The following is a 144,179-nucleotide window of genomic DNA, read 5'->3' on the forward strand; positions in this document are numbered from 1 at the left end:
CTACCTTGTGCTGACTGCAGTTATCATTGGCAGAAGGACTTCCTCCCTCTGTTTATTGGCAGGTATCATGCAGGAAGGCCTACAATGAGAAAGTGAACTCCTTTGAGAAGATCTATCATCATCTTGTTCAGCTATGATATGTATTCTCTGGTGAGGCATGTCCCCTGAGACTTCATCCCAGGATTGCTTCTTGCTACGGGGATGCTTTCTCATGATTATCATGTTCCTACTCCTTATAAATTTGGCTTGGTGTGAGTGAACACCAGGAAATCCTCATTGTCTATAGCCTGGTATGATTACTTTCTGGGTGATTGCTTGCCTACCCTATTGGTCTAATTTCCTGCAGATCAATATGAAGATGAACTTTCACAAATTAATGCTGTTTAGATGCATTAATGACTATATAGCATTCTTGATTTTACTAAAATAAATTTAGGAAGAAATCTTAAGGAGATAGATTTAATGATTTTGCCAGAAAGATATAATACAATTAGAATCAAGAATAAAATGTGGACCCTCTTCATAGAATAGTAAGTAAAGACTGCATAACATGGAATAAAATGAGCCCTTATAAATCATTTAACAAGACTTATATGTTTGGAACAGAATTGTGATCAAGGAAAAACATTCATTCTTGGTCTAGTCCAAGGTTGAAGCCCAAGGTATGCAATATGATAAAACAAGGCCATGTGAACCTGTTGCTTTGAACTTATAATGAGCTCATAGAAGGAAACAATGCTATAAGGAACTATCAGCATCCTACAGTAATTCTCCTTTAGTGTAACATTTTATTTATGAGGCTCTTTCTTTCTTTCTTTCTTTCTTTCTTTTTTCTTTTTTTTCTCTCTCTCTTTCTCTCTCTTTATTGAAAACTTGATTTGTTTGAATGCATTTATTCAAGAATATAGAAGACAAATAACATGAGCCTTTGTCTTCAAATAAACTTTGAGTGGCCACTAGATAGTCTGCCAGTATTGCATGTCTGTCTGTTTGTTTGTATATTAATTTATTTATATTCCAAATTATAGCACTCTCCTGGTTTGCCTTCCCCCCACTGAAATCTTCCCTCCTTCCTGCAAGGATAAGGCATATTCTCACTCACTAAAGCCAGACAAGGCAGCCCTATTGGGGAATGTATTCCATAATGTATTCCACAACTTTAGGGACAGACCTCTCTCCAGATGTCTCCAGATGACCCACATGAATATTAAGCAATATGTCTGTTACAATTGTGCTAAGGGCCTAGATCTAGCTTCTTAATGGAATTTGGCTGGTGGCTGTGATAGTTTGTACATGCTTTTTCCAGGAAGTGGCACTATTAGATGTTTTGGCCTTGCTTGAGGTAGTATGTCACTGTGGGGATGAACTTGGAGACCTTCCTCCTAGGTGCCTGAGCATGCCCAGTTTGTTCCTGACTTCCTTTGGATAAAGGTGTAGAACTCTCAGCTCCTCGTGCCTCATTCCTGCGTAGATGCTGCCATGCTATTGTCTTGATGGCAATAGCTGAACCTCTGAACCTGTAAGCCAGCCCCAATTAAATGTTTTCATTTATAAGACTTGCCTTTATCATGGTGTCTGTTCACAGCACTAAAACCCTGACTAATGTAGTGAATCAGTCTATGAGAGCTCCTAGAGGACCAGGTTAGTTGACTCTTTTGATCTTTCTTTGGAGTTCCTATCCCCTTCAATATTCTCAGTCCTTCTCCCTACTCTTCCCTAAGAGTCCCTGACCTCAATCCTATGTTTGGTTGTGGAAAGCTGCATCTATTTCAGTCAGTTGTTGGGTAGAGTCTCTCACAGGATGGTTATGTTAGGCTCCTGTTTGCAAGTATAGTAGAGTATCATTACTAGTATCGAGGACTGTTACTTCTCCATGGGATGGGTCTCAAGTTGGGTCAGTAATTGTTTGGCTGTTACCTCATTCTCTGCTCTATGTCCTGTTCCTGAATTTCTTTTATGCAAGACCAATTTTGAGATAAAATTTTATGGATGTTTTAGTGTCCTTATCCTTCTACTGGTGTCATTTCCTGAATGTGCTATTGCTTTAGATGCATACTGGCCCTTCTGTTGGATGTAAGATGAAATATCTGGGCTGTTTTGATTTGCATTTCCCTGGTAGTTAGGTTGTTGAACATCTTGTTAACTGGATATTTACCATTCAATATTCCTCTGTTGTGAATTCTCTGTTTAGCACTGTAAACCAATTTTGATTGGGTTATTTGGTTTGTTAGTACCTAACTCTTTGTTTTATTATTATGCTTTAATCTTTTAATAATATTGTTATTATCTTTAATCTTTTTTTTACAATCCAGTTATTATCTCTTTTCTAGTCCACCCTCTGAGAGTTCTTCATTCAAGTCCTACTCCACCTTCTCAAAGAGGATACTCCCACATTCCCACATACCCCACACCCCAGAGTTCTGAATTTCCTGGGGCCCCAAGTATCTCAAGGATTAGGTGTGTCTTCTCTCTTTAAGGCCAGACAAAGCATTACTCTTCTGTTTGTTGGGGTTGGGTGGGAGGAGGGTTAAAGAGCTAGAGTATACTGCCTGGTTGGTGACTCCGTGTCTGAGATCTTGGGGGTCCATGTTTTATTGAGAGTGCTGGTCTTGCTATAGGGTTGCCCTACTCCTCAACTTCTTCCTGCTTTTCACTAATTCAACTGTAGAGGCTCCTATATTTGTGCTTCTTTCCCAGTCATCTGCTTGTTGGGTCTCTCTGTGGGCAGCCAAGTTAAGCTCCTGTCTATAAGTGTATTATAGCATCAAAAACAGTGTCAGGCCTTGAGGCCTCCCCTTGAGTGGGGTTACATTTTGGGCCAGTCCCTTGACCTCCTTTCCCTCAGTCTCTCTTCTATTTTTGACTCTGCAGTTATTTTAGACAGGAACAATTCTGGGTCAGAGTTTTTGACTGTGAGATGTCAACTCCATTCCTGCAAGTGATGCCTTGTCTTTCTACTGGTGGTAGATTCTTGAAATTCCTCTCCCCACTGTTAGGCACATGCATACACACAAAAATCCCAAACAAACAAGAAAATGAAAGCAATTTTAACAATTGAATAACTTCTAAGGGAATCAGCATCCTGGACCTCAAGCTACAATACAAGTGTATCACCATTCCTGACTTCACACTATACTACAGAGCAATAGTGATGAAAAAAAAGGCATGCTATTGCAACAGAAAATGACAGGTAGATCAACAGAAGAAAATTGAAGACTCAGAAATAAAAGCACATACCTTGAGACACTTATCTTTGAAAAAGAGGCCAAACATATATAATCGAAAAAGAGGCATCTTCAATAAATGATGCTGGTCTAAATGGCAGTCAGAATGTAGAAAAATGAAAATATATCTATATCTGTCACCTTGCAGAAAGCTCGAGTCCAACTGGGTAAAGGACCTCAACATCAAACCAGATATAGTGAATGTAATAGAAGAGAAAATGTGAAAGAGCCTAGACCTCATTGGCATGAGGGCAAATTTTCTAAATAGAACTTCAATGGCTCAGGCTCTAAAATCAAGAATTGATAAATGGGACCTCATGAAACTGAAAAGCTTCTGTAATGCAAAGTACATAGTAAATAGAACAAAACAGCAACTTACAGATTTGGAAATAATATCCTGACTTCATATCTGATAGAGGGCTAATATCCAAAGTATATAAAGAACTCAAGAAGCTATTCTTCAAAAAGCCAAACAACCTATTCAAACAATGGTGTCTAACATATTGAGTTTGTTACATATTTTGGATATTAGTCTTCTGTAAGATGGAAGTTTAGTAAAGATCATTTTGTCAATTTGTAGGCTGCAGTTTTGTCCTATTGACAGTGTTCTTCAACTTATAGAATCTTTTCAATTCATGATGTCATATTTATCAATTTTTGATCTAACAACCTCAGTCATGGTGTTCTGTTCAGAAAATTTTCTTCTGTTCCAATGGGTTCAAGATTATTTTGCACTTTTGCTGCTATTTGATTTAGTGTATCAGGTTTTAAGTTGAGGTCTTTCATTGACTCGTACTTGATTTTTGTGGAGGCTGATAAATATGGTTCTACTTTTATCCTTTTACATGCAGACAAACATGCAAATAAACTAGTCCCATTTATTGAAGATGTTTTCTTTGTTCCATTTAATGGTTTCAGGTCTTTGTGAAAAATAAAGTGTCTGTAATAATTTCTGTTTATTTCTGTGTTTTTAATATGACTCCAATACCATGGAGTTTTTGTCACAATTTCTAAATAAATAAATAAATAAATAAATAAATAAATAAAACCAAAATATTAAGAACAGCTGCAGCAGTGATGGCTTATCCATCAAGGATTCTTGCTGCTCCTGTAGAGGACTCAGGTTTGGTTCCCACCACAAATATAGTACTTCACTAATACCTGAAATGTATGTTTCTATCATCTATAGGTACCAGTTATATATGCAGTTAATAATAGAAAGACATGCAGACAAAATGTCCATATATAGAAAATAAAAATCTTTAAAAATACTTGAATAAAACAGACATAGACTAGCAGACTGAATACATAAACAGAACCCTACATTTTGCTGCATACAGGAAATGCACCTCAGTGTTGAAGACAAACACTACCTTAGAGTAAAAGGCTGGAAGACAATTTTACAAGCAAATGGTCTCAGAAAACAAGCTGGAGTAGCCACTCTAATATCAGATAAAATTGACTTTCAACCTAAAGTCATCAAAAAAGACCAGGAAGGACATTTCTTGATGGTCAAATGAAAAATACACCAAGAAGAACTCTCAATCTAGAACATCTATGCTCCAAATGCAAGGGCACCCTCATTCATAAAAGAAACTTTACTAAAGCTCCAAGCACACATTTCACCTAACACAATAATTGTGGGTGACTTCAACACTCCACTCTCCTCAATGGACTGATCAGGAAAACAGAAACTAAACAGGGGCACAGTGAAACTAATTGAAGCTTTGGTCCAATTGGATTTAATGGATATATATAGAACATTTCATCCTAAAGCAAAAGGATATACCTTTTTCTCAGCACCTCATGGTACCTTCTGCAAAATCGATCATATAATTGGTCACAAAACAGACCTCAACAAATATAATAAGATTGAACTAATCCATGTCTCCTCTTAGATCACTATGTAGTAAAATTAGTCTTCAATATCAACAAAAACAACAGAGAGCCCACATATCCATGGAAACTGAACAATACTCTACTCAATGATACTTTGGACAAGGAAGAAATAAAGAAAGGAATCAAAGACTTTTTAGAATTTGATAAAAATGAAGACACAACATATGCAAATCTATGTGACACAATGAAAGCAATGCTAAGAGAAAAGCTGATAGCCCTGAGTGCCTCCAAAAGAAACTGGAGAGCATACACTAGCAGCTTAACAGCACACCTTAAAGCCCTGGAACAAAAAGAAGCCAATTCACCTGAGAAGAGTAGAAGACAGGAAATCAAACTCAGGGTTGAAATAAATCAAGTAGCAACAAAAAGAACTATACAAAGAATCAGCAAAACCAGGAGCTGGTTCTTTGAGAAAATCAACAAGACAGATAAACTCTTAGCCATACTAACCAAAGGGCACAGAGACAGTATCCAAATTAACAAAATTAGAAATGAGAAGGGAGATATAACAACAGAAACTCATGAAATTGAAAAAATCAACAGATCCTACTGCAAAAGCCTGTACTCAACTCAACTGGAGAATCTGGAGGAAATGGACAATTTCCTAGACAGATGATACCAAACACCAAAATTAAATCAGGATAATAGATCATCTAAAGAGTCCCATAACCCCTAAAGAAATAAAAGGGGTCATAGAAAGTCTCCCAACCAAAAAAAGCACGGGACCAGATGGTTTTAGTGCAAAATTCTATAAGACCTTTAAAGAAGACCTAACACCAATACTCCTCAAACTACTCTACAAAATATAAACAGAAGGAACACTACCCAACTCGTTCTCTGAAGCCACAATTATTCCTATACCAAAACCACATCAAGACCCAACAAAGAAAGAGAACTTCAGGTCAATTTCCCTTATGAATATTGATGCAAAAATACTAAATAAAATTCTTGCCAACGGAATCCAAGAACACATCAAGACAATCATCCAATGTGACCAAGTAGGCTTCATCCCAGGGATGCAGGGATGGTTCAATATATGGAAATCCATCAATGCCATCCACTACATAAACAAATTAAAAAAACACATGGTCATTTCATTAGATGCTGAAAAAGCATTTGTTAAAATTCAGCATCCTTTCATGCTAAAAGTCTTGGAAAGAACAGGAATTCAAGGCCCATACCTAAACATAGTTAAAGCAATATGCAGCAAGCCAGTAGCCAACATCAAATTAAATGGAGAGAAACTTGAAGCAATCCCACTAAAATCAGGGACTAGAAAAGGTACCCTCTCCCTCTCCATATCTTTGCAATATAGAACTTGAACTTCTAGCTGGAGCAATTAGACAACATAAGGAAGTCAAAAGGATACAAATTGGAAAGAAAGAAATCAAACTATTGCTATGTCCAGGTGATATGATAGTCTACTTAAGTGACTCAATAAACTCCACCAGAGAACTCCTACAGCTGATAAACAACTTCAGCAAAGTGGTTGGTTATAAAATCAACTCAAACATTTCAGTAGCCTTCCTAGACTCAAAAGATAAGCTGGCTGACAAAGAAATTAGGGAAATGACACCCTTCAAAATAGCCATAAACAATACAAAATATCTTGGCACGAGTCTAACCAAACAACTGATAGATCTGTATGACAAGAACTTCAGGACTCTGAAGAAGGAAATCGAAGAAGACTTCAGAATATGGAAAAATCTTCTATAATCCTGGATTGGCAGGATTGATATAGTTAAAATGGCTATCTTGCCAAAAGAAATCTACAAATTCAACACGATTCCCATCAAAATCCCAACTCAGTTCTTCACAGAGTTAGAAAGAGCAATTCTCAAATTCATCTGGAATAACAAAAAACCCAGGATAGCTAAAACCATTCTCAACAGTAAAAGATCTGCGGGAATCAGTATCCCAGACCTCAAGCAATACTACAGAGCAATAGTGTTAAAAACTGCATGGTGCTGGTATGGTGACAGGCAGGTAGATCAATGCAATAGGATTGAAGACCAAGAAATGAACCCACACACCTATGGCCACTTGATATTTGACAAAGGAGTGAAAACATCCAGTGGAAAAAAGATAGCCTTGTCAACAAATGGTGCTGGTTCAACTGGAGGTCAGCATGCAGAAGAATGCGAATTGATCCATTCTTATCTCCTTGTACTAAGCTCAACTCCATGTGCATCAGGGACCTTCACATAAAACAAGACACGCTTAAACTAATAGAAAGTAAACTGGGAAGACACTTGAGGACATGGGCACAGGGGAAATGTTCCTGAACAGAACACCAATAGTTTATTCTCTAAGATCAAGAATTGACAAATGGGACCCCATAAAATTGCAAAGTTTCTATAAGGCAATGGACACCAACAACAGGACAAAATGGCAACCTACAAATTGGGGAAAGTTCTATACCTAAACAAAGTAAAAGCAATAAACAGCAAACTATTAGCCAACACCACACTAAATGTGGAGAAACTTGAAGCAATCCTACTAAAATAAGGGAATGCGCAATGTTGAACTCTCTCTCCACATTTATTCAACATAGTACTTGAGGATCTAGCTAGAGCAATTAGTCAACAAAAGGATTTCAAAATGTTCGAAATTGGAAGGGAAGACTTCAAATAATCACTATTTACAGATGATATGATAGTATACTTAAGTGACCCAAAAAACTCCACCATACAATAACTTCAGCTAAATAACAACTTCAGCAAAGTGCCCAGATATAAAATTAATGTAAACAAATCCATAGCCTTCCTATACTTAAAGGATGAACAGGCTGAGAAATAATTTAGAGGAGTGACACCCTTCAAAATTGTCACAAAATGTATAAAGTATCTTTGTGTGACTCTAACCAAACTAGTGAAAAATCTGTATACCAAGAACTTCAAGCCTGATGCGAGGCGGCGGCGGCGGCGGCGGCGGCGGCAGCAGTGGCTGGTCCAGCTGAAGGGCCATCAGCGGTGGAACCAAGGCGACACAGGGTCCAGTTGGGCCCTGCGCCCACGACCACTGACCTTCGCTGACCAGCTGGGCGGCAAGCAGCTGCGGTTCTGCGGAGCCTTTCGCTGCACGGAAGCCACTTCAGAACTCGGCTTCCAGCCAGTCAGGAGAGGCTCACCTCCATCTTGATTTCGGACTCCTGAGATCGGACAGACTGAGGTACACAAACATAATCCAAGGCCCAACACCGCAGGGGTCTGAGCCCGACGGGCGTTGGCCTGCACCCAGGCCCTGGGCTGTTCGGGTGGCCATCGGGGTGCCAACCCAGCCAGGAGGTCTTTTTGCCCTGGCCGGCGCACGCGCCGCCATTTTGCCTACAGGACCCAGAGTGTTCGGGAGGGCAGAGATGGCTAACAAGCGTAGCCTGAGGCTAACAAAACGGGGGTCTAGGCCCCAAAAGGCACAGGACTGACCCCAAGAACTGGGCAGCTTGGTGGGCCATCTGTGTGTCAACCCGCCCAGGAGATTGTTAGCACAACAGACTCTCCCGGTGATTTAAATCAGGACCAACTAGACCATCTAAACAGTCCCATAATGCCTAAAGAAATAGAAGGAGTCATAGAAAGTCTTCCAACCAAAAAAAGCACAGGACCAGGTGGCTTCAGTGCAGAATTCTACCAGACCTTCAAAGAAGAGTTAACACCAATACTCTTCAAACTATTCCACAAAATAGAAACAGAAGGAACACTACCCAATTCCTTCTACGAAGCCACAATTACGCTGATACCAAAGCCACACAAAGATCCAACAAAGAAAGAGAACTTCAGACCAATTTCCCTTATGAATATCGATGCAAAAATACTCAATAAAATTCTTGCCAACCGAATCCAAGAACACATCAAAACCATCATCCACCATGATCAAGTAGGCTTTATCCCGGGAATGCAGGGTTTTTTCAATATACGGAAATCCATCAATACAATCCACTACATAAACAAACTCAAAGAACAACACCACATGGTCATTTCATTGGATGCTGAAAAAGCATTTGACAAAATTCAGCATCCCTTCATGCTTAAAGTCTTGGAGAGAACAGGAATTCAAGGCCCATACCTAAACATAGTAAAAGCAATATACAGCAAAACGGTAGCCAGCATCAAACTAAATGGAGAGAAACTTGAAGCAATCCCACTGAAATCAGGGACCAGACAAGGCTGCCCCCTTTCTCCTTATCTTTTCAATATTGTACTTGAGGTACTAGCTCGGGAAATTCGACAACATAAGGAGGTCAAAGGGATACAAATTGGAAAGGAAGAAGTCAAACTATCATTATTTGCAGACGACATGATCGTCTACCTAAGTGACCCAAAGAACTCCACTAGAGAGCTCCTACAGCTGATAAACAACTTCAGCAAAGTGGCAGGTTATAAAGTCAACTCAAGCAAATCAGTGGCCTTCCTATACTCAAAGGATAAGCAGGCTGAGAAAGAAATTAGGGAAATGACCCCCCTCACAATAGCCACAAACAGTATAAAGTATCTTGGGGTGACTCTTACCAAACATGTGAAAGATCTGTATGACAAGAACTTCAAGACTCTGAAGAAGGAAATGGAAGAAGACCTCAAAAAATGGGAAAACCTCCCATGCTCATGGATCGGCAGAATCAATATAGTTAAAATGGCCATTTTGCCTAAAGAACTATACAGATTCAATGCAATACCCATCAAAATCCCAACTCAATTCTTCACAGAGTTAGAAAGAGCAATTATCAAATTCATCTGGAACAACAAAAAACCCAGGATAGCTAAAACTATTCTCAGCAACAAAAGGAAATCTGGGGGAATCAGTATCCCTGACCTCAAGCAATACTAGAGAGCAATAGTGTTAAAAACTGCATGGTATTGGTACAGTGACAGGCAGGAGGATCAATGGAACAGGATTGAAGATCCAGAAATGAACCCACACACCCATGGCCACTTGATCCTCGACAAAGAGGCTGAAAACATCCAATGGAAAAAAGATAGCCTTTTCAACAAATGGTGCTGGTTCAACTGGAGGTCAGCATGCAGAAGAATGCGAATTGATCCATCCTTGTCTCCTGGTACTAAGCTCAAATCCAAATGGATCAAGGACCTCCACATAAAGCCAGACACTCAGAAGCTAATAGAAAAGAAACTGGGGAAGACCCTTGAGGACATCGGTACAGGGAGAAAGTTTCTGAACAGAACACCAATAGCGTATGCTCTAAGAGCAAGAATTGACAATTGGGACCTCATAAGGTTACAGAGTTTCTGTAAGGCAAAGGACACCATCAAGAGGACAGATCGGCAACCAACAAATTGGGAAAAGATCTTCACAAATCCTACATCAGATAGAGGGCTAATATCCAATATATATAAAGAACTCAAGAAGTTAGACTCCAGAAAACCGAACAACCCTATTAAAAAATGGGGTACAGAGTTAAACAAAGAATTCTCACCTGAAGAATTTCGGATGGCGGAGAAGCATCTTAAAAAATGCTCAACTTCATTAGTCATTAGGGAAATGCAAATCAAAACAACCTAAGATTTCATCTTACACCAGTCAGAATGGCTAAGATTAAAAATTCAGGAGACAGCAGGTGTTGGAGAGGGTGTGGAGAAAGTGGAACACTCCTCCACTGCTGGTGGGGTTGTAAATTGTTACAACCACTCTGGAAATCAGTCTGGCGGTTCCTCCGAAAACTGGGCACCTCACTTCCAGAAGATCCTGCTATACCACTCCTGGGCATATACCCAGAGGATTCCCCACCATGTAATAAGGATACATGCTCTACTATGTTCATAGCAGCCCTATTTATAATTGCCAGATGCTGGAAAGTACCCAGGTATCCCTCAACAGAAGAGTGGATGCAAAAAATGTGGTATATCTACACAATGGAGTACTATTCAGCCATTAGAAACAATGAATTCATGAAATTCTTAGGCAAATGGATGGAGCTAGAGAACATCATAGTAAGTGAGGTAACCCAGACTCAAAAGGTGAATCATGGTATGCACTCACTAATAAGTGGTTATTAACCTAGAAAACTGGAATACCCAAAACATAATCCACACATCAAATGAGATACAAGAAGAAAGGAGGAGTGGTCCCTGGTTCTGGAAAGACTCAGTGAAACAGTATTGGGCAAAACCAGAACGGGGAACTGGGAAGGGGTGGGAGGGAGGACAGGGGAAGAGAAGGGGGCTTACGGGACTTTCGGAGAGTGGGGGTTGGCTAGAAAAGGGGAAATCACTTGAAATGTAAATAAATTATATCGAATAAAAAAATTAAAAAAAAAAGAACCTTCAAGCCTCTGAAGAAAGGAATTGTGGAACTCCAAAGATGCAAAGATCTCCCATACTCATGGATTGACAGGATTACTATAGTAAAAATGGCCAACTTGCCAAACGCAATCTATAGAGTAAATGCAATCCCCATCAAAATTGCAACACAATTCTTCATAAATTAAAAAAAAATTCTCAAATTCATCTGGAATAAGAAAAAACCCAGGATAGCTAAAGCTATCCTCAACAGTAACTTCTGTTGGGAATCAGTATCACAGACCTCAAGCAGTACTACAGAGCAATAGTGTTAAAAACTGCATGGTATTGGTACAGTAACAGGCAGGTTGATCAGTGAAATAGAATTGAAGACCTAGAAGTGAACCCACAAACCTATGGCTATTTGATCTTTGATAAATGAGCTAATTTCATCTAGAGGATAAAAGGTAGCCTATTCAACAACTGGTGCTTTCTCATATACCCAAAAGATTCCCTATCATGCCACAGAAGCACATGTTCTACTACATACATATTGGCCTTAATTTTGATATCTAGAAGCTAGAAACAACCCAGATGTTCCACAATGAAAGAATGGATAGAGAAAATGTATTTCATTTACATGATGTAATACTAATCATCTATTAAGTAAGGAGACATCATGAGTTTTACAAATAAATGTATGAAACTGTAAAATGTCATGAAGAGTGAGGTAACTCAGACCCAAAAGAATGTGCATGGAATGTATTCACTAATAAATGGATATTAGCCAAAAACTCATGAAAACAAGAATAAAATCCAGAGAACTCAAGAATGTTAACAAACTGAATGGCCCAAGTGAGGATGCCTCAGTCTCCCTTGGAAGGGAGAAGAAAACATTCACAGAGGGCAGAAGGATAGAAGGACTTGGATGGAAAAGGTGACAGGGAAGTGAAAAGGGGAAGAAGATAAGGTATTTAGGGTGGGGAAAAAAGGAATGAAGCCCTGAGGACAAGCAGAAAGAATGGAAACAGACAACTTCAGGAGGCAGGTAGTGGGACGATCTAGAATGTACCAAAAACCTTGGAGGTGAGAGATGATCTGGACTCGAAGGGATGGACCTTAGATGAAATTCCCAACAGTGGGTAGAGGATACTTGTAAAGCCCACCTCCAATAGAAAAACAGGGCTTAAACTGCAGGGATGGAGTTCCCATCCCACCATCAAAAACTCTGAGCCAGAATAGTTACTTTCTAAAAGAACGTCAGGAACATAAGTGGAAAAGAGACCAAGGGAAAGGAGGCCTAAAATTTGGTCCAAATTGAGATCCATCTCAAGGGAAGGCTCCAAGTATGCTCAAGTAATAGTATCTCTTAGTGATACTATGGTGAACTTAGAGACAAGAGCCTAGGATGGCTGCCTCTGAGAGGTCCAACAAGCAGATGAATGACTCAGATGCAGATAATTCCACACAACCAATGGATAGAAACCCAGGATCCCTGTGTTTGAATTAAGGAAAAGCTTGAAGAAACTGAGGAGGCAGGTGAGCCTATAGGAAGAACAGCATTCTCAGTTAAAATGCCCTCCTGTTATCTCTTAGATACCAAGCCACGAATGAGAAAGCATATGCTAGTTGATATGAGGTCCCAACATATGTTCAGCAGAGGACTGCCTGGTCTGTTCTCAGTGAGAGAAGTAGCTCCTAACTCTTGAGATATTTGAGGTCCCAGGGAGTGCGAGATATGGTTGGGGGTGGGGAAGGGTGGGGACATCCTTTTGGAGATTGGGAAGAAGGAATGAGATGAAGAACAGTTGCAAGGTAGACAATGACAGGAAAAAAACTGGAGTGTAAAAAATGATTAAAGTAAAATAATTAAAAAATAATTTAAAATGAAATGGACAGAATCTCATGTAGCTTACACTAGCCTCAACGTCACTATGTAGTTGAGAATGAAATTGAACTCCTCATGCCCCTAACTGGGGATTCAATAATAAATATGAGCCATTATAACTGGATTTACTCTGCTTACTTTAATGTTTATTTTAGTATCTGTTTACCCAATCTCTATCATTAAACCCTTCATTTCTAGTTGCATGCTCTCAGTTGGCTAATCTAAGAGAATAATCTGTGGGCAATATAGTATACATACTATTAGTTTCATTTTAAAATAGTGACTGGGAACTGTGTATAATGGACCTTCATATATTTCTCACTCTAGAGAATGGAAACTTCCTTATGTGACATTCTGTCTTTGAAGAAGTCATGATATATGTACGATATATCTTTTATCTCCTTTATCTCCCTTGCATCTTGTGTAGAACCTGGCTAGTTGTAACTATTTATGCTTGGATTTTCATAATATTTTCACAGTTGGTCTTTTTTTGTTTTGTTTTGCTTTGCTTTTATCAGCCTTGCAATTTCTAATGCAACCTGACAGCATAGCAGATCTTTTAGTAGTGATACCTTTGTCCTGGCTGCTTTGTTTCTTTTTTAGTCTTTCACATAGTTCCAAATGTATATTAATAGCAAAAGTTCTTGATGCATTGGGAGGACTTAAACTATATCTTTTTCATGTGAACTGAAAAGTCAGTTGTTTTTCAAGTTACTTTACTCAATTATGCCTTTCTCTCAGCAGTGTGGTCTCCTCAGCCCCAAACACAGTCACAAACACCCATATTCTAATTCTCAGACCTTCATCTGTGCTCTTAGCTGAGCTTAGGTACACCAGGACCACCAATATCTTAGACGAGACTCTAGAATTTTTCTGCAGTGGATGCTGGAGTATATAAGAAATCTCCCTTAATAAAAGGATCAAAAGAACGATAAATTTTACAACTCCACTCTGCTCATATCTGACACAGCAGGATGTCCCACACATCTTTTTTCTCTTTTGAGATTTTGGCTCAGCAGAATACAGTATGATGGAAATGTACAGTTTCCTCATAAATAGTGGATACACTACTTGAACAATATTGTTGAATAATACTGTTACTTATACAATACTATTGAAGAACTACTATCCAAGCAATTAATACAAACATAAGAGTTTACATTCCTTACAATATGTAAATTTCTGGTTGGTGGTTATAACTGTGAACTATCTATAACTACATTATTATTCTTCAATTAGAGATAGTACTGTTTCCACATCTGTTACACAGCAGTGTTTCCAGAGGCTTATAGTAATGTCATAAATGCCTCTGTTTCTGTATCAAAAATGAACATTATAGAACTTTAAACAGTTGTATTTCAGATAGGATTTTATGAAACCCAGGCTGGCCTTAAGCACACTATGTAATTGTAGAAAAACTTCAAATACCTTCTCTTTTTTCTTTATATTAGTCTCATATAATGTATTTGAATAAAAAGCTCCCCTCCTCCCCTTATCCAAATGCCCCCAGATGTCCTTTACTGAAGATCCTCTGCTCCTTTGATTTCCTCTGGTAGAATAGCCCAGCCAAATATAACAAAAGAATACAGTACAGCATAATGCAATAAGTTCAGACATAGACCCTTTTATCAAGGCTGGACTAGGCAATCTAATAGGAAAAGTTTCACATGAGCAAGCAAACAAGTCAGAGAAATATCCATTCTCATTGTTTGGAATGCCACAATGTCCAAATCTAAATAAACACAGCATATTTGATGAGGGCCTAGCTGAAGCCCATGATGGAGCCATGATTACTGCTTCAGTGTCTGTGACCTTCTATAAGCCCCTTTTAGTTGATTACGTGAAACTTGACATCCTAGTATCCTTGACCCATTTAGGTTTGAAAATCATTTCTCCCCCTTCCCAAGCTCCAGCTGTTTTTTTGATATTATTCTTTGCATCTACTCTCATCACCTGATGGAGGAAGACTCTGATGCAGAATGAGCTAGGTCCTGATCTATAAATACAGCACTAGAAATCATTTCATTATTTTTTTCTTATTCCTGCTTGGTTCTATCTTGGGACTCTGAGTCATCTATCTTTAAGGTACTGCCCATGCATGTAATGTTACCCATGAGCTCCTTCTAGAGGTTTGGTCCTTCAGTAAAGCTAGTCATTGGTAGATCACACCCACAATCTCTGAAACAATAATGTCTCAGAACATCTTGCAGGCAGCAGAGTTTTTAGGGTTCAACCTTTTGTGGATTGGTTGGTGTCCTAGTCCTGTCAATTGGAGCCTGGCTTTGTTACAGAAGATAGTCAGTTTAGAGTCCATACCCTCCACTAAGCTAACCCTCATAGGTCCTAGGAAGTTTCCACTGCACCAGGTTTGCACATTACCTTCTAAATAGTAGGTCTTCCTGTGTTCTCACCCATACTCTCTTCCTCTGCCAGTACATCCCTAAAAAATATTTTTTGTTCTCATTGCTACTTTCCTCTGTGCACTGAACATTGTCTAATACTTTTGTCTTTTCTTTCCCAATGCATGAATTACACCTGTGTTCTTATTATATTGTGCTGGTGAATTGATCTAGTGTTTCATTTATACTAGGCAAGTACAGGTTATACTCAGAGACTATGATATTCTTATTTATTTATTTATTTATTTATTTATTTATTTATTTATTTTTATTTTCTATATTCTTTGTTTACATTCCAAATGCTTTCCCCTTTCCCTGTTCCCCCCTCCCAATATGTCCCATAAGCCCTCTTCTCTCTTCAGATTTCCCAATCACCCTGTCCCATTTCTCTGTCCCAGTACTCCCTTACAATGCTGGATCAAACCTTAGAGCCCTATCCTTCCTTCTTCATGGGAATCATCTCATATGCTAATTGTGTCTTGGATATTCAGAGCTTTTGGGCTAATTAATATCCACTTATCAGTGATTGCATTCCATATGTATTCTTTTGTGATTGGGTTACCTCACTTAGGAGATATTTTCCAGTTCCAACAATTTGCCTAAAAATTTCATGAATTCATTGTTTTTAATTGCTGAATAGTATTCCATTGTGTAAATATACCACATTTTCTGTATCCATTCCTCCATTGAGGGACATCTGGGTTCTTTCCAGCTTCTGGCTATTATAAACAAGACTACTATGTTGCTTCCTGTTATTTTTGTTATTAGAGGTGAAGTTATGTTTGTGTGGCTCTCTTCCTTTTGGATTGTTTAAAGAAGGGAAATCATTTGATTTTTCTAGTGTGTAGTTTCCCTCCATTTTTGTTGTTTTCCATGCATTATCCTTTTAAATGCTGGATTTATGGAAACATACTGTGTAAATTTGTTTATATCATGGAATTCCTTGGTTTCTCCATCTAAGGTAATTGAGATTTTTTGCTGGATATAGTAGCCTAGACTGGCATTTATGTTTCCTTATGGTCTGTAAGACATCTGTCTATGGTCTTGTGGCTTTCATAGTCTCTGGCGAGAACTCTGGTGTAATTCTTATAGGTCTTTCTTTATATGTTACTTGACATTTTTCCCTTACTGCTTTTAAAATTCTTTCTTTGTTTAGTGCATTTGGTGGATTAATTATTATATGACTTTTCTGGAGGAATTTCTATTTTGGTCCAAACTATTTGGAGTTCTGTAGGCTTCTTGTATGTTCATGGACATCACTTTCTTTAGGTTAAGGAAATTTTCGTCTATAATTTTGTTGAAGACATTTACTGGCCCTTTAAGTTGGAAATCTTCACTCTCTTCTATACCTATAATTCTTAGGTTTGGTCTTCTAATTTTGTCCTGGATTTCTTGAATGTTTTGGATTAGGAACTTTTTTACATTTTGGATTTACTTTGACTGTTGTTTCAATGCTCTCTATGGTATTTTCTGCATCTTAGATTCTTTCTTCTATCTCTTTTATTATGTTGTTGATGCTTGTCTCCATGATTCCTGACTTGTTTCCTAGGTTTTCTATGTCCAGAGTTGTTTCTCTTTGTGATTTCTTTATTGTGATAGGAATCTTCAGTTTTGGATCCTGGATGGTTTTGTTTCATTCTTTAACCTGTTTTGTTGTGCTTTCCTGTAGTTCTTCAGGGGCTTCTAACTTTTTACCTGTGTTCTCCTCTATTACTTTAATGGAGTCATTGATATCCTTCTTGAAGCCTTTTATCAGGATCATGAGCTATGATTTTAAATCCAAATCTTGCTTTTCTTGTGTGTTGGGGTATCCAGGACTTAGTGTAGTGGGAGAATTGGGTTTTGATGATGCCACGTTCCCTTGATTTCTGTTGGTAACCTTCCTACATTTGCCTTTTGCAATCTGGTTATCTCTAGTGTTACTTATTCCTGCTGTCTCTGGCTGGTGCTTATCCCTCCTCTGTGACTACATGCTTATGTCAGCATCCCTGGGTGACTGGTTCTTCCCTCACACAGATTGCTGTGGTGCTGCCCAGCTGTTGGTTGGAGTTGGGAGCTGAACAGTCCCTGGCCCAGTTCCTGTCCTGCTTCTGTGTTCCCTGCACTCCTGGCTGTACCTTCCCACTCAGTTGTTGGAGAAAATCCATACATATTCTCTAGTTGGCAGTTCAGGCTCTATGAGTCACACAGCCCCTGGTTAATTGATTATGAATATTTTTGTGTATCTCTGATTTATCCTATTCCTCAATTCTTCCTCTTTCCTTTCCATAGAATTTCTCAAGCTCCAGTCATTGTTCAGCTGCGGATCTCTGAAAGTTTCCAACAGTTGCATTTTGAAACTTCCTTTATAACTCCTATGTTATGCTCCTGTGTGCAAATATAGCAGAATATATTCCATAGTGTCATTAGTGGGATCCCTCTCATGGCGTTGTTCTCAAAGTATGACAGCCATTATTTGTTCATCCTCTCACTTTCTACTCCATCATTATGCCTGCACATCTTATAGACATGACAAATAATGGGTCAAGGTTTTCATGGCTGGCTTGTTCTCTCAATCCCTGCCGTCGAAGTCTTGCCTCGAAGTATGACTTATTTCTTCTTCCATATTCATGTTCCCATTACTACAAGTATTAACCAGGGTTGCCCTCATAAATTACTAGAAGTCACCTACAGAATGTAGAAAAAAATCTATCAACTCTGTACCAAATAGAGGATTTACATTAAAAATATAGGATGAACTCAAGAAAAACAACAAAACAAGATACTACCAATTAAAAAATCAGTTAACAAACCGGTTGAAAAATTGGATACAGATCTAAACAAAAATTCTTGACAGGAATATCTAATGGCTAAGAAGCTCATACCAAACTGTTCACCATATTTAGTCATCAGTGAAATGCAGTCTGAATATCTAAGATCAAAACTCAAGTGGTCACTCATGGTGAGAAGAATGTGACACAAGGGAAAATTCCTCTAATACTGATTAGAGTGAAAACATGTCCAATTATTTTCCAAGTTAATTTGTCACTTCTCAGTAAATTGGGGATAGTCTTACCTCAAGATCTCACTGTTCCATTCCTGGGTAAAAGCTTGACCATATGACAAGGACACTTGATCAACTATGTTCACAGCTGCTTCATTCATAATAGTCAGAAACTGAAGTAAAGTAGATGTCTCTCAACTGAAAAATGGATAAGGAAAATTTAGTAAGTTTTCACAATATTATATTCCTCAGGTACTCAAAAGAAACACATCAACTTTTCAGATCACAGATTACTGAACATGGTGAGAGCATTGCCTTTCAGTCATCAAAAAAGGAAATTTTCAGGAGCTCTTCTCCACTAAGACATTGCTTTGCCCAGGTCTTAATAGCAACATTCACATTTTATTTTGGCCTGGATTCCTGGATGCAGATCTGCCAATAATCAGTTCTTCTTATTGAATATAAAGTTGTCATGTGTGTTTTCTCTGTTGTGGGTTTGTGTCTGTATTCTCATCATTTCTATATATCCTGCAAAGATGGAAAACAAATGCCACAGCAATGATCTCTTGAAAACCCAGCACTTTTGGGAAATATGGTCCCAGAATAATGGTGTGCAGCCAACCTCAGGGAGGTCCTTCAGCAGGCAGCAGGTGATTCAGTCCTCAGGAGAAGTAATTCCAACAAGAATTTTAAAAGATCTGTGCAATCCATTAGGGGCTGAGTATTCCACTCTGAAATTTGATGTTGAATATAATACTAACACAGTGGTGACAGTAATATGTAAATGCATTGCAATGTCTCAGCATTACAGATTATTTGTTATCATTTCCCAAGCTGCAATTACCTGCTAAGGTACAATTTGTAATCTTCAAAACAAAAGGAAAAGTTACCCGACTATGAAAATGAACTGAAAAGTCAAGGCAGTCAGTTCCTATAAACGCTTGCAGACCTTACCAGGACTAAATTTCCCTCTCTTTTACTAGTTTACTACCTCCTTCCCTCTCTCCTTTCCTCCTTTTCTCCCTCCATTCATCCTTCCTTATTTCCCTTCCTCCCTCCCCACTTTACTCTCTCCCTCACTAATTCACTCCCTGCCTAAATCTCTTCCTAATTCCTTCACTCAATCACTCACTCTCCCCTTCCATCCCTTCCTTTCTCAATTCTTCCCTTTGTACCTTTAAGTAGGAAAAGAAGATCATTTCCAAACAGAATAATTCTCAAAAATGAATGGCTCTCACTGCACAATTCTGTGACTCTGATAAAAATCATGCTAAATATGTCCCAATTTTTTCTTTAGTTTACTTTACATTTTGGTATTTGCTGGAATAATTTCTTTTCACTATGAAGATTTATAGTTTTCACTGGTCTTATGCATCTACATCTTTCATTATATTTTTAGTTCCACATCATACACAACAGACAACATCCTGTATCTCAACTGTCTTTAAGCTAAATGCTTTCAAAATTCAAATGATATGAAACACAGCATGATGAAAAGATGAAATGATTTTAACAATGTAATTGTATTAGTGTCTAATTAGATTTATTCCTTTAATATTAATATAAGGTAATTTTCATAAAGTGTTCATGAAGACTTTTATAATTTTGCTTTAGCTTTTCATATTTCTCCAAATTTGAAGAAAATGATTTATGTTTTATCAGAAACCGATAATTTCTGTATATTATTTACACAACTATGTAAGGGTTAGGGTTACAGTTAGGGTTGAGGATATTGTTAGTGTTAGGTTTAGAATTAGTATTACATGAGGTAAAGGCCAAACTATAGTGAATCACCAATCTCAGATAAATAATATTGTTTTTCACCAGTGCACGTGTAGGTGACTTTTAAAGAAGGAACACATGAAATTAAAATAGCATTCTCAGCTGGGTGGAGAGTATGGAAATGAAGGAGGAAAGGGGGACAGATCCGATCAAACTTCATTATATAAATGTATGGATATCTTGAACTGTAAAAATAAACATTCCATAAAAAACAATTGCATTAAATATTATAAAAATAAAGCAAGAGAACTTGTTTAGGATGTATAGAACTTTAAATTTATACCTGCACTTTCTTCATCTCCAATTTCCTCCCTAATATCTGAGCTTGTCAATTCTTCCATAATTTAATTGCTGTTTCCTTTGAGATCAGAGGTGATATTTTTCTTTCATGAAACATTACACTCTTCACTCATTGTTGACATTAAAGGAAGTCAGGAAATGGGTCTGAATAGAATGACATTTAGCAGAACCTACTACTTTGTTAGAGGATGTCAATGTCAAGATTGACTGAGCTGCTCGAGTTCTCTTTCCAGGACCACACAGTGTGGGACATTCAGCCTGCTAATTTCTAATGTTGTTTCTTTCTACCTTTCCCAATGAAGCTTTCCTAAGCCAGCTAATGAAGACCACTCAGGTTATTCTCTCTGTTAATTTAGTATCTGGAGAAACCTTATGGTTTCCTTGTATTCAATAGCAGGAACTGCCAGAAATAAGCACCTTCTCTATCTTCCTTAGAGACCTTAAGTGTAGAGAGAACTATGAAGTCATAAGTGGAGTAGAGTTGGTGATTGCTAGCACCTTCCCTTAAGAATACACACTCATTTTCACATGGGAAAAATATAAGAATTTAGAATGTAGACAGAGATTATACAGATTTAGGAGAGTGTGAGTAATTGGTTTTCTATACGGATACCATTGACTGCTTTTCTTTTTCTATTTTTTTTTTAATTGTCCAAGTTTATTGATTCAATACTAACAGAATTGAAACCATAAAATTTTGAAGGTAGACTAAAAGTACTAGAAAATATACATGTAAATGAAAGTAATTGTCTTCATTAACAAACTTCTCAAAAACTTTGGGATGCCGTGGGAGGTAGTTTTCATCCTGGACAATTTCAGGATGTATCCAGCTTTACCCTAACAGACCATATTTTCAATGTATGGAGTGCCATTTATAACAGGGTCTTATATTGAAGGTCTAAAGTGTAAGCAGGAATAACAACAATAGCTGATAAATTTTGTGTGTTTCTTGATCCAACAATACTAAGGAAAGTTTATTATGCATTGTTTTGTGTTTTTTGTTTGTTAGTTTATACTGCTTGTAGGGAGCATTGTCATCCAAGAAGTGAAAAGAAGTGAAAATAATTAAAAGTATATCTGTAATCATATATATATATATATATATATATATATATATATATATCCTTCTTTCAGTCCTCTTTTTCCATATGGCCATCTTTAGCAGGTAATTTTTCTCATTTTTTTTCATATTTTCTCATAGCATCTTAATTATATCATTGCCTTCTCTAGATCTTCTTTTCCTCCATGCCATGGTTTATCCATTTAATTTCCATGTCTACTCTATTTTATGTATTCAAATCTAAAGATTCTCAGGTATGCTCATAGGCAAAAGTCACCATGAAGAATTTGCTTTTCTGTTTCTCATACCTTCTTGATCCATTTATTTCTCTAGTAAATCTTTGAGAATGGATCAATGTGTTTTTTTGTTTTTTTTTTCTTTTTTTTATTCGAAATATTTTATATTTACATTTCAAATGATTTCCCCTTTTCTAACCAAACACTCCCTTCCAACAAAAATTGTGCAGGGCCAGATGGTTTGAGTCCAGAATTCCACCAGACTTTCAAAAAAGAGCTAATACTAACATTCCTCAAACTATTCCATGAAATGTAAACAGAAGAATCACCACCTAATTCATTCTATAAAGCCACAGTTACTCTGATACTGAAACCATACCAGTAACCAACGAAAAAGAGAACATCAGACCAATTATTCTTGTGAATATTGCAAGGCAAAAACACTCAATAAAATTCTCAAAAAAAAAAAATGAATCCAAGAACACATCAAAACCATCATTCACCGAGAATGAGTAGGCTTCATACTAGGGATGTAAATTAGTTCAATATACAGAAATGCATCAACATAATCTATGATATAAAAAACTCAAAGAAAAAAATTACACAAATATCTATTAGATGCGGAAGAAGCCTTGGACAAAATATGCTTCATATTAAAATTATTGGAGATATTAGGAATTGAAGGTCCATAAAGAAACATAATAACAGCAATATACAGCAAACCTACAGCCAGTATCAACTATCTTGAAGGAGTCCCACTCAAATAAGTGACAAGGATGCCAACTCTCCCTGTATCTATTCAACACAGTAATCAAAGTTTTAGCTAGAGCAATAAGACAACAAATGCTGATCAACAAGATACAAACTGGCAAAGAGGAAGTCAAGGTATCACTCTTTGCAGATGATATGATAGTATACACAAATAACCCCAAAGATTTTACCAGAAAACTTCTACGTTCCATAAACAACTTCATCAAAATGTCTGTATATAAAATTAATTCAAATATATCAGTAGTTTTTCTTTTAAAAACTAATAAACAGGCTGAGAAAGAAATTAGGGAAACAACACCCTTCATACTTGTCACGAATAATCTAAATATCTCGTGCTAACTCTAACCAAATAAGTGAATTTGTATGACAAGAACTTCAAGTCTCCCAAGAAAGAATTTGAACAATACCTCAGAAAATGGACAGATTTACCATGCTCATGGGTTGACAAAAGTAGCATAGTAAAAATGGCCATCCTACCAAAAGCAATGTAGAGATTCAACCCATTCCCTGTCAAAATTCCAACACAGATGAATAAATAGCAATTCCCATTTCTTTGATTTAAAAATCAAAATCTCAGTATATCCAAAATATTTCTTAACAACAAAAGAACTTCTGGGGGACCCCTTACCTCAAGCTATACTACATAGTAATAATGATAAAAAGTGCAAGGTATTGGTATGGAGTCAGAGGTAAAGAGTTAGAAACCTTTACCTCAAGCTATACTACACAGTAATAATGATAAAAAGTGCATGGTATTGGTATGGAGACAGAGGTAAGAAGTAAGAACCCTTTACCTCAAGCTATACTACACAGTAATAATGATAAAAAGTGCATGGTATTGGTACAGAGACAGACAAATTCATCAACTGAATAGAATTGAAGACCCAGAAATAAAACCGTACATGTATTGGACACATGATCTTGGATTAAGAACCTATAAATATAGAAATATAAGCACAGAAAAAAGAAAGTATCTTCAACAAATAATGCTATTCGAACTGTCAGTTGATATAGAGAAAAGTGAAAATAAAACCATATTTGTTAGTGTGCATAAAGCTCAAGTCCAAGTTGTTGAAGGACTTCAACATAAAACTCTTGGGAAAGAGTCTAGAATTCATTAGTACAAGGAAAATTTTCTATAACATAACTTTAGTGGCACAGGTTCTAAGATCAAAAATTGATAAATGGGATCCCAAGAATCTGAGAAGCTTATGTAAGGCAAAATACATAGTTTATTAGACAAACCAGCAGCCAACAGACTGGAATAAAGTCTCCACTAATCCCACATCTGAGACAGGGCTAATATCCAAAATCCAAAAAAAAAAAAAAAAAAAAAAAAAAGAATTCAAGAAGCCAAACTTCGAAAAACCTAACAGCCTAATCTGACAATGAAAAACTCTGACTTATAATTTTCCCTGTCTAAAAAAATTGCAGGAACAAAAAATGAAGAAGATAATGAGGGAAAGAAAGCTCAGTGACTGGTCCAAATGGCAGTCCATCTCAACGGGAGAGTTCTTATAATATTATTGATGCTACGGTGTGCTTATAGAAAAGGAAACTATGATGGCGGCCTTCTTAGAAGCCGAACAAGCATCTGATTGAGTCAGATGGAGATATTAACAACCTACCAATGTATTGAAGAACAGGATCATTTTGATTGAATTAGGGAAATGCTGGAAGTAGTTGAGGAGGAGGGTGACCCTATAGAAATATCAGCAGTCTTAACTAAATTGCTCCCCAATTATTTCTCAGACACTAAGACACCAACTAGACAGCATATGTTAGCTCATATGAAGCACCAACACATATACAGTAGGGGTGGAGACAGCCTTTTGGAGACTGGGGGAGGAGAATGGAATGAAGAACAGTTGGGGGCAGACCATGACAGGGATAACTACTAGGGTATAAAAATAGATTAAAGTGTAATAATTTAAAAAAATAAAAAAGAAAGGAACAAAGTCTCATGTAGCTTACACTACCCTCAATATCATTGGATAGTTGAGAATGAAGTTGAAATCCTGGTCCTCCTAGCTGGGGATTGAAAAATAGACAAGAACCATTATACCTGGTTTTACTCTGCATATTTCAATGTATATTTTAATATCTGTTTACCCAATTTCTGTAATCAAATAGTTTTTTCTAATTACATGCTCTCAGGAGGTGATTCTAAGAGTATAATCTTTGGGTAATATTATATATACTATTAATTTAATCTTAAAATATAAATATGGGGGCTGCATATAAATGGACCCTGACACATACCTCCCTCTAAAGAAAGGAACATTGCTTGTGTAACATCCTGTCTTTGAAGATGGTATTTTTTTTTTATCCCCTTTATGTCCCTTTCATCTTATGTAGAACCTGGCTACTTGTAACTACTTGTGCTTTGATTGTCAAGATATTTTCACAGTTGGATTTCTTTTATCAGCCTTGTCATTTCCAATGCAACCTGACAGCATAGTAGATCTCTTTAGTCAAGTAAATACCTTGACTGTGGCTGCTTTGTTTTTTTCTTGTCTTTTACATATTTCCAAATGCATATTAATAGCAGGAACTCTTGATTCATTGGGAGGACTTAATTAAGCTTATCATTTTCCTACGATCTCAAAAGCCAGTTCTTTTAAAAAAGTTACTTCATTCCATTCTTCCTTTCTCTTAGCAGTGTGGTCCAAATTCTCATACCTTCATCTGTGCTTTTTAGCTGAACTTAGGTACAGCAGAGCCATTAGTATATTAGAGGAGACTCTAGAGATTCTCTGCAGTGGATGCTGGAAGGTATAAGTAATCACCCTTAATAAAAGGACCAAAAGAATGATTTTTTTTTGCCATGCTACTGTACTCATATCTGACACAGCAGGATGTCCTACACATCTTGTTTCTCTTTTAGATTTTTGGCTTGTTACTCTTTTATATAGGCAGAATAGAGGTGTAAATGTACAATGTTCTCATATGTATTGGATACAGTACTTCAATAATATTGTGGAATAATGCTATTACTTGAAAAATATTATTGAATAATTACTATACAAATAATTAACACAAATATAAGAATTTAAATTCCACTCAATATGTAAATTGCTGTTTGGTGTTTATAACTATGAATTATCTGTAACAGAATTGTGATCCTTTTATTGGAGTTAAAACTGTGTTCACATTTGCAACACAACAGTGATTCCAGAGGCTTATAGTGATGTAGAAAATGCCTCTGTTTCTGTATAGAAAAAAAATGAATATGGTAAAAAATTCCATAGCTATAGCTCTTTAGTCATCAGCAATGATGTACACATCATTTCATATATGATATAATCTAATTTTCTTTTATTAAAATCAGTTGGCACCTTGTTATTCATAGAACTCTTCATTACTCTGTCTTCATTTGCAATTAATTCAATTATACAACAAACCTGAACACCTGTCCTGTATTGTTTTCTACAGTTTATTCTCTTCTGATGTCCTCTGTGGTATAGGTTGACATTTGTTATTGTTGTTGTTGCTGTTTGATGATAAGACTTTAATTAGTTGTGTTTTAGGTAGGATTTTATGGAGCCCAGTCTAGCCATAAGCATAATATGTAATGGTAGAATAACTTCAACTACTTTCTATTTTTTCATTATATTTGTCTTATATAATACATTTAAATAATAGACTCCCCTCCTTCCCTTATCCAAATGCCCCAGCTTTCCTTTACTGAAGATCCTCTGTTCCTTGTTTTACTCTAGTAAAGTGTAGGTCAGGCAGGGATAACAAAAGAACACAGCACAACATAATGTAGAATGTCTAGGCACTGATTCTTCCATCAAGTCTAGAATAGGCAATCTAATAAGAGGAAAAGGATCAAAGGAGCAAGCAAGTGTGTTAGAGAAACATCAATCCTCACTATTAGGCATCCAACAAAATCAAATTCGAAATGAACACAGCGTATTTGCAGAGGGCCTAGCTAATACCCATGATGGATCCTTGAGTCCTATTTCAGTGTCTGTGACCTTCTATAAAACTCATTTAGTTGATTCTCTTGACCTTGTCATCCTGGTGTCCTTGTCTGCTTTAGGTCCTAAAATCCTTCCTCCGCATTTTCTGAGGGTTTTCCAAGCTTCTGCTAAATTTTTGAAATTGGTCTTTGCATCTACTCTCATCACCTGGTGGAGGAAGACTCTGATGAAGATTGAGCTAGGCCCTGATATGTAAATATAGCACTAGAAATCATTTTGTTGACCCATTTTTCATTCCTCTTTGGTTCTATCTTGGAACTATGAGCCATACATCTTTTGTGTCCTGACCATACAGGTAACATTTACCCATGAGCTCCTTCTAGAGGTTTGGTTCTTCAGTAAAGCTAGTCATTGATTGGCCACACCCACAAATTGTGAACCGAAATTACCCCCAGAGCATGTTGCTGGCATGAGAGTTTTTATGGTTCAAGGTGTAGTGTCATGGTTGGTGTCCTAGTCCTGTCATTGCAAGCCTAGCCTTGTTACCAAAGATGGTCAATTTAGAGTCCATACTGTCGATTACATGGAGAAGTCACAAGAGCAACCCTTATTGGTCCCAGGAAGTTGCCTCTGTACCAAGTTTGCAAATTTCCATCCAAATATCAGGTGTTCCTGTGGTCTGCCCCATTCTTTCTCCCTTTGCCCCTCCAACCCTAAAGAAATGCCCTCTGTTCTCATCCCTCTTTCACCTGTTGCATTGAACATTTTCAAACTCTTTTGTCTTTACTTCTCTAGTGCTGGAATAACACCAGTTTTCTTATTATATTGTGCTGGAGAATTGATCTAGTGCTTCAAGTATACTAGGCAAGCATAGGGCTACATTCAGAGACATAAAAACATAAGATGTTTTTCTTAGTAATGGGCTGTTTCTCTTACATGTGTCAATGTCTGAGATAAAATATCACTGGGAAACATGAGAACACTTTCGTCCAATGATGGTCAGGGGAAAAAACATAACAACAACCTCTAGAGCTCTTCTTCTCTAAGAAATTGCTGCACAGGGTGCCTGATAGCAACAGCCACATTTTACTCAGTTCTTGATCCTTCAATACAATTCAACCCAAAATTGGGGTATTCCAAGGTGAATATGTTTATTTCAGATGTCATTTATTTTTAGGGGTCATTGTCTATGTGTTTTATTTGTTCTGGCATTTTCAAATGAATTGAAAACATAAGACACATGGAATGATTTCACTTCTTGAAAAGGCAGTACTTATAGGGATTGAGGCCCCATCACAACTGTATATAACCAGGAGAGGGCAGGCCTTCAGTAGATAACTAGTAAATTAAGCCCTCTTTAGAAGTACTTTGAATAGAAATTTCCAAGGGCCTGTGCAATTATTTAAGCTTGATAATTTCACATAAAAATTTGAATATGAAATGAATATCCACAGTTGAGGCAGTGCTAATGCAATACATTGCAATATCACAGCATTAGGAATCACTTGACATATTTTCCAAGCTTCAGTATCCTGTGATAATAGAACATAACATTTTCAGAACAAAGGAACACTTCCCCCCAACTACACAAATGAACAGGAAGACCAAGACAAGCAGTTTCTCTAATCACTTCCACACATTATCAGGACTCATGTGTCCCTTTCTCCACTTTGTTTTGTTTTGTTTGGAGTCAGGGTCTCACTACTTATCTGTGGTCGACCTGTCATATCCCGTATGTAGATCAAGCATATACCACTATGCTTGGAATGTTCTTCCTCCTTTTCATTATCCCTCCCGCCCTTCAAACCCTTCCCTTCGAATCACTCTTTCCCTCTCCTAACCTTCTTCTCTCTTACTTTGTCTTACCCAAGAGAACAATTCATAGAACTGAATGATGAACCACAAATCAGTGACACTGTTGTAAAATATATCAAGATTGTTTTTTCAGTTTCTTATTTTGTCAACTTCACACTTTGTTGTTTATTGGCATTATTTCTTTTCCTTATGAAGATTTAGATTTTCATATGGTGTCAATCATCTTTCATTTTCACTATTATTTCTGATTATATGTCACACTGGGTGTTACCCTGTATTTATGCCTTCTTTAAACTTGTGTTTAAATGATAAGAAATACATGCTTATGAAGACAAGATCAAATAGCCTTAGAATTTCTTTTTTTTACAATTAAATACTTGCTTTTTATTATTTTTTTGGTTATTTAAATTATTTATATTTCAAATGTTATCCTCCTTCCATTTTTCCATGACACAAGCCCGCTATCCCCTACTGACTCCCCCTGCCTTCATGAGGGTACACTCTTACAATCTTGTCCACTCCTGCCTCAGCCGAGTTCCCCTATTCTGGGTCACCAAGACACCACAGGACCAAGAGACTCCCTTTCCAGTGATGCCAGATAAAGCAATCCTCTACTACACATTCAGCTGGAGCCATGGATAGCTGCTGTGTACTCTTTGGATGGTAGTATATTCTGTGGGAGCTTTGAAGTTTCTTTTTTTATTGATATATTTTTTTATTTACATTTCAAATGATTTCCCCTTTTCTGGGTCCCCACTCCCCGCAAGTCCCATAAGCCCTCTTCCATCCCCCTGTTCTTCCACCCACCCCTTCACACTTCCCGGTTCTGGAATTTCCCTATACTCTTGCACTCAGTCTTTCCAGAACCAGGGGCCACTCCTCCATTCTTTTTGGACCTCATTTAATTTGTGGTTTATGTCCTGGGTATTCAAAGTTTCTAGGCTAATATCCACTTATCAGTGAGTGCATACCATGATTGATCTTTTGAGACTGGGTTACCTCATTTAGTATGATGTTCTCCAGCTCCATCCATTTGCCTAAGAATTTCATGAATTCATTGTTTCTAATGGCTGAATAGTACTCCATTGTGTAGATATACCACATTTTTTGCATTCACTCTTCTGTTGAGGGATTCCTGGGTTCTTTCCAGCATCTGTCAATTATGAATAGGGCTGCTATGAACATAGTAAAGCATGTATCCTTATTACATGGTGGGGAATCCTCTGGGTATATGCCCAGGAGTTGTATAGCAGGATCTTCTGGAAGTGAGGTGCCCAGTTTTCAGAGGAAGCGCCAAACTGATTTCCAGAGTGGTTGGACCAATTTGCAACCCCACCAGCAGTGGAGGAGTGTTCCTCTTTCTCCACACCCTCTCCAACACCTGCTGTCTCCTGAATTTTTAATCTTAGCCATTCTGACTGGTGTAAGGTGAAATCTCAGGGTTGTTTTGATTTGCATTTCCCTAATGACTAATGAAGTTGAGCATTTTTTAAGATGCTTCTCCGCCATCCGAAGTTCTTCAGATGAGAATTCTTTGTTTAACTGTGCACCCCATTTTTTAATAGGGTTGTTTGGTTTTCTGGAGTCTAACTTCTTGAGTTCTTTATATATATTGGATATTAGCCCTCTATCTGATGTAGGGTTGGTGAAGATCTTTTCCCAATTTGTTGGTTGCCGATTTGTCCTCTTGATGGTGACCTTTGCCTTACAGAAACTTTGTAATTTTATGATATCCCATTTGTCAATTCTTGATCTTAGAGCATACACTATTGGTGTTCTGTTCAGAAACTTTCTCCCTGTACTGATGTCCTCAAGGGTCTTCCCCAGTTTCTTTTCTATTAGCTTCAGAGTGTCTGGCTTTATGTGGAGGTCCTTGATCCATTTGGATTTGAGCTTAGTACAAGGAGACAAGGATGGATCAATTCGCATTCTTCTGCAGGCTGACCTCCAGTTGAACCAGCACCATTTGTTGAAAAGGCTATCTTTTTTCCATTGGATGTTTTCCGCCTCTTTGTCGAGGATCAAGTGGCCATAGGTGTGTGGGTTCATTTCTGGATCTTCAATCCTGTTCCATTGATCCGCCTGCCTGTCACTGTACCAATACCATGCAGTTTTTTTTAACATTATTGCTATGTAGTATTGCTTGAGGTCAGGGATACTGATTCCCCCAGACTTTCTTTTGTTGCTGAGAATAGTTTTAGCTATCCTGGGTTTTTTGTTTTTCCCGATGAATTTGATAATTGCTCTTTCTTACTCTGTGAAGAATTGAGTTGGGATTTTGATGGGTATTGCATTGAATCTGTATATTGCTTTTGGCAAAATGGCCATTTTAACTATATTGATTCTACCGATCCATAAGCATGGGAGGTTTTCCGATTTTTTGAGGTCTTCTTCCATTTCCTTCTTCAGAGTCTTGAAGTTCTTGTCATACAGATCTTTCACATGTTTGGTAAGAGTTACCCCAAGATACTTTATACTGTTTGTGGCTATTGTGAAGGGGGTCATTTCCCTAATTTCTTTCTCAGCCTGCTTATCCTTTGAGTATAGGAAGGCCACTGATTTGCTTGAGTTGATTTTATAACCTGCCACTTTGCTGAAGTTGTTTATCAGCTGTAGGATTTTTCTAGTGGAGTTTTTTGGATCACTTAGGTAGCCTATCATGTCATCTGCAAATAATGATAGTTTGACGTCTTCCTGTCCAATTTGTATCCCTTTGGCCTCCTTATGTTGTCGAATTGCCCGAGCTAGTACCTCAAGTACAATATTGAAAAGATAAGGAGAGAGGAGGCAGCCCTGTCTAGTCCCTGATTTTAGTGGGATTGCTTCAAGTTTCTCTCCATTTAGTTTGATGCTGGGTACCGGTTTGCTGTATATTGCTTTTACTATGTTTAGGTATGGGCATTGAATTCCTGTTATTTCCAAGACTTTAAGCATGAAAGGATGCTGAATTTTGTCAAATACCTTTTTCAGCATCCAATGAAATGACCATGTGGTTTTTTTCTTTGAGTTTGTTTATGTAGTGGATTGCATTGATGGATTTCCGTATATTGAACCAACCCTGCATTCCCGGGATAAAGCCTACTTGATCATGGTGGATAATCATTTTGATGTGTTCTTGGATTCGGTTGGCAAGAATTTTTTTTATTTATTTTTATTTACATTGCAAATGATTTCCCCTTTTCTGGGTCCCCACTTCCCTCAAGTCCCTTAAGCCCTCTTCCGTCCCCCTATTCTTCCATCTTTCCCTTTCCACTTCCCTGTTCTGGAATTCCCCTATACTCTTGCACTGAGTCTTTCCAGAACCAGGGCCCACTCCTCCATTCTTTTTGGACATCATTTAAGTCCTGGGTATTCAAAGTTTCTAGGCTAATATCCTAGAGTGAGTGCATACCATGATTGATCTTTTGAGACTGGGTTACCTCACTTAGTATGATGTTCTCCAGCTCCATCCATTTGTCTAAGAATTTCTTGAATCCATTGTTTCTAATGGCTGAATAGTACTCCATTGTATAAATATACCACATTTTTTGTATCCATTCCTCCGTTGAAGGACATCTAAGTTCTTTCCAGCTTCTGGCTACTACAAATAGGGCTGCTATGAGCATAATGGAGCATGTGTTCTTATTGCATGTTGAAGAGTCTTCTGGATATATGCCCAGTAGTGGTATAACAGGGTCCTCAGGAAGTGACATGCCCAGTTTTCTGAGGAACCGCCAGACTGATTTCCAAAGTGGTTGCACCATCTTGCAATCCCACCAGCAGTGGAGGAGTGTTCCTCTTTCTCCACATCCTCGCCAACACCTGCTGTCTCCTGAATTTTTGACCTTAGCCATTCTGACTGGTGTGAGGTGAAATCTCAGGGTTGTTTTGATTTGCATTTCCCTAATGATTAATGATGTTGAACATTTCTTAAGGTGTTTCTCAGCTCTCCGAAGTTCTTCATGTCAAAATTCTTTGTTTAGCTCCGTACCCCACTTTTTAATGGGGTTATTTGGATCTCTGGGTTCTACTTTCTTGAGTTCTTTGTATATATTAGATATTAGCCCTCTGTCGGATTTAGGGTTGGTGAAGATTCTTTCCCACTCTGTTGGTTGACGTTTTGTCCTTTTGACGGTGTCCTTTGCCTTACAGAAACTTTGTAGTTTTATGAGGTCCCATTTGTCAATTCTTGATCTTAGAGCATAAGCTATTGGTGTTCTATTCAGGAACTTTTCCCCTGTGCCCATGTCCTCCAGGGTCTTCCCCAGTTTTTTTTTTTTTCAATTAGTTTCAGTGTGTCAGGTTTTATGTGGAGGTCCTTGATCCATTTGGAGTTGAGCTTGGTACAAGGAGATAAGAATGGATCGATGCACATTCTTCTGCATGCTGAATTCCAATTGAACCAGCACCATTTGTTGAAAAGACTATCTTTTTTCCACTGGATGCTTTCAGCCCCTTTGTCGAAGTCCAAGTGACCATAGGTGTGTTGGTTCATTTCTGGGTCTTCAATCCTATTCCATTGATCTGCTTGCCTGATATTGTACCAATACCATACAGTTTTTATCACTATTGCTCTGTAGTAGAGTTTAAAGTCTGGGATATTGAATCCCCCTGAAGTTCTTTTACTGTTGAGAATAGTTTTAGCTATCCTGGGCTTTTTGTTATTCCAGATGAATTTGAGAATTGCTCTTTCTAGCTCTATGAAGAACTGGGTTGGGATTTTTATGGGAATAGCATTGAATCTGTAGATTGCCTTTGGCAAGATGGCCATTTTAACTATATTAATCCTGCCAATCCACGAGCATGGAAGGTTTTTCTATTTTCTGAGATCTTCCTCGATTTCCTTCTTCAGAGATCTGAAGTTCTTGTCATATAGGTCTTTCACTTGTTTGGTTAGAGTCACCCCAAGATACTTTATGTTGTTTGTAGCTATTGTGAAGGGGGTCATTTCCCTAATTTCTTTCTCAGTCTGCTTATCTTTTGAATATATAAAGGCTACTGATTTGCTTGCGTTGATTTTGTAGCCAGCCACTTTGCTGAAGTTGTTTATCACCTGTAGGAGTTCTCTAGTAGAGTTTTATGGTCACTTAAGTATACAATCATATCATCTACAAATAGTGATAATTTGACTTCTTCCTTTCCAATTTGAATCCCTTTGACTTCCTTCTGTTGTCTAATTGCTCTAGCTAGGACTTCAAGAACTATATTGAAAAGATATGGAGAGAGGGGGCAGCCTTGTCTAGTCCCTGATTTTAGTGGGATTGCTTCATGTTCTCTCCATTTAGTTTGATGTTGGCTACCGGTTTGCTGTATATTGCTTTTACTATGTTTAGATATGGGCCTTGAATTCCTGTCCTTTCCAAGACTTTTAGCATGAAAGGATGCTGAATTTTTTCAAATGCTTTTTTTTAACATCTAATGAAATGATCATGTGGTTTTTTTTTATTTGAGTTGTTTTATGTAGTGGATAGCATTTATGGATTTCTGTATATTGAACCATCCCTGCATCCCTGGGATGAAGCCAACTTGATCATGGTGGATGATCATTTTGATGTGTTCTTGGATTCGGTGGGCAAGAATTTTATTTAGTATTTTTGCATCGATATTCATAGGGGAAATTGGCCGGAAATTCTCTTTCTTAGTTGGGTCTTTGTGTGGTTTTGGTATCAGCGTAATAGTGGCTTCGAAGAAGGAGTTGGGTAGTGTTCCTTCTGTTTCTATTTGGTGGAAGAGTTTGAAGAGTATTGGTGTTAAGTCTTCTTTGAAGGTCTGATAGAATTCTGCCCCAGTACAATGAGGGAAACTATACCCTGGCAAGAGTAAGATATTAAACTTCTTTCATCAAACCCAAAGAGGATAACCACACACATATAAAATTAAAATAAAAAATGTTAGGAAGCAATAACCACTACTCATTGATATCTCTTATCATCAATGGACTCAATTCCCCAATAAAAAGACATAGACTAACAGACTGGTTACGTAAACAGGACCCTACATTTTGCTGCTTACAGGAAACACACCTCAATGTCAAAGACAAAAACTACCTTAGAGTAAATGGCTGGAAGACAATTCTACAAGCAAATGGTCCCAGGAAACAAGCCGGAGTTGCCATTCTAATTTCAGATAAAACTGACTTTCAACCTAAAGTCATCAAAAGAGTCATGGAAGGTCACTACTTGCTGGTCAAAGGAAAAATCAAACAAGAAGAACTCTCTATCCTGAACATCTATGTCCCAAATACAAGGGCGCCCTCATTCATAAAAGAAACTTTACTAAAGCTCAAAGTTCACATTGCACCTAACACAATAATTGTGGGTGACTTCAACACTCCACTTTCACCAATGGACCGATCAGGAAAACAGAAATTAAACAGGGAGACAATGAAACTAATTGAAGCTTTGAACCAATTGGAATTAACAGATATATAAAGAACTTTTTATCCCAAAGCAAAAGAATATACCTTTTTCTCAGCACCTCATGGTACCTTCTCCAAAATAGATCATATAGTTGGTCACAAGACAGATCTCAACAAATATAAGAAGATTGAAATAATCCCATGCCTCCTATCAGATCACTATGGAGTAAAAGTGGTCTTTAGTAACAGTAAAAACAACAGAAAGCCCACATACACATGGAAGCTGAATAATAGTCTACTCAATGATACCTTGGTCAAGGAAGAAATAAAGAAATAAATCAAAGATTTCTTAGAATTTAATGAAAATGAAGGCACAACATACACAAATCTATGGGACACATTGAAAGCAGTGCTAAGAGGAAAACTCATAGCTTTGAGTGCCTTCAAAAAATAATTCGAGAGAGCTTACACTAGAAGATTAACGGAACAACTGAAAACCCTGGAACAAGAAGAAGCTAATTCACCCAGGAGTAGGAGAAGACAGGAAATCATCAAACTCAGTGCTGAAATCAATCAAGTAGAAACCAAGAGAACCATACAAAGAAGCAACAAGACCAAAAGCTGGTTCTTTGAAAAAATCAACAAGATAGATAAACCCTTAGCCAGACTAACCAAAGGGCACAGAGAAAGTATCCAAGTTAACAAAATTAGGAATGAAAATGGAGATATCACAACAGAAACCGAGGAAATTCAAAAAATCATCATATCCTACTACCAAAACCTGTACTCAACACAACTGGAGAATCTGGAGGAAATGGACATTTTCTTAGACAGATACCAATTACCAAAATTAAACCACGATCAAATAAACCATCTAAACAGACCCATAACCCCTAAAGAAATAGAAGGGGTCATAGATAGGCTTCCAACCAAAAAAAAGCACAGGTTGGCAAGATTTTTATTGAGTATTTTTGCATCTATGTTCATAAGGGAAATTGGTCTGAAGTTCTCTTTCTTTGTTGGATCTTTGTGTGGTTTTGGTATCAGCGTAATTGTGGTTTCATAGAAGGAATTGGGTAGGGTTCCTTCTGTTTCTATTTTGTGGAATAGTTTGAAGAGTATTGGTGTTAACTCTTTTTTGAAGGTCTGATAGAATTCTGCACTGAAACCATCTGGTCCTGTGCTTTTTTTGGTTGGAAGACTTTCTATGACTCCTTCTATTTCTTTACGCATTATGGGACTGTTTAGATGATCTATTTGGTCCTGATTTAATTTTGGTATTTGGTATCTGTCAAGGAAATTGTCCATATCCTCCAGATTCTCCAGTTGTGTTGAGTACAGGCTCTTGTAGTAGAATCTGATGATTTTTTGGATATCCTCAGTTTCTGTTGTTATATCTCCCTTTTCATTTCTAAGTTTGTTAATTTGGATACTTTCTCTGTGCCCTTTGGTCAGTCTGGCTAAGGGTTTATTTATCTTGTTGATTTTCTCAAAGAACCAGCTCCTGGTTTTGTTGATTCTTTGTATGGTTCTCTTTGTTTCTACTTGATTGATTTCGGCCCTGAGTTTGATGATTTCCTGTCTTCTACTCCTCCTGGGTGAAATAGCTTCTTTTTGTTCCAGGGCTTTCAGGTGTGTCATTAAGCTGGTAATGTATGCTCTCTTCATTTTCCTTTTGGAGGCACTCAGGGCTATGAGTTTTCCTCTTAGCACTGCTTTCATTGTGTCCCATAGATTTGGGTATGTTGTGTCTTCATTTTCTTTGTGTTCTAAACAGTCTTTAATTTCGTTCTTTATTTCTTCCTTGACCAAGGTATCATTGAGTAGAATATTGTTCAGTTTCCAAGTGTATGTGGGTTTTCTGTTGTTTTTGTTGCTATTGAAGAACACTTTTACTCCATAGTGATCTGATAGGAGGCATGAGATTAGTTCGATCTTCTTATATTTGTTGAGGTCTGTCTTGTGACCAATTATATGGTCGATTTTGGAGAAGGTACCATGAGATGCTGTAAAAAAGGTATATTTTTTTGCTTTAGGATGAAATGTTCTATATATATCTGTTAAATCTCATTGGTCCAAAGCTTCAATTAGTTTCATTGTGTCTCTGTTTAGTTTCTGTTTTCCTGATAGGTCCATTGAGGAAAGTGCAGTGTTGAAGTCACCCACAATTATTGTGTTAGGTGCAATGTGTGCTTTGAGCTTTAATAAAGTTTCTTTTACAAAAGAGGGTGCCCTTGCATTTGGAGCATAGATGTTCAGGATTGAGAGTTCTTCTTGTTGTATTTTTCCTTTGATCAGCAAGAAGTGTCCCTCAGAGTCTCTTTTGATGACGTTGGGTTGAAAGTCAATTTTATCTGATATTAAAATGGCTACTCCAGCTTGTTTCCTGAGACCATTTGCTTGTAAAATTGTCTTGCAGCCTTTTACTCTAAGGTAGTGTTTGTCTTTGACCCTGAGGTGTGTTTCTTGTAAGCAGCAAAATGTAGGGTCCTGTTTATGTATCCAGTCAGTTAGTCTATGTCTTTTTATTGGGGCATTGAGTCCATTGATGTTAGGAGATATTAAGGAATAGTGATTGTTACTTCCTGCCATTTTTGACGTTATTTTTAAAATTTGATTGCTTAATTTCTTTTGGGTTTGATGAAAGGTTACTATCTTGCTTTTTCCAGGGTGAAGTTTCCCTCCTTGTATTGGTGTTTTCCTCCTATTATCCTTTGTAGGGCTGGGTTTGTAGATAGATATTGGGTAAACTTGGTTTTGTCATGGAATATCTTAGTTTCTCCATCCAGAGTGATTGAGAGTTTTGCTGGATATAGTAGTTTTGGCTGGCATTTGTGTTCTCTTAGAGTCTGCATGAGATCTGCCCAGGATCTTCTAGCCTTCATAGTCTCAGGTGAAAAGTCTGCTGTGATTCTGATAGGTCTTCCTTTATATGTTACTTGGCCTTTTTCTCTTACTGCCTTTAATATTCTTTCTTTGTTTAGTACATTTGTTGTTTTGATTATTATGTGACGGGAAGTATTTCTGTTCTGGTCCAGTCTCTTTGGAGTTCTGTAGGCTTCTTGTATATGCATGGGCATCTCTCTCTTTAGATTAGGGAAGTTTTCTTCCATAATTTTATGAAGATATTTGCTGGCCCTTTAAGTTGTAAATCTTCACTCTCATCTATGCCTATAATCCTTAGGTTTTGTCTTTTCATTGTGTCCTGTATTTCCTGGATATTTTGGGTTACAAGCTTTTTGCATTTTGCATTTTCTCTAACTATTGAGTCCATGGTTTCTATGGTATCTTCAGCATCTGAGATTCTTTCTTCTATCTCTTGTATTCTGTTGTTGATATTTGCATCTATGTCCCCTGATTTCTTCCCAAGGCTTTCTATCTCCAAGTTGTCTCCCATTGAGTTTTCTTAGTTGTTTCTACTTCTGATTTTAGGTACTGGATGGTTTTATTTAGCTCCTTCACTAGATTATTTGTGCTTTCCTGTAATTCTTTAAGAGATTTTTGTGTTTCCTCTTTCATAACTTCAGCCTGTTTACCAAAGTTCTCCTGTATTTCTTTAAGTGTTTTTTGCATTTTCTCATTGTTGGCTTTTGTATTCTCCTGGATTTCTTTCATTGATTTTTGTGTTTCCCTTGCAAGGGCTTCTAACTTTTGATCCATTTTCTCCTGAATTTCTTTAAGTATGTCCTTCATGTGTTCCTGTACCAGCATCATGACCTGTGATTTTAAATCCAAATCTTGTTTTACTGGTGTGATGGGGTATCCAGGACATGCTGGTAAAGGAGAATTGGGTTCAGATGTTGCCGTATTGCCTTGATTTCTGTTAGTGACGTTCCTGCGTTTGCCTTTTGCCATCTAGTTCTCACTGGTGTTAGTTGGTCTTGTCAATGCTGGACTCACCAGTGCAAGCTGCCCCTTCCCAGGTGACCTCTGGTGCACAGCTTACCTCCTGCACTACCTGTAGACAGGGTGCTGTTGCCCATCTGTTCAGATCCTGAAGCAGACACTTGAAGGCTCCCACTGGAGCCTGCTGGATTCACCGGAGCAGACCGACTTCTCCCCGCTGGCCGCCCGGAAGCCCCTCTTGCCTCTTGCATGACCTGGAGATGTGGTGTTGCCACCCAGGCTGATCGGAGCACACCGACTTCTCTCTGCTGGCCGCCAGGAAGCCCCTCTTGCCTCTTGCAGGACCTGGAGATGAGGTGTTGCCGCCCAGGCTGATCTGGATCCCAGGATCAATGTTTTAATCAAAGTGGCAGAAAAAAAGATCAACGTAGGAAAAAAAAATACCTGTAACTTATACTAAGTCTAAATATACTGAAAAGGCAACACTTTCCAATAAATGAAAATACTGATAGTCCCAATAACATCAAAGTCTACTTATAATGTAACCTAAACAAAAATGTGAATAATATCTACACTGAAAATATCAAATCTCTGAAGAAAATAGATTTCAGAAGCCACCAGAGAATGAAAGATCTTCCATGATTATGGTTTGTTATCATTACCATTGAAAATATGTGTACCCTAAGAATATTTGGAATTTCAACATAATCCCAACCAAAATAGCCATGAGATTCTTCACAGAAATTGTCTGAAATAATTCTGAAAAAGTTCTAATATGGGCACAAAAAACTTTGGATCACCAAAGCTATTCTAAGAAAAATTTGTTCTGGGGGAATTATAATATCAGATTCCAATCCTTGTTACAGTTTTATAATACTAAAAACTTTGGTATTAGCAAAACCTGATGTTTGGGGTTGAAATCCAAAATATACAAAGAACTTAAGAAGATAGACTCCAGTGAACCAAATAATCCTCTTAAAAGTGGAGTACAAAGATAAACAGACTCTCAACTGAGGAATCTTGAATGATTGAGAAGCATTTAAAAGAACAATAAATATCCTTAGTCATCAGGAAACTGCAAATCAAAACAACCTTGGGATTCTACCTTACACCAATCAAAATGACTAAGTTAAAAAACACAGGCAATTGCAGATACTGCCACGGAGGAACATTCCCCCATTGCTCATGGGAGTTCAAGGTGGTAAAACTACTCTGGATATCAATCCGGCAGTTCCTCGTAATGTTGGAAATAGTTGTACCTGCAGACCCAGGTTTACAACTACTGAGTATATACCCAAAAGATGCTCCAACATATACAAAAACAAAAATAGCACTATATTCATAGAAGCCTTATTTACAATAGCCAGAAGCTGGGAACAACCTAGATGTCACTCAACAGAAGAATGGATATAGAAAATGTGGTGCATTTACACAATGTAGTATTGCTTAGCCATTGAAAATAATGACATCATGAAAATCACAGGCATATCGATGGAACTAGAAAATATCATCCTTTTCTACATCACCCAGACACAATAGAAAATACATGTTCTGTACTCAGAATAACCATAATATAAGCCATGGATCACATGGAGCTAAAAAAATGGAAGATCAAAGTAGGGATGTTTCAAGTCTTCATAGAAGAACAGATAGAGGAATGGAGAAATACTAGAGGGAGAGAGGAGGAAGAGAGAGAAAAAAAAGGGTCCTGGATCAGGTATTGGAAGGAATATGAGACAAGTACAGAGGGTCAGGAAATTTAATAGAAATATTTAGAATTTTGCGATGGGGACCTAGGTATATCCACTAGATACCCAGATGCCAGGGAAGCAAGAGTCTCCCAGGATGTAACAGGTATGACTCTAGCCAAAATAACTGATAGAGGGGAGGTTGAAACTGTAGAGACCACATCCACTAGATAGGCATGCTCCCAAATTGAGGGGTGGGGCCTCCCACCCATTTCAAAAAATTAACCCAGAATTGTTCCTGTCCAAAGAAAAGAGAGGGATAAAAATGGAAAAGAGACTAAAGGAAAGGGCACCCAGAGACCTTCCTACCAATCTCCTTTGCAGACACCATACCTCAACACTATGTCTGATGATAAGAAGAGTACTGGCAGGATCCTGGTAAGGTTGTTCTCTGAGAGTCTCTACCACCACCTGCCTAATACAAACCAATATATTCACAGATAATCATAGGACTGATCCTGGGCACCCCAATGGAATAATTAAGGGAAGGATTGGAGGAGCTCAATGGGATTGCAACCCTATAGGAAAAGCAATATCAACTTGCAATATCGACCAGGCAGAGCTCCCAGGGACTAAATCACCCTCCAAAGAGTATACATGGAGGAATCTGTGGCTCTAGATATATATTCAGAGGTGGATGGCCTTGTCTAACATTAATGGCAGGGGATGTCCTTGATATTGTAGAGGTTCGATGTCCCAGCGTAGTGTTATGCTAGTTCAGTGAGGCGGGAGTGAGTGTGTGGGTGAAGGAGTACCATCATAGAGGCAACACAGAGGGGGAAGAGGAGTTTGGTTTGGGGGCATTTTTGAGGGGAAATAGGGAAGAGGGATATCATTTGAAATATAATCAAATAAAATTACTAACTAAAGAAATGAAAAGTAGCAGGAAATCCACACATAAGTATGTATAGTTAGAGTCATATGACATGTGATAAAGATGCTAAAAATTTACAACGTAGGCAAGATAGCATTTTCAACAAATGATCATGGGAGAACTGAATGTCCACATTCAGGAAAATGATATTCATAATTATCCCTCTACACACACACACACACACACACACACACACACACACACACACAAATATATATACACACACACATTAAAATAAAATAAAAACGAATAGAAATGGGTTAAAGATTTTAATGTGCACCTTAAACTTCCAAACTACTAGAAAAAAAACAGGCAGGACTGAATAAGCTTAAAGTGTAGGAAAGGGCTTTCTGAATAAGACTTCATTCAGACAGGATCTAAGGTTAATAATTGACAACCAGGATCACATAAAACTAAAAATCTGTACTGCAAGTGAAGTCAACTGATCAAGTAAGGGTACAGCCCAAATAGTTGGAGAGAATCCTTGCCAGCTATAATTCTGATAAGGGATTGATATCCACCAAACACAAGGAAGCCAAAACAAAGAAATAACCCAGAACATTAATGGCTCAAATGAAAGCAGGAAAAAGATCAGTAGAGAGCATTCAAATAGAAGAAATAAAAATGCCTAACAAGCATTCAAGATTGTTTTTAAAATTCTTAGAAGTTTGAAAATTTCAAATTAATGGTTCTCTGAGATTTGATGGTATACTAGTAGGAATGGTGAAGATCAAGAAAGAACTGACAATGCAGACAATATTGGAAGTGTGAAAGCCCATTCATTTGTTGGGAGAAGAAACTATGGCAAGCAGTATTGAAAGAGGGGTGGGAAATTCTAATTACTTAAAAATAAATTTAAGAGGTTACCGAGATTCAACACTCTTTAGCATATGCCAAAAATTCAACCTCATACTCTTCAGAAACTTACTCATGTTCACTGTTACTCCAGTCACCATATCTAGAAAAAAGCAACAAAATAAATGCCTGACATCTATTGAGTGGATTGAGAACATGTTACATAGAAATTGTTGGATAATATGTAGTTGCAAAATTTGTATTTGTCCTTTAAAAATATTTCCTTTTTAGATGCTCTTCATATAGTTATGGCTAACTGACAATCCACCCAGCTGGGCTACAGTCCCAATGAGAAATAATTGAGCAAGGTCACTCAACTGATGTTCAAAGAAACCATTGTTTGTGTTCCCTTTATAAAGAATATGACCTTGCATGTCACAGTACACAATTGGAAGAAAAACTAGAGCCTCTTTCAATATGCTTGTCGTCCTACTCACAGCAGCCTTTCTGTTCCTGAGCTCAGCTCAGCAAACAGATGAAGGTACCAAGGAGAACAGAGTGGGATCAGGAGAGACTCAAGGAAATCAGTGAAGAAAAGAAGGGAGAAATGACAGATAATGTGTTAGAAGGAAGACAGGTCCACAGTATTTCTGTGATAAAGGCTAGAATTGTTATATCCTCATAAGACAACATTGGTCATCTTGTTCCTCTGCAAGTATTTTGTGACTTTTACAATGAATACTAATTAGACTATGTTATATTCTTTACTGATTTCCTTGAATAGAAATGCAGAATGTATTTAATGCTCTGGACACTGACATAAAATTTTCATAGCCAAGTCTACGTATTTTACTCATAGTTTCATCCAGAATGTGAAGCAGAATATGTAACATAATCATAAGTGTTTTCTCAAATTTGCATCCTAAGTATACTATAGATTATGGAAGAATCAGATGAGTGGAGCATATTCTCAAACAACAATATGCATTATAATTTTGAAATATGCAGAATAATTTACAAATTATTTTATCTTACAAAATAGAATGGACTGCGAGTAGTAATTCCAAGAGAATGAAAATGATTTTTACAGCTTGTGCTGAAGGAGAACATGGAGAAATCGTACATGCTTTTGCACCCTAGTACTTTTCCAGAAACATCTCAGACACTAACTGTTGTGGTTTTTGTGATTTTGACTCTGAATTGTTTTGTAAGACCTTTGTAAGCTCCATAGAATTATGGTCTGAAGTTTCTCTTTATCCTTTTGTTTACTTCTAGATGGCAACCATGCTGACCCCACAGATCTTCAACCAGGTAAAGCCCAATCCATAATTCTTGCATGCTGTTTAACTGTCTGTTCAGTGCATTTTCTCATCATATATTTGTTTTAAAGAAGCGTAACTATTACTTTCATTATACATATTAATAAATATTCTCCAACATGATAATGCAGATAGGTTTGAATTCAGTCAACTGAATGAAGAAGAATTAAAGCTTCCATAACTGCAGAAGAAATTTGTCTACTTCCTATCACAAATCACCATGATGAGATGAGACAGAAAGCAAAAGTGCCTTAATACTGAATCATTTATTTATGAGACTGTCATAATCTCATTGTTCCTTATACCTTCATGAATAAAATTTAGAAATATGTGGATTTCCCTATTTTGTATCACCTGTCACTAGGTATTTATTTATGATTAAGATAAAATATAGACATGTTGTCCCCAGAAACATAGTGAATTTGTTGGAGACCATAATCATTAGTTTCTTTCTGGCTTGTAGTGTATATGTACTGAACAGTTAACTTATATTTCATTCTAGAGATGGCAAGCTCTGACTAAAACAGTGTACAAGAAAAGAGTTTATAATCATGACCTGAAGTATAATTTGCAACCTTCCTGATGCTAATTTTGTTTTCTTTCCATTAATACTCTTTTGAGTTTGGAAATACCTAAAGTGATAAATGAGGGGAAAAAACCCTTCTTGTTTGCTAGATGTAAGGTCACATACTTGTACACAGAGGTTTACAAGTACACCGTCATCTGTATTTTTGAATTGTGGAATTAGAAATGCAAGAGGAAGATGCCTGGGAGGTTAAGTTAACATTTGGCAGAAAGGTTCTGAGAAAAAGGAATTTGTGACCAGGTCAGGTAAAGAAAACAAGAGAAAAGTCTTTTATCAATGTCCCCGTACTTTGTGACCATTTCTATGCAGGTATTTTGCAACAAACAAAGAACTCAAGTTCAGAACCCCCTTCTGCTAATGCAAATGCAAAGAATGTTCAACAAGAGGAATCAGCACCAGGAAAGAATCAAGAGCCTTCTGCCAAATATGAGAAAGAATGGAAAAGTCAACAGGGGGAACAAAACTCAAAAGCAGCTCAAAAACACCTTTCGTCCTTTCATCAGAAATCACCAGGATCATACCAACATGAACAAGCTGCACCCTCAACTCCTGTCAAAGGACTTGTGTAAGAAATACCTTTCTGCCCTTTTAACGTGGAATAATGAAATAGACTGTATTCCTAGACATTTAAGTGATAGAAAGAAATGGAATATATATATATATATATATATATATATATATATATATATATATATATATATATGTATATATAATGAGTCAAAATAAATATAAAGATCTTCCTTCTCTACATGTCAAATCATAATGTGAAAATTAGTTAACTGGCAATATATGGACATGACATTAGCCTCAGTCCTATTTCAAATCTTGTCAGTCTGATATTAAATGTGACATACCTTTGATGGTATAAGAAGAATTTTCCCAATCTCTCAAATATAATAGTGCCTTTAAGGAACCACTGCTACTTTAAGCTATGTGCCTCCTTTATTTTTATTTATTTTATCAATTTATTTTTATCCATATTTACCTTTTCAGTTGACTTGGTTTATAGAAATACAGAAGCAATCACCTTTTGGTCCTAAGTTCTTTGAACTAACCCTCACTGACCTTTCATCTTAACTGTATAAATTATGCCCCATTCACACAGGGATGTTTAGAGCAAAAGTCTTAAAGTGATACATTAGAGATACTTCTAACCTTGCTCAGACTTTTAATATGTTTGTCTAAATTTGTATATGCCCCAGTTCTTCAGAATTTATCTTCCTAGGAGCACACATGGTTTCATATTATCATTTTATATTATCCTAAGTTCTCATTTTTTCTTGAATGCTGTTACTGTTAATATTTTGGCATCTGCTTAGAAATATTAGTATGTACATGCTGGTTTATGTAATATAAAATTGAGCATTAAATGAATAATATTCTATGGGGACATATTAGTGATTCATTTTAAAAGCCACAGTTCTTAGAAAATTCCATTGCTTTATAAATGTGTGGATATTCCACAGCATGCTTTGGTTTTATTTTGCTGGTTTTATACTCAGGATTCCTTTTCATATACGACTAAAGTACATAATATGTCATTATGAGTTAATGGCTTAAAGTGTTCATAAATATTTAAGTTAGTTTCAGTTGTTCAACTAGCTGGGGCTCACAGTTCTGAAACGTTTTAAAAATAAATCTGTTAATCTTTTAAATCAGAACCAAGAGATGAGCAGTTTAAGAACACTCATTCACATACACCTTATCTGTCTTAAATTACTTCCATTGTCTTCTCTGTGCCCAAGAAGAGTAAACCTGATAAAATGGGGAAGGAATAAAGCATAGGAGATGGAGGAAAAAGAGAGACTGTGCTCCCACCCACCATACTTTAGTTGTAAAACCAGTAGAAGTTGAAGAACCTCCAGCAAGTTCAAAATTTTCAATAATGTGTTTCCTCTCTTTTTCTGTTTCAGGGATTTCTTGAAATGGTTATTAAAGTTATAAATTTCAGTGAATTGGTGTTGATTGTCTACACTATTCCAATAAAATATTCAGCATGCAATTTCTGAGTGATTTCTGTCATTCTTAGTAAGAGAGGAGACAGAATTTGAGAGCTTTGGCTACAATAAATAGCACCTAGAAAACATTCCATGAGCATTCACAAATATTTTTTCACATCACCAATAATAAGTGAAAATGGTTAATTAACCTTTGACTCTGCATTACAAATTCATGTTGTAATATAATAATTCTGAGGTCTTTTTCTGAGATTCTTTGCAGTTTAAAAAGAAAATGGGGAGATGTATTGTGTGTCAGTTTGAAAAGCTGAGCATTTGTAACATAGCACAGTTCATCTGCCTGGTTTGTATAGTGAATTTTCTATTATGCTTTTTTGGATCTAAAATATGCATTGCCACTTTTTTTTTAATGTTGATTAAAGCTTTATTTGTGATAGCCAGAACCTGGAAACAACCCAGATATCCCTCAAACAAAGAAGATAAATAATGTGATACATTGATACAACAGAGAACCATTCAGGTGTTAAAAAACAATTCAATCATAAAAATTTCAGGTAAATAAATGGAAATAGAAAAGACTATTCTGAATGAAGTAATACAGACTCCAAAAAAACAGTATGCAATCACTTATAAGTGCATGTCACCCCTAAAGTAAAGGAAACGATACTATAATCCACAAACCTAAAGAAGCTAAATAAGGAGCACTAGCGGGATGATACAGGAATCTCCCTGGGAAGGGAAAATAGAAGAGATATAGCAGGTAGATGGCAAGAATCTTCTGAATGAAAAGTAGGGTTGAAAACAGCAGACATAAGGAATGGGGAGAGGATGGAAGTAGAGAGTATTGAAAGAAATATCTGGAATCAAGAGGGAGGCATCTCTAGGGTGAGCTAAAAACCTAGGTCAATGGAAACTCTCAGGAAGCTACAAGGGTGTGCCTAAAACTCCTAACAATGGGTGATATGGAGCTGGCTATCTCCTGTAATCATGCACAAATTCCAGGGGAAGAATTCTTTTATTTGATATATTTTTATTTACATTTCAAATGATTTCCCCTTTCCTGGCCCCCCACTCCCCAGAAGTCCCATAAGCCCTTTTCCCTCCCCCTGTTCTCCAATCCACTCCTTCTCACTTCCCTGTTCTGGTTTTGCCCTATACTGCTTCACTGAGTCTTTCCAGGATGGGATCATTCCTCCATTCTTCTTGTACTTCATTTGATGTGTGGAGTATGTTTTGGGTATTCTAGTATTCTAGGATAATATCCACTTATCGGTGAGTGCATACCATGATTAATCTTTTGAGACTGGGTTACCTCACTTAGTATGATGTTCTCCAGCTCCAACTATTTGTCTAAGAATTTCATGAATTCATTGTTTCTAATGGCTGAATAGTACTCCATTATGTATATATACCACATTTTTTGTATCCATTCTTCAGTTGAGGGATACCTGGATTCTTTCCAGGTTCTGGCTATTAAAATAGGGTTGCTATGATCGTAGTGAGGCATGTATCCTTATTACCTGCTGGGGAATCCTCTGGGTATATGCCCAGGAGTGCTATAGCAGGATCCTCTGGAAGTGACATGCCCAGTTTCCTGAGGAACCACAGGACTGATTTCCAGAGTAGTTGTACAAATTTGCAACCCCACCAGCAGTGAAGGAGTGTTCCTCTTTCGCCACATCCTCGCCAACACCTGCTGTCTCTTGAATGTTTAACCTTAGCCATTCTGATTGGTGTAAGGTGAAATCTCAGGGTTGTTTTGATTTGCATTTCCCTAATGACTAATGAAGTTGAACATTTTTTAAGATGCTTCTCAGCCATCCAAAGTTCTTCGGGTGAAAATTATTTGTTTATCTCTGTACCCCATTTGTCATAGGGTTATTTGGCTTTCTGGGGTCTAACTTCTTGAGTTCTTTGTATATATTGGATATTAGCCCTCTCTCTGATATAGGGCTAGTGAAGATCTTTTCCTGATTCGTTGGTTGCCAATTTATCCATCTGATGGTGTCCTTTGCCTTACAGAAACTTTGTAATTTTATGAGGTCCCATTTGTCTATTCTTGATCTTAACACATACACTATTGGTGTTCTGTTAAGGAACTTTCCCCCTGTACCAATGTCCTCAAGGATCTTCCCCAGTTTCTTTTCTATTAGCTTCAGAGTGTCTGGCATTATGTGAAGGTCCTTGATCCATTTGGAGTTGAGCATAGTACAAGGGGATAAGGATGGATCAATTCACATTCTTCTGCATTCTGACCTCCATTATTTGTTGAAAAGGCTAGTATTTTTCCACTGGATGTTTTCAGATCCTTTGTCGAGGATTAAGTGGCCATAGGTGTGTGGATTCATTTCTGCATCTTCAATTCTATTTCATTGGTCCACTTGCCTGTCCCTGTACCAATACCATGCAGTTTTTAACACAATTGCTCTGTAGTATTGCTTGAGGTCAGGGATACTGATTCCCCCACAAATTCCTTTGTTGTTGAGAATAGTTTTAGCTATCTTGGGTTTTTTGTTATTCCAGATGAATTTGAGAATTGCTCTTTCTAACTCTATGAAGAACTGAGTAGGGATTTTGATGGGTATTGCGTTGAATCTGTATATTGCTTTTGGCAAAATAGTCATTTTAACTATATTAATCCTGCTAATCCATGAGGATGGGAGATTTTTCTGATTTCTGAGGTCTTCTTCCATTTCCTTCTCAGAGACTTGAAGTTCTTGTCATATAGATCTTTCACTTGTTTGGTCAGAGTCACACCAAGGTAGTTTATGCAGTTTGTGGCTATTGTGAAGGGTGTCATTTCCTTAATTTCTTTCTCAGCCTGTTATCCTTTGAGTATAGGAAGGCTACTGATTGCTTGAGTTGCTTTTATAACCTGCCACTTTGCTGAAGTTGTTTATCAGCTGTAGGAGTTCTCTAGTAGAGTTTTTTGGGTCACTCAGGTAGACTATCATATCATCTGCAAATAGTGATAGTTTGACTTCTTCCTTTCCAATTTATATCCTTTTGACTGCCTTATGTTGTCTAATTGCCCGAGCTAGTACCTCAAGTACAATATTGAAAAGATAATAAGAGAGGGGGCAGCCTTGTCTAGTCCCTGATTTTAGTGGGATTGCTTCAAGTTTCTCTCCATTTAGTTTGATGTTGGCTACCGGTTTGCTCTATGTTGCTTTTACTATGTTTAGGTATGGGCCTTGAATTCCTGTTCTTTCCAAGACTTTAAGCATGAAAGGATGTTGAATTTTATCAAATGCTTTTTCAGCATCCAATGAAATGACCAAGTGGTTTTTTTCTTTGAGTTTGTTTATGTAGTGGATTACATTGATGGATTTCCGTATCTTGAACTAACCCTGCATCCCTGGAATAAAGCCTACTTGATCATGGTGGATGATCGTTTATGTGTTCTTGGATTTGGTTGGCAAGAATTTTATTGAGCATTTTTGCATCGATGTTCATAAGGAAAATTGGTCTGAAGTTCTCTTTCTTTGTTGGATCTTTGTGTGGTTTTTGTATCAGCATAATTGTGGCATTGCAAAAGGAATTGGGTAGTGTTCCATCTGTTTCTATTTTGTGGAATAGTTTAAAGAGGATTGGTGTTAGGTCTTCTTTGAAAGTCTGATAGAATTCTGCACTGAAGCCATCTGGTCCTGTGCTTTTTTTGGTTGGAAGGCTTTCTATGACCCCTTCAATTTCTTTAGGGGTTATGGGACTGTTTAGATGATCTATTTGGTCCTGAATTAATTTTGGTATTTGGTATCTGTCTAAGAAATCATCCATTTCCTTCAGATTCTCCAGTTGTGTTGAGTATAGGCTTTTGTAGTAAGATCTGATGATTTTTTGAATTTCCTCAGTTTCTGTTGTTATATCCCCCTTTTCATTTCTAATTTTGTTAATTTGGATACTTTCTCTGTGGCCTTTGGTGAGTCTGGCTAAGGGATTATCTTGCTGATTTTCTCAAAGAATCAGCTCTCGGATTAGTTGATTCTTTGTATAGTTCTCTTTGTTTCAACTTGTTTGATTTCAGTCCTGAGTTTTACGATTTTCTGTCTTCTACTCCTCCTGAGTGAATTAGCTTCTTTTTGTTCCATAGATTTCACATGTACCATTAAGCTGCTAGTGTATGCTGTCTCCTGTTTCTTTTTGGAATCACTCAGGGCTATGAGTTTTCCTCTTAGCACTGCTTTCATTGTGTCCTAAAGATTTGGGTATGTTTTGCCTTCATTTTCATTAAAGTCTAAAAAAGTCTCTGATTTCTTTCTTTATTTCTTCTTTGGACAAGGTGTCATTGAGTAGAGTATTGTTCAGCCTCCATGTGTATTTGGGCTTTCTGTTGTTTTTGTTGCTCTTAAAGACTACTCTTACTCCATAGTGATTTGACAGGAGTCATGGGATTAGTTCGATCTTCTTATATTTGTTGAGGTCTGTCTTGTGACCAATTATATGGTTGATTTTGGAGAAGGTACCATGAGGTGCTGAGAAAAAGGTATATTCTTTTGTTTTAGGGTGAAATGTTCTATAAATATCAGTCAAGTCCAATTGGTCCAAAGCTTCAATTAGTTTTATTGTGTCCCTGTTTAGTTTCTGTTTTCCTGATCAGTCCATTGAGGATAGTGGAGTGTTGAAGTCAGCCACAATTTTTGTGTTAGGTGAAATGTGTGCTTTGAACTTTAGTAAAGTATCTTTTACGAATGAGGGTGCCCTTGAATTTGGCGCATAGATGTTCAGAACTGACAGTTCTTCTTGGTGGATTTTTCCTTTGACCAGCAAGAAGTGTCCTTCTGTGTCTCTTTTGATGACATTAGGTTGAAAATCAGTTTTATCTGATATTAGAATGGCTACTCCAGCTCATTTCCTGAGACCATTGGCTTGTAAAATTGTCTTTCAACTTTTTACTCTAAGGTAATTTTTGTCTTTGACAATGAAGTGTGTTTCCTGTATGCAGCAAAATATAGGGTCCTGTTTCCTTTTCCAGTCTGTTAGTCTATGTCCTTTTATTGGGGGAATTGAGTCCATTGATGTTAAGAGATATTAAGGAATAGTGATTATTACTTTCTGTCAATTTTGATGTTATTTTTATATTTGAGTGGTTATCTTCTTTTGGGTTTGATGAAAGAAGGTTACTATCTTGCTTTTTCCAGGGTGCAGTTTCCCTCCTTGTATTGGAGTTTTCCTCCTATTATTCTTTGTAGGGCTGGGTTTGTGGAAAGATATTGTGTAAATTTGGTTTTGTCATGGAATATATTGGTTTCTCCATTTGTGGTGATTGAGAATTTTGCTGGGTATAATAATCTTGGGTGACATTTGTGTTCCCTTAGAGTCTGCATGAGATCCATCCACGATCTTCTAGCTTTCATGGTCTCTGGTGAGAAGTCTGGTGTGATTCTGATAGGTCTTCCTATATATGTTACTTGCCCTTTTTCTCTTACTGCCTTTAATATTCTTTCTTTGTTTAGTAAATTTGGGGTTTTGATTATTAAGTGATAGGAAGTATTTCTGCTCAGGTCCAGTCTGTTTGGAGTTCTGTAGGCTTCTTGTATATTCATGGGCATCTCTCTCTTTAGGTTAGGGAAGTTTTCTTCCTTAATTTTATTGAAGATATTTGCTGGCCCTTTCAGTTGGAAATCTTTACTCTCATCTATACCTAAAATCCTTAGGTTTGGTCTTCTCATTGTTTCCTGGTTCTGTCAGGTAGCCAAGATGGTGCTGTGTGTGCCCCCTGCAAGTCCTGGGACAGTCTGCTGGGCTGAAAATTTCCTGGCTAGGTTGGCACACAGATGGCACACCAGACAGCCCCAGAGCCTGGGTGCAGTCCAATGCCTGTGGGGCTTAGACTCCCTGGATGTTAGCCTTAGTCTATGACTTTTAGATGGCTTTGCTTGCTAGAACTCTCTGGCGTTCCATAACCAAAATGGCAGCATGCACTTCCTGTAAGTGCTGGGACAGACTGCTGGGCTGACAACTTCCTGGATGCGTTGACTCACAGAAGGCCCACCGGACAGCCCAGGGCCTGGGTGCAGGCCAACACCTGTTGGGCTTAGACCACGCCCCCTCCCACCACAATGTTGGCCTCTGGCTAAGTCTGTGTACCTTGGGCTGTCAGTTCTCTCTGGAGTCCAAGAGCCAAGATAGTGGAGAACCTCTTGTTAATAACTGGCAGGAGGCAGAGTTCTTATGTGGCTTCAGTGTGGTGAAAAGTACTGTAACTCTGCCACTGCTTGCAGCCTGGCTGGCCAGGGCTGTCGCCTTGGTTCCACTGGTGGTGGCCCTTCCTGCCACTTTTCTTAATATTATTAAAAATCTAGTTAGTGTTCCATTATCTAATGTTATATAAATGATAAATATGTTATTTTAAACATAGTTCTATTGATCTGAACAAGAATTGTAATTGATTCCATCTTTTAATTATCAGTACAGTCTCCATGCTTCTGTTTTATTTGCATTAAATGCATTTAAAAAGAGATAAAGTCATTACCACTTGTCCTGAAAAAGTTTTTACAGTTATACTTTTTTATGACATCATCATATGAAATATGTTATTTATTTTCTGATGATATGATTTTTTTAAGATTTGTTCATTTTATGCATATTAGCACAGTTTAGCTCTCTCCGGATACACCAGAAGCAGGCAACAGATCACATTACAGATGGTTTGTAAGCAAGCATGTGGTTTCTTGGATTTGAATGCAGGATATGTGGAAGAATAGTAAGAACTCTTAATTCTTGAGACATCTCATCAGCCAGATGATACAATTTTTATTTGTTGTATTTTTGATAATGTTTTATGGAGCCAAGTTTGGTCTTAAACTCACAATCTAACTGTAGACAACCTTCAATGCCTTACTTTTATACCCTTTTATTTTCCTTTACTTTTCTCTCAAAAGTGCATCCAGAACACAGACTTTACTTTGTCCTATCCTCCCAGTTTTCTACACAAACTTACCATCTTTATACCAGAATAACTGGTTCCCACTTCTATTTTAATTTGTAAATATACAGCCATCCTAGTGATATCAACAAAAGAAGAATAAAAAGGTTCCATAACAAACTCTCATGTCACGTTTGGATGGAGTAATCCAGTAGGAAGTAATGTTCTCATAGTAAGCACTAATGTCCACAAATATTTCTTTGTTAATTACTTTATTTATTTACATTTCAAATATTTTCCCCTTCCCAGATTCCCATTCTTCAATCATCCACTTTATTTCTACCTCCCTTTGCCTCTTAGAATGTGTTCACACACACACACACACACACACACACAAACTTGCACTTGACTTCCCTTGTATCCCCCTACCCTGGGGCAGCAACCCCCCTCAGGGCAAAGTGCTTGCCCTCCCAGTGATGCCAGATTAGGCAATTCTCTGCTATATATGTAGCTGGAGCCATGGACCCCATCATCTATACTCTTCGGTTGGAAGTGGAGCCAGAACAGCTTAGTTGATATTTCTGTCTTTCCTATGGGGTTGCAATCCACTTCAGCTCCTTCAGTGTTTCCCATACATTTTCCATTGGGGTAGCCAGGCTCATTTTGATGATTAGAATTATCTTTATCTGTCAAAGTGAAGGAATGGCAGAGCCTCTTTTAGGTCAGCCATACTAGACTTGTGTGCAAGCATGTCTTGACATTAGCAACACTGTAAGGGTTTTCTGCCAGCAGGTGTGATGTATCCCATGGTCGGGTAGTCTCTGGATTGACTTTCCTTCAGTATTTGATCCATTTTTGTCCCTGCATTGCCTTTAGACAGGAACAATTATGGGTTAAAATTTTTGACCTGGGTAGGTTAACCCCATCCCACATCTATGGGCACTGCCTATCCAGAAGAGGGGATGATTACAGGTTCTGTCTCTCCTCTTCTGGGTATTTCTAATAAAGTAATCCCATTGGGTCCTAGGAGCCTCCCATATCTCTGTCATCAGGGAAATTATACTGCCTTCCCCCCAAACTCCTCCAACGGTTCATATTTATATTCATTTTCCGCTCCCACAGGATTTCTCTCCTATATCTAAACCTGCTGTCCTTTTTCTTCTGTCTCTCCCAGGTCCCTCCCTTTCTCTACCTCATGTGATTATTTTGTATGATTGAAACATCCACACCTTGGTCTTCTTTCTTGTTAAGCTTCATGAGGTCTGAGAGCTGTATCAGGGGTTGTGTTCTAAACTTTGGAGCTAACATCCAGCTATCAGTGAGTGCATACCATACGTGTTCTTTTGTTACCTAACTCAGGATGATATTTTCTAGTTGAATCCATTTTCCTGCAAAACCATGAAGTTGTTTATAACAGTTGAGTAATATTCCATTGTTTAAATGTAGCACATTTTCTGTATCAACTTTTCCATTGAAGGAAATCTGAGTTGCTTCCAGCTTCTGGATTTTATAAAGAAACCTGCTATGAACATAGTAGAACATGTTATTTTTATATATTGAAACATTTGTTGGGTATATGCACAGTAGGGGTTGGTATAGCTAGTTCTTCAGAGAGAACTATTTCCAATTTTCTGAGGAACTGCCAGACTGATTTCTAAAATGGTTTTACCAGCTTGAAGTCCCACCAGAAATGGAGGAGTTTTACACTTTCTCCACATCCTTGCCAGCATTTTTTATTGCTGGAGTTTTTGATCTTAGCCATTCAAGATTTCTCAGTTGAAAATTATTTGTATTGTTGTATACCTCATTTTTAATAGGGTTGTTTGGTTCTCTGGAGTCTAACTTCTTGAATTATTTGTATTCTGGATATTTGCACTTCATCACATACTGGGTTGGTAGAGATCTTTTCCCAATACTTAGATTGTCATTTTGTCTAGTAACAGTGTCCTTTGCCTTACAGAATCTTTTCAATTTCATTAGGTCTCATTTGTTAGATTGTAGAGTCTGAGCCTCTTGGATACAATTCTTTCAGTTTCTATTTTGTGGAGTAGTTTGAGAAGTATTAATATAAGTATTGAAAATGTGGTAAATTTTTGCGCTAATAACTTCTGGCCATAGGCATTTTTCATAAATTTGTTTGGGAGACTTTTAGTGACTGTTTCTGTTTCCTTAGCTGTTTTGGAACTGTTAGATACTTTATATGATAATGATTTAACTTTGGTACCTGGTATCTGTATAAAAACTTATCCACTTTGTCTAGATTTCCCAGCTTTCTTTAGGATAGACAATTGTAATTGTAATTGTAATGATAATATTTGAATTTCCTTACTTTCTATTATTATGTCTCCCATTAAATTTCTGATTTTGTTAATTTGAATACTGTGATTGTGCCCTTTATTTAGTTAAGCTAAGTATGTTGATTTTCACAAGTAACTATCTTTGAATTTTGTTTATTATTTGTGTAGTTCTTTTGATTTTGACTTAGTTGATTTCAGCCCCGAGTTTGATTACTTATTGCCATCTATTCCTCTTGGGTGTGCTTGCTTCTTTTTGTTCTAGAGTGCTCAGGTGTCCTGTTAAGTTGCTCATATCAGATTTTTCCAAGTTCTTTATGAAGACACTCAGTGCTATGTGTTTTCCTCTTAGCAGTGCTTTCAGTGTGTCTCATAAAATTGGCTATGCTGTACCTTCAATTTTGTTGAAAGCTGGGTATTCTTCAATTTCATTCTTTATTTCTTCCCTATTCTTGAGTAGAGAGTTGGCAGATTCTATGAATATGTGGGTTTTCAATGTTGTTGTTGTTGTTCCTGTTGTTCCTGTTGTTGCTGTTGTTTTTATTGAAAAACAGTCTTATTCCATGGTGATCTGATAGAATGCATGGGATTAATTAAATATTCTTACATCTATTGAGGCTTGTTTTGTGTCCCATTACATGGATAATATTGGAGAAGGTACTCTGAGGTTCTAATAAGAGGTTTATTATTTTGTTTTAGGGTGAAATGTATCTCTGTTTAGTTTCCCTGATTTTTCCATTGGTGAGAGTTGGGTGCTGTAAACTCTCACTATTATTGTGGGAGGGTAAATGTGTGTTTAGAGCTTTAATAAAGTTACTTTTATGAGTATGGATGCACTTGCATTTGAGGAATAGATGTCTAGAATTGCAAGTTCATCTTGGAAGATTTTTCCTTTCATGCATATGAGATGGTTTTTGAAAGCTTTTGGCTGAATTATAAATTATTGGATATTATAATGGATACTTTGGCCTGTTTTATTGGCCTATTTTCTTGGAAATATTTTTTTCAGCCTTTGTCCCTGATGCAGTGTCTTTCTTTATCATTGAGGTGTGTTTACCATATGCAGGAAAATTCTGGGTCTTTTTTCCCCATATTCAGTGCATTAGCCTATGTGTTTTTATTAGGGAATTGAGTCCCCTGATGTTGAGAGATATTAAAGACTAATGATTGTTACTTCATGTTATTTTTGTGTTAAAGGCACAATTTTGTTTGTATGGTCCTCTAGGATTTATTGTGCAAAGATTATTTTATTGATCTGGGGGAGAGAAGTTTCCCTCTTTTTTGAGTTGTCCTTCTACTATCCTCTGTAGGGTAGTTTAATGAAAAGATATTATTTAATTTGGTTTTGACATGGAATATGTTGTTTTCTCCATCTGGATGATTGAGAATTTTGCTGGGTATAGTAACCTTGGCTGGCATTTGTGTTCTTTTAGGGTCGACATGATATTTGTCCAAGATCCTCTGGCTTTTAGACTCTCTGTAGAGAAATCTATTGTATCTCTGATAGGTCTGCCTTCATATGATACTTGGTCTTTTTCCTATAGTGTATAATTATTAAAAAACAATCCACACTAATTACAGCTATGAATCAGCAATGGTGGTCTCTCTGCTCCCATTTCTATCTCCAAGTGACTGTCTGTCCAGTTTCCCACTATTTTCTTTTCATTGAACCATTCATATTCCCAGCCATCTGTCTCCAATGGCTAGCCTGCTATGACTGGCACTATCCCCTGTAGACCATGTAAGTCTCCTTGAATGTAAAACCCCAGGCAACCTTAATTTAGAATTAACATCGAATACAACTTCTGGGCTCAGAGTTTATTGTCCTAAACTCATCAGGTATTCTCTGTAAGAAATCTTATCTGGTGGATTCTGGCTTAGTGCAGATCAATGAAGTGTCTGTGATTATTGTGTCAATATCTGTGAGCCTCTATGAATACTGGTTAGTAGATTCTATTGGACATTTTATTGTGGTGTTCTTCACTGCTTTGACTTCTTCAATCCTTCCTTTGCAATTACTGAAGGACTGCCTCATCCCTGAATAATATGTGGGATTTTTGTCACTGTATCTGCTCGTATCATTTGCTGAATGATGCTTCTCTGATGGGTATTATTCTAGGTTCCAGTTTATGTGTATAGGGGAATATTATTAGAGTTCAGACATTGCTTCTTTTTTTGTCAGTAGTGCTTTGTTCCAGAATAGATTTATAGGCTACCTACCATCTGATTCTTGGGAAACTGGCATTGCCAGGAATAGGTTCTCTCTATTAGTATGGGTCTTATGTTGTATTAGTTATTGGTTGGTCAGTCCAAAAACTTTTAGGTCACTCTTTTCCCCAGCATATCTTGCAGGCAGGAAAAATTTTTGATCAAAGATCTTGTGGCTATGTTTGTGTCCCATTCCCTCCATTTGAAGGTTTGAGTTATTAAAGATAATGGACATTTTAGGCTCTGTATCCCCTGTTACTAGGAGTCCTCACTAGAAGTTTACATTGCACTAGATTTCTACCTCATCCATGGGAATACTTTGAGTTCAAATCTTCCCTTGAGGACTATGTCTCTTCATCAATCTATCCCTTTGATACCCCCATTCCTAATCCTATTTTCCACAAAGAAGCCTATATTATCAATTTTATTTTCCTTTCCCAGGTTGGTCCATGAATCTCCCTTGAACCCTCCCTTATTACATAGTGTCTCTGAGGTCTAGGACATATTTTATTGAGTTCTGGATTTTTTCACTCAGTTCAACAAAGTTTAATAGCAAGGCTGTTTAATAATAAACTTATTTTCCATGATTGGTTCTTTGTTATTAATACTTCACTGGTTTCTTAAAGGGTAGAAAGCATGAGGGGTATTTTCTGACCTTTTGAAAATATTGCTTTTCTGAAATGTGGTTCCAGCATAATTGTGAACACCAGAAGAGGAAGTTCTTCAGCAGGCAAAAAGAGATTAAGGCCTGTTAGAGGTAATTTGAATAAGAATTGAAAACAACCAAGGAAATAAGCTTCATGTAGAAATGTTATTCTTCTTAGAGAACTTATAGACTCATGTGTTTGATGGTTGTGCTAACACCATACATTATAATCTTACATATTTAGGGGACATTTGCCATCATTTCCCAAGCTAAAATATCCCAAGCTGTAACATATTGTACAATTTGGAGTCTTCAGAACAAAAAGATCTATTCCCACAACTACACAAATGAACAAAAAGGCTAATCCTATAAGTTCCTGTAACTATTTTCAGATCTGATAAAGAATAAAGTGTACCTTCCTTTACTATCTTATTTAGCGTTTGTTTATTACTGATCCTACTGCTGTTGCTGTTAATGTTGTTGCTGCTGCTGCTGTGGATTCAATAAGAATCTCACTACATATTTCTGATTTACTTGGAACTCCTTATCTAGAGAGCAAACTATGATTTCATAGTATTAATATTTATGGAATGCATAAATCTATCATGCTCTTCTTCCTTCTTATTCTCTTTCCCTGCCTAATTCCCTCCCTACTTCCCTCTCCCTCATTCCCTTTATAACTTTAACTAAGAAAAGAGGACACGGTACTTATAGAACTACTATTAGGATTGCATCATCTAATCTTATGAAATATTGCCCCTGTGGCAAATAATGTCATATGTTTATTTTTTTCTAATTTATTATTGAGTTGAGTTCACATTTTGGTATATGTTGGAGTTAACTCTGCCCCTCATAAAGTTTTACATTTTGATGATTTTATATATCTTTCCCTTTTACTATAATTTCCGTTCCATGTCATATTGACATCATTTTGTAATTAAACATTCAATTAGCTTTTGTTCAAACTTCAAATGATAAGAAACTCATTCTGATTGAGAAAAGATTAAAATCTTGACTTTTAATTCTATTGGAGGCTAGTTAATTTTATCCATTTATTATTAGTCATTGGGAATTTCCATGAAACATACATGTGAATCTTCACAACTGAGGTTCCAGCTTCTTAAATTTCCCAAATAAAAGAAAAAAATCAATCTATGTTTTCATGAGAATCAGAGATATAATTTGTATGATTTATGTGACCAAAAATTTAAAAAATGAGTATCCACTTGTTAAATCATTACACCATAAACTATAATGCAGTGATTAGCTGTAAAGTTAATGCCACTTATTCATGGAAAGGCACTACTATCTGTATCTTATTTTGTGACTTTTTAAAAAATATTTTTATTTTCTATATTCTTTGTTTACATTCCAAATGATTTCCCCTTTCCCGGATCCCCCCTCCCCATATGTCCCATAAACCTTCTTCTCTCCATCCCACTTTTTTTTTATTATTCGATATAATTTATTTACATTTCAAATGATTTCCCCTTTTCTAGCCCCCCCACTCCCCGAAAGTCCCGCAAACCCCCTTCTCTTCCCCTGTCCTCCCACCCCACCCCTTCCCACTTCCCCGTTCTGGTTTTGCTGAATACTGTTTCACTGAGTCTTTCCAGAACCTGGGGCCACTCCTCCTTTCTTCTTGTACCTCATTTGATGTGTGGATTATGTTTTGGGTATTCCAGTTTTCTAGGTTAATATCCACTTATTAGTGAGTGCATACCATGATTCACCTTTTGAGTCTGAGTTACCTCACTTAGTATGATATTCTCTAGCTCCATCCATTTGCCTAAGAATTTCATGAATTCATTGTTTCTAATGGCTGAATAGTACTCCATTGTGTAGATATACCACATTTTTTGCATCCACTCTTCTGTTGAGGGATACCTGGTGTTCTGTTCAGAAACTTTCTCCCTGTACCGATGTCCTCAAGGGTCTTCCCCAGTTTCTTTTCTATTAGCTTCAGAGTGTCTGGCTTTATGTGGAGGTCCTTGATCCATTTGGATCTAAAACTGTCTAAGGGACAGCAAACCCAGAAACTCTTGTCAACATTTTTTGTGACCCTACGTGTTATGTCTGTTGCTTTTTGTTAAATATTTCCCTAAATTGAAAATGTAACAATAAACAACTGTGAGTCAGAAATCCACTGTGTTCTGAGCTCTGCACATAAATCACTAGGATCAACATTAATGATGACTTGGCCTGAGAATATGGGGCAAATTGTCTTTATAACAGATAATGAATAAACAAACCTCAGAGGATTTTGCTCACTCTAACACCAAGTAACATAGGGAGTGAAGTGAGACCTTTGCCACATGAACACTTGAGAGGGAAACCTGTAGGGCTTCACATTCAAGAGAAAACAGTCAATGAGTTAAAAGAATTGAGGAGGGAAAAGAAAAAAAGCAGAAAATCATCATATAAAAAGCATAGGCCACAGTCACAAGCAGGACAATTCAAAGATAATTTGGTTTATACTTTTTCAGTGAGTACCAAGGATATCCCTTAATTCATCGTTCTCTTTGAGGACATTAGCAATGGCATGGCCATAATATCTGAGATTGAGAACAGGTATCAGCTTCTCTTTGTCTTAGATTCCTGTCACCTCTGCAAATTTTGATAAGTATGGGCTAGTATCATATTCGACAGATCAGGAAATATCAGCCTTATACACTTAGACAGCACTATATCTTTGAGTTGATTGTAGTTGTCATTAGCAGCTTAAGCTGACACTCAGCTTAAATCAAACCTAATTGCAGTCCTAATTATATGCACAAACATTTGAATAAAGACCGTTCTGACTTCAGTTATGTAACATAATTGTTAACTCAGGTGAGCCACTTTATGCAAATTGTTCTACATGATAGACACAGAACTGATCTAGGATATTTAAAGCATGGCCACAAATGCTCTTTTTATTGACATGTTTTTGTAAAGTATTTAAAAATGAATTCCTTTAATAACCTCTCTCAAGTCTTTAGGTCCATTTCAAGTGCTTGATACTACTAACATACACTGTCCTCACAAGGTTGTGAAAAATAGTGCTTCTCAGCCAATTGAGATTGTCCCAAACCATTTGGTGTTTCACCCCCCCCCAAAAAAAAAATCAGGGACATAAGAACATCCATACTAGTTTTGTTTACTGCTTAGATATAAGTTTAAAATATTTATGGTCATCATTTGAAAAATATATTGTTCACCTGGTAACTGGTATTTATACATAACTCGAGAATATACTGTTTTTTAGACTCATTAGAAGACACATTGATCATATTCACTTGGATACAAATTTCCTATATTATTTTGCTGAATGTAATTCATACTATTAGATAGTAAATTCTATACCTTACACAAGGAAGGTGAGTGATGAATATTCAGAGACTGAAAACATGACATTGCCTTTGCCTGTCCTGTTCTGCCTGTAGTGTAACTTGTACTTGAACTGAATTTAATGCTGGAAAAGCAGACTCACTCTCTCCTTGCTAGCTGTCTCTTCTTTGTTTATTTGCTCCCAGTTTGTTTTCTGATAATGCTCTATGTTCTCTACCTGTAGGAATGCTTCAAAAATATTTAAATTCTTTTTCTAATGCTTCAGCTTTACATATGGAAGTAGAATTAATTTTCTCTGTACCGTTATTTTTATTTGTTTCAAAGTCCAACCACCTATGTGGCGGTCAGAGGACAACTGGCAGATATGAGCTTTCTGCTTCTATAATGTTTGCCCCAAATAATTAATCCTCATCTTTTGGAAGGACAATGAGAAAGTAGAGGCTTTGAGCCACAAAGAGGGGGCAATCTTGGGATAGAGGAGAGATGTAAGAGAAAGCATCTTCTGTACAAGAAACTATTCTCAGATTTCCTAAGAACTTGAATCCTTTTTGATGAAGAACATTTCCCTGGGTTTTTGCATATACTCACTGTAATCTCTATGTCAAGGAGACTGCCTATGCCTGAACTTTTACCCTGGGAAGACTGAGAAGATGACTGGAATGTACTCCAAATGGATAGAACAGGTTAAGTCTGCTTCAGGGAGATCAAGGGAAGAAACTGTGGTGAGATGGTACCCATCTGTCAAAGATGCTGAGTCTTTATCTGAGACCAAACCAGAGCAGCTTGTGCCACATTCTTCTCTTACTGCTTGTTGTAAACTGGTGAGCTTTGGTGGAACTTATACCTCTTCATTCCCAAAAAGAGACCAGTTCCCAAAGCCTCACTTCTTTTCTCTCTAATAGAGCATAGTAAGCAATCTCAGCACTGTGGAGAAAGCAAGGTCTGCTATGCTGTATGTTGAGTGACATATTTATTTCCTATAGTTTATTATTATCTCTGCTTTAAAAGAAGAATCAAATCAATCAAAATAATAATGAAAAGTGCGTTCTGTAATTTTAGAACATCTGTCAAGAGACTTCATATGTTTTTCAATTTCATATTTTTAAACAAATTTCATAAATGATTATTGATGATGAAAAACTGCAAGATGTTGACATGCTTAGATGTTCATTGAAAATATATCAATATATTCTTATTTTTATTGTATGTCTATAATGATATGTCTGCTTGTAACAAGCATTTGTCAGATTAATTGCAAATTTATGTAAATAATGAAAACTTCATGTATTAGTATGATGACAAATTTTATACTACAAGACAGTAACTGGACTACATTCAAGAATATTGATCTATATAGCTGTATATTGTGCAGAGAATGGAGATAATGAGACACATATGACTCAAAGGGGTGTGTTCATCAATATGTCTTCCCAGGGCTCAGTGACTTATGTAGCAGATGATACAGAATAATTTTAATAGCTAGAGGTGATGGATGACTCCAAAGAAATAATGTCAATAGGAAATATGGACATATAACTCATAGATACTGTGCTAATATGTGCAGGGTCTCCACATGACTAAGTCAGGTGGGGTTCCAGCATTGACAGGAGGGAATATATACAGGCTCTCATTGTACCCAAGAGGTTATCAGAGAGCTGCCCACATTTGCAAAGAAATAAATAGTTTTCTCCAATAACTTTATCAGCCTCATTTCAGAATAGGCTCTTTGGCCAGGAGTAGATGGTTAACACACATAAAATTCACTGATACTTGTTGTAAGCTTTCTTTCAGCCTAATGTAGTTTTCCCTCATCACCTTAGTTTTTTATCTGGCACACATGTTTGAAGGAGAGACTTGATCCCCACAAGCTGTCTTCCAACATCTACCTATACACTGTACCAGGAACAGGACTAAATAATCACCCAGACACACAGGCACATATTTGTACACACAGATATACTCACCCCCCACACACAGACATAGAAACATAAACACACACACACACACACACAAACACACACACACATGAGAGAGAGAAAGAGAGAGAGAGAGAGAGAGAGAGAGAGAGAGAGAGAGAGAGAGAGAGAGAGAGAGGGAGAGAGAGAGAGAGAGAAATGAAAAAGGCCAAAAAAATTGAAAACAATGTTGGATATACATATGAGATTAGAACGGACAGGAAAGTTAATCACACTGTTAATCTCTTCAATGAGATGATGTATATAGCTCCTCTTATTGGAATAATAGGTATTATATAGTTTACCAGCCTAGTGGTCTTTTCTGTCTGGTGGTTCATGCCCTGCCTGTATCTCCCCAAATTTATGTTTTAATTTATCCCAGGCCCTTTCTCATAAATCTTGGACTCTACATTCAGGTCGTATAACTTATTTGCATGAAGGATGTCACTTGTACTTAAAAACAGCCTGACTTACAATTACATCAGTGTCAGGACAATCCTGATATCTTCAATCACTATGATTCTGTCAATCAGGATTCCTATATCCTATATTTTGGGTAGGATCTCAGAGTCAAAAGTACCCATTTGTTTGGAAATATCAAGATGTACTTTCTCAAGAATCTCAGTAAAATTATATCTTAAAATTGTTCTGAACTTGGGACTAAGTTAATTGTTACATAATTTTTTTTTCAAAATTATGCTGTGCTTAATAATGACTTAAAAATATGATTAGGACCAAACTCTAGGAGTCTTGGCCCAGCAGTTGGTTCAGTAAAATCAAACCAAGCAGTGTTTTATTTTTACCAAATGAAAAAGAATAACTATTGCCAAGAAAACATAGGAAGTGTGTAATTCATACCAATAAAAACAAGTCATGCTCACATAAACACCACTCCATACCTTCCGACACACACACTAACTCAGCAAACATCAAAATAACAGGAAATACAATAAGTGGTCATTATAATGTCTCAACATGATTTGACTCAATTTCTCAACAAAAACACCTATGCTAATAGAATGGATGTGAAAACAGGATCCACCTTTCTGCTGCATACAAGAAATACACCTTAGAAATAAAGATGGATATTACCTCAAAGAATGTGTTGGCAAAAAGATTTCCAAGAAAATGGACCCAAAAGCAAGCTACAGTAAGCATTCTAACATAATACTATAGACATAAACCCAAAACTAATTAAAGGAGACATGGAAGGACACGTCATACATATCAAAGTTAAACTGTTTTTTTTTTTTAGAGGTAATGAACGCAATTTCCAGCAGCTTCTCTTCCAACTCTGAGAGAGTTACCTGTCCCACTTAACCTGCTCCTGCCAGGTGAAAGTTTCTTTCTGGGATGCTGGCTAGAATTGTTCAATTTACATGCACTGAGTTGAAGCAAAATGAGGAGTGAAGTGCGATAGAGACAGTAATGTTGGTGACTCAACTGGTGATAGTTCCTGCCACAGTGAGACCCATCTGTCCTTGTGACACCTGACCTATTCTCTATAGATGACACAGTTGTGAGTGTGCAAGAAATATTGGCTGACCTATTGCCTTATAGCTGAATGTTTTGGATATCCTAAGATGAGTTCAGGAATCAGATTGATAAATGAAAAATATATGGAATGGAACATGTTGAGGGTGATTCCATTCTTGCTTAAACAAGAGGAAAGTGGTTTCTTTAAATTTAGCCACTGGAAATTTTATTTCGGATTTGACAAATCCGGAAGGTTTATGGAAGTGAGTCCTGAATTTTTCTACTGCTCCAATCTCACTAGCACTCATATAAAGGTATATCACAGACTTTCTTCCCTCAGCTGATCCCTCAAAGAAGGCAGGAGTAAGCACACAAACATGTGTAATGAAAAGAAAAGTTTCTAGAAAAAGGAGTTTGGCTACTGAAATTAGTTGATGAGATCATGCTTCCAACAGCCACTGTAATTCTTTCCCCTAAACAAACTGTTTAGAACACAAATAGGTATATATCATAGAGACATGCTAACTGGGATGACATGAGCTGCTCTTTTTCACTGGGCTTCTTTTGTGTCTGATACTGACTTGTTAGAATCTAGTAGTGCATAAGTACTAGAAACAACTAAGTATCTACTAAGTTTAACTAGTTATATACAAATATAATCAATCAACTCCCTTCCAGAAACAATCAGTGATTATCCACTTGACACTTATAATAAAGAACTACTAGAATTAACCAACAAAGATGTACTAAACTCAACTGCTGACCTACTACACCCATTCAATGAAGAAGGACAGTATTCAATCATTGCCTTACTAAACACATCCATGAAACAATTATCATCTATTACTCTTCAGGATAACACAGACAATGATTCTACCACTGACCTAAACATACTACAGACCTTATGTCAAAGTGTAACTCAAAAGTGATTTGCAAAGCATATAACTTCTTGTAAGAGAAGGTGTGGTTTTATGATGCCTGGATAGGTATTTCTTGTCCACTATATTGATCCTTCCTGCAGGAAAGCCTCTCTATTTTACAGAGAGTCACTATACCTCTCCACATTCCCAGTGTCCTCTTTGGATGCTGGGACAATGACATCTAGTATTTTGGATGGAACTAGTGATATCTGATATAGGGCAGTTTCTGTCTTCCAACATGATGACATTTGTCTCTGTACTCATTTCTTCTGCCTCAATTCTGGAGAAGTACCTGTTCATGAGGTAAGAGAAAAAGTTGAGTGTTAACAAGGACAAAATGAACACAGACCCATATTACTACATTCATGTCTCTGAAGCTATAGAGAACAGCCCTACAGAAGTAGGAAACCAAGTTGACTTTCCTGTCAAAGTAAGGCGCCAACATTATAGAGGTCACCCATGGGTGGCCCTTGTAGCAGCTATTCTGGATTTAGGGCAGCACATCTTTTTAAAACCCTTCAAATGCACATCTGTTTGCTATTGGATTTGGTGGCCTGTTGGGAAAAATATTTAAAAGGTAGAAGTGGCACATTCCCATTTTTCTGCCTCTAACTCTCTGCCTTGGAGGCCTGACTGGCCATGCACTGGAGATTCACTATCCTGGAGCTTCTGAAAAGTCTCCACCCAGCTCACTAATTTCCAAATAGTGGGTCTACAGTTCAAATTCCCAATGGTCTTTGTGGAATACCTCAGGCAAAATCCCATTTGGCTTCTCTACTTTTCCCTCTTAAAAAGAGACAAGCTGCTGCATGAAGGAAAATGCAACACAAACTTTGTTCAGAAACAATGGTAACACAATATCTCAGTGCAACTACTAAAACCTAATCTTACAAGCCTAATTAACACCTGATGGCAGATCCTTGAGCATCCACTGTGATACTAAGCAACTATAGCAGCTATATCTTACCCCTCTGCTGTCTCTGCTCCAAAGGGCATATACAATTAAATCTGCCATGTTCTTCTTCTTTATCATTCTATTATTCTCCCTTTCTCCTGCAATGTCTTTTCCTCTCTTTCCTTCCCTCCTTTGTATGCCTTTGTACATTCATCTAAGAAAATAAGTGTTCTTCCAATGGCATCCATTTTCAGAACTGAATCCATCTTATGACCTAAGCCAATAGCTTTGTTCCCACCTTGTCACAAAAGCAGTGGGAGCAAAAGGGAATGGTGAATTATCCTGTTAAGAGAGAACAAAGAGTTCTCATCACTGCAAGTGGAGAACTAATGGCAGCAGAGATCAAACCCCAGATGATTTTGCCGACTCCACTCTACCTAACAACATGGCTGAAGTAAGATCTTTGCCACATGTGCTTCAATGATGGAAGTCCTATGTCATTATAGTGAAGAGAAAATGTTCATTGAGTTATAAGAATTGATGACAGATAGGAAAGAGAGTGAAATAAGCAAATGTTCTCAGGAATAGTGGAGACCACAGGGACAGAGAGGAGATTTTAGTGAAAATTCAGATTCTAGTTTTCAGAGAAAGTCTAGAATAATCATTATTCCATGGCTTAATTTGAGGAAATTAGCAGTTTGGTCATCTAAAATACACAAGACATAGGACCATGTGTCCTCTTCTTTTTGAGAAGTGATTTTTATGACTATTGCAGCCTTTCAGTCATAATTATCTTTTAATGCCATGTTCCCCTCACAAGGAAATATCAGATTTAAACACATCAAACTGCCTAGAGCAGACTGCCATTATCACTGCCAGAAGGACTTCCTCCCTCTGTTTATTTTCAGGTACCATGCAGGAAGGCCTATAATGGACAAGTCAGCTCCTCAGAGAAGACCCATCATCATTTTGATATGCTATAATAGGTATGCTCTGGTGAGGGTTATCCCAGGGACTTTATACCAGGGATGCTTCCTGCTGCTGAGATGCTTTCTCATGTTTTTCATTGTAAGACTCATCATTTATTTGGCTTGGTGAAAGGGAACACCAGGAGATCCTCATTGCCTCTTGACTTGTATGATTACCCTCTGCCAACCCTATTGGTAAAATTTCCTACAGATCAGCATGAAGATGATCTTTCATGAATTAATGGTGTTAAATGAGTTAATGACTATATAGAATTCCTGATTTTACTTAAATAATATTAGGAAAAATTAAGGAGATGGATTTAGTTGTTTTACCAGAAAGATATAATACAATTGGAATCAAGAACAAAATAAGGATTTTGTGCTATTCAGTTTCCTTTTTCTTTCAGAAGAAATTTTTGCAATTTGAAGAGGTGCCATCTGTCAATTCTTAATCTTAGAGCATATGCTATTGGTATTCTGTTCAGGATATTTTCTCTGTACCCATGTGTTCCAGGTTCTATTAGGTTCAGTGTATCCAGTGTTTTGTGGAGGTAATTGATTCACTTGGACTTGAGGTTTTTACAGGCAGATAAGAATGCATCAATTTGCATCCTTCTACATGTTGACTGCTAGTTGAGCCAGCACCATTTGTTGAATGATTTTATCTCCTTTTTCAAAGATCAAGTGACCATAGATATGAGGGTTTATTTCTGGGTCTGCAATTATATTCCATTTATCTACCAGCCACAAAAAATTCCTTAAAAAACACGGGAGAACATGGGTCAACAGATATAAGATATTAAACCGGCAACATAAAAATCCCATAGGGAATTATGGGAAACATGGGTCAACACACAGAAGACCTTAAAGAGGAATCACAAAAATCCCTAAAAGAAACTCAGGAGAACGTGGGACAACAAGTAGAAGCACTAAAAGAAGAAATACAAAAATTCCTTAAAGAATTTCATGGAAAAACAAACAAGTAAAGAAACTGAACAAAACTATCCAGGATAGTTTAGATAGTCCATATCTAAAAATGGAAATAGAAACCGTAAGCACTCACAAAGTGAGACATCTCTGAAGATAGAAAACCTTGGAAAGAATTCCAGAGTCAGATACAAGCATCAACAACAGAATACAAAAGATAGAAGAAAGAATCTCGGATGTTGAGGATTCCATAGAAAACTTCGACTCAACAGTCAAAGAAAATGCAAAATACAAAAAACGTGTAACCCAAACCATCCAGGAAATCCAGCACACAATGAGAAGATGAAACCTAAGAATTATATGTATAGAAGAAAGTGAGGATTTACATCTTAAAGGACCAGTAAATATATCTTCAACAAAATTATAGAGGAAAACTTCCCTAACCTAAAGAAAGTGATGCCCATGAACATACAAAAAGCCTACAGAACTCCAAACAGATTGGACCAGAGCAAAAATCCCTCCTTTCACATAATAATCAAAACACCAAATGCACTAAACAAAGAAAGAATATTAAAATCAGTAAGAGTTAAAGATCAAGTACCATGTAAAGGCAGACTTATCAGAATTACACCAGACTTCTCACCAGAGACTATGAAAGTCAAAAGAGCCTTGGCAGATGTCATACAGACCATAAGAGAACATAAATGTCAGCCCAGAATACTATTCCTAGCAAAACTTTCAATTACTATAGATGGAGCAAACAAGACATTCCATCACAAAAGCAAATTCACATAATATCTTTCCACAAATCCAGCTATGCAAAGGATAATGGGTGGAAAATACCAACACAAGGAAGGAAATCACAATGTAGAAAAATCAATAAGGTAATCTTTCAACAACCCAATAGAAGATAGCTACATAACCAGAATTTCACCTTTAACTAAGAAGATAAGAGTAAGCAACAATCACGTTTCCTTAATATCTCTCAATTCCCTTAAAAAGAGACACAGCCTAACAGACTGAATAAGTAAACAAGATTCAATGTTTTGCTGCATCCAAGAAACCCACCTAAGTAACAAAGACAGTCACTATTTATGAGTCAAAGGTTGGAAAAAAAATTTCCAAGCAAATGGTCCCAAGAAACAAGCTGGAGTAGCCATTCCTATATCAGATAAAATTGCCTTTCAACCAAAAATTTTCCAAAAAGATAAGGAAGAACACTTTGTACTGGTCAAAGGAAACATCTACCAATTCTGAACATCTATGCTCTGACTGCTAGGGCAGCAAATTCATAAAAGATACTTTAATAAAGCTCAAAGCACACATTGGACCACACACAAAAATAGTGGGAGACTTTAACACCCCACTCTTAAAAATGGACAAGTCATGTAATCAGAAATTAAACAGAGATACTGTGAAACTAACTGAAGTTATGGACCAAATGGTTCTAACAGATATTTGTAGAACATTGCACCATAAAGGAAAAGAACATAGCTTCTTCTCAGCACCACATGGTATCTTCTCCAAAACTTACCTTATAATTCGTCACCAAATGGACCTCAACAGATAGAGAAATATTGAAAGTATTCCATGTATCTTATCAGATCACCAGGGTCTAAGACTTGTCTTAAACTCAAACAAAAACAATGGAACACACACATACATGTGAACACTGAACAATGCTCTTCTCAACAATAGCTTGGAAGGAAGAAATAAAAAAAGAAATTAAAGTCCTTTTAGAATTTAATGAAAATAAAGACACACCATACCAAAATTATCAGTGATAAGAGAGAAACTCATAGCTCTGAGTGCCTCCAAAAAGAGAATGTAGAGAGCTTACACTAACAGCTTGACAATGCACTTGAAAGCTCTAGAACAAAAAGAAGCAAAAATACCCAAGAGGAGTAGGCAGCAGGACATAATCAAACTCAGGGTCGAAAGCAACCAAACAGAAACAAAAGACCTATACAAAGAATCAACAAAACAAGGGGGTGATTCTTTGAAAAGGTCAACAAGAAAAACTCTTATCCAGACTAAACAGAGGGCACATGAACAGTATCCAAATTAATAACGTCAGAAATGAAAAGGGAGACATAACAACAGAAAATGTTGAAATTCGCAAAATCATCAGATCCTCCTACAAGAGTTTATACACAATAAAATTTGAAAATCTGTATGAAATGGACAACTTTCTAGATACATACCACGTGCCCACTTTAAAACATGATCAGATAAACCATCTAAATAGTCCCATAAGTTCTGAGGAAATAGAATCAGTCTTTAATTGTCTCCCATCAAAAAAAATCCCAGGACCAGATGTGTTTAGCAGGGATTTCTATTTGATCTTCAAAGAAGAGTTAATATGAACACTCTTTAAACTATCCTATGAAATAGAAACTCAAGAAACACAATACAACTCATTCTATGAAGCCACAATAACACTTATACCTAAACCAAACAAAGACCAAACAAGGAAGGAGAAGTTCAGTCCAATCTCCCTCATGAACATTGATACAAAAATACTGAACAGAATCCTGGCCAACCAAATCCAAGTATTCATCAAAGCTATAATTCACCATTATTAGCTAGGCTTCATCCCAATATACAGAAATAATCCCTCAATGTAGTCCACTACATTAACAAACTAAAGGAAAATAAAAACACATGGTCATTTCATTCGATGCTCAAAAGGCTCTTGACAAAATCCAGCATCCCTTAATGATAAAAGTCTTGGAGAGTTTTGAAATCCAAGGCCCATACCTAAACATAGTGAAAGCAATATACTACAAACTGGAAGCCGACATGAAGTTAAATGGAGAGAAAGTTGAAGAAATCCCACTAAAATCGGGGACAGGACAAGGCTGAGCACTTTCTTCTTATCTATTCTATATAGTACTTGAAGTCCTAGCCAGAACAATCAGGCAACAAAAGGAGGTCAAATTGGAAAGGAAGAAGTCAAAATATCAGTATTTGCAGATGATATGATAATATATTATATATATAAGCGACCCCAAGACTTTCACCAGGGAACTCCTAGAGCTGATAAACAACTTCGGCAAAGTGGATGGATATAAAATTAACTAAAGCAAATGAGTAGCCTTCCTCTACTCAAAGGATAAACAAGATGAGAATGCAATCAGGGAAATGAGACCTTTCACAAGAGTCCCAAATAATATTTCTTTTTATTTTTGCTTAATTATCTTGTTTATTTTCATACATCGGCAGAAAATATTCTATTTTTTATTTGATATAATTTATTTACATTTCAAATGATTTCCCCTTTTCTAGCCCCCCACTCCCCGAAAGTCCCGCAAGCCCCCTTCTCTCCCCCTGTCCTCCCACCCACCCCTTCCCACTTCCCCATTCCGGTTTTGCCGAATACTGCTTCACTGAGTCTTTCCAGAACAGGGGGCCACTCTTCCTTTCTTCTTGTACCTCATTTGATGTGTGGATTATGTTTTGGGTATTCCAGTTTTCTAGGTTAATACCCACTTATTAGTGAGTGCATACCATGATTCACCTTTTGAGTCAGGGTTACCTCACTTAGTATGACATTCTCTAGCTCCATTCATTTGCCTAAGAATTTCATGAATTCATTGTTTCTAATGGCTGAATAGTACTCCATTGTGTAGATATACCACATTTTTTGCATCCACTCTTCTGTTGAGGGATACCTGGGTTCTTTCCAGCATCTGGCAATTATAAATAGGGCTGCTATGAACATAGTAGAGCATGTATCCTTATTACATGGTGGGGAATCCGCTGGGTATATGCCTAGGAGTGGTATAGCAGGATCTTCTGGAAGTGAGGTGCCCAGTTTTCGGAGGAACCACCAGACTGATTTCCAGAGTGGTTGTACCAATTTGCAACCCCACCAGCAGTGGAGGAGTGTTCCTCTTTCTCCACACCCTCTCCAACACCTGCTGTCTCCTGAATTTTTAATCTTAGCCATTCTGACTGGTGTAAGGTGAAATCTCAGGGTTGTTTTGATTTGCATTTCCCTAATGATTAATGAAGTTGAGCATTTTTTAAGATGCTTCTCCACCATCCGAATTTCTTCAGGTGAGAATTCCTTGTTTAACTCTGAACCCCATTTTTTAATAGGGTTGTTTGGTTTTCTGGAGTCTAACATCTTGAGTTCTTTATATATATTGGATATTAGCTCTCTATCTGATGTAGGATTGGTGAAGATCTTTTCCCAATTTGTTGGTTGCCGATTTGTCCTCTTGATGGTGTCCTTTGCCTTACAGAAACTTTGTAATTTTATGAGGTCCCATTTGTCAATTCTTGCTCTTAGAGCATACGCTATTGGTGTTCTGTTCAGAAACTTTCTCCCTGTACCGATGTCCTCAAGGGTCTTCCCCAGTTTCTTTTCTATTAGCTTCAAAGTGTCTGGCTTTATGTGGAGGTCCTTGATCCATTTGGATTTAGCTTAGTACAAGGAGACAAGGATGGATCAATTCGCATTCTTCTGCATGCTGACCTCCAGTTGAACCAGCACCATTGGTTGAAAAGGCTATCTTTTTTCCATTGGATTCTTTCAGCCTCTTTGTCAAGGATCAAGTGGCCATAGGTGTGTGGGTTCATTTCTGGATCTTCAGTCCTGTTCCACTGATCCTCCTGCCTGTCACTGTACCAATGCCATGCAGATTTTAACACTATTGCTCTGTAGTATTGCTTGAGGTCAGGGATACTGATTCCCCCAGATTTTCTTTTGTTACTGAGAATAGATTTTAGCTATCCTGGGTTTTTTGTTGTTCCAGATGAATGTGATAATTGCTCTTTCTAACTCTGTGAAGAATTGAGTTGGGATTTTGATGGGTATTGCATTGAATCTGTATATTGCTTTTGGCAAAATGGCCATTTTAACTATATTGATTCTACCGATCCATGAGCATGGGAGGTTTTCCCATTTTTTGAGGTCTTCTTCCATTTCCTTCTTCAAAGTCTTGAAGTTCTTGTCATAAAGATCTTTCACATGTTTGGTAAGAGTCACCCCAAGATACTTTATACTGTTTGTGGCTATTGTGAAAGGGGTCATTTCCCTAATTTCTTTCTCAGCCTGCTTATCCTTTGAGTATAGGAAGGCCACTGATTTGCTTGAGTTGATTTTATAACCTGCCACTTTGCTGAAGTTGTTTATCAGCTGTAGGATTTCTCTAGTGGAGTTTTTTGGGTCACTTAGGTAGACTATCATGTCGTCTGCAAATAATGATAGTTTGATTTCTTCCTTTCCAATTTGTATCCCTTTGACCTCCTTATGTGGTCGAATTGCCCGAGCTAGTACCTCAAGTACAATATTGAAAAGATAAGGAGAAAGGGGGCAGTCTTTTCTTTTCCCTGATTTCAGTGGGATTGCTTCAAGTTTCTCTCCATTTAGTTTGCTGCTGGCTTCCGGTTTGCTGTATATTGCTTTTACTATGTTTAGGTATGGCCTTGAATTCCTGTTCTCTCCAAGACTTTAAGCATGAAAGGATGCTGAATTTTGTCAAATGCTTTTTCAGCATCCAATGAAATGACCATGTAGTTTTGTTCTTTGAGTTTGTTTATGTAGTGGATTGTATTGATGGATTTCTGTTTATTGAACCAACCCTGCATTCCCGGGATAAAGCCTACTTGATCATGGTGGATGATCGTTTTGATGTGTTCTTGGATTCGGTTGGCAAGAATTTTATTGAGTATTTTTGCATCGATGTTCATAAGGGAAATTGGTCTGAAGTTCTCTTTCTTTGTTGGTTCTTTGTGTGGCTTTGGTATCAGCGTAATTGTGGATTCGTAGAAGGAATTGGGTAGTGTTCCTTCTGTTTCTATTTTGTGGAATAGTTTGAGGAGTATTGGTGTTAACTCTTCTTTGAAGATCTAATAGAATTCTGCACTGAAACTATCTGGTCCTGTGCTTTTTTTGGTTGGAAGACTTTCTATGACTCCTTCTATTTCCTTAGGCATTATGGGACTGTTTAGATGGTCTAGTTGGTCTTGATTTAATTTTGGTATTTGGTATCTGTCAAAAAAATTGTCCATTTCCTCCAGATTCTCCAGTTGTGTTGAGTACAGGCTCTTGTAGTAGGATCTGATGATTTTTTGGATTTCCTCAGTTTCCGTTGTTATATCTCCCTTTTCAATTCTAAGTTTGTTAATTTGGATACTTTCTCTTTGCCCTTTGGTCAGTCTGGCTAAGGGTTTATCTATCTTGTTGATTTTCTCAAAGAACCAGCTCCTGGTTTTGTTGATTTTTTGTATGGTTCTCTTTGTTTCTACTTGATTGATTTCGGCCCTGAGTTTGATGATTTCCTGCCTTTTACTCCTCCTGGGTGAAATAGCTTCTTTTTGTTCCAGGGCTTTCAGGTGTGTCATTAAGCTGGTAATGTATGCTCTCTCCATTTTCTTTTTGGAGGCACTCAGGGCTATGAGTTTTCCTCTTAGCACTGCTTTCATTGTGTCCCATAGATTTGGGTATGTTGTGTTTTCATTTTCATTGTGTTCTAAAAAGTCTTTCTTTATTTCTTCCTTGACCAAGGTATCATTGAGAAGAGTATTGTTCAGTTTCCACGTGTATGTGGGTTTTCTGTTGTTTTTGTTGCTATTTAGGACCACTTTTACTCCATAGTGATCAGATAGGAGGCATGGGATTAGTTCGATCTTCTTATATTTCTTGAGGTCTGCCTTGTGTCCAATTATATGGTCGATTTTGGAGAAGGTACCATGAGGTGCTGGGAAAAAGGTATATTCTTTTTTTTTTAGGATAGATTGTTCTATATATATATCTGTTAAATCTAATTGGTCCAAAACTTTGATTAGTTTCATTGTGTCCCTGTTTAGCTTCTGTTTTCCTGATCGGTCCATTGAGGAAAGTGCAGTGTTGAAGTCACCCACAATTTTTGTGTTAGGTGCAATGTGTGCTTTGAGTTTTAATAAAGTTTCTTTTACGAAAGAGGGTGCCCTTGCATTTGGAGCATAGATGTTCAGGATTGGGAGTTCTTCTTGTTGTATTTTTCCTTTGACCAGCAAGAAGTGTCCCTCAGAGTCTCTTTTGATGACTTTGGGTTGAAAGTCAATTTTATCTGATATTAAAATGGCTACTCCAGCTTGTTTCCTGAGACCATTTGCTTGTAAAATTGTCTTCCAGACTTTTACTCTAAGGTAGTGTTTGTCTTTGACCCTGAGGTGTGTTTCCTGTAAGCAGCAAAATGTGGGGTCCTGTTTACATATCCAGTCAGTTAGTCTGTGTCTTTTTATTGGGGCATTAAGTCCATTGATCTGAAGAGATATTAAGGAATAGTGATTGTTACTTCCTATCATTTTTGACGTTATTTTTTAAATTTGATTGCGTAACTTCTTTTGGGTTTGATGAAAGGCTACTATCTTGCTATTTCCAGGGTGAAGTTTCCCTCCTTGAATTGGTGTTGTCCTCCTATTATCTTTTGTAGGGCTGGGTTTGTGGATAGATATTGGGTAAACTTGGTTTTGTCATGAAATATCTTATTTTCTCCATTTATGGTGATTGAGAGTTTTGCTGGATATAGTAGTTTTGGTTGGCATTTGTGTTCTCTTAGAGTCTGCATGAGATCTGCCCAGGACCTTCTAGCCTTCATAGTCTCAGGTGAAAAGTCTGCTGTGATTCTGATAGGTCTTCCTTTATATGTTACTTGGCCTTTTTCTCTTACTGCCTTTAATATTCTTTCTTTGTTTAGAACATTTGGTGTTTTGATTATTATGTGACTGGAAGTATTTCTGTTCTGGTCCAGTCTGTTTGGAGTTCTGTAGGCTTCTTGTATATTCATGGGCATCTCTCTCTTTAGATTAGGGAAGTTTTCTTCCATAATTTTATTGAAGATATTTGCTGGCCCTTTAAGTTGTAAATCTTCACTCTCATCTATGCCTATAATCCTTAGGTTTGGTCTTCTCATTGTGTCCTGGATTTCCTGGATATTTTGGGTTACAAGCTTTTTGTATTTTGCATTTTCTTTAACTGTTGAGTCCATGGTTTCTATGGAATCTTCAGCATCTGATATTCTTTCTTCTATCTCTTGTATTCTGTTGTTGATATTTGCATCTCTGTCCCCTGATTTCTTCCCAAGGCTTTCTATCTCCAAAGTTGTCTCCCTTTGAGTTTTCTTAGTTGTTTCTACTTCTGATTTTAGATCATGGATGGTTTTGCTTAGCTCCTTCACTTGTTTGTTTGTGCTTTCCTATAATTCTTTAAGATATTTTTGTGTTTCCTCTTTCATGACCTCAGCCTGTTGACCAAAATTCTCCTGTATTTCTTTAAGATTTTTTGTGTTTCCTCATTGTTGGCTTTTGTATTCTCCTGGATTTCTTTCAATGATTTTTGTGTTTCCTTTGCAAGGGCTTCTAACTTTTGATCCATTTTCTCCTGAATTTCTTTAAGTATGTCCTTCATGTGTTCCTGTACCAGCATCATGACCAGTGATTTTAAATCCAAATCTTGTTTTACTGGTGTGTTGGGGTATCCAGGACATGCTGGTAGAGGAAAATTGGGTTCAGATGTTGCCATATTGCCTTGATTTCTGTAAGTGACATTCCTGCGTTTGCCTTTTGCCATCTAGTTCTCACTGGTGTTACTTGGTCTTGTCAGTTCTGGACTCACAAGTGCAAGCTGCCCCTTCCCAGTTGGCCTCTGGTGCACAGCTTACTTCCTGCGCTGCCTGTAGACGGGGTGTTGCTGCCCAGGCTGTTCAGAATCCGAAGCAGGCACCCGAAGGCTCCCGCTGGGCCCTGCTGAATTCACTGGAGCACACTGACTTCTCCCAGCTGGCCGCCCGGAATCCCCTCTAGCCTCTTGCAGGACCTGGAGATGTGGTGCTGCCGCCCAGGCTGATCTGGATCTGGAAGCGGAGAGAGTTGAGCTGAGGGCTCCCGCCTGAGGCCTTGCCCCAGATTGTGTCTGTGGACCAAATGGAGCCCGTGTGCACCCCCAGGGAGCTCCAACGGTTTATGCTGCTGGGACCTCCACTGTGTTCTGATCACTCCGCTGGGCAGCCGATCCCACAACCGGGCTGGCGCACACAAGGTTAGCCTGGCCGCCCAGGCTCTGAGTCCAGGCAAAAGCCTGGAAGGCCAAGGTCCAAGACAAGTTCCCCTATGGCTATGACTGTTAATTGGGTCCGCCAGGTGACCAGGATGGCGGGCATGTGCGCCCGTGCTCCCTGAAAGCACCGGGAGAGTCTGCTGTGCTAACAACCTCCTGGGTGGGTTGACTCACAGATGGCCCACCAAGCCGCCCAGATCTTGGGGTCAGTCCTGTGCCTTTTGGGGCCTAGACCCCCGCTTTGTTAGCCTCAGGCTATGCCCATTATGGCTCTGCCCACCAGAGCTCTCTGTTGTCCTGCAGGCAAAATGCAGTCCCGGCCAAAAAACCTCCTGGCTGGGTTGGTGCCCCGATGGTCCCCCCGAACAGCCCAGGGCCTGGGTGCAGGCCAACGCCCGTCGGGCTCAGACCCCCGCGGTGTTGGCCCGGATTATGTTTGTGTACCTCAGACTGTCCGATGTCACTGGACTTCGAAATCAAGATGTAGAGGCCGAGTTCTGAAGTGGCTTCCCTGCAGCGAAAGGTGCCGCAAAACCGCAGCTGTTTGCAGCCCGGCTGGTCAGCGAAGGTCAGTGGGCGCAGGGCCTAACTGGACCCTGTGTCGCCTTGGTTCCACTGCTGATGGCCCTTCAGCTGGACCAGCCACTGCTATACTGCCGCTGCTGCCGCCGCCGCCGCCGCCGAAGCCAAAAATATTCTATTTTGCTACCAAACGTCATGCTTTACAGGAAAAGAAATTTAACATATGGTCAATAATCTACAAATTTAGGCATATGGTTATTAATAACAAATAGGGAGAAGTATATTAGGGGAAATAAGAAAGTAAACCTTTCAAAATGAGACAGATGATAAAGGAAATTATAAAAAGAAATGTGTAAATTTTCCTTAAGATATAGTATTTTTAGGAAACATAGTATTCCCTTAAATACTATACTTAAGTCATATAGTATTACCTTAATTTAACCCTTCATAATTTGACTAATCCAACACTGACAATGTTTAAATATTAATATTAACTCAATATTGGTTATGTTACAAGAGAAACAAAGAAGATTTGGGGGAAAAAAGCAAATATTTTTTCTTATTATCCATATAAACACGCAAATCTTCCCATAAGAAATTAACATGAAGGGAATATCCTTAGAACAGAACAGTCTGCTGTTCCATCACTGTTCATGTGTTCATAGTAGAAACTTGTAACTACTTTTCCCAGCTGCCCCCACTTTACCTTATGCATTCCCATGATTTTCAGAAGCTCACAGTTTTAACCCCAAGAAACAACTTACCCAAACTTCCACTCCTAGAGGTCTCAGCTAGTCCTTTTCTTTCCTGGGTGAGTTTGTCATAGTTTTCCCTTTTCTTATTCTTTTTTTTTTTATTTCTTTTTTTAATTTTAATTTTTTTTATTTTATTTTTAATTTTCTATATTCTTTGTTTACATTCTAAAAGTCTTCCCCTTTCCCAGTTCCCCCCCGCCCCCACCCAATATGTCCCATAAGTCCTCTTCTCTCCATCCATTCTCTCATCTTTCCCCCTCCCTTTTCTCTGTCCTGGTACTTCCCTACAATGCTGGATCAAGCCCTTTCCAGGATTAGGGCCCTCTTCTTCCTTCTTCGTGGGAATCATTTGATATGCTAATTATATCTCCAGTGTTTAGAACTTCAGAACTAATTAATATCCACTTATCAATGATTGCATTCCACATGTATTCTTTGGTGATTGTGTTACCTCTCTTAGGATGATATTTTCTAGTTCCATCCATTTGCCTAAAAAATTCATGAATTCATTGTTTTTAATTGCTGAATAGTACTCCATTGTGTATATATACCACATTTTCTGTATCAATTCCTCCACTGAGGGGTATCTGGGTTGTTTCCAGCTTCTGGCTATTATAAATAAGGCTGCTACGAACATACTGGAGCATGTGTCCTTATTGCATGCTGGGGAATCCTCTGGGTATATGCCCAGGAGAGGTATAGCAGGGTCCTCTGGAAGTGTAATGCCCAGTTTTCTGAGGAACCGCCAGAATGATTTCCATAGTGGTTGTACCATTTTACAATGCCACCAGCAGTGAAGGAGTATTCCTCTTTCTCCACATCCTTGCCAACACCTGCTGTCTCCTGAGTTTTTTACTGTAGCCATTCTGACTGATGTGAGGTAAAATCTCAGGGTTGTTTGGATCTGCATTTCCCTAATGGCTAATGATGTTGAGCATTTCCTAAGATGCTTCTCGGCCATCTGAATTTCTTCAGACGAAAAATTTCTGTTAAGATCTGTACCCCTTTTTTGAATAGGGTTATTTGTTTCTCTGGGGTCTAACTTCTTGAGTTCTTTGTATATATTGTATATTAGCCCTCTATCAGATGTAGGGTTGGTGAAGATCTTTTCCCAATTTGTTGGTTGCCGTTTTTGTTCTTCTGATGGTGTCCCTTGCCTTACAGAAACTTTGTAATTTTATGAGGTCCCATTTGTCTATTCTTGATCTTAGAGCATACGCTAACTTTACTCCAGTGCATATGCAGGTGAGCTAAGTGACTTTTAAAGAAAGAACACACAAAACTAAGAAAACATTCCCAGTTCAGTGGAGAGTATGGAAATGAAGGAGGAAAAGGGGATATATCCAATCTAATTTCACTTATACATGTTTGGACTTTTTGAAAAGTAAAATATACATTCTGTGAATAAACAATTGTATTAGATATTATAAAATTAAAACAAGAGAAGTGTTTAAGATGTGTCTTTAATCTGACACCGGTCCACTCGTCATTTCCTATTAATGCCCTAAAATATTTGCTTGTCGACTTGTTCATAATTTGATTTGTGTTTCCTTTAAGATCAGAGGAGATATTTTTCTTTCATGGAACATTACCTCTTCATTCATTGTTGACACTAAAGGAAGTCAGGAAATGGATCTGTATTGAATGACATTTAGCATAAACTACCACTGTGTTTGAGGACACAAAGTCAAGTACAAGATTGAGCTGTTCCAGGAGTCCTGTTTCCATGAATAAACAGTATGAAAGAGCCAGCCTGCTACTTTCTTGTGTTTTTTCTCTCTACCTTTCCCATTGAAGCTTTTTTAAACCACCCAATGAAAACCACTCAGGTTATTCTCTCTATTAATTTAGTATCTGCAGAAACCTTACAGTTCCCTTGCATTCAACAGAAGGAACTGTCAAAAATAAGCACCTTCTCTAACTTTCTTAGAGCTCTTAAGCGTAGAAAGAACTATGAGGTCATAAATAGAATAGCTTGGGTGAGTGCTAGCATTTTTTCCGTCAAATAGACACACATTATTGCATAGCAAAAGCATAAGAATTTAGATTGTATTTAGAGATTATACTGATTTAGGAGAGTACAAGTAATTGGATTTATTTAAGGAGACTGCTGACTGCTGTTATTATTCTTTTTTTTTTAATTCTGCTCTGTGTTTATTCATCTGGGACTAACAGAAGTAAAACCATAAAAGTTTGACGGTTGATTAAAAATATTTGAAAAAGTACGTGTAAATTAAAGTAATTGTCTTTATTAACAAACTTCTCAGGAGCTTTGGGATGTTGTGGGAGGTAGTTTTCATCCTGGAAATTTCCAGAAAGTTTCCATCTTTAACCTAACCCATCGTATGTTCAAAGTGTGTAGAGTTAGCTATAACAGAGTCTTAAATTGAAGTTATAGAATGCAACCGGGAACAATAACAGGTTATATTTTTTGTCTGTTTCTTGATCCAACAATACTAAGAAAAGCTTTCCATGCCTGGTTTTGTGTTTTTTGTTATTTAGATTCAAGGAACTTCATACAATGCCCTTGCTGAACAGGTGGGTGTTAGGCAAATTAGAAAGAATTTACATTTGAGTTGGGGCATAGCTCAAAGCTACATCCCCCCCTACCCCAGAGTCCAGGCTTTCCTTCATTTGAGTTGCTAATTTTGCAACTGAATTGGATCCCTCAGGGACATCCATAAACAAGCTAATCCTGTTCCACCTTTAACTCTTGACCTTGTTTGTTAAGCAGACAGGCTGTCTCCACTCAGGCTCACCTGGATAGAAAGATCCAATGTCTGTTAAAGACATTGGCAGACCTCACCTAGGGAATCTTTGACAAAAACTACATTCTTAGCTTATCCAGGTGTGACTTGGGATACAGTATATGCTTTTTACTCAGAGAGACTCCCCGGTTAGTTCACTGGGCTGGGGCTAGGGGACTGCAGCCTGAGATGATTGCCAGGTGCCTTGGGTGGTCCTGGACATGGCACAGAGGAGAATGTGGCAGATGGACTAGGCAGAGGTGCTCTTGGGAGGACAGTGCAGGCCAGGCGGCTTCCCAAGCTCCCCAATGCCACCATTTTCACCCAGGAGGTTAGGCATGGGAGCTGTTCTTCCCAAGCTCCTAGACTAACATGACAGTGGGGCCATGATGAAAAAGCAGCTTAACTGCATGCACCAATTGTCCAACTGGAAGATGGGCAAACACCCTAAACTGCCCGAGAAAACTGAAGCTTTGACAGATGAATTTGATGCTTAATTTAAGATGTTAACTTGACTGGACTAGGGGATACCCAAATAATATACTCAGATCCAAAAACCACCTCAGTGTCTGTGTGTCATTTTGCTGAACCTGTGCCTTCCTGGATCAAAGAATCCTGGTTATCCTGCAGCTGACTTTTGGCTTGCAGCATAGTGTCTTACTTATAACCTAGCACTAATGTGGGTATAAAACCTATGGTTCCAGAGACCAGAATTCACTGGATGTGCAGGGCAGCCTTTTAAAGCTCAGGTTGTTAAACCCTAGCCCTAGAGTATCATATTCAGGACCTCGGAATTAGGACACATTCTCAGGCAACTCTGATACCCCACTGTGATAATCATTGGGTTTCCTAAGACACACAATATTGTTTCCATGGTCTCCTTTCTGCCCCCACACTAAGTTGGACATTTACTACCCATGTACCCATGTATAGTCACTCAAGCGCTTCCCATGGCTACAAACTTTATCTAATGGTTCTGTCCAATTAAGGGGACCCACTCATACTACAACATAGTACATTTCTATTAGGATCTCTATTAACAGTTAGTTCAAGATCAGAGTTACCCTCTTTCCTAAGATCACCTGCTACTGTGCTGTTTGAGGTTACTCCAAGCCAAATGACCCAACAAGGAACCTCACAATACCAACAGGCAGCTAACTGCCTAGGTAATACACCCACTACAACAGCTTTGACAGAGTCTGCTCAATCCCAGGAGCCATCTCAGGCTGGTTTGAACAAACCCTCCCTTCATCTTCTCTGTCCTTCTCCACCTTCCAGGGCTCGACTCTAGTTTCAAAACAGCTGGCATTCACTTTGTGCAGGGACAAAAGTCTTTGGCATTCATTACAGGGGAACAGGTCACTCATACATAATGTATCAAGCTTCTCCCTGGTTTACAGCAGTTTGTTATTTTTTATTTCTTGTGGGCAGCATTATCATACAAGCAGTGAAGTTAATTTAATGTATACCTGTAATTTTTGGATACATATATAGTTATATATTCAACTTATATTAAGTAAAAATAAAATGTGTCACTATTGCATTTGAATCATGTTTAGTTCCTTAATTCATTCCTCTACCTCCATATGGCCATATTTACCAGATATTTTTTCTCATTTTTTCCATCATTTGTTACAGCATATAATTCTATCATTGCATTTTCTAGATTTTTTTCTTCCATCCCATGGTTTGGCATTTTTACTTCCATGGATACTCTAGGGTAAATATTCAAATCTAAAGATTCCCAGGTATGACGATAAACAAAAGAGAACAGGTAGAATTTGATTTTCTGTTTCTTGTAACTTCTTTGTCCATTGATATCCCTGGTACATCTTTGAAAATGGATCAATATTTAATCAATGTGTCTAAAAACAAGATCAACTTAGGAAATAATAACCTTACCATATACAAATTCCAAATATACTGAAAAGCATAACATGGAAATACTCATATTCATAAGAATATCAAAAACTATAGGTAACCTAAATAAAGATGTGAAAAATTTCTACAATGAAAACATTGAGTCTTTGAAGAAAATAGATTTCAGAAGGTATCAGAAGATGAAAGATCTCCCATGATCATGGTTGCATATCATTAGCATTGAATACTTGTATATCCTAAAAAATATTTAGAGATTCAACATAATCTCAACCAAAATAGCAATGAGATCATAAAATGTAAATAGGGGCACAAAACTCTTTGGATCATCAAAGCTATTCTAAGCAAACAAAATGTTTGGCTGGAATTATAATATCAGATTCCAATCCTTGTTAGAGTTTTATAGTACTAAAAGCTTGAGTACAGAGAACTCAAGAATATAGACTCCATAGAACCAAATAATCCTATTAAAATGGAGTGCAGAGCTAAAAAGATTCTCAACTATAATGACTGAGAAGCAATTAAAGAAATGTTTGCCATCCTTAGTCATCAAGGAACTGCAAATCCAAAGGACCTTGAGATTTGATCTCACACCAATCAAAATGACTCATTTCCAAAACACAGGTAATGGCAGATGCTTGCAATATGTGGAGAAGGAGTCCTCGATAGTTCCTGGACTTCAAGGTGGTAAAACTAGTTTGAAAATCAATCTGGAAATTTCTCAGAAAATTGGAAATAGTTTTACCTGATCTTTTGCCAGCTTTCATTTGAACCATTAGCTTTCTGGGTGGTTTCTTTGTTTTGGCTTCCTTGTATTTCTGGATATTGATCTCTTATTAGAAGTATAGCTGTCAAGGATTTTATCCCACCCTTTATGCTGTACCTTTGCTTGATTGATTATTTCATGTACTGTACAGATTTTAGTTTTATGTGACCCTGGTTGTCAATTATTAGCTTTAAATTCTGTCTGAATGAAGTCTTATTTAGAAAGCCCTTTACTACACTTGAAGCTTATTCAGTCCTGTCTATGTTTTCGACCAGTAATTTTGAAATGTTATGGTGCACAGTAAGATCTTTGACCCATTTCTATTTAATTATTTTGTGCAGAATGTTAATTATGGATATAGTTTTTCTGCATGAGGACATTCAGTTTTCCTATGATCATAGTTAAAGATGCTATCTGACCTACATTTTTGGCACCTTTATCAAATGTTATCTGACTTTAGCTATGCATACTCATATGTGGGTTTCCTTTTACATTTTTGTTTTTGTTTTGTTTTTGTTTTTTGAGACAGGGTTTTTCTGTATAGCCCTGGCTGTCCTGTAACTCACTCCATAGACTAGGCTGGCCTTCAACTCAGAAATCTGCCTGCCTCTGCCTCTACCTTTCAAGTGCTGGGATTAAAGGCATGACCCACCACTGCCCGGCTCCTTTTACTTTTTATTTCTTTAATTAATTATTTTATTTGATTACATGTGTAAATGTATCACATTTTCTGTATCCATTTTTATGCTGGGTGACATCTGGGTTGTTTCCAGCTTTCAGCTATTATAAATATGGCTGCTATGAATATAGTACCATTTCTGTTCTTTTAATATATTCAAGCAGCTTTTGGCTATATGCTCAGTAGTGATATAGATGGATCTTCAGGTAAAACTATTTCCAATTTTCTGAGACACTTCCAGATTGATTTTCAAAGTAGTTTTGCCACCTTGAAGTCCCAGGAGCAATGCAGGACTCCTTCTCCACATGTATATTCATAGCTATTAAAAATAATGACATCCCTATGATCAATTAATATTTGACAAAGAAGCTAAAAAATATCCAGTGAAAAAAGACAGTATTCTTTTTTTAAATATTTTTTTTATCTATATTCTTTGTTTACATTCCAAATGATTTCCCCTTTCCCGGATACCCCCACCCATATGTCCCATAAACCTTAACAAATGGTGCTTGATCAATGGGAGGTCAACATGTAGAAAAGGCAAACCTATTTATTCTTATCTTCTTGTACCAAGTTTAAGTCCAAGGTGATTCAATACCCTCACATAAAACAACATACATTGAAGCATATAGAGGAGAAAATGTTGAAGAGCATTGAACACATGGGTACACAGGAAAATTTCCTGAATTGAACATCAATGGCTTATGCTCTATGAACAAGAATCAGTAAATGGGACCTCATAAAAGTGCAAAGCTTCTGTGAGGCAACGTACACTGTCAATGGGACAAAATGACAACTGTCAGATTGGGGAAAGATCTTTACCAATCCTATATCCAATAGAGGGCTAATATCCAATATATAAAATAACTCAAGAAGTTAGATTCCAGAGAGTCAAATAAGCCTATTAAAAATGGAATACATAGGTAAACAGAGATTTCTCACATTAGGAAACTTGAATGACTCTGAAGCACCTAAAGAAATGTTCAGCATCCTTAGTTGTCAGGGAAAGGCAAGTCAAAACAACCCTGAGATTTTATGCCATACTGGTCAAAATGGCTAAGAGGAAAAACTCAGGGTACAGCAGATGCTTGAGAGGATGTGGAGAAAGAGGAACACTTCTCCATTGTTGGCAGGATTGCAAGCTGGTAAAACCACTCTAGAAATCAGTGGAAAGAAAGAGAACCATACAAAGAATCAACGAATCGGGGAGCTGGTTCTTTGAGAAAATCAACAAGATAGATAAACCCTTAGCCAGACTGACCAAAGGGCACAGACAAAGTATCCAAATCACCAAAATTAGAAATGAATGGATGGAGCTAGAGAACATCATACTAAGTGAAGTAACCCAGACTCAAAACGTGAATCATGGTATGCACTCACTAATAAGTGAATATTAACCTAGAAAACTGGAATACCCAAAACATAATCCACACATCAAATGAGGTACAAGAAGAAAGGAGGAGTGGCCCCTTGTTCTGGAAAGACTCAGTGAAGCAGTATTCAGCAAAACCAGAACGGGGAAGTGGGAAGGGGTGGGTGGGAGGACAGGGGAAGAGAAGGGGGCTTAAGGGACTTTCGGGGAGTGAGGGGCTAGAAAAGGGGAAATCATTTGAAATGTAAATAAATTATATCGAATAAAAAAATTTTAAAAAAAGAAATGAATATTTCTAATGGAAATAAGAACAGAAACTGAGGAAATCCAAAAAATCATCAGATCTTATTACAAAACCCTATACTCAACACAACTGGAGAATCTGGAGGAAATGGACAAATTCCTTGACAGACACCAAATACCAAAATTAAATCAGGACCAAATAGATCATCTAAGCAGTCCCATAACCCCTAAAGAAATAGAGGGGGTCATAGAAAGTCTTCCAACCAAAAAAAAAGCACAGGACCAGATGGTTTCAGTGCAGAATTCTATCAGAACTTCAAAGAAGACCTAACACCAATAATCTTCAAACTATTCCACAAAATACAACCAGAAGGAATACTACCCAATTCCTCCTATGAAGCCACAATTACACTGATACCAAAACCACACAAAGATCCAACAAAGAAAGAGAACTTCAGACCAATTTCCCTTATGAACATCAATGCAAAAATACTCAATAAAATTCTTGCCAACCGAATCCAAGAACACATCAAAACTATCATCCACCATGATCAAGTAGGCTTTATTCCAGGGATACAGGGTTAGTTCAATATAAGGAAATCCACCAATGCAATCCACTAAATAAACAAACTCAAAGAAAAAAAACCACATGGTCATTTTATTGGATGCTGAAAAAGCATTTGACAAAATTCAGCATCCTTTCATGCTTAAAGTCTTAGAAAGAACAGGAATTCAAGGCCCATACCTAAACATCGTAAAAGCAATATACAGCAAACCAGTAGCCAGCATCAAACTAAATGGAGAGAAAATTGAAGCAATCCCACTAAAATCAGGGACTAGACAGGGCTGCCCCCTTTCTCCTTATCTTTTCAACACTGTACTTGAGGTACTAGCTCAGGCAATTAGACAACATAAGGAGGTCAAAGGGATATAAATTTGAAAGGAAGAAGTCAAACTATCACTATTTGCAGATGATAGGATAGTCTACCTAAGTGACCCAAAAAATTCCACTAGAGAACTCATACAGCTGATAAACAACTTCAGCAAAGTAGCAGGTTATAAAATCAACCCAAGAAAATCAGGAGCCTTCCTGTACTCAAAGGATATGCAGGCTGAGAAAGGAATTAGGGAAATGACACCCTTCACAATAGCCACAAACAGTATAAAGTACATTGGGGTGAATCTTACCAAACATGTGAAAGATCTGTATGACAAGAACTTCAAGACTATAAAGAAGGAAATGGAAGAAGTTGTCAAAAAATGGAAAAACCTCCCATACTCATGGTTCAGTAGGATTAATATAGTTAAAATGGCCATTTTACCAAAAGCAATATACAGATTTAATGCAATACCCATAAAAATCCCAACTCAATTCTTCACAGAGTTAGAAAGAGCAATCCTCAAATTCATCTGGAATAACAAAAAAGCTAGGATAGCTAAAACTATTCTCAACAACACAAGATATTCTGGGGGTATCAGTATCCCTGACCTCAAGCAATACTGCAGAGCAATAGTGATAAAAACTGCATGGTAGTGGTACAGTGACAGGCAGACAGATCAATGGAACAGGATTGAAGATCCAGAAATGAACCCACACACCAATGGCCACTTGATCCTCGACAAAGGGGCTGAAAACATCCAATGGAAAAAGATAGCCTTTTCAACAAATGGTGCTGGTTCAACTGGAGGTCAGCATGCAGAAGAATGCGAATTGATCCATCCGTGTCTCCTTGTACTAAGATCAACTCCAAATGGATCAAGGACCTCCACATAAAGCCAGACACTCTGAAGCTAATAAAAAAGAAACTGGGGAAGACCCTTGAGGGCATCGGTACAGGGGGAAAGTTTCTGAACAGATCACCAATAGCGTATACTCTAAGATCAAGAATTGACAAATGGGACCTCATAAAATTACAAAGTTTCTGTAAGGCAAAGGACACCATCAAAAGGACAAATCGGCAACCAACAAATTTGGAAACGATCTTCACCAACCCTACATCAGATAGAGGACTAATATCCAATATATATAAAGAACTCAAGAAGTTAGACTCCAGTAAACCAAATAACCCTATTAAAAAATGGATTAGAGAGTTAAACAAGGAATTTTCATCTGAAGAACTCCTTCACTGCTGGTGGGGTTGCAAATTGATACAACCACTCTGAAAATCAGTCTGGCGGTTCCTCTAAAAACTGGGCACCTCACTTCCAGAAGATCCTGCTATACCACTCCTGGACATATACCCAGAAGATTCCCCAGCATGTAATAAGGATACATGTTCCACTATGTTCATAGCAGCCCTATTTAAAGGTGCCAGAAGCTGGAAAGAACGCAGGTATCCCTCAACAGAAGAGTGGATGCAAAAAAATGTGGCATATATATATACAATGGAGTACTATTCAGCCCTTAGAAACAATGAATTCATGAAATTTTAGGCAAATGGATGGAGCTGGAAAATATCATACTAAGTGAGGTAACCCAGACTCAAAAGATGAATCATGGTATGCACTCACTAATAAGTGGATATTAACCTAGAAAACTGGAATACCCAAAACATAATCCACACATCAAATGAGGTACAAGAAGAACGGAGGAGTGGCCCCTTGTTCTGGAAAGACTCGGTGAAGCAGTATAGGGTAAAACCAGAACAGGGATGTGGGAAAGGTTGGGTGGGAAAACAGGGGGAGGGAAGGGGACTGATGGGACTTTCAGGGAGTGGGGGTCTAGAAAAGGGGAAATCATTTGAAATGTAAATAAAAAAGTATATCGAATAAAAAAAAGAGATTAATATCCAGAAAGCACAAAGAAGCCAAAACAAGGAAACAACCCAGAAAGCTAATGGTTCAAATGAAAACTGGCACAAGATCTGTACAGTGCATTCAAAAAGAAGAAATAAAAATGGCTAACAAACATTTCAGAAAGTGTTCAAAATTCTTGGAAGTTAGAAATTTCCAAATTAATTGTCCTCTGAGATTTGATGATTTATCAGTAAGAATGGTGACTATCAGGAAAGAGCTGACAACATATGCTGCAGATATTGGAAATGTGAAAGCCCATTTATTTGATGGGAGAAGAAACAAGGGAAAGTAGTATGGAAATAGGGCTGTGGAATTCTGACCAATTAAAAGTAAAATTTTCAGATTATCCCGAATAAACAATCTTTGTCATATGCCAAAAAATTCAACATTCCACTCTTCAGATACTTGTTCACATGTTCACTGTCACTCCAGTTATCATATCTAAGAAAAAATAATATAAATGTCTGACATCTACTGAGTGGACTGAGAACATAAAAATAGTAGAATAACACTTGGTTGTAAAGAGACAATTATCCTTTAATAACATTTCCTCTTTAGATGTTGTTCCTATAGGTATGGCAGGTTGACAATTTCCCACACTCCACTCTGCTGGGCTACTGTCCTGAAGAGCAATAATGGAGGAAAGTCACTCAACTGATGCACAAAAATACCATTGTTTGTCTTCCTTTTATAAAAAGTATGGCCTTTCATGTCTCAGCACACAGATGGGAAAAAGTCCAGAGCCTGCTCCAATATGCTTGTGCTTTTGCTCACAGCAGTCTTGCTGGCCCTGTACTCAGCTCAGCACACCGATGAAAGTATCATGGAGTACAGGGTGGGATCAATATAGATTCAAGGAAATCAGTGAAGAAAAGAGGGGAGAAATGGCAGGCATATGCTAAAGAAAGATAGGCCCATAGGATTTCTGTGATAAAGGGTAAAATTGTTATGTCCTCAGAATATATCATAGTCTAATTAATATTTATTGTAAAAGTTACAGAATGCTTGTGGAGTAACAATCCGACCCATTTTGTGTTTAGAAAAGTCTTTTCCAAACTGTAACAGAATTGGAATAAAAGGACAGATTTGTGAGTCTATAATCATAGTCAGAGTGAATCTTAGGAATAGCCACTTTTGTCATAGTGGGTACTCCAAACATGATACAGACAACCACATTAAGATTAATTCAAAAGAATAGAAATATAGAATAAATGTAATGCTCTTGACACTGACATACAATTTTCATAGTCAAATCTACATATTTGACTCAGGCCTCATCCAGAATGTTAAGCAGACAATGGAACATTATCATATTTGTTTTCTGGGATTTGCATCCTGAGTGTCCTAAGGATCATGAAGGAATCAAACTAGTGGAATATATTCTCAAGCAGAATTATTCAGCATAATTTTGAAATATGCAGAATAATTACAAATAGGGAACAGACTGGTAGTAGTTATTTTGAAAGAATTAAAATGATCTTTACATTATGTGCTAGAGGTGAAGAACACAGAGAAATCAAACATTCTTTTACACCCTCATACTTTTCCAGAAGCATGTCAGACACCAACTTTTGAGCTTAGTTGTGTTTAGAAGTTTGATTGTGAAAGTCATGTTTTTATTAGACTTCTGTAAGCTCTGAAAGATTATGGTCAGAAATTTCTCTTTATCCTATTCTTTATTTCTAGAGGGCAACCATGCTGAGACCTCAGATGTTCAGTCAGGTAAATTCCATCCATCATCCTTGCCTGCTGTTTAACTGTCTGTATTTCAGTTTGTTATCTCATCATATATTTGTTTTAGAGATGAGTAAATATTACTCTCTATATACATATTAACAAATATCCCCAACCTTATAATGCAGCTATGATTGAGTTTAGCAAACTCAATGAAGGAGAAATAATGCTTCCTTAACTGCAGAAGAAATTTGTTTACTTCCTATCACAAATCACCACCTCGAGACAAGGCAGAAAGCAAAAGTGCCTTAATACTGACTCCTCTGATTGTGAGAGAGTCCATGATCTCATTCTTCCTTGGTGTGTATGTATGTAATTATAGACCGTTATGAACAAAATGGAGAAATACATGGCTTTCCCCATTTTCTCTTTGAATCTCCTGTTTCTATGTATTTGTCAATGATTAAAAGAAAATAGAGACATAATGTCCGCAGAAACTTAGTGAATTTATTGGTCACCAGAATTGTTAGTCTCTTTTCAGATTGTAGTGTATATGTACTGTACAACTAATGTGTATTTCATTCTAGAGATGGCAACCTCTGACAAAAATCCTTTGCACAAGAAAAGAGCTTAATATCATGACCTGTAGTACAATTTGCAACCCTACTAATATTAATCTAGTTTTGTTTCCATTATTACTCTTTTGACTTTGGAGACACCTAATGTGATAAAGGAGGGTCAAAAACCTTGTTCTTTGCCAGATGTAAGGTTTTATACTTGTGCACAGAGTATTACAAATGCGCAATCTTCTGTATTTTTGAATTGTTGAATTAGAAAGGCATGATGAAGATGCATGGGAGAGTAAGTTAACATTTGGCAGAAAAGTGCTGAGAGAAAGGATTTTTTTTATTAGGTCAGGGAAAGAAAACCAGAGGAAAGATTTTTATCAGTGTCCAATACTTTGTGACCCTTTCTATGCAGATTTTCTGCCACAAACACAGAACCCAAATTCTGAGCCCTCTTCTGCTAATGGAAATTCAAATAAAGTTCTACAGGAGGAATCACCACCAGCTAAGAATAAAGAGCCTTCTGCCAAATATGAAAACGAACAGAAAAGTCAACAGGGGCAACAAATCACAAAACCAGTTTAAAAGCTCCCTTTCTCTTTTCCAGAAAATTCACCAGAAACATACAAAGAACTAGATGAAGATAATTTCAAAGGGATAATGTAAGATACTCTTTACTACACTTATAACAGGGAATAATGGAATAGATTCTCTTCCTAGACATTTAAGAGAGAGAAAGAAATGGAATATATAAGTAAGATTAATGAGTCAAAATAAATAAATATAAATACCATCTGTCTCTACATGTCAAATCATAGTATGAAAATTAGTTAACTGGAAGCATATGGGCATGACATTTGCCTCAGTCATTTCAAATCTTGTCATTCTGATATTAAAAGTGACATATATTTGATGGTATAAGAATAATTTTCCCAAGCTCCCAAATGTAATAGTGCTTTTGAGGATTCACTGCTTCTTTAGTCTGTGTTCCTCATGTACTTTTTATTCATTTTATTTTTTATTTTTTTATTCATGTTTACATTTTCAGTTGTCTTGGTTTATAGATGTACAGAAGCAATCACCTTTTGGTCTTATGTTCTTTGAATTCACCCTCACTGACCTCTCATCTCAAGTGTGTAAAATATGCCCCACTCACACAGGGATGTTTAGGGCAAATGTCTTTATGTGATACATTAGAAACACTTCTTACCTTGCTCAGATATATAATATTTTTTTGTTAAATGTGTGTATGCCTCCATTATTCAGAATTTATCTTCCTTTAGACTACAAATGACTTAATATTATCATTTTATATTACCCTAAGTTCTCAGTTTTTCTTAAATGTTGTGACTGTTAATACTTGGCAATCTGCTTAGAAATATTAGTATGTATATGTGGGTTTATGTAATATAAAATTGAGCATTATATGAATAATATTCTATGAGACTTATAAGGGATTCATTTAAAAATCACAGTTCTTAGAAAATTTCATTGCTTTATAAGTGTGGATATTCCACAGTAGGCTTTGTTTGGTTTTATTTTGCTGTTTTTGTACACTCAGGATTCTTTTTTGTAAAATACTAAATTGCATGGTATGTCTTTATCTGTTCAGGGCTTACTGTGTTCATAAATATTTATACTAGTTTCAGTTGTTCAACTAGTCAGGGCTCACAGCACTAAAAAATATTAGAAATATATCCTTTAATCTTTTAAATGGATGAACAATTTAAGAACACTCATTCGCATCCACCTTGTATGAAATAATGTATTTCCATTTTCTTCTCTGTGCCTGAGAAGTGTAAACCTAAGAAAATGGGGAAGCAATGACATATAGCATATGGAGGAAAAAGAGGGACTGTGCTCCCACCCATCACACTTTAATGGTAGAACCAATCAAAGTCGAAGAACCTCCAGCTAGTTCCAAATTTTCAATAATTTTTCTCCTCTCTTTTTCTCTTTTAGGGAATACATGAGAAAGTTATTGGAAACACATAGATAAATAAATCAGTGTTGATTCTACATTATTCCAATAAAATTTTCAGCATGCAATTTTTGAGTGGTGTTTGTGGTTCTTAGTAAGAGAGGGTACAGAATTTGAGAGCTACAGCTACAAGAAAACAACACCGAGAAAACATGCCCTGAACACTCGCAAATATTTTTTCACATCGCCAATAGCAAATGAAAATATTTTTGTTAATCTTCCTTTACTCTGATTTACAAATTCATGTGGTAATATATAATTTTCAGGTCTTTTTCTGAGATTCTTTCCAGTTTAAAAAGAAAATGGGGAGATATATTGTGTGTCAGATTGAAAATCTGAGCATTTTTAATATTGCACAGTTCATTTGCCTGGTTTGTACATTGCATTTTCTGTTCTACTTTTTAGGATCTAAAATAAATTTTGCCACATTCCAGCATTTAGGAGGCAGAGCCAGGTGGATTTCTGAGTTCCAGGCCAGCCTGGTGTACAGAGTGAGTTTCAGGAAAGCCAGGGCTACACAGAGAGACCCTATCTCCAAAAAATATGGATTGCCCCTTTTCTTAATATTATTATTATTTTATTAAATTATAATTATATTTATACTATAGAAATATAACATAATATTAAATATAATAATCTAATTATTATATTATAATTATAATTATTAAAAAGCTACCTAGTATTTAACTATCCAGTGTTACATAAATGTTAAAGGTTATTTTAAACTTACTTCTATTGACCTGAACCTGAATAAATTATAATTAACTCCATCTTTTAATTATCAATATTGTGATCATGTCTCTGTTTTATGTGCATTAAATGCATTTAAAAGAGAGAAAAAGTCATGACTACTTGTCCTGAAAATTTTTCTACAGCTAAATTTTTTATTACATTATCATATGGAATAGATTGATATTTTTTTGATGATATGATTTTTTAAGATTTATTCATTTTATGCATATGAGTACAGTTTATCTCTCTTCAGATATACCAGAAGAGGGCAACAGATCACATTACAAACGATTTGTAAGCAAGCATGTGTTTTCTGGGATTCAAATGCAGGATCTGTGGAAGAATAGTAAGAACTCTTAATTGCTGAGACATCTCTTCAGCATTATGATATAATTTTTATTTGTTGCATTTTTATAAGTTCTTATGGAGCCCAGTATGGTCTTAAACTCACAATCTAACTGTAGACAACCTTCAATGTCTTCCTTTTACACCCTTTTATTTTCCTTTACTTTTCTTTCAAAAGTGCATCTAGAACTCAAACTCTACTTTGTACTATCCTCCCAGTTTTCCACTCAAACTCACCATCTTTATTACAGAATAACTGCTTCCTTCTTCTATTTTAATTTACAAATGATCAGTGCTCATAGTGATAACAACCAAAGAAAAATAAAAAGTTGCAGAAACAAACTCTCATATCAGGATTGGATAGAGTGACCAGTAGGAAGATAATGTTCTCATACTACCCCTAGAGTCCAGAAATATTTCTTTATTAATTAATTATTTTATTTATTTACATTTCAAATATTGTCCCCCTTCCCAGACTTCCATTCTTAAATCACCCATCACATTCCCACCTCCATTTTTCTCTTTAGAATGTGTTCACACACACGAACACACACACACACACACACACACACACAGACAAACACACAAATACACAGACACACAGACACACACACACACACAAATACACAGACACACAGACACACACACACACACACACACACACACACTTCCATTTCACCTCTTTTGTATCCCCTACTGTGGGGCAACAATCCTCCACAGGACAAAGTCCCTGCCCTCCCAGTAATGCCAGATTAGGCAATCTTCTGCTACATATGTAGCTGGACCCATGGACCCCATCATCTACATTCTTTGGTTGGATGTGTATTTCCTAGGAGTCAGACCCGGTTAGTTGTTTTTCCTATGGGGTTGCAATCTACTTCAGCTCCTTCAGTGCTTCCCAAAACTTTTTCATTGGGGTACCCGGGCTCATTTTGATGGTTACCATTATCTTTATCTTTCATTGTGTAGAACTGGCAGAGCCTCTCTTAGGTCAGCCATACTAGACTCTTGTGCAAGCACTTCTTGACATTAGCTACACTGTCAGGGATTTTTGTCAGCAGATATGATGGATCCCATTGTCAGTCATTCTCTGGATTAACTTTCCTTCAGTATTTGATCCACTTTTGTCCCTGCATTGCCTTTAGACAGGAAAAATTATGGGTTAAAATTTTTGACCTGAGTTGGTTGACCCCATTCCACAATATGGGCCATGCCTATCTACAAGTGGTGATCATTACAGGTTCTGTCTCCCCTTTGCTGGGTATTTTGGCTAAAGTCATCCCATTGGGTCCTGGGAGCCTCTCACATTCCTGTCATCATGGAATTATATTGTGTCCCCCAAAGACTCCTCCACAGGTTCATTTATATATTCATTCTCATGGCCCACTGGATTTCTCTCCTATAACTTTCCATACCTTAACCTGATATCCTTTTTCTTCTCTCTCTCCCAGGTCCCTACCTTACTCTACCTCCTGGGATTATTTTGTAGGATTAAAATGTCCACACTTTTTTCTTAATAAGCTTCATGAATTCTGAGAGTTGTATCAGGGGATTTAGTCTGAGCTTTGGGGCTAATATTCAGTTATCAATGAGTACATACCATATGTGTCCTTTTGTGTCTGGGTTACCTCATTTGGGATGATATTTTCTAGTTCCATCCATTTGGTCATTGACAGTCTCCATCCCCCCCCCCAAAAAAAAAGCCCAGGACCAGATAGCTTTAGTGCAGAATTCTGTCAGACATTCAAAGGAGACCTAATGCCAATACTCATCAAACTATTCCACAAAATAGAAACAGAAAGAACATTACCCAACTCATTCTATGAAGCCATAATTTCGCTGATACGAAAACCACACAAAGATCCAACAAAAAAAGAGAAACTTAGACCAATTTCCCTTATCGATGCAAAAATACTCAATAAAATTCTTGCCAACCAAATCCAAGAACACATGAAAACAATCATTCACCATGAACAAATAGACTTCATCCCAGGGATGCAGGGATGGTTCAATATACGGAAATCCATCAATGTAATCCACTACATAAAAAACTCAAAGAAAAAACCCACATGATCATTTCATTAGATGCTGAAAAAGCATTTGACAAAATTCAGGCTTGAAAACAATGATTGATTACATTTATAGAAGCCTTTCCCATATGTAGCGAAGCAAAAAGGAATCCTGAACAAGTATTAATACAAACATGTATATATTTTAATTTTTCAAATTTTGCTTAGTGAGTTACATCCATTTGCCAAATATGATTGAGCATAAGGCCGCATGGATTAACCCCTAAATGAGGATCTGAAGATAATGTAAGACAATTAGGGCATTGTTTCACAATCATTCTTGCTTGCTCCTTAGTGATCTTATGTCTGAGTCTTAAGGTATTGCTAGAAAGATGAAACTTATGGTCACTTCTAGCCAACACAACAGGTTCTGAAACTAAGGTCTCTCCTATTAGAGCTCTCTCAATGAAATCATTGCCTGAAGTTAAAGGTCCAGGAAGATTGGAGGGAGCTCATATATGGTAAATATAAAAGTGATTTTCTCTAGCAAGAATGATGCTTCGCAATTGTGAAAAAAAAAAAAAAGACCCTGCTGGTGTATTAAAATTAAAGGTGCTACAAGTTTCCAACAGAGGAACAGATTCAGCAGCATTCAAACTATCAGTAAAAAGTTTAAAAGTATCATTTACAGAGTGAAAAACATTTAGTAGTGATGTCAGCTCTGCTAATAGAGCTGAGAGACCAGGGGTCTCTATTACCACCTGTTGATAAGATGTCCAGATCTTCCTTTAGAGGAGTGGTCCGTGAAAATCAAAAGAGCATTATGCAGTGACTGTAAAGAAGTCATATTTGGAAATACAACCTTATGCACATTTAAAATTATTATCAGCCTATCTTGAGGATAATGGTTATATATAATTTCTTTAAATCCTGTTTGAGCAAGTAAACAATCTGTACTATGCTGCTTCAGCCAAGTATCCTGATACATTAAAAGGTGGAATGATAATATCTGGTTCTTTGCCAAAATAAGTCAGCACCTGTTTCCATCCAAGTGTAATCATCTTGGCTACTACCTCATAATATGGCAGGACATTACATTTAGGACACACCCTCAAATGACTCCACATAAGAGGAGCCCTTTGACATAATAATCCTGTAGGTATATGAGTCATATTAAAAATCAACAGATGTAAAGCAAAGAATAATTTAGGTAGGTAACAATTGGTTTTAAATAGCTCTTTCTATTTGATGTAAAGCCAGTAGCCCTTCTGGCCTTAAAGATCTAGGGGTTGCAGGATCCGCACTCCCTTTTCAAATATCAAATAAAGGTCTCAATTCTCCTGTAGTAAGCTTTAAATAGGGGCAAAGCCAATTAATAAAACCTAACAACTTTTGAAAATCATTTAAATTTGTTAAACTGTCTCTGCGAAAAATTTCTTCTAGGAAAACATGGCTTGATCTGTTAGTCTGAAGCCCAAATAATTATAAGAATCCTGGGTTTGTACTTTTTCAGGAGCTATTTGCAAGCCTTTATCAGCTAAAGCCTGTTGTAAATCTCTATAACATAACAGCAAGTCCTGAGGATTTTTCCTGCTACCAGAATTTCATCTGTGTAATGAAGAATGTATATCCCTGGCCATTGTTGTCTTACAGTCTGAATGGCCTGTGCCACAAACTTTTGACATAAGGTAGGACTGTTGACCATGCCTTGAGGAAGAACTGGAAGAGCTGTCCATTTACACCTTTGCATAGGTCCCACGAAGGAACAATGAAAGCAAATCTTTTACAATTCTCAGGGTGCAAAGGAATAGTAAAGAAGCAATCCTTCAAATCTACTACTATTTTATAATATCCTCTAGGAATAGCCACTGGAGATGGTACCATGGTTTCTAACCTTTCTTAGATCTTGTAACAATCTCCATGTACCAGATTTTTTTCTTGATAACAAATATTAAGAGTATTCCATGGTGACTGAGATTCTCTTAGATATCCTGACTCTAGAAGCTCCTGTACTAGGGAAAAGGCAGCTTCTATTTTTTTTTCTTTAGATAAAGACCACTGATTAACCCAGCCTGGATTTTCATAAAGACATTGAATTTTATCAGCATGGGATGCAGGCAAGATACAGGCCATTATGTAAAATGCCACAAACTTCTATTTTCAGTGTGAGGCTTAGGACTTTCAAACCTTTTAATGCCATATTCTTCTTTTCCCAGCCCCTGACCAGGCAAAAATCCTTGCTCTAGCATTTATTTAGCCCCTACTTGATTAGGACTACACAGTATAAGATCCATTTGTGACAAGAGATCTCTTCCCCAAAAGGTAGTAGGCAAATTTGTGATAACATAAGGCTGAATTTGTCATGAATTGCCCTCTTCATCTTTCCTGGTTAGAAGTTTAGTGCTTTGCCTTGGATTTTGGCATAACCCTTCCCTTGGAGGTGAGTGAGTGTATCTGACAAGGGCCAAGTTGAAGGCCAATCTTGTCTTCTAATAATCATCACATCAGCTCCAGTATCTATTAATCCTTCAAAGCTTTTCCCCTCAATTGCTAATTTAAGGTTATATCTCTTACGAGTAATAGATTGAACCCAATACACACAAGAGGAACCAAAGCCACTCTGTTCTCTCTTACTCTTAATGAATCTGGAAGGTAGTGGATGCAAGGGAACTAAGATAAGTAAGTTGAACAATTATTTGGTTAACAGGCACAGTTATAATACCATGAGTGGAAGCAGCTAGAATTTTAATTTCTCCCTCATAATCATTATCTATGACACCTGGATAAATATGCAGTCCTGTTACAATAGTACTGCTTTATCCTAGTAGTAATCCCCAAGTTTCTACAAGCAAAGGTCCAAAAACTCCTGTAGGCAGGGTTTGAATTCCCATTTCTGGGGCTAATATTGCATGGAAGTTAGAATAGATATCCAACCTGTGCTCCCTGGTGTTGCCCTGATAATTTCAAAAGCATATTTCTCTGGCCTGGCCACAGCTTCATGGCCCCATAAACTTCTTGCTGTGGGTGTCTGGGGGCCTGAGTCTGGCCCCTTTGCCCATTTCTTGTCACAGGATGACACTGAATATCTAATTTAGATGGACAATCTCTAGCCCAATGATTACCTTTCCTGCACCTAGGACAAACTCCTGGCTCATAACTTGATTGCCCACTTATAGCACCTCTGTTCCTAAAGCAATCACTTCTAAAATCACCCAAACCTCCACATTTAAAACAGGTTTTATTCCATTTTGTCTGTGAAAGTATCCACTGTACAGTGGTTTCTTGCAAATCTGTAGCCATAGCTAGACTTTGATATTATGAAGACCCAATCTCTGCACAAAGGAGAATATACCCAGTTATGTCTGCCTCTCCCTTGTAAGGTTTAAAGGCAGTGCAACAAGCTGCATTAGCATTCTCATAAGACAATTAAGGCAACTGTGTGACAGATTTTCTACTTGAGAATCTCTAGAAATTCTATTAGCTGATTTCAGTAGCCTATCCAGAAAATCCTGAAAAAGTTCATCAGGAGTCTGTCTAATCCTAGCTAAACTTCCACTGTGATCCTCTTTAATCAGTAATTGATTCCATGAATGTTGGACAACCATTGCAACCTGCACATACACTCCAACAGGAAGCCCGATATGATTAGCATTGCTTTCATACTGACTTTCTGCTAGTAGCATGTTAGTTTCCCAGTCTGGATCACCTGCCTGATCATTCATTGTGGCAGTTCTCTTACTAGCTTTACGCCATTCAGAATTCCAAAGCAAGAAGTTTCCTCCTCACAAAATAGCCTTACATAGAATCTTCCAATTTTGTGGGGTTAAATTTGACTCCATTACAGTATCCAATAAAGCTTGTGTAAAAGGAGCATTAGGGCAGCACTTTGCCACAGATGTTTTTAATTCTTTTATCACTTTGAACTTCAAGATGTGACATTGTCTAACTATATTCTGCTGGTCTATGATCTCTGCACCGGGAAAGCCAGCAGTTCAGATATATCCTGTCCTTCCCTGTGAGCCTGTCCTACAGCTCGTTCTGGTGGTGATTGGTGCATCTCACAATCACTCCTCCTTCTTCTACTTGATACTCTTTTTAGCTCCTGTATCTCATTAGTCAATTATTGCAACAAAATTTCAAACTCCAATTTATGTAGTTCCATATCCATCTGAGTATCATATTGTACAGTAAAGACCATAGGCGGAGCAGAAGGTGCACTAGGAGGCCAATCCTTATCACAATATTTGCCATCTCCTTCATCTGAATGAGCTTTGTCCTCTAATGTTAGCTCATTGGTAGTATCTGTATATTGTTCTAATTTAGGGTTGAGAGGATCCTTCTCTGAGAAAGTACTCTCTGGCAGGCTTCCTATTCTCTTCATCAATAATGTCTTTTATAAGTTTCCAGTGGCAGAGGGTAGTATTATCTGCCTTGGTGGCTCTTAACACTCTCCCAATTTTTTTCCCAGGTTCTCGACCTAAAGTTCTTTTTTTCTTGAAATCAGGACCAACAAGAATCTATCTGATCAAAAAAACCTTCTAACCTTGTTTTTCAAAACCTTCTACTTTTGCCTGAAGCAGCTCTTGAAGGCTGCAGACAAATTCCTGTTTAGAAGTTTCCTGTTCCGTTTTCCACTGTCAACCCCTAAGCAAGTTCAGCGCTGGGTTAACACTGTCCCACTTAGCCTATATCCTTTTACACCTACAACAACAGCTTAAAAAATGAAATTTTAGATTAGCACTAGTATTCAACCCCTGTAGTTGCTCACAGTGCAGAATGCCATCTTTTTCTGTTTTCTGAGAAGCTTCGCCAAGACAGATTCACCACAGGAGACCTTCCTGTATCCAGCCCCATGTTCAGGCACCAATCTGTATTGCCCACAGTTACATTGAGCGGTTTTCCCAGAAGGGAAGTTGGGGATGTACTGGAAGGTGGCAAAAAGAGAAGGAGACCAAGATAACACCTTTTATTCAAGGTTTCAAAGTTTAATAAAGAACTCCCAATATATATATATAGGCTGGGGGGGGGCGGGGGGAAGACTGGAAGCTTCTCAGCAGAATCATTTCAGTTGCTCCACAGGTGGCTGGTGTTTCTCAGGAAACTGCAGGTCCTTGAAGAACAATAGGCTTCAAATTTGTCTAAGCACTCCACCCTAGGTGGAGGAAATTATGGCTAACACAGGAGTTCCCACTCAAAGGCTGGGAGAGGAAGTTTACATTGGTCAATGTCAAGTTCCTGCCAGGTGGCTTGGCAACTCAATAAGGCTCTCTACAGGAACCTCCAGACTGATTTCCCAAACGGTTTTACCAGCTTGAATTCCCACCAGCAATGGAGGAGTACAATTTCTCCACATGCTTGCCAGTATTTTCATTGCCTGAGTTTTGGATCTTAGCTATTCTGCCTGAGGTAAGGTAGAATAACATTTTCTTGATGACTAAGGATATTGAGCATTTCCTAAGGTGTTCCTTGGCAATTTGAGATTTCTCATTTGAGAATTATTTGTATAGCTGTTTGCCTCATTTTTAATATGGTTGTTTGGTTCTCTGGAGTCTAACTTCTTGAATTCTTTGGATATTTTCAGTTCATCACATGTTGGCTTGGTAGAGATCTTTTCCCAATACTTAGATTGCTACTATTTCCTTTTAGCAGCATCGTTTGCCTTACAGAAGTTTTCAATTTCATGAGCTCTCATTTGTTTGATCTTAGAGCCTGAGCCAGTAGGCTTCTGGTCAGGAAAATCTTCCCTGTGCCTTTGTGATCTAGTCTCCTTCCCACTTTCTCTTCTATTCGATCAACATACCTGTTTTTAGGTGCAGGTCTTGGATCCACTTGGATTTAAGTTTTGTATAAGGAGATAAAAATGGATCAGTTACCATTCTCCTACATGCCTCCAGTCAGTTGAACCAGCACCATTTGTCAAAAATGCTTTCTTCTTTCATTACATACTTTTGGATTCTTTGTCAATGGTAACTAGAATATAGGAGTGTGGTTTCACTCTGGGTCTTCAGTTCCTTTCCATTGATCTACCTGTCTGTCTTGGCACCAATGCCATGTGGTTTTTATCACTATTGTTTTGTTGTAGAACTTGAGGTCAGGGATGGTGATTCCACCAGAGATTCTCTTTTTGTGGAGACTATTTTTCCTTATACTGGGTTTTCTTTTTTCTTTGTTTTTAAATCTGGTTGAATTTAGAATTACTCTTTCCACCTTTGTGTAGAATTGATTTTGAATTTTAATCGGGATTGCACTGAATCTGTAGATTCTTTTTAGTAGGATGGCCATTTTTACTATGTTAGTCCTGCCAATACATGAGCATGGGAAATATTTCTCTCTTCTGAGTTCTTTTTAGATTTCTTTCTTCAGTGACTTGAAGTTCTTTTTGTACAGATCTATCACTTGCTTGCTGAGAGTCACACCAAGATATTTTATAGTGTTTGTGGCTATTGTGAAGGTTATGATTTCCCTAATTTCTTTCTCTGTCTGTGTATCCTTTGAGTAGAGAAAGTCTACTGATTTGAGTTATTTTTATATTCACTTTGCTGAAGTTGTTTATTAGCTATAAGAGTTCTCTTGTGGAATCTTTGGTGTCACTTAAGTATATCATCATATCATCTACAAATGACTTCTTCTTTTTCAATTTAAATCCTTTTGACACTCATTTGCTGTCTAATTGCTCTGCCTAGAACAACAAGTACCATAATGAATAGATAGTGAAATAGTAGGAATCCCTGTTTAGTCCATGAGATCTGTGAGATTGATTCACATTTTTTTCTCCATTTAGTTTAAGGTTGGCTTTTGGTTTCCTATATATTCTTTTTATTATGTTTAGGTATGGGCCTTAAATTTCTGATCATGCCAAGACTTTTAACATGAAGGGATTTGGATTTTGTCAAATGTTTTTTCATCCAATATGATGACCTTATGTTTTATTTTTCTTTGAGTTATTTATATAGTAGATTATGTTGATAGATTTCTGTATATTGAACTATCCCTGTATCACTCAGAAGAAGTGGACTCAATCACAGTGAATGATCATTTGGATGTGTTCTTGAATTTAGTTGGTGAGAATTTCATTGAATATTCTTAGATCAATAATTATAAATGAAATTTGTCTGAAATTCTATTTCTTTGTTGACTTGGGTATCGGAATGACTTGGCCTGAGAATATGGGGCAACTTTTCTTCATAACAGCTAGTAAATAACCAAACTTCAGAGGTCTTTGATCACTCCAGCTCCAACTAACAAAGGGAGTGAAGTGAGACATTTTCCACATTAGCATTTGAGAGGGAAACCTGCAGGACTTCACACTCAAGAGAAAATACCCAATGAGTTAGAAGAATTGAAGAGGGAAAAGGAAAAAAAATGGAGCAAAAGATCTCATAAAATGTGTAGGTCAGAGACACAAGCATGACAATTCAAAGATAATTTGGTTTATACTTTTTCAGTGAGGGTCAAGGATATTCCTTAATCCCTAGTTCTATTTGAGGATATTAGCAATGGCATGGTCAAACTATCTGAGATAGAGAATAGGTGTCAGCTTCTCTTTGTCTTAGATTCTTATCACGTCAGCGAACTTTAATAAATATGGGCTAATATCATATTCTTCAGATCAAGAACCATCAGCCTTAAATACAGCACTATGTCTTAGAGTTAACTGCAGTTGTCTTGGCAGAAGTTTTTCTCTCAGCTTAAATCAAACCTAATTGCAGACCTAATCACATACGCAAAGCTTTGAATTGCATGCACTTCAGTTATGTAGCATAATTGTTGACTCAGGTGAGCCATTTTATGCAAATTCTTCTACATAATAGATAAAGAACTGATCTAGGAGTTTTAAAGCATGGCCACCTATGCTCTTTTTATTGACAACTTTTTGTAAAATATTTAAAAATGAATTCCTTTAATAACCTTTCTCAAGTCTGTAGGTCCCTTTCAAGTGCTTAATACTACTAACATACACTGTCCTCTCAAGGTTGTGAAAAATTGTGCTTCTCAGCCCATTGAGACTGTCTTACACCATTTTGTGTACCACAAAAAGCAGGGACATATGAACTTCCATACTTGTTTACTGAATACATATAAGTTTAAAATATTTATGGTCATTATTTGAAAAATATATTTGAAAAATATATATTGTGACTGCTATTTTTGTATAACTAGAAAATATACTGGTTTTTAGGCTTATTACAAGAAATATTGATCACATTCACCAGGTTACAAATTTCATGTATCATTTTGCTGAATGCAATTCATACTATAAGACAATAACTTCTATCCCTTACACAAGGAAGGTGATTGATGAATATGCAGAGGCTCAAAGCATGACCTTGACCTTACCTGTCCTTATCTTCCTGTAGTGTGATTTGCACTTGAACTGAATTTAATACTGGGAAAACAAAACGACTCTGATTTTTATAGCTGTCTCATCATTGTTTATTTGCTTCCAGTTTGTTTTCTATAACACTCTATGTTCTCTACCTGTAGGAATGCTTCATATGTATTTAAATTCTTTTTCTAATGCTTCAATGTGACATACTGAAGTAGAATTAGTTTGTCTCTACCTTTATTTTTATTTGTTTCAATGCTGCATCACCTATATGAAGGTTAGAGGACAACTGGCAAATATTAGTTTTCTCCTTCTATAATGTTCATCCCAAAGATTGAAGACTCGACTTTTGCAACAATGAGAAAATAAATGCTTTGAGCCACCAAGAGGGGGCTTTCTTGGGATTAGAGGAGAGCTGTAAGTCAAAGCATCTTCTGGACAAGAAACTATTCTCAGATTTTCCTAAAGACTTGAATTCTTCTTGATGAGGAACACTTCCCTGTGCTTTTGTGTATACTCATTGTAATCTCTGATGTCAAGGATACTTCCTATGCCTGGGAAGACTGAGAAGATGGATGGAATGTCCTCCAAATGGGTAGAAAAGGTTAAGTCTGCTGCAGGAAGATCAAGGGAAGGAGCTGTGGTGAGATGGTGTCTACTTGTCAACGATGCTGAGTTTTTATCTGAGATCAAACCAGAGCAGTTTGTGTCACATTCTTTTATTGCTTGTTGTGAACTGGTGACCTTTGGTGGAACTTATAGCTCTTCATTTCCAGAAAGAGACCAGTTCCAAAAGCCTCACTTCTTATCTCCCTAATAGAGCAGAGTAAGCAATTTCAGCACTGTGAAGAAGGCAGAGGCTGCTATGTTGTATGCTGAGTGACATATTTATTTCCTAGAGACTATTATTATCTCTGCTTCAAAAAGAGAATTAAATCAATCAAAAAAGAATAATGAAAAGTGCTTTCTGTAACTTTAGAGCATCTGTCAAGAGACGTCATATAATGTTGTTCGATTTCTTATGTTTAAACAAATTTCATAAATAATGACTACTAATGATGAAATACTGCAAGATGGTCAGGATTGTTTGCAAGTTTGACATGCTTAAATGTTCATTGAAAATATATCCTTGTTATTTTATTGTATGTCTATAAGTATATGTGTATTTGTAACAAACATTTTGTCAGATTAAAGGCAAAATTATGGAAATAATGAAAACTTCAGGAATTGGTATGCTGAAGAATTTTATACTACAAGACAGTACTGGACTACATTCAAGAATATTGATCTATACAGTGGCGTATTGTGCAGAGAATGGGGATAATGGCACACTTATGACTCAAAGGGCTGTGTTCATCAACACATCTGCACAGTGACCATAGCAGATGATACAGAATGATTCTCATAGCTAGAAGTGATGGATGATTCCAAAGAAATAATGACAACAGGAATGATGCATATACAAATTCTCAGATACTGTGTTAACCGTCACAGGGTCTGCACAGCACCAAGTCAAATACTGTTCCAGTATTGACAGGAGGAAATAGTTATAGTCTCTCACTGTACCCAAGAAATTTTCAGCAAGTGACCCCCATTTGCAAAGAAAAAATAGTTTTCTCCAATAACTTTATCAGTCTCATTTCAGAGTAGGCCCCTTGCTCAGGAATAGATGGCTAACACAAATAAAATTCACTGACACTTGTAAGCATTTTTTCAGCCTTATATTGTTTTGCTTTATCACCACAGTTGACAATTTCAGTTTGTTACCTGGCACACATGCTTGAAGGAGAGAGTTGATCCCTGCAAGTTGTCTTCCAACATCTACCTACAAACTGTACCAGGCACAGGACTAAATAATCACACAGACACACAGGCACATATTTGTACACACACACACACACACACACACACACACACACACACACACACATACTCACTCACACCCCCTACAGAGATATAAAAACATACAATCAGAGAGAGTGAGAGAGAGAAAGAGAGAGAGAGAGATGAAAAAGACCAAAAAATGAAAAAAATGTTGGGTATACAGATGAGGATTATAATGGGCAGGGAGGTGGATCACACTGTTTATCTCTTCAATGAAGTGAGGTACATACTTGCTCTGATTGGAATAATAGGCATTATATAGTTTACCAACCTAGTGACCTTTTCTGTCTGATGATTCATGCTCTGCCTGTAACTCCCAAAATTTATGTTTTAGTTTATACCAGGTCCTTTCTCATAAATTTTGAACTCTACATTCAGGCCATAAAATCTATTTGCATGAAGTAGATCACTTGTACTTTACAACAGCCTAAGTTACAATTACGTTCACTTAGAGTAAGGACAATCCTGATATCTTCAATCCCTACGATTCTGTCAGTCAGGATCCATACATCCTATATTTTGGTCAGGATCTCAGAGTCAAAAGTACCTATTTGTTTGGAAGTATCCAGATGCACTTTGTCAAGAATCTCAGTAAAAGTATATCTTAAATTTGTTCTGAACTTGGCACTGAGCTAATTGTTACATTAATTTTCTTTCAAAATTATGCTGTACTTAATTATGGCTTAAATAATATGATTAGGATCAAACTCTAGGAGTCCTGGCCTAGAAGTTGGTACACAAAAATCAAGCCAAGTATTGTTTTATTCTTACCAAACCAAAAAGGATAACTATTGCCAAGAAAGCAAAGGAAATGAGTAATTCATACCAATAAACACAAGTCAAGCTCACAGAAACACCACTGCAAGCCCTCCCACACACACTAACTCAGCCAACATCAAAAGAACAGGAAATACTATAAGTGGTCATTATAATGTCTCAACATCATTGGTGTTATTCCTCAACTAAGACACCTAGGCTAACAGAATGGATGTGAAAATAAGATCCTCCTTTCTGCTACATACAAGAAACACACCTTAGAAATAAAGATAGACATTCCCTCAAGGAAATGTGTTGGCAAAAAGATTTCCAAGAACATGGACACAAACGCAAGCAAAAAGGAAGCAGTCTAATATAGTAAAATAAACCTAAAACAAAAACTAATCAAAGGAGATAAGGAAGGACACTTCATAATTATCAAAGTTAAAATATACTAAGATGGTATCTCCATTTTGATCTATGTCCCATTGCAATTGTGCTCACCTTTGTAAAAGAAACATTTCTAATACTGAAATCACACATTGAATCCCACACATTAACAGTTTGGGACTTCAACACCCTAATCTCATTAATCCATGGGTGCAGCAGACCAAATCTACCCAGTGAAATATTGAAACTGAAAGACATTATGAAGCAAAAGGACTTAATGAATATTTATATTATTTTACCTAAAAACAAAAGCATATACCTTCTTTTTAGCAGGCCAGAGATCCTAATCCTAAATTGATCACATATTTACAAAGTATCTGAAATAACTAATCCATGTTGCCTTTGTCCTTTTGTTCTGTAATAGCAATATAATGATGAGGGGATGAATAAAGAGATAGAAGATGGGAACTGTGAATGATTTCCATATGTAACCACAACTTTATGAAAATGTTACTTATTATTACACTTGAGAAAATATAGTGTTTATACTATTAACTAAGAGGATGCTGAATTATAAATGAGCAAGAAGATATGAGACTAGAATATGAAGATGTGGGATTGGAGGTTAGGTTTAATTCAGAAGACAGATTAGCAAATAAAGGCCATTGATTTCCTTCTAAAACCATCTGAAGCCAACAGATATGCATTGAGGGCAAATATAAATTATGGGGAAAGTATTTAATAGCAGTGTTATTAAAAGACATTATAAATTCAGGAATTCTTATAGGATCATCATAAAGTCTTAGGAAATCAACTATTTGTATATATAGCATCAGTACAAGAAAGTATATTCTAATTGTTCTACTGAGATGTGCTCAAATGGGTGGGGAAATACCTAGTGATTCTGATCTATTTTTCACTTTTTATTGGTTATTTTAATTACTTGTATTTCAAATGTTGTTTTCCTTTCCATTTTCTCCTCTCCAGACTCCCATCTGATACTATTCGCCTTTGACTCTATGAGGGTGCTCCCCAATCCACCACCACCACCATTCCTACCCAACTTTCTAGCATCCCATTACACTGTGGTTTCAAGCCTTCACATGACCAAGGTCTTCACCTCACACTGATGGTAGATAAGTCCCGAACCATGGGTCCCTCCATGTGTATTTTTTTTGGATGGAAGTTTTATCCCTGTGACATCTGGGTGTTCACCTTAGTTGATACTGTAATTCATCCTATGGGGTTGCAATCCTCTTCAGCTCTTTCAGTCCTTGCCCTAACTATTCTATAGAGCTCCTAAGACTCAGTCCAATGATAGGCTGTAGAATTTGTATCTGTATTGGTCAGGTGCTGGCAGAACTGGCATGGAACTCTACTGGGCATATTCTTGGCATAGCAATAGCATCAGGGTTTATTATCTGCAGGTGGGAAGGATCACTGGGTGTGGTAGTCTCAGTATGGCCTTTCCTTTAGTCCCAGCTCCAAATCTGTCTCTGAATTTTCTTTAGAGAGGAGTAATTCTGGTTTAAAATTTTTGAAATGAGTGTGTGGAAACATGACTTTCTTTTGGAAAATGTCTTTACATTTTTTTATCTCCCCTTTGTTGGGTACACAATTTTAATAAAAAAGGAAACCATATTAATACCAAAAATCTTTTGTAAAATGTTTATCTCCTGGACCTTGCCTCACAGAGACCATTGTACAATTTTAAGCCATTGTGGATCATCATAGAAGATCACCTACTAGTTTTTTACCTTCTCTTGTGATGGCTCTTGACTATCTCTTCACCCTTCTCTATCATTAAACTGTGTCTATTATCATGATCTCAGAATTTGAATATAAGAATATAGTGTTTGGTAAAATTTCATATACTATTAGTTTCATCTTAAGATCTTGAATATGGAAAATGAGCAATGGACCCTAATATACTTCTCTTTCTAGAGAAAGTAACATTCCTTATGTGACACCCTGTCTCTCAAGGAAGTATGATATGTGTTTAACTACTGTGTATCCCCTGCACCCTATGTAGAAGCTGCGTAGTTGTAACGACTGTATACTTTGATTATCAAGATGGTTTCATACCTTAATTTGAGCTCTATGCTGAGTGAAGGTTCAGCAAGTCTTCAGTGGCACATGCATCGTGGTGGAGACTCATCAGCTGTCTCAGTGTGTGAAGGAGGGCATAAGAAATCCACCTTAATAAGAAGAGCTAAAGAATGGCTGCTCAGCAGCACTAGTGAAGTTCTATCTGACCCAGACAGGTGTCTTATACATTTTGTTTCACTTTTTGATATTATCTCAACAGGATATAATATTGCAGAGTTATATACCCTATCATTTCTAGTGTATACAGTACTGGAACAATACTGTTGAATACTGTTATGTGTATAATATTGTTGAAGAAATACTCTTCAAATAATTTTCACAAATATAAGAATTCAAATTCTTTCAGTTTGTAAACTTCAGTATAATGTTTATAACCATGAAATTATCTGTAACTGCAGTGTGAGCTTGTCATTAAAGATAATATTTTTTGCAAATATGTATCAGAATTGTAATACTCTAGGCTTACAGTGATGTAGTGATTCCTCTTTCTGTGTATCAAAAATATAAACATACTAACTGAAGCCCACTATAGCCCACTAGTCACCAGTCATGACTATAGCCTGTTAGTCACTAATCATGATGTGCAAATCATTCCATATGTGGTATAAGGTAACTGTCTTTTACAAGAGTTAATTTCTGCTTAATTACTAATTCTTTAGAGTATCACATGACCAAATCGTAATACAAGGCCAACTTTCAGTCTATCCAGATAATTTAAAATGGATTGACATAATTGCTAAGACTCTTCGTCACCCTATATTGCAATTAACACATTTAAATGAAGAAAATTCCTAAGGTTTTTCTACAGCTTTGACTCTGCTGGTATCCTGTATGGTATAGGTTGACATTTGTTTTCATAATGATATGACTTTTATTATTTGTATGTGAGTTAGGGTTTTTGTTTACTATGTAACTATAGAAAGTATTCAGCATTGTTCGTTTTTCTTCTTTCTTTATATTTGCCTCATACAATACACATGGAATCAAAGCTTCTCTCCTTCCCTCATTCAAGTGACTACTCCTTCCTTGCTTCCTCAGATCCACTATTTCTCCTCTTTCCTTCAGTAAAAAGCACACCTCTCAGGGATATCAACAGAAGAAGGACAACCTGATGTAATAAATCTAGGTATAAACACTGGTATCAAGGATAGACTAGAAATCTATTAGGAGGAAAAGTGTCCCATGAACAAGCAAAAGAGTCAGAAATACACCTACTCTTACTGTTAGGAGTACTACAAAAATCCTAATCTGAACAACCTCAGCTTTTGTGTTGGTGGCCTAGCTAATGCTCATGAAGGCTCCTTGATTGCTCTTTCAGGTCCTGTTAGCTTCTATGATTCTTGCTATGTTGTTTCTCTTGGCCTTGATCTCTTGGTGTCCTTCATCCCTCAATATTCTAAAATCTATCCTCTCCTTTTTCCAAGGGGCAATTGGAGCTGAAGCTAATGTTTGGCTGTTGATATTTGCATCTACTCTCATCATCTGGTGAAGACAAACTCTCTGATTAAGAATGAGGTATACACTGAACTATGATTATAGGGAAATATCATGAGGAACCATTTCATTAACATTTTTAATTTATTAATTAAATAATTATTTTCTGCTACATACAAGAAACACACCTTACTTTTGGGCTCCTTCTTAGGCCCCTAAGCTTCAGCATTCTTGCCATCGAGGCAATGTCAGCTACCAGCATCTACTGTTTAGTAACTTAAGTAAAGCCAAATTGTTTGGCCACACCCACAAAATCTGAAAAACTACTGCCCCAGAGCTTTCCAAGCTGAAGAGTTTGAAGGCTGATGATTTTATGCTTTCCTTGGTGTCCCAGTCTCACCACTGGGAAATTAGCTTGGTTATGTAAGATTGTCAGTCAGTATAAACTATATATCCTCCATTGTATGGAGACCTCACTAGGGTAACCCTCATAGATCCTAGGATGTTAGCATTGCACTGAGTTTCTGCATTGCCCTCTAAGCAGTCAGTTACTCCAGGAGTCTCTCTCATACTCTCTCCATCTCTCCCTCCATTCCTGATCCTTCCTGTTCTCCTCCTTATTTATTCTTGGTGCACTGCATCCTTTCTAATTCTCTTATTTTTACTTCCCCCATGCTTTAATGACACATATCCTCTTGTTATGTCTTGCTGGAATATGTATTCATGTGTTCTAGTGAAGCATGGTATTTCATGCCCTGGTGATGATATTCTTATTGATAGGCTAATTCTTCACATGTGTTTACGTTTCAGATCATATATTGCTGGAAAATGTGGGAGCAGTTTCATACAGTGTGGGTAAGGAAAACAAAAGAAAAGAGCAGCAGCAGCAGTAACAACAGCAACAAAAAATAAAGTCTCTGATGCCTAACTGCTGCAGATATTGCTGCACATACCCCTTAATGGAAACATCCATATTTTATTATGCATTTGATTCTTGGATAGAAATCTCTATAAAATTATGGTTTTTCATGTTGAAGATAGACTTATTTTATGTCTTCCTTTTTGGGGTCTTAGCTTTGTAACCTTATTAATTCTCTGTGTTCCAAAAAAATGGAAAACATAAGAGACAACCATTGATTCTTTTAAAAGACAGGACATTTTAGGGCAGGTGGCTCAGCATAATTGTGTGAGGCAACAGAGGGTAGACCTTTGGAAGGTACCTGACAGATTAAGCTCTGGTGAGAAATAATTTGAGCATGAATGGAAAAGTGGCAACAAATTAAGGGGTAAGAATTTCACTGTGCCATTTGATTCTGACTAGAAGAATATTATACACACTTGCAGCAATATTAACACAATACATAATAAAATCAATGCATTAGAGATCTTTTGTCATCATTTCCTAAGCTCCCGGACACTGGGATGACAAAACTTGAAGACTACAGAACAGAGGACACTTTAACACAAATGCACAAATGTACAGGAAGACTAAGGCAAACATTTTCTCTAACTACTTCCAGGCCATATCAGGACTAGCACGTCCCTCTTTCCATGTACAGCTTTGTTTTATTTGTTCTGTGTGTTTGAGTCAGAATCTCACTACTTAGCCCTGGTTGGCCTGGTATATGCTATATGTAGTAGTACAAGCACATTTGACTAACCATGGAATGTACTTCTTTTTTTTTTCTTTGTGGTTTCCACCATCCCTCCCTTTATCTTTCCCTTCTTTAATGTTTATCTCTCTCCTTCTCTCTCTCTCTCTCTCTCTCTCTCTCTCTCTCTCTCTCTCTCTCTCTCTCTCTCTCTCCTTCCTCCATCTCTTATCCCATCTACCTCCCTCTATCTCCCTTCCTCCCACTCACTCCCTTTGTCTCTGATACTTACACACTTCCAGTTTGAAATTTTAGGTAAAAGAAAGTCTCCTAACCAGTAATACTATTCAGTGAACTGAACGACACAAACTATACACATAAGTGACGATGTTGCAAAGCATGTTAAATTTGATTCTTTCTATTTCCAATTCCCTATGTTGTCCTGTCCATAGCTTGGCAATTTTTGGTGTTATTTCTTTTCCATATGAAAATTTATATTTTTCAATGTACATGTGCATTTTTCCCTTTCCGTATTATTTCTTGTTCTATGTCATACTGGGTGAACATCATTCTGTATCTAAACATTAGTTTAAGCTTCCTGTGTTCAGATTTCAAATGATAAGAAACAACAATTAATAGGAAAGATTAAATGCTCTTAAACATTCAATCCTCCTGGAGGCTAGTTAATATTATTTAATAAAAAATTAGTATTTAAATTTTCTGCGAAATGCTTGGAGAGATGGCTCAGCAGTTATGAGCACCAACTGCTCTTTCAGAGGTCATGAAGACAATTCCCAGCAGCTTCTCATCCAACTCTGGGAGAGTGACCTGTCCCACTTAACCTGCTTCTGCCAGGTGAAACTCTGTTTCTGGGATGCTGGCTAGAATTGTTCACTGCACATGCATTGAGTTGAAACAAAACGAGGAGTGGAGAGAGATAGAGACAGTAATGTTGGTGACTCAATTGGTGACAGTTCCTACCACAGTGAGACACATCTGTCCTTGTGACTCCTGACCTTTCTATAGACCACACAGTTGTGAGTGTTCTGGAAATAATGGCATTATTTCTGACTTATGGCCCTATGCATGAGGGTTTTGTATATCCTAAGTTGAGTTAAGGAATCAGGATGGTAATTGAACAGTAGATGGAATGGAAGATGTTGAGTTTGATTCCATTCTTACTTAAACAGGGGGCAAGTGGTTTCTTTAAATTTAGTCACTGGTAAATGTGTTTGTGGATTTGACAAATCTGAGAGTTTTATGGAGGTGAATCATAAATTTTTCTACCGCTCTAATTTCACTACCACACAGAAAAAATGTATAACATTTTCTGTGTTAAATGTATAAGATTTTCTTTCCTCAGATGACTCCTCAAAGAAGGCAAGAGTATGCTCAATAACCTGTGTTCTGAAAAGCTTCTAGATTAAAGACTTTGGCTGCTGAAATGAGTTGATGAGATCATGCTTCCAGCATCCATTTTAATTCTTTCCTTTAAACAAATGGTTTAGAACACAAATAGGTGGAGAACACAGAGACATGCTTACTGGGAGGACTTGAGCTATTCTTTTTCACTGGGCTTCTTTTATGTCTGATACTGACTTGATAGAATCTTTTAGTGTATAAGTACTAGAAACAACTAAGTATCTACTCAGTTTAACTAGTTATATTCAAGTATAATCAATCAACTCCCTTCCAGAAACAATCAGTGATGAGCCACTAGACACTTATAGTACACCCATTCAATGAAGAAGGACAGTATTCAATCATTGCCTTACTAAACACATACATGAAACAATTAGCATCTATTACTCTCCAGGATAACACAGACAGTGATTCTACCACTGACTTAAACATACCACAGACCTTATGTCAACCTCAAAACTGAATTTCAAAGCATACAGCTTCTTGTAAGGGAAGGTGTGGTTTAAGGATGCCTGCATAGGTATTTCTTGTCCACTATGTTGAACCTTCCTCCAGGAAAGCAAGTTATCTTTTACAGAGAGTGATTGTACACTCTACATTCCCTGTGTCCTCTTTGGATCCTGAGAAAGAAAGTGCCCTTTATTATTTTCGGTGAAACTAGTAACATATGATATAGGGCAGGTTCTGCCTTACAACATGGTGACATTTGTCTCTGTACTAATTTCTTTTGCCTCAATTCTAGGGAAGTTCCTGTTTATGAGGAAAGGGACAAAGATGAGTGGAAACAAAGAGAAAATGAACACAGACCCATATTTCTGCATTCATGTCTCTGAAGTTGTAGTGAACAGCTACAGAAGGAAGAAACCAAGTTGACTTTCCTGTCAAAATGAGGGGCCAGCACTATAGATGTCCCCCATGCGCGGCAACCAGAAGATTTGGAAAAGATATTTCCAATCCTACATCTCATAGAGGGCTAATATCTAATATATACAAAGAACTCAACAGGTTAGACTCCAGAGAAGCAAATAACAATATTAAAATGGGTACAGAGCTAAATAAACAATTCTCAACTGAGGAATACTAGATGACTGTGAAACACCTAAAGAAATGTTCAGCATCCTTAATCATTAGGAAAATGCAAGCCAAAATAACACTGAGATACAACCTCATACCAGTCAGAGTGGCTAAGATCAAAAACTCAGAAAGAGAAACATTCCTCCACTGTTGGTGGGAGTGCAAGCTAGTACCACCACTCTGGAAATGACTTTGGCAGTTCTTAAAATATTGTACATATTACTACCTGAGCACCTTGCTATACCACTCCTGGGCATATACCCAGTAGATGCTCCACTATTTTGATAGTGGCCTTATTTATAATAGCTAAAAGCTGGAAGGAATGGAGATATCCCTCAACAGAGGCATGGATACAGAAACTGTGGCACATTTACACAATGAAGTGTTAGTCACCTTTTGAAAACAATGAATTCATGAAATCATTACGCAAATTGATGGAACTAGAAAATATCATCCTGAGTGAGGTAACCCAATCTGAAAAGAACACACATGGTGTATACTTGCTGATAAGTGGATATTAGCCCCAAAGTTCAGAAAACCGAAGATACAACTCACAGAATACATGAAGCTCAAGATGAAGGAAGACCAAAATGTGGATGCTTTGATCCTTCTTAGAAAGTGGAAGAAAATATCCATGATTAACAGCCAACCAATAGACTGAGCATAGGGTCCCCAGTGGAGGATCTAGAGAAAGGACACGAGGAGCTGAAAAGTTTTGCAGTCCCAAAGAAGGAACAATAATATGTACCAACCAGTATCCCCAGAGCTCCCAGGGAGTAAACCACCAAACAGAGAGTACATCATATGGATGGACCATGGCTCAAGCTTCATAGATAGTAGAGGAAGGCATTTTCAGGCATCAATGAGAGGAGAAGCCATTGGTCCTATGAAGGCTCAATACCCCAGGGTAGGGGAACGTTAGGTCAGGAAACTGGTAGGAAGGAGGCTGGTAATCAGGAGCAGGGGTGTGGGATAGGGGGTTTTCAGAAGGGTAATAAGGAAAGGGGATACAATTTGAAATGTAAATAAATCAAAAATCTAACAAAAATATAAGCCAAAATAAAAAAGAATAAAACATGTTCTATCCCCATAAAATAGTAACTAAAGGCCACATAGTATTTAAAAAAAAATGAGCTCTCATAAATCAAACTAACAAGATAAATATATTTGGGAAAGATTTGTGGTCAAGAAAAAACATTAAGCTAAGTGTGGTGGCGTATGCCTGTAATCCCAGCACTTGGGAGGCAGAGGCAGGTGGATTTCTGAGTTCGAGGCCAGCCTGGTGTACAGAGTAAGTTCCAGGAAACCCTGTCTCAAAAAAACAAAAAAACAAAACAAAACAAAAAAACCAAAAAAAAAAAAAAAAAAAAAAAAAAAAAAAAAAAAAAAACCATTCATTCTGTGTTAGGTCCAAGGTTGAAGCCCTATAAGAACAAAAGGAAATGTGAAACTGTTGCTTTAAACTTATAATGAACTCAGAATGCAACACTGGTTTTATGGTTTTATCAACATCCCACAGTAATTCCCGTTCAGTGTAAAACTTTATTTACAAGTCAATGTCTTTCTTTTTTAAAAAACATTATTATTTATTAATTATTTTTATTCACTCCATATTTTATTCCTGATCCTGCTAACCCCTGTCTACCCTCTGACATCCCATACCTCTTCCCCTCCCCCTGTCTTCATGGATATGTCCCTTCCCTATTCCTCACCTGACCTCTAAACTCTCTGGAGCCTCCATTCTCCTGATAATTAGCAGCATCATTTCTGGATGAACACATACCTGGCAGTCCTCTGTTTTATGTGTGTTAGGTGCCTCATATTAGTGGTGTATGCTTCCTGTTTGGTGCTCCAATGTTTGAAAGATCCCGGGAATCCAGATTAATTGAGACTGCTGGTACTCCTACATGGTCACCCTCAGCTTCATTCAGCCTTCCCTAATTCAACAGAGGGATCAGCTGCTTCTATCTACTGGTTGGTTGCAAATATATGCATGTGATGCTTTCAGCTACCTGTGGGGTCTTCCAGAGTGCTGTCATTGGTAAGTCAATTTTTGTGAGTGCTCCATAAACTCAGTAATTGTGTCAGGCCTTGAGACTTCTTTTTGCACTGGATCCCAATTTGAGTCTGTCACTGGACCTTCCTTTCCTCATGGTTCTCTCCATTTCTATCCCTGTAATACTTTCAGTTAGAAACAATTATAAGTCAGAGTTATGGCTGTGGGATAATCCCCCTCTCCCTCATTTGAAGCCCAGTCTTCCTGCTGGAGTTAGTGTCTAGGAGTTCCTTCTCCTTACTGTCAGGCATTTAATCTAAGGTCCCTCCCTTTTAGTCCTGTGAGTTTCTCACCTCCCAGGTGTCTGGTGCATTCTGGAGCCCCCCCACCCCAAACTACTATCTCTAGATGTTTCCTGCTTCCATTCTATCTGCTGGCCCTCAGGGCATCAGTTCTTTTTCTACTCCCAATGTCAGACCACGTTCCCCTCTCTCCCCTCTATGCTACATCTACTTTCCCTACCAGGTCCCTCCCACCCTTCCCACTGGTGATTGCTTTCCTATCCCTCCCACATGGGACTGAAGTGTCTTTACTTGGGAACTTCAGTTTGTTGATCATTTTTAGTTCTGCGAACTGTATCTGGGGTATTCTGTCCTTTATTTTTTCTTTTTAGCCATTATTCCCTTATTAGTGAGTACATACCATGCATATCATTTAGGGTCTGAGTTACCTCATACAAGATGGTATTTTCTAGTTCCATCCCTTTGTCTGCAAAACTCAGGTTGTCCTCATTCTTAATAGCTGTGTAGTTTTCCATTGCGTAAATGATCCACATTTTCTGTATCTATTCTTCTGTTGTGGGACATCTAGGTTGTTTCTAGGTTCTGGTTATTACAAATAAGGCTGCTGTGAACATAGTGGAACACGTGCCCCTGTAATATGGTGGGGCATATTTTGTGGAAATCCCAATAGTGGTATAGCTGAATCTTCAAGAAGACTATTTTATTCTGAGGAACCTCCAGATTGATTTCCAGAGTGGTTGTACCAGTTTGCAACCCAACCAACAACGGAGGATTGTTTCTCTTTTTCTACATCCTCTCCAACATGTGTTGTCCCCTGAGGTTTTGATCTTAGCCATTCTGATTGGTGTAAGATGGAATCTTAGTGTCATTTTGATTTACATTTCGCAGATCCCTGAGGATTTTGGACATTTTTAGGTGCTTTTAGTCATTCAGGATTCCTCAGTTGTGAAATCTCAGTGTAGTTCTATACCCCATTTTTGATTGGGTTGTTTGGTTTTTTGGTGATTAGCTTCTTGAGTTCTTTACATCTTTTGATATTAGCCCTCTATCTGATGTGTGGTTAGTGAAGATTTTTTTCCCATTCTGTAGGTTGCAGATTTGTCTTATTGACAATATCCTTTGCATTACAGAAGATTTCCAGGTTCATGAGATCCCATGTATCAATTCTTGATTGTAGAGCATGCCCCATTGCAGTGCGGTTTAGGAAGTTTCCTCTTGTGCCAATGAATTCAAGACTCTTTCCCACTTTCTCTTCCAATAGATTCAGTGCATCTGGTTTTATGTTGAGGTCTTTGATCCATGCGAACTTCATCTTTGAGCAATGTGACAAATATCGGTCTACTTTCATTTTTTTTATAAACAGTCAGTTAGACCAGCACCATTTAATGAAGATGCCTTCTCTTTTCCACTGTATACTTTTGGCTTCTTTGTCAAAGATCAAGTATACATAAGTGTGTGGTTTTATTTCTGGGTTTTCAATTCTATTCCATTGATCAATGTGTCTGTTTCTGTACCAATATTTTGCAGTTTTTTGTCACTATTGCTCTGTAGTTAAACTTGAGGTCAGGGATGGTAATTTCCTCAGAAGTTCTTTTATTGTTAAGAACTGTTTTTCCTATTCTTTTTTTTTTTTTGCCTTTTCAGATAAATATGAGAATTGCTTTTTCCATGTCTATGAAGAATTGTGTTGGGATTTTGATGGGGATTTTATTGAATCTATAGATTGTGTTCGGCCAGATTGCCATTTTTACTATGTTACTTCTACCAATACATGAACAAGGAGGATCTCTCCATTTTCTGAGATACTTGATTTCTTTCTTGAGAGACTTGAAGTTATTGTAATACTGACCTTACACTTCTTCAGCTAGGTACCCCAAAATATTTTATATTAATTGTGACTATCATGAAAGGAGTTATTTCCCTAATTTCTTTATCAGCCTGTTAGTCATTTTTATAAAGTAAGGATACTGATTTATTTGAGTTAATTTTATATCTGGACACTTTGCTGAAGTTGTTTATCAGCTGGAGAAGTTCTCTGATAGAATTTTTGGGGTCACTTATGCATACTATCATATCATCTGCAAATAGTGATACCTTTATTTTCTCTTTGCCAATTTGTATCCCCTTATCTCTTTTTGTTTTCTTATTATTGAATAGATATTGGGAGATTGAATATTCTTATCTTGTTCCCAATCCCAGTGGGATTGCATCAAGTATGTCTCCATTTAATTTGATATTGGCTGGTGGTTTGCAATAAATTGCTTTTATTATGGTTAGGTATAGGCCTTGAATTTCTGATCTCTGCAATATTTTTAACATGAAGGGATGTTGCTTTTTGTGAAATGTTTTCCTTCATCTAAGGAAATGATCATGTGATTTTTTAAAATTTTTTAATAGAGTTTATTACATTGATTGATTTTCATATATTAAACCAATTTTGCATCCCTGGGATGAAGCCTATTTGATAGCAGTGAATGAGGGTTTTGATGTGTTATGGATTCAGTTTGCAAAAATTTTATTGAGTACCTTTGCATCAATATTCATAAGCAAGATTGGTCTGAAGTTCTCTTTTTTGGTTGGGTCCTTGTGTCATTTAGGTATCAGGGTAATTGTGACTTTATGGAATGAGTTATGTAGTGTTCCTTCTCTTTCTATTTTATGGAATACTTTGAGGAAAATTGGTATCAGATCTTCTTTGAAGGTCTGATAGAATTCTTCACTAGATCCATCTGTCCCTGGACTTTTCTTGGTTGGGAGTTTTTTAATGACATCGTCTATTTCCTTGTGTGATATAGGCCTGTTTAGATAGCTTACATGCTTTTGATTTAACTTTGGTATATGGTGGCAACTGTCTAGAAAATATTCCATTTCTTCTAGAATTTACAGCTTTCTTGAGTATAGATTTTTATAGTAGGATCCAATAATTTTTTTAATTTCCTACATTTGTGTTTATATGTCTCCCCTTTTGTTTCTGATTTTGCTAATTTGAATACTGCCTCTTGGCCCTTTAGTTAGTTTTAATTAATTTTGTTTTACCTTATCAATCCTATAGTCAAATTTATATCTTTCTATTCTTCCTTAATCATTCTTTTTGATGTTACAGTCTTTTATGTTTGTTTTCTTATAAATCTGAATATTATTTTAGACGTTCCCAAGGAATAGCCTAAAATTATATTTTAAAGATAATTAAGAATAGTATAGAGGAGCATTTCAACTATATGTATTCTCATTCATCTTTCCCTTTCCAACTCTGTTTCTATCTCTGTGCTCCAAAGGAAAAATTTACCAGATTCATGATCTTCATTTATTTTCTTTCATAAGACACTAAAATACTTAGTAAAAATCTGTTTACAAGACAGAACAATGTAGCAAACTTACCAGTTATTAAAAATTGGATAAATTCCAAGTACATTATAGGCATAATTTAATAAACTATGGACATGTTTAGCTATTGTTAAATACCTATGATTCTCTGTGTACCTTTGTCTACCAGTTAAAGATTATCTTTGTGTTCTTCAAATGCTGATTTCTCTGTAATCATATCTTGTTTCAATCTGGACACTGCATTGTAATGCTTATGTCAAGAATCTCCTGTCTCAAATTTGTGTAAAAATGCTATTAATTTATTCTCTACATTGCCAATAAAATTTATTCCTCCCCTATGGCTGGGCTGTGGGGTGTCTAGGCCTAGAAATGTACACATTCAGCCATGAAGCATGAAAAAAATACATCATGAGGATTTTGCTGGAACATGAAAGGCCTTAAACTGAAGTATTTTGGGGATTTTAGCTGAGAGGTAGCTAGATTATTGTAGAGGATTAAAAGAGGTCAAGAACTGACCTGGTATTGCACTAAAATATGATTAAATTAATCTTGGTTTTTCTGTGTCATTACTGGGGTACTAGCTAGGACAAAGAAAATCAGCCACTATATCAATCCAATCCTTACATTTAAATTAAAACTGTTTCCTGTCTACCTAATTATTGGCCATGGCTAAACTTCTGGTAATGCCTTATTTGTATAAGGAGAAATTCTATGTGCTTGGGGACATGACCTTATAAGAAGAGAGGAAGTTTAACCTGTAACTTGGTTACCAGGTAACATGGCCACCTGAGGGTTGGTAGAATTAGGGTCCATAAGGTTATATGTGCTGTGACATGCAACCCCAAGTCAGAGACTGAGCAGTCCTTTTCCTGCTGGTATCAGAACAAGATTTTTGGGATTAGGGCACACCTTGAACCCCCTCTTGCTCTAGGCTTGACTCCAGTGATTGCAGGGAACCTTGGCCCACCATGTCCCCCATTTGGCATTAAAAGGGAGAGGTAATACCATAGTTGTCAGCCTCTTGATTGGCAATGGTTTGGAATTTAATCAGAACTGGATTGGTAGTGACTCTTACAACTTTGCTTATTTGTTTTCTTAGAAACTGAACAAAACAGGGGATCAGTAGGAGGAAAGTCCCAATATCCAATATCAATTTGGATTCTCAAAGACTTCCTTGCTCCATTTTGTAGGGATGTCTCCAGTTTCTATGAGTTGTTTTCTTCATAACAAAAAATCTCCAGTGGTAGGTAGTGGAGGGATATAGAAGGGCTGGGCAGAAGTGAAGTTAGAATTGTGAATACCAAAGACAACCAGAAGAATGGAGAGACTGAGACCTGTAGAAGGCATGTGGCTTCAGCATTGACCACCAGGTTATTGATGTCCTTCCAGGATGTATTGTCGGCCGATCATGGATGATATTTCTCTTACATACTCAGTTCTTGACAAATCAGTAAGATATGGAAGATCCTCTTGATTGCTCGGGCAATATTATCAGACATTCCTGGGTATGGCACAAATAGGCCTGTACAGGTCCTATGAAAAGACATAAAAAAATCCCATGTGTTAAAATTATTTTTAAATACACTTTTCCTTTCCATCACTAGCTCCCAGAAATGATGACTCCTGTACTAATTATTTATCAATAAATGCCAAGGCTAAATATTTTTTCTTATTCCTAAGTATTTCATAAATTATTTAACCCATTTAAATTCTTCTTTGTCTACTGGGTGTGAAGAGACTTGGGTCCCATTATTTATACTGGGATCTAAGAAGTTACTCATCTCATTGTTTGTGGCAGTGGTCAGAGGAAGATATTAGCTGAACTGGGGAATAGGGAAGACATTAACTTATCAGAGGGTTTTAGATGTGAGACCTAAGGGTTTAGTGACCATAATTTGTAAAGCTGGGGTAGTAATTAGAGATTCACAAGAAAAGTATGTTTTTATGATTATCTGACTTTGAGCAAGAGAGAAGTAGGGAAACTGTTATGAAGCCCTTTAAGCAATAAGTAATGCAATTGTAAACATTCTACAAATGTTGACTCTGATATATTCTAAAAGACAAGGTATACGTGCCATCATTAATGTTTTACCTTTTATTATGTTTTAAGAGGATGTAAGGCATTTGTTATTTTCCAGAAAGTAGTTTGAATTGAATTGTCAAATTTTAACACAACAGTTGATATCCTATTTTTATTTCATTGAGTAGGTTTATTAACAATAGCATTTCATTTTCCACAGCCTCACTCAAAATATATCTTTGACATCTCAATTCTGAGTAAAAATATTTTTCTTTGAGCATAGCTACAAGGCTCCAATCAATGACTTCCATATGGATGATATTTAACAAACACACAAGGATCTTTACTTTTATATTTTTTGCCAATGTGTCCAGTCAGATTCCTTATTGGTAATCAACATCTTACAAAATGGAAGATTTATGGGGCAAATAACATTACTTTCTGTCCTTTAAAAGTCACTGCATGAAGCATATAAAGCTTACTATAAAAATCGTGGATATTATTAATTATAGATAACCAAATTTGGAAAGTTATATTTATGTATTGAGTTATATTATGCTGATAAATATGAATTTACTGCAATTCCAAATCATAACTTCTTTAATCACCACCATATGCTTAGCAGGTCTTTGGTGTTGAAAAGGACCAGGTAAAAAGAACATTCGTTAACAATTTCTGGATTATTTCCATCTCCCCAGTTTATTCTTTGCTAATTGGAGAATTAGCAATATAGACCAAGTATATATGACTGATCCCTATCACCTGTGCAGTCGACACAGATAGCAAATGTTGAAGATCTATCCTCACTTCTTACATGTACAAGGAGACTACATTTTGCAATTAGTTAAGTATTCACAATCCACAGATTTTGACCCAGTGAAAGACTGTAAGCAGTGAAGCAGATTTTCTTACTGGAAGCAGTCATGCCATTGGGAGCAAATTACAGACTTTACAGAGGACAAGGAATTCTGTTTCAATTTGAGTTATTGTTTTGATCCATGATTAATGAAGGATGGCTCAGATGACCATGGTTGCTTCCATTCATGCATGGTTGGTCCTCTCTATAATGTTAGAGGGGCAAAATCACAAATAAAACTGTGGCAATTTTATTGATAGCAATCAGACTTTATATACTTTTATTAAAAATAGAAATGATATATTATTACAATTTCCAGTATCAAAATGTTTCAATTTCCAGTATATAATGAGGATCATTAATTAGACAGGATATACAAGATACAGTTCTAAGAGCAATTTACTGTCAAGCTTCCATAATTCTGTTGATTCCCAAGGGAAGAGAGAGAGAGGGGGAGAGGGGTAGGGGAAGGGGAAGGGGGAGTGGGAGGGGAAGGGGAGAGGTAGGGAGAGGGAGAAGGAGAGGGAGAGGGAGAGAGATAAGTGGGGGTTGGAGGGTGGAGGGGGGCACCATATTAGGTAAGTATTTTAAGGCAGGTAGGCCAGGCCAACAATATTGTTCCCTGAAATTCTACTTCATTTCTTGTTTTTAGGGAATTCAAGTCAGTCTCTAAAGGAGATATAAAATAACATGTCTATCTCAAAGTTATATTACTCATCAGTATAAACAATGAAAATTTCTAGGGTTCATGGTCCATAGAAAGGCATTACTATGGTACATGTTTAAAAAGTTCCATTAGACACAGAATCGTAATGACCAATATTTTGCTGGATTTTGTGCAAACATAAAGTAAAATAATTCATCCCATGTTGAATGGTTTAACTCATGTGAACATGAGTCTTGTACAGGATGATAAATAGAGATATATTTACATTCCTCTACATGCAGATGTACAGTTAGACCAACACCATTTGTTGAAGATGATTTATGTCTCTACTGTATGGTTTTGCCTTCTTTGACACAAATCAAGTGCCTATAGTTGTGTGGGCTTATTCCTGAGTCTTAGATTTGATTAATGTAGTAGTGGAGCATGTGTCCTTATTGCATGCTGGGGAATCCCCTGGGTATATACCCAGGAATGGTAAAACACAGTCCCCTGGAAATATCATGCCCAGTGTTCTGAGAAACAGCCAGAATGATTTCCAAAGTAGTTGTACCAGCTTGCACTCCCAACAGCAGTAGAGAAGTGTTTCTTTTTCTCCACATCCTCGCAAGTACCTGCAGTCTCCTGAGTTCTTGATCTTAGCCATTCTGACAGCTGTGAGGTGATATCTCATGGTAGTTTTGTTTGATTTGCATTTTCCTGGTGACTAAGGTTGTTGAACATTTCTTTACATGCTTTTCAGCCATTTCATATTCCTCAGATGAAAACTTTGTTTAGCTCTGTACTCCATTTTTAATAGGGTTATTTGACTCTCTGGAGTCTAACTTATTCTTTTATTTTTTTTTTATTTTTTTATTCGATATAATTTATTTACATTTCAAATGATTTCCCCTTTTCTAGCCCCCCCACTCCCCGAAAGTCCTGTAAGCCCCCTTCTCTTCCACTGTCCTCCCACCCACCCCTTCCCACTTACCCGTTCTGGTGTTGCCGAATACTGCTTCACTGAGTCTTTCCAGAACAAGGGGCCACTCCTCCTTTCTTCTTGTACCTCATTTGATGTGTAGATTATGTTTTGGGTATTCCAGTTTTCTAGGTTAATAATCACTTATTAGTGAGTGCATACCATGATTCACCTTTTGAGTCTGAGTTACCTCACTTAGTATTATGTTCTCTAGCTCCATCCATTTGCCTAAGAATTTCATGAATTCATTGTTTCTAATGGCTGAATAGTACTCCATTGTGTAGATATACCACATTTTTTGCATCGACTCTTCTGTTGAGGGATACCTGGGTTCTTTCCAGCATCTGGCAATTATAAATAGGGCTGCTAGGAACATAGTAGAGCATGTATCCTTATTACATGGTGGGAAATCCGCTGGGTATATGCCCAGGAGTGGTATAGCAGGGTCTTCTGGAAGTGAGGTGCCCCGTTTTCGGAGGAACCGCCAGACTGATTTCCAGAGTGGTTGTACCAATTTGCAAACCCACCAGCAGTGGAGGAGTGTTCCTCTTTCTCCACACCCTCTCCAACACCTGCTGTCTCCTGAATTTTTAATCTTAGCCATTCTGAATGGTGTAAGATGAAATCTCAGGGTTGTTTTGATTTGCATTTCCCTAATGACTAATGAAGTTGAGCATTTTTTAAGATGCTTCTCCGCCATCCGAAGTTCTTCAGGTGAGAATTCTTTGTTTAACTCTGTACCCCATTATTTAATAGGGTCATTTGGTTTTCTGGAGTCTAACTTCTTGAGTTCTTTATATATATTAGATATTAGCCCTTTATCTGATGTAGGATTGGTGAAGATCTTTTCCCAATTTGTTGGTTGCCGATCTGTCCTCTTGATGGTGTCCTTTGCCTTACAGAAACTTTGTAATTTTATGAGGTCCCATTTGTCACTTCTTGATCTTAGAGCATATGCTATTGGTGTTCTGTTCATAAATTTTCTCCCTGTACCGATGTCCTCAAGGGTCTTCCCCTGTTTCTTTTCTCTTAGCTTCAGAGTGTCTGGCTTTATGTGGAGGTCCTTGATCTATTTGTATTTGAGCTTAGTACAAGGAGACAAGGATGGATCAATTCGCATTCTTCTGCATGCTGACCTCCAGTTGAACCAGCACCATTGGTTGAAAAGGCTATCTTTTTTCCATTGGATGTTTTCAGCCTCATTGTTGAGGATCAAGTGGCCATAGGTGTGTGGGTTCATTTCTGGATCTTCAATTCTGTTCCATTGATCTTCCTGCCTGTCACTGTACCAATACCATGCAGTTTTTAACACTATTGCTCTGTAGTATTGCTTGAGGTCAGGGACACTGATTCCACCTAGACTTTCTTTTGTTGCTGAGAAGAATTTTAGCTATCCTGTGTTTTTTGTTGTTCCAGATGAATTTGATAATTGCTCTTTCGAACTCTGTGAAGAATTGAGTTGGGATTTTCATGGGTATTGCATTGAATATGTATATTGCTTTTGGCAAAATGGCCATTTTATCTATATTGATTCTACCGATCCATTAGCATGGGAGGTTTTCCCATTTTTTGAGGTCTTCTTCCACTTCCTTCTTCAGAGTCTTGAAGTTCTTGTCATACAGATCTTTCACTTGTTTGGTAAGAGTCACCCCAAGATACTTTATACTGTTTGTGGCTATTGTGAAGGGGGTCATTTCCCTAATTTCTTTCTCAGCCTGCTTATCCTTTGAGTATAGGAAGGCCACTGATTTGCTTGAGTTGATTTTATAACCTGCCACTTTGCTGAAGTTGTTTATCAGCTGTAGGAGCTCTCTAGTGGAGTTTTTTGGGTCACATAGGTAGACTATCATGTCGTCTGCAAATAATGATAATTTGATTTTTTTCCTTCCAATTTGTATCCCTTTGACCTCCTTATGTTGTCGAATTGCCCGAGCTAGTACCTCAAGTACAATATTGAAAAGATAAGGAGAAAGGGGGCAGCCTTTTCTGGTCCCTGATTTCAGTGGGATTGCTTCGAGTTTCTCTCTATTTAGTTTGATGCTGGCTACCGGTTTGCTGTATATTGCTTTTACTATGTTTAGGTATGGGCCTTGAATTCCTGTTCTCTCCAACACATTAAGCATGAAAGGATGCTGAATTTTTTCAAATGCCTTTTCAGCATCCAATGAAATGACCATGTGGTTTTGTTCTTTGAGTTTGTTTATGTAGTGGATTGCATTGATGGATTTCCTTATATTGAACCAACCCTGCATTCCCAGGATAAAGCCTGCTTGATCATGGTGGATGATCGTTTTGATGTGTTGTTGGATTCGGTTGGCAAGAATTTTATTGAGTATTTTTGCATTGATGTTCATAAGGGAAATTGGTTTGAAGTTCTCTTTCTTTGTTGGATCTTTGTGTGGCTTTGGTATCAGCGTAATTGTGGCTTCGTAGAAGGAATTGGGTAGTGTTCCTTCTGTTTCTATTTTGTGGAATAGGTTGAAGAGTATTGCTGTTAACTCTTCTTTGAAGGTCTAATAGAATTCTGCACTGAAATCATCTGGTCCTGTGCTTTTTTTGGTTGGAAGACTTCCTGTGACTCCTTCTATTTCTTTAGGCATTATGGGACTGTTTAGATGGTCTAGTTGGTCCTGATTTAATTTTGGTATTTGGTATCTGTCAAGGAAATTGTCCATTTCCTCCAGATTCTCCAGTTGTGTTGAGTACAGGCTCTTGTAGTAGGATCTGATGATTTTTTGGATTACCTCAGTTTCCGTTGTTATATCTCCTTTTTCATTTCTAAGTTTGTTAATTTGGATACTTTCTCTGTGCCCTTTGGTCAGTCTGGCTAAGGGTTTATCTATTTTGCTGATTTTCTCAAAGAACCAGCTCCTGGTTTTGTTGATTTTTTGTATGGTTCTCTTTGTTTCTACTTGATTGATTTCGGCCTTGAGTTTGATGATTTCCTGCCTTCTACTCCTCCTGGGTGAAATAGCTTCTTTTTGTTCCAGGGCTTTCAGGTGTGTCATTAAGCTGGTAATGTATGCTCTCTCCATTTTCTTTTTGGAGGCACTCAGGGCTATGAGTTTTCCTCTTAGCACTGCTTTCATTGTGTCCCATATATTTGGGTATGTTGTGTTTTCATTTTCATTGTGTTCTAAAAAGTCTTTAATTTCTTTCTTTATTTCTTCCTTGACCAAGGTATCATTGAGTAGAATATTGTTCAGTTTCCACATGTATGTGGGTTTTCTGTTGTTTTTGTTGCTATTGAAGACCACTTTTACTCCATAGTGATCTGATAGGAGGCATGGGATTAGTTCGATCTTCTTATATTTGTTGAGGTCTGTCTTGTGACCAATTATATGGTCGATTTTGGAGAAGGTACCCTGAGGTACTGAGAAAAAGGTATATTCTTTTTTGTAGGATAGAATGTTCTATATATATCTGTTAAATCTAATTGGTCCAAAGCTTCAATTAGTTTCATTGTGTCCCTGTTTAGTTTCTGTTTTGCTGATCGGTCCATTGAGGAAAGTGCAGTGTTGAAGTCACCCACAGTTATTGTGTTAGGTGCAATGTGTGCTTTGAGTTTTAATAAAGTTTCTTTTATGAAAGAAGGTGCCCTTGCATTTGGAGCATAGATGTTCAGGATTGAGAGTTCTTCTTGTTGTATTTTTTCCTTTGATCAGCAAGAAGTGTCCCTCAGAGTCTCTTTTGATGACTTTGGGTTGAAAGTCAATTTTATCTGATATTAAAATGGCTACTCCAGCTTGTTTCCTGAGACCATTTGCTTGTAAAATTGTCTTCCAGCCTTTTACTCTAAGGTAGTGTTTATCTTTGACCCTGAGGTGTGTTTCCTGTAAGCAGCAAAAATGTAGGGTCCTGTTTCCGTATCCAGTCAGTTAGTCTATGTCTTTTTATTGGGGCATTAAGTCCATTGATCTTAAGAGATATTAAGGAATAGTGATTGTTACTTCCTATCATTTTTGACGTTATTTTTTAAAGTTGATTGCTTAACTTCTTTTGGGTTTGCTGAAAGGTTACTATCTTGCTTTTTTCAGGGTGAAGTTTCCCTCCTTGTATTGGTGTTGTCCTCCTATTACCCTTTGTAGGGCTGGGTTTGTGGATAGATATTGGGTAAACTTGGTTTTTTCATGAAATATCTTAGTTTCTCCATCTACGGTGATTGAGAGTTTTGCTGGATATAGTAGTTTTGGTTGGCATTTGTGTTCTCTTAGAGTCTGCATGAGATCTGCCCAGGACCTTCTAGCCTTCATAGTCTCAGGTGAAAAGTCTGCTGTGATTCTGATACGTCTTCCTTTATATGTTACTTGGCCTTTTTCTCTTACTGCCTTTAATATTCGTTCTTTGTTTAGAACATTTGGTGTTTTGATTATTATGTGACGGGAAGTATTTCTGTTCTGGTCCAGTCTGTTTGGAGTTCTGTAGGCTTCTTGTATATTCATGGGCATCTCTCTCTTTAGATTAGGGAAGTTTTCTTCCATAATTTTATTGAAGATATTTGCTGGCCCTTTAAGTTGTAAATCTTCACTCTCATCTATGCCTATAATCCTTAGGTTTGGTCTTCTCATTGTGTCCTGGATTTCCTGGATATTTTGGGTTACAAGCTTTTTGCATTTTGCATTTTCTTTAACTGTTGAGTCCATGGTTTCTATGGAATCTTCAGCATTTGAAATTCTTTCTTCTATCTCTTGTATTCTGTTGTTGATATTTGCATCTCTGTCCCCTGATTTCTTCCCAAGGCTTTCTATCTCCAAAGTTGTCTCCCTTTGAGTTTTCTTAGTTGTTTCTACTTCTGATTTTATATCCTGGATGGTTTTACTTAGCTCCTTCACTTGCTTGTTTGTGCTTTCCTGTAATTCTTTAAGATATTTTTGTGTTTCCTCTTTCATGACCTCAGCCTGTTGACCAAAGTTCTCCTGTATTTCTTTAAGTGTTTTTTGTATTTCCTCATTGTTGGCTTTTGTATTCTCCTGGATTTCTTTCAATGATTTTTGTGTTTCCCTTGCAAGGGCTTCTAACTTTTGATCCATTTTCTCCTGAATTTCTTTAAGTATGTCCTTCATGTGTTCTTGTACCAGCATCATGACCAGTGATTTTAAATCCAAATCTTGTTTTACTGGTGTGATGGGGTATCCAGGACATGCTGGTAGAGGAGAATTGGGTTCAGATGTTGCCATATTGCTTTGATTTCTGTTAGTGATGTTCTTGCATTTGCCTTTTGCCATCTAGTTCTCACTGGTGTTAGTTGGTCTTTTCAGTGCTAGACTCACCAGTGCAAGCTGCTCCTTCCCTGTTGGCCTCTGGTGCACAGCTTACCTCATGCACTGTCTGTAGACAGGGTGCTGCTGCCCAGGCTGTTCAGATCCCGAATCAGGCACCCGAAGGCTCCTCCTAGGGCCCACTGGATTCACCAGAGTACTCTGACTTCTCCCCGTTGGCCGCCCGAAAGCCCCTCTAGCCTCTTGCAGGACCTGGAGATGTGTTGCAGCTGTCCAGGCTGATCTGGATCCGGAAGCGGAGAGAGTTGAGCTGAGGGCTCCCGCCAGAGGCCTCAGAACCGGGACCCAAGCTCTGGGCAGCAGGAGCAAGCCCGTGCTGCGAGCTCCCAGACTGCCTCTATCAGGCACCCGAAGGCTCCTCCTAGGGCCCACTGGATTCACCAGAGTACTCTGACTTCTCCCCGTTGGCCGCCCGAAAGCCCCTCTAGCCTCTTGCAGGACCTGGAGATGTGTTGCAGCTGTCCAGGCTGATCTGGATCCGGAAGCGGAGAGAGTTGAGCTGAGGGCTCCCGCCAGAGGCCTCAGAACCGGGACCCAAGCTCTGGGCAGCAGGAGCAAGCCCGTGCTGCGAGCTCCCAGACTGCCTCTAGGTGCACACTGGGTCTCCCGCACTTCCTGGAGACCTAGCACTGTGGCCCTGGCTGTTCAGAACCCAAAGCAGGCACCGGAAGGCTCCCACTGGGGCCTGCTGGATTCACTGGAGCACACCGACTTCTCCCCGCTGGCTGTCCGGAAGCCCCTCTAGCCTCTTGCAGGACCTGGAGATGTGGTGTTGCTGCCCAGGCTGATCTGGATCCGGAAGCAGAGAGAGTTGAGCTGAGGGCTACTGCCTGAGGCCTCAGGACCAGGAAACAAGCTCTGGGCAGCAGGAGCAAGCTGCGCTGCAAGCTCCCAGACTGCCCAAGAGTGTTCTTTAATAGCAATAAAAACAAAAGAAAGCCTACATACACATGGAGGCTGAACAATACTCTACTCAATGATAACTTGGCCAAAGAACAAATAAAGAAAGAAATCAAAGAATTTTTAGAATTTAATGGAAATGAAGGCACAACATACCCAAATCTGTGGTAGGCAATGAAAGCAGTTCTAAGAGGAAAACTCATAGCCCTGAGTGCCTCCAAAAAGAAATTGGAGATAGCATACACTAGGAGCTTAATGACATTGGAACAACCACTCTGGAAATCAGTCTGGTGGTTCCTCCAAAAACTGTGCCCCTCACTTCCAGAAGATCCTGCTATACCACTCCTGGGCATATACCCAGAAGATTCCCCAGCATGTAATAAGGATACATGTTCCACTATGTTCATAGCAGCCCTATTTATAATTGCCAGAAGCTGGAAAGAACCCAGATATCCCTCAAAAGAAGAGTGGATGAAAAAAATGTGGTATATATACACAATGGAGTACTATTCAGCCATTAGAAACAATGAATTCATGAAATTCTTAGGCAAATGTATGGAGTTGGAGAACATCATACTAAGTGAGGTAACCCAGACTGAAAAGATGAATCATGGTATGCACTCACTAATAAATGGGTGTTAACCTAGAAAACTGGAATACCCAAAGCATAATCCACACATCAAATGAGGTACAAGAAGAACGGAGGAGTGGCCCCTTGTTCTGGAAAGACTCAGTGAAGCATTATAGGGCAAAACCAGAACAGGGAAATGGGAAGGGTTGGGTGGCAAACCAGGGGGAGGGATGGGGGCTGATGGGACTTTTGGGGCCTGGGGGTCCAGAAAAAAGGGAAATCATTTGAAATGCAAATAAAAATATATCGAATTAAAAAAAAAAAAAGCTCTGGAACAAGAAGTAACTAATTCTGCCAGGAGGAGTAGAAGACAGGAAATTCTCAAACACAGGGATGAGAATAATCAACTGGAAACAAAGAGAACCATACAAAGAATCAGCAAAACCAGGAGCTGGTTCTTTGAGAAAATCAACAAGATAGATAAATCCTTATCCAGAATAACCAAAGGGCAGAGAGAGACAGTATTCAAATTAACAAAATTAGTAATGAAAATGAGATAGAACAAGATGAACTGAGGATTTTCAAAATATCATCAGATCTTACTACAAAAGCCTATACTCAACATAACTGGAGAATCTGGAGGAAACGACAATTTCCTAGACAGATACCAAATACCAAAATTAAATCAGGATCAAATAGATCATGTGAACAGTCCCATAACCCCTAAAGAAATAGAAGGGGTCATAGAAAGTCTTCTACAGGACGAGATGGTTTCAGTGCACAATTTTATCAGATTAAAAAAAAAAAAAAGACCTAACACCAATACTCTTCAAACTATTCCACAAAATAGAAACAGAAGGAACACTGCCCAACTCGTTCTATTAAGCCACAATTATGCTGATATCAGAACCACACAAAAATCCAACGAAGAAAGAGAACTTCAGATCAATTTCCCTTATGAACATTGGTACAATAATACTCAATAAAATTCTTGCCAACCAAATCCAAGAACACATCAAAACAATCATTCACCATGATCAAGTAGGCTTCATCCCAGGGACGCAGGGATGGTTCAATATATGGAAATCCATCAATGCAGTCCACTACATAAACAAACTCAAAGAAAAAAAAAGCACATAGTCATTTCATTACATGCTGAAAAGGCATTTGACAAAATTCAGCATCCTTTCATTTTAAAAGTCTTTGAAAGAACAGGAATTCAAGGCCACTACCTAAACTTAGTAAAAGCAATATACAGCAAGCCTGTAGCCAACATCAAACTAAATGGAGAGAAACTAGAAGCAATCCCAATAAAATCAGGGACTAGACAAGGCTGCACCCCCTCCATAACTTTTTAATATAGTACTTGAGGTACTAGTTAGAATAATTAGACAACATCAGGAATTCAAATGGATACAAATTGGAAAGGAAGAAGTCAAACTATCCTTAATTGCAGATGATATGATTGTATACTTAAGTGACCCAAAAAACTCCTACAGCTGATAAACAACTTCATCAAAGGGGCTGGTTATAAAAATAACTCAAGCAAATCAGTAGCCTTCCTATTTTCAATGGATAAGCAGGCTGAGAAAGAAATTAAGGAAATAATACACTTCAAAATTGTCACAAACCAAACATCTTGGTGTGATTCTAACCAAGCAAAGTGAAAGATCTGTATGACAAGAACTTCAGTCTCTGAAGAAGAAAATTGAAGAAGACCTTAAAAATGGAAAAATTTTCCATGCTCATGGATTGGCAGGATTAATATAGTTAAAATGGGCATTTTGCCAAAAGCAATATACAGATTCAATGCAATCCCCATCAATATCCCAACTCAGTTCTTCATAGAGCTCTTCATAGAGCTAGAAAGAACAATTCTCAAATTCAACTGGAATAACAAAAAACCCAGGAGAGCTTAGACTATTCTCAACAGTAAAAGAAATTCTGGGGGAATCAGTATCCCGGACTTCAAGCAATAGTACAGAGCAATAGTGTTAAAAACTGCATGGTATTGGTACAGTGACAGGGAGGTGGATCAATGGAATAGCATTGAAGACACAGAAATGAAACCAAACACCAGTGGTCAGGTCACTTGATCTTTGACAAAGGACCTGAAAATATCCAGTAGAAAAAAGATAGCCTTTTCAATAAATGGTGCTGGTTCAATTGGAGGTCAGCATGCAGAAGAATGCAAATTGATCCATTCTTGTCTTCTTGTACTAAACACAACTCCAAGTGAATCAAGGATCTCCACATAAAGCCAGACATACTAAAACTAATAGGAAAGAAACTGGGGAAGACCCTTGAGCACATGGGCACGGGGGGGGGGGAACTTCTTAAACAGAACACCAATAGCTTATGGTCTAAGATCAAGAATTGACAAATGCATACCATGAGTCTTCTTTTGAGACTGAGTTACCTCACTTAGGATGATGTGCTCCACTTCCATCCATTTGTCTAAGAATGTCATGAATTCATTGTTTCTAATGGCTGAATAGTACTCCATTGTGTATATATACCACATTTTCTGTATCCATTCCTCTGTTGAGGGACATATGGGTTCTTTCAAGCTTCTGGCTATTATAAATAGGGGTGCTATGAACATAGTGGAGCATGTATCCTTATTACATGCTGAAGAATCCTCTGGGTATACGCCCAGGAGTGGTATAGCGGAGTCCTTTGGAAGTATCATTCCCAGATTTCTGAGAAACCGCCAGAATGACTTCCACTCACTGATAAATGGATATTAGCCTAGAAGCTTGGGATACCCAAGAAACAATGCACATATCAAATGGTGCCCAAAAAGAGGAAAAGAGGGGCCCCCGGTCCTGGAAAAGCTCAGTGCAGCAGTGTAGGGGAATACAAGAACTGGGAAGTAGGAAGGATTAGATTGGGGAACAGGGGGAGGAAAGAGGGCTTATGGGACTTTCAGGGAGGGGGGATCAAGGAAAAGGAAAATCACTTGAAATGTAAATAAAGAATATGTCAAATAAAATAAAAAGATTTGACAAATGGGACCTCATAAAATTACAAAGTTTCGGTAAGGCAAAGTACACCATCAAAATGCCAAATCTGGAACCAATGAATTGGTAAAAGATCTTCACCAACTCTACATCTGACAGAGGGCTAAAATCCAATATATACAAACTCAAGAAGTTAGACCCCAGAAAACCAAATATCCCTATTAAAAATGGGGTACAGAGCTAAACAAAGAATTTTCACATGAAGAACCTTGGATGGCCAATTAGCACCTTGAATTTCCACATCATTAGTCATTAAGGAAATGCAAAAAAAAAAAAAACAAAACAAAAAAAACCTGAGATTTCACCTCACACGAGTCAGAATGACTAACATTTAAAAACTCAGGAGACAGCAGGTGTTGGCGAGGATATGGAGAAAGAGGAATACTCCTCCACTGCTGTTGCGATCACAAGTTGGTACAACCACTCTGGAAATCTGTCTGGCAGTTACTCAGAAAACTGGGCATGACACTTCTGAAGGACCCTGCTATACCACTCCTGGGCATAAAACCAGAGCTTTCCGCAGCATGTAATAAGGAAACCTGCTCCACTATGTTCATAGCAGCCCTATTTATAATGGACAGAAGCTGGAAAAAAACCCAGATGTCCCTCAACAGAGTAATTGATACGAAAAATATGGTATATATACACAATGGATTACTACTCAGCAATTTGAAACAATGAATTCATGAAATTCTTAGACAAATGAATGGAGCTGGAGAACATCATCCTAACTGAGATAGCCCGGTCTCAAAAGAACCCTCATGGTATGCACTCACGGATAAGTGTATATTAGCCTAGAAGCTTGAAATACCCAAGACACAATCCACATATCAAATGATGTCCAAGGAGAAGGAAGGAGTGCCCCTGGTTCAGAAAGGCACATTACAGCAGTGTAGGGGAAAACCAGAACAAGGAATTTGGAAGGCATGGAACAGGGGGAGTGAAGAGGGCTTATGGGCTTATGGGACTTCAGGGGAGGGGGGATCCCGTAAAGGGGAAATCATTTGAAAGTAAATAAAGGATATATCAAAATAAAAGAAAAAGAAAAAGATAATTGGTTTAGGATTGTGCCTGCAATATAAGTTAAATTTATGTAAAAAGACACAATTTCATTATGAAATAAATGTGTTTCCTTAAGTGAGTAAAATCATTAATGGAAATGTCATACACAATACCTCTACCACAATAAGCTCAGTGAATTTGATGGACACATAAATCACTCTACATGATGGGGGAAAAAGAATTTTTGCTATTAACATACATTTGGAACTATGTAAAAGACTAGAAAAGAAACAAAGCAACCAAAATCAAGATATCACTCCTAAAGAGATCTACTATGCTGTCAGGTTGCATTGGATATAGCAAGGCAGATAGAAAAGCAACTCTGAAAGTATCTTGACAATCCAAGCACAAATAGTTGCAACTAGCCAGGTTCTACTCGAGATTCAATGGAGACAAAGGACATAAAAGACATATCATACCTTCTTCAAAGACATAATGTCACATAAGGAATGTTTCTTTCCCTAAAGGGAGAAATATATCAGGGTCCACTCTACGCAGTTTCCATAATCACTATTTTAAGATGAAACTAATAGTATATATAATACTACCCAAAGATTATACTTTTAGACTAACCTCCTGAGAGCATATATCTAGAAACAAAGGGTTTAATGATAGAAATTGGGTAATCAGATACTAAAATAAACATTGAAATAAGCAGAGTAAAACCAGTTATAATGGGTCATGTCTATTATTCAACCCCCATCTAGGATTTTCAGGTATTCAGTTTCATTCTCAACTACACACTGGTGCTGAGGCTAGTGAGTATATTCCATGCATGGCCTTTTGTGGCTGAGTTTTCTCACTCTGCAAGATATTTTGTAATTCAATCCATTTGCCTGCAAAACTCATGATGTCTTCTTTCTTAATAGTTTATTTGTATTCCATTGTGTAAATATACCACATTTTTATACCCATTCTTTCATTGTGGCATGTCTGGGTTGTTTTCAGTTTCTAGCTATCACAATCAAGGCCAATATGAATGTAGTGAAATATGTGCTCTTGTGGCATGGTAGGGCATCTTTTGGGTATATGCCCAAGAGTGGTATAGCTGGGTATTTAGGTAAATTTATTTCCAGTTTTCTGAAGAACCTGCAGATGGATTTCCAGAGTAGTAGTACTGGTTTTTAATCCCACCAGCAATGAAGGAATGCTCCCATTTCTCTACATCCTCGTCATCATCTGCTGATATCTACGGTTTTGATCTTAGCCATTCTACTTTGTGTGAGGTATAATCTCAGGGACACTTTGATTTGCATTTCTCTAATCATGAAAGACATTGAACATTTCTTTAGAAGCTTCTAACCTATTCAAGATTACTTTGTTGTGAACTCTCCGTTTAGTTCTATATCCCATTACTTGAATAGTTAATTTTTTTTTGAAGTTAGGTTCTTGAGTTCTTTATATATTTTGGATATTAGGTGTGTATCAGATGTAGGATTAGTGAAGATTTTATCCCAATCTATAGTTTGCTGATTTGTCTGATAGATTATGTCCTGTGCCTTACAGAAGATTCTCAGTTTCATGAGGTCCCATTTATCAATTCCTGATCATCCAGCCTGAACCATTGAAGTTCCATTCTAGAAAATTTTTGTCTGTGCCAATCAGTTCAATGTTCTTTCCTGCATTCTCTTCTATATGATTCAGTGTGACTGGTTTTATGGTGATGTCCTTGATCCACTTGGAATTGAGCTTTGTGCACAATTGCAAATGTAGATTCAGTTTTTGCTTTTCACCATACAAATTGCCAGGTAAAACAGCACCATTTATTGATGATGCCTTATTTTTCCTATTTTTATATTTCTATTCCCATATTTTTAGCTTCTTTTATCCAAGTTCATGTGTTCATTAAGTATATGATTTTATTTCTGGGTCTTCAATTCATTTCCATTGATCAACCTGTCTGGCTCTCTACCAATACCATACAGTTTTTGTCACTAGTGCTCTGAAGCATAGCTTCAGGTAACAGATGTTGATTCCACAGAAGTTCTTTTGTTGTTAAGAATTATTTTTGCATTTTTATTTTTCTATGGTGAGGTTTTCCACCTTGTGTTGGTATATCCCATTGTCCTTTGTGGAGCTGGATTTGTGGAAAGATATTAGGTAAATTGGCTTTTGTCATGGAATGTCTTGTTTTCTCCATATGTGGCAATTGAATATTTTGTTGGGTATAGTAGTCTGGGCTGGCACTTATGTTCTCTTAGGGTCTCTATGGTATCTGCCCAGGATCTTCTGGCTTTCATAGTCTCTGATGTGAAGTCTGGTGTAATTCTGATAGGTCTGCCTTATATGTTACTTGACCTTTTTCTCTTACTGCCTTTAATTTTCTTTCTTTGTTTAGTTCATTTGGTGTTTTGATTATTATGTGACAGGAGGAATTTCTGCTCTGGTCCAATCTGTTTGGAATTCTGTAGGCTTCTTGTATGCTCATGGGCATTTCTTTCTTTAGGTTAGGGAAGTTTTCATCTATAAGTTTTTGAAGAAATTTAGTGAACCTTTTAGATGTAAATTCTTGCTCTCTTGTATACCTATAATCCATAGGTTTGGTCTTCTCATTGTGTCTTGGATTTCCTGGATGTTTTGTGTTACAAGCTTTTTTCATTTTCCATTTTCTTTGGCTGTTGAGTCAATGTTTTCTTTGGAGTCTTCAGCATCGGAGATCATTTCTTCTATCTCTTTGTATTCTTTTGTATTCATCTGTGACTCCTGAATTCTTTTCAAGGTTTTCTAATTTCAGAGATGTTTCACTTTGAAATTTCTTTATTTTTCTATTTCCATTTTAAGATCCTGGATAGTTTTGTTCAGTTCCTTCACTTGTTTGTTTGTTTTTGTTTTCCTGCAATTCTTTATAAGTAATTTTTGTGTTTCCTCTTTAAGGGCTTCTACTGTTGTATTCCATAGCTGCCAGCAGATATTAAGAACTGGGTTGCTGGAACAGAAGCTGAGGGACAGATGGGGAAGGGGCGAAAAGAAATAAGGACCAGTACAATATTTTACTAATCGAGGCTGAAACTTTAATGTTGGTCAGACCTCTTAACAGTTTGGGCAAACCCTTCTCCCCAGACTCCAGGCTGATTTCTGGCTGAAGTTGTCTAGCTTCTACTGCAGGTCCTAGTTTCTATTGCTCCAGCAGCTGGGTTGGTCACCTGCTTAATTCAGGAATTCATAGACCTAGAGGAATAATGAGCTTAACCTTCACTCTGAGCTTCTCTACCCTAGGTGGAGCAGGATCAAACTATGCTCAAAGTAGGCTGAGAGAAGTTCACCTTGACCAATATCAAGTACACTCTTAGCGCTCCACCCTAGGATAAAAATACCTGCTGTAACCTACTTCCCTATTATGCCCTAATGTCAGATTACTGCCTGAAGCCAGGGATTGTCCTTGGCCAATATCAAGTTTCTACCATATGGTATGGCTCCCAATATGGCTCTATACATTCAACCCGTTGACTCATTTTCTTCTGTGCTTTTTTTAGGGATCTTTTTGATTTATCTCTAAGAGCTTTTGCATGTTGACCCATTTTCTCCCATAATTCCCTATGGAACTTTTGTGTTGCCTCTTTAAGTGCTTCTACCTGTTGACCCAGGTTCTCCCATATTCTTTAAGGGATTTTGTCTTTCCTCTTAATTTAAGGGTTCATATCTTTTGTTCTGGTGGAATCACCATCCCTGACCTCAAACTCTACTACAGAAGAATAGTGATAAAAACTGTGTGTTATTGGTATGCAGTCAGGCAGGAAGATCAATGGAATAGAATTGAAGACCCAGAAAAGAACGCACACATGTATGATCACTTGATATTTGACAAAGGAACTAACAACTTCCAGTGGAGAAAAGACAGTATTTTTATCAAATGGTGATGGATCAACTGGAGTTCTGCATGCAAAAAAATGCAAATAGATCCATTCTTATCTCCTTGTACAAAGCTCAAGTCCAAGTGTATCAAGGATCTACTTTCTTATATTAAGCATATCTAGTATGCTTAAGAACTGTCTTACCATGAATAGTTGCTGCTGGAATTTCACATTCTGTACATTTTAGACACTTTTGAGACTAAATGTAAACAATATTCATACCTCTTCTAAATAATTCCTGGCAGAAAGAATGATCACTGTTTAATATTACATGTAGCTCTTGCAGAGGGTCAGGATTCAGTTTCCAGAAGCCCACTAAAAGCTCAAAGCCTTTTGTAAATCCATTGCCATGGGACTTGGGCCCTCTTCTTACCATGATTAGCACCAGAATCACATAGGGAGCACAGAGATGAAGCACAGAAAATATTCATATTCATAAGATCAAATAAATAAATTATAAAATGTCTTATAGTAAAGAAGTCTGGGTAGACAGAAATAGTATAAGCATTTAGCAATGACTAAACAGGTTTCCATAGTATGATATATTATACCTTCAATATATTTTGAATGCTATCCTCATAATGAAGGTGGGTGAATTTGTTATGTTGTTCTGCCTTGTGATTAGATATTTACAATGAAGCACCTTAGTATCTCAGGAAATAAAGTAAAAGAATAACTAAATTTGTATGGAGAGGGGAGTAATGGAGGAGACAAGGAGTAGGGGAAATAAGTAGTTGAAATGTTCCTGCATGGGATTTTCAAGTTTCTTTTAAAAGTAATATTAGGGTCTTCCCTGTGAATTAAAAGAAAACCTTCACATTTAAAAACCAAACAAAAATGAATAGAAAATAAACTATAAGTAATAAAGAAAGGTAAGGTGGGGTATAGCTATGATTATATATCTGGGAATGTTAAACAGAATTTATTCTTTGCAAAGAATTAATATCTCTTATAATACTGTTTGAGGATTAGAAAATTTGACTTGATTTTTTTTCAAAATGGAATAAAGGTACATGAAGGCAAACGTCTTAGTTAGGGTTTTACTGCTGTGAATAGACACAATGACTAATGCAACTTTTATAAAAGACATTTAATTGGGGCACACTTACAGGTTCAAAGGTTCAGTTCATTGTCATCAAGGCAGAAGCATGGAAGCATCCAGACAAGCATGGTGCAAAAGGAGCTGAGGGTTCTACAACTTTATCGAAAGGAAGTCAGGTACAGACTGGGAATCCTTGGGTATCTAGAAGGAATATCTCCAAGCCAATGTCCTCAAAAATAAACATCCTCCAACAAGGTCACACCTTCTAATAATGCTACTCCCTGGGAGGAGCATATGCAAAACATGATATTTTACTCCCTGGCCCCCATAGGCTTGTTCAAGCATGAGTCTATGGGAGCCATACCTAAACCTAGCATAATGCAGATTACATTTAGTCTAACTTCAAAATCCCCTGAAGTCTATAGCTGTCTCCACATTCTTAAAAGTACAATGTTCAAGGTCTTTTCCCAAGATTCATCCAATCACTTAACTATAATTCCCAAAGAAAGACAGAAACCAGCTGGACAAACTCCAGACTCTGAATCTCCATGTCTGATCGCAAAGCAGTCTTCATATCTTCAACTCCTTTTTTGTCTTTGTTGATTGCAACAAGGTTATTTCTCCTACACTGGTTCCACTCCCTGTTAGCAGCATCTTGCATTTCCTCTTCAAGGTTGATGAAACTCTCACTCTCACCACTTTAGAAGCTTACCCTCTTAGCCTAATGTTCCCAGAAATAAGACTCAGACTCAAAATATATTTACAAATACGTTGGCCACATTGTAATTTTTTCTATGCCTTAAATCATAACAAGATATTAATTTTCTTATCATTTACATTTTGCCATGAGGCTGGTTACTTGGTGTCAAGTAACAGGCATGAGGTTCTTGACGTCTTCTGAGAAAGTCTTCTAGTGTATGGTTCCATCCAAGAATTCTTTCTGCCTCCCAGATATTCGACCTCAAATTTCCTGCCTAAGCCATAGGCCATCCACATTTTTATTGGTAGATGATACTTTTAAGTGATTCTTTCTACATACCTTTTAGAACATGAAAGCCAAACTTGAATGTTAAGAGGTATTTTCAAAAGGATCCTGGAAAGAAAAACATGCTGATGCAGACTAAGAGCATCATGATTTAGCAAGAAAAACTGCCTTTATTCTCTCCAGAAGTATGATACTATTACTATACATAATTAAATATCTTTATATCAAGAAAACAGAACATGTTGTGTTATTACCCCCTTTTATGAACAATTAATCTCATCTGTCTCTGACATATATCTTCTGACATAATTTGCTACAAAATTTATGGTATAGACTTTCATTGAATTTCTGCTGAATTAATTTCTAGAAAAAGTCACAAATGGAGAACAAAAGTTCCCTTATTAAAAAGAATATCAAACAAGGCCAAAGAAGACTCTTGTGAAGACTTGTCATGAAAACTAGAGATTAAAAGATGTTTAGGAAAAGCTAGGCACAGAAGACCTTGAGTATGCATTATCACTGTAGGAATCAGAGGGCAATGGAACTGTACCATGGCAATTCTTTTTGAAAATCCATTTCTACCTAGAACTCCTTGGGCAGATTTTTTATAAATCTATGAGGCTTAATTAAAGGCAGACTCAGTCACAAAGGACCATGGAATAAATCATCTTGCTACTTGGCTAAGCTGAGAGCTAGCATTTTTCCTTCTAAAGCAGGCTTGAGCAACTAGGATGACTGAAAGGAGGAGGTTTTGAGATCTATGTGAGAATGGCTCTTGGCAATTAGCATATTTGCTAAGAGCACTAATATCCAATATATACTAAGAACTTAAGAAGTTAGACTCTGAAGTCAGTGTGTTCTGATCAGCCTGGGCAGCAACACTACATCTCCAGGTCCTGCAAGAGGCTAGAGGGGCTTCCGGGCGGCCAGCTGGGAGAAGTCGATGTGCTCCAGTGAATCCAGCAGGCCACAGCGGGAGCCTTCGGGAGCCTGCTTTGGGATCTCAATGGCCAGGGCCACAGCGCTCGGTCTCCAGGAAGTGCTGGAGACCCAATGTGCACCCAGAGGCAGTGTGGGAGCTTGCAGCACGGCTTGCTCCTGCTGCCCAGAGCTTGGGTCCTGGTCCTGAGGCCTCTGGCTGGAGCCCTCAGCTCAACTCTGTCCTCTTCCGGATCCAGATCAGCCTGGGCGGCAACACCACATTGCCAGGTCCTGCAAGAGGCTGGAGGGGCTTCCAGGCGGCCTGCTGGGAGAAGTAAGTGTGCTCTGGTGAGTCCAGCAGGCCCCAGCGGGAGCCTTCGGGTGCCTGCTTTGGGATCTGAAAAGCCAGGGCCACAGCGCTCGGTCTCCAGGAAGTGCGGGAGACCCAGTGTGCACCTAGAGGCAGTCTGGGAGCTTGCAGCGTGGCTTGCTCCTGCTGCCCAGAGCTTGGGTCCTGGTCCTGAGGCCTCTGGCGGGAGCCCTCAGCTCAACTCTCTCCGCTTCCGGATCCAGATCAGCCTGGACAGTGGCAACACATCTCCAGGTCCTGCAAGAGGCTAGAGGGGCTTCCGGTAGGCCAACGGGGAGAAGTCGGAGTACTCCAGTGAATCCAGCGGGCCCCAGAGGGAGCCTTCGGGTGCCTGCTTCGGGATCTGAACAGCCTGGGCAGCAGCACCCTGTCTAAAGGCAGTGCAGGAGGTAAGCTGTGCACCAGAGGCCAACTGGGAAGGGGCAGCTTGCACTGGTGAATCCAGAACTGACAAGACCAACTAACACCAGCGAGAACTAGATGGC

Source organism: Apodemus sylvaticus, chromosome 2, assembly GCF_947179515.1.
Source record: "Apodemus sylvaticus chromosome 2, mApoSyl1.1, whole genome shotgun sequence".
Lineage (NCBI taxonomy): Eukaryota > Metazoa > Chordata > Mammalia > Rodentia > Muridae > Apodemus > Apodemus sylvaticus.